Source organism: Equus asinus, chromosome 20 (assembly GCF_041296235.1).
Source record: "Equus asinus isolate D_3611 breed Donkey chromosome 20, EquAss-T2T_v2, whole genome shotgun sequence".
NCBI lineage: Eukaryota > Metazoa > Chordata > Mammalia > Perissodactyla > Equidae > Equus > Equus asinus.
Window position 1 is genome coordinate 15,142,905 of NC_091809.1, and position 140,799 is coordinate 15,283,703.

Consider the following 140,799-nt stretch of genomic DNA (forward strand, 5'->3'; position numbering starts at 1 on the left):
CCCATGGGGCTGGCTCCCGGTGGCTCTGTCGTCTTCCGGAGATCCGCCCGGTGGAGCAGCCTGCGAGTCGGCCCGAGCGGAATCTCTGGGACGACCGGTGTCGCTCGGGGCACAGCCCCCAGCCATCCTCCTTCTCCAGGAGCCAGTGTCCAGCTCCCCGACCCCCGTCTGAGCTGCATGGACATTAAAGCTGTCCTTTGGAGGGCAGCCCGCATCAGTGCAAGCGAGTTGAATGATGTGTCCGGCGAGTTTGCATCTGTCACGCTGTCCTTGAATGCCACCCTCTCTCCTTGGTCTTTGCAGGGGCTGTGCTTTCTTCCTGGCACACCCTGTCCTCTCCCCCCCGCCCCCCACTATCAAGAAATTAAAATCCGGCTCACCTTGCACCTCCTGACGGCCGCCCATCTAGGTACCCACGGCCCCTGGGGTTCCACCCGGCAGAATAGAATAGAAATTGCCTGTTTACGGGTCTATCTCCCCCCACCTGGGGGTGCGTCTTGTTCACTCGTGAATGTCCCATGCCTGGCACAAGGTTTGTTCAATATTGTGAAGACTCTGGGGCCAGAAGTCCCAGATTCCAATCCTGGCTCTGCCGTTTTCTGGCTGTATGACCTTGGACAAGTTTCTTAACCTCTCTGTGCCAATTTTTCTCATTTGAAAAATGGGGATGATAAGAGTACCTTATCACAGCAGCCTGAAACACCACAGTCACCATTCAATAAACGGGAGCCTCTTTTTTTTTTTTTTTTTTTTTTGAGGAAGATTAGCCCTGAGCTAACTACTGCCAATCCTCCTCTTTTTGCTGAGGAAGACTGGCCCTGAGCTCACATCCGTGCCCATCTTCCTCTACTTTATATGTGGGACGCCTACCACAGCATGGCTTGACAAGAGGTGCCATGTCCGCACTCGGGATCCAAACCGGCGAATCCCAAGGCTGCTGAAGTGGAACCTGCACACTTAACTGCTGCGTCACCGGGCCGGCCCCCAGGAGCCATTTTTTATGAGAGTGACAGAGCTGCCGGGGGAAGATGGCAGAGTTAGCGAGATTCTTCTTACGGGCTGTTGCTGAGTCTCTAATAGCCGATAAAGGATGGAAGGGCTTTCATATATTTTTTATTTTAAATCACACAATAATGACATAAAAATTTTCCATCACAAAAATAGAAACAGGACTGCAAAAACTAAAGCTCTCTGTCACCCTTCTTTCATCCCGGTCTCAGCTTTGCCCTGCATTCTGGTTTCTGTACCCCAAACTTTGTGTTGAAAGCCCCCGTCATTTCATCATGCACATGGATGCTGGTCCCGAGGGTCAGTCATTGGGACCACTTGTGGCGGGGGCGACTTCTTCCCGTCGTGTGATGTCCGGGGCCTCAGCTGGGACGCTGGGGCCACTCTCTTTCTCCTGTGTATTTACCGTCACCTATGTGTCCCCTAGAAAAGATACAGTATCTGTTTTGTTTTCGAAGTGGATACATTTCTAATCTTTTTTCTTTTTTTAATTATGTTAAAATACACATAAGGTAAAATTTGCCGTCTTAACCACTTCTAAGCGTATGGCTCAGCGGCATTAAATGTATTCATGTCGTGCAACCAGCCCCGCCACCCATCCCTGTAACTCTTTTCATCTTGTAAATCTGAAACTCTGTCCCCGTAAAACACGAACTCCCCCTTCTCTCGGCCCCCCAGGCCCTGCCAACCACCCTTTTGATCCACTGTCGTTTTTTATTTACAATTTCTCATTGGTTGCTGACATTGCTGCAACTAGCTGATGGCTTTAAAAACATGGTTGTAACTTTTTATTTTGAAATAATTTGAGACCCACAGAGAAGTTGCAAAAAGAGGACAGAGCGTCCTTCCCGGAGCCTCCCTCGGGGTTGGCGTCTTACGTAACCTGGTGCATTTCCTGAAACCGGGACATCAACATTGTTGGAGTCCTAGTCACTAAGGATCTGCGGATCTTACTCAGATTTAAGCAGTTTTGCCCCTCAGGGTTTTTTTTTCTGGTCCAGAATCCAATCCAAGGCCCCAGAAGGCCTGTGGTCACCGCCCCCAACCCCCAGTCTATGATGGATCCTCATTCTTTGTCTTCCGTGGTCTCGACAAACTAAAATACACTGGTCAGTTATTTGGTAAAAAAATCCCTGGATTTGAGTTTGATGTTTCCTCCTGGTCACATCGAGGCCGTGCATTTTGGAGCAAGAATATCACAGAAGTGACGTCGTGTCCTTCTCAGAGCTGTGTATTGGGGGGCACGTGAGGTTGACGTCACTGGGGATGCTGACCTCAATCGCTGGGTTAAGGTCCCATTGGCCACATTTTTCCACTACAAAGTTACCATTTTCCCCTTTGTAATTAGCGTCTCCGCAGGAGATTTTTTTAATTACAAAGCATCTCCACATGAGACACTTTGAGACTATGCAATATCCTGTATTCCATCCATTTTTTCTCACCCACGAATTCCATTATCATTGTTGCTTCCTTCTCTCCTCCCTTGCTGGCTTCCTTCTTTCTGACACATACATTTCACAGCAGGCCTGTGCCACGTAATACTGGTGCATGTCCCAGTGATACAAAAAAGCGACTTAAAAAAAAAATCTCTACGGGGCCGGCCCCGTGGCCGAGTGGTTAAGTTTGCGCGCTCCGCTGCAGGCGGCCCAGTGTTTCGTTGGTTCGAATCCTGGGTGCGGACATGGCACTGCTCATCAAACCACGCTGAGGCAGCGTCCCACATGCCACAACTAGAAGGACCCACAACGAAGAATATACAGCTATGTACCGGGGGGCTTTGGGGAGAAAAAGGAAAAAATAAAATCTTTAAAAAATCATCTGGAATTAAAAAAAAATCTCTTTTCTCAAATGGGTACAGTCATGTGTTGTTTAATGATGGGGATACGTTCTGAGAAATGTGTTGTCAGGCAGTTTCGTTGTGCGAACATCGTAAAGTGAATTTACACAGCCCTAGATGGTGTAGCCAACTGCACCCCTGGGCTACATGGTGCTAATCTTATGGGACCACCGTTGTGTATGCAGTTGGTCATTGACCGAATCGTTGTTACGCGGTGCGCAGCCATAACTGCAACCCAGACAGACGTCTAACTGGTTACGCATGAAGGGTTGCGATGAGCCAATGAACGTGGCCTGACTTTTCCAAGACAGAGTGGATTCAAGTGCAAACTGAAGGAGGGTAGTGGACCTCAATTTTGTGGAAAATTGCATTTCTTCTGGCTCGTGGGTACCTGGTCCTAAAGGTTTAAATGTGCGTGTGCTGAGCGATCGATTAGAAATTGGACCCGAGCTGTCTGTGGCTGGAAATCTTAGTTGAGCTGAACCAACTTGAGAAACAGGCCACTGACATTTCACGGTGGCTTTGTGACTGGTATTTTGTTGGATTTTCTTATGACTTCCGGGACAATTTCAGACGATTCTTACAAGTTACCTAGGTAGATAATCCTGTCCTTTGCGATAATGAAAGCTCCGTCTTTTTTCTTTTCCACCTCTGTGCCTCGTTTCTTGTCCTTGTCTTATTGCATTGGCTGAGGTTGTGAATATCGGATGGAATGAGTGTTACGATAATGGGCATTCCTTCTCTTGCTTCTGCATTCAGCGGACACGTTCCTAAATCAAGGATTGGCCATCTATGGCCTGTGGGTGAAATCCAGTCCACCACCTGTTTTTGCAAATGAAGATTTATTGAAACACAGCCGCACCCATTCGTTTTCTCTGCGGCTGCTCTTGTGCTGCAGCGGCCCAGAAGACGAGCTGCAACAGAGACCTTCCGGAAAGAGCAAAATATTTCTATCGGGTTCTTTACAGAAAAAAAGCTTTGCCAACTTCTGTTCTAAAGTTTCCGCATTATCAAATGACTATATCAAGTTGTGACACAGTTGTGTTTTTTTTTTAATCAAATGTTTGGGGCTGATATTTCTTCCCTTTCCCATTGATAGATTTATTATTTGATTATTCCAGATTTATGAAAGTGATATAATGGTATCATGGACACCACATCCTTCTACCCAACTTAAAAAGTAAAACACCACACATGTCGTTGAATTGACCTATGTACCCTTTGCTGAGCGCATCCCCTTTCCACTCACCAGAGGGAACAATTACCCTGAATTTGATGTTTTTCTAGCATTTTATAATTTTTTCTCTTGCATTTGAGTTAATTTGGTGTGTGGTGTGAAGTAGGGCTCCCACTTCACCGTTTTGCACGTGGATATCCAGCCGTTCCAGCCCCACTGGGGGAAGCGACTATTTCCCCTTCATTGAATGGTCTTGGCATCCTTGTCAAAAACCACTTGTTCACAGTTGTATGGGTTTATTTCTGGAATCTCAATCCTGTGGCATTGATCTATACGTCTCTCCTTATGCAAGTATTACAGTGTGTTGATTACCGTAGCTTTGTGGGAATTTTTCAAATTGGGAAGCATGGGTCCTCCAAATTTATTGTCCCTTTTCAAGGTTTTGACTATTCAGGTCCCCCTGCAATTCCACGTGAATTTGTGGATCGATCTCACCATTTCTGCAAAAACATCTTTGGGATTTGGATAGGGTTTGCATTGAATCTTTAGATTGCTTTAGGTAGCGTTGCCGTATAGATAAGTTTTTATATACTTGCTGGTATGTGTTTGTCCCTAACATATATTTGCTTTATACGTTTCACTATGTTCTCTAACAGGATTACACTAACTTTTCTTCCTGTCGCCTGCTTGTTTTGTCTGGGGTATTTTAGATTCGTTCATGATCTTGTGCATAGTCCGCCTTGCTTTATGTTCACTGCTGTATAGTATTCCATTGTATGACTAAACCATAGTTCTTTATACATTCTCTTGCTGGTGGATGTTTAAGTTGGTTCCCATTTGTTTTTTATTTGTAGTGTATTATACATTGTATTTTTTTAATATAAATAATCCTACCACGGACACATGTATACGTATCTCCTTGGGCACATCAACAATCTCTGAGAGCTGTATCTCTAGGAGTGGAATAATTGACTCAAAGGGTTACGAACATCTTCGACTTACTAGATACCGTCAACTTGCTCTCCAAGGTAGCAACTTATTTGCACTTTAATTTGAGCAGATTTTCTAACGTTAAACCATCCTTGCATTCCATAACTCCTGCCCTGTTGAGCCACCACATCCTATTCTTTTAACGAGATGCCAGATTTGCATTGCTAGTATTTTCTTAGCCTTTTTGCATCCAGGCGCCTAAGTGGGATGTATTTATTTTCTTTTTTCTTGGATGGTCCTTCTACAGTTGGAGTACTTATCTGTTCCCCTCACCCACAAGCTGACATAGTTTATAAAAGACGCCAATCATTTTTTCATTGAAGATTTGGCAAACTCGCCTGAAAAACCATTTGAGAAGGTGCCTTGTATGGGGCATAGATCTTTGGCCATCATTTCCATATTTTCTAAGGTTATTCACTTTTTTTTGTATGACTCAGTTTGATTTTGATTTATTTTCTTAGATGTTTTTCTTTATCATTTTATACACTTAGTGGTAGAAAGTTGTCAATACATAGAATAAGCTTGTCCTTTAAAATACCCCCTCTGTAAGAGCGGTTGGCCCCCCCGTCATCCCTAATGTTATTTATTTGTGCTGCTTTCAGCCAAAGGTCTCCCTCTTTTGTGGATGTTTCCAAAGATCCAGCTTTTTATATTATGATTTTGCTGTTTTTCCCCTTTCATTAATTTCTGATTTTCTTAACAATGTTTTTCCCTTGACTTTCCTTGGGTTTGTTCTTTTTGTAGATAGTTGAGCTGAAAGCTTAACTAGTTTACTTTCTGTTATTTTTCTCATAAGTTCCAATAAGGCTACGTATTTGCCTCTGAGGACATCCTTGGCTGCATCCCCCAGGCTTTCATGTGTGACATTCTCCTCATTCGCTGCTACGTGCTTTGTCATTCACCTGTGATTTCTCTTTAACTCATTATTTGTTTGAACACTTCCAGCTGCGTGGATTCAAGGAGCTATGTGGCATCATCGATTCATAATTTTATTTCATTGTGAGTGAAGTCGGGATGTCGAGCTTCCCTTTGTGGTCTAATTCATGGTCTGTTTTCACGATGGCTCTCATTTTTCATTTGTTGGGCACCAAGTCCTGCGAGTATCTATTTGATCAAGTTTGTCATTGCATTATTCACGTCCTCAAGATCCTTATTATTTTGTTGGCTTGGTCTTTCTGTTCCTGAGTTGGGCTCAGTCTCCCAGCACCCCTGGGGTTCTGTCCATTTCTCCTCGTGGGTGTTTTTGCTTTAAACATTTTAAAGTGATGTTCTTGGGGACAAAGTGTGTATTTAGGGTGTTGGCACACCCCAAGGGACTAGAACTCTCTGGCACCTGGCAGGTCCTTGGGGAGGGGAGGCGGGGCTCTAGGCTCTGGGATCTGCTCCCCCCCAGCCTGCAACTGCCGTGTGCAGCTGACGCTGTGAGCAGGTGGAGCTCACAGTTGCCTTGGACTCCGTCACTATGTCCGTGGGAAACAGGCCGACCTGGGCCCAGGCCCAGGTTCCACCACTGCCATCTGTGTGATCTTAAGTAAGAGACCCGGCCTCTCTGAGCCTCAGTTTTCCCCTCTGTCCATTGGTACCTTGTCAGAAGGATTAAATGAGATTGTGTGAGGCAAGCATACAGTAAGTGCTCAATAAATGGGGATGGATGTTACGGTATCCTGGACCCAAGGCAACTAGAGATGCTTGGAGTCTTGGTGGTCACGTCTGTGGGTTGAGGCAAGCCTTTAGGGCCTTCCTCTTCCAGGAAGTCTTCTGGTAAATCCCCACCTACTCCCAAGCATAGCCACAGAGCTGAACTACAGAGCTAAGGGTCACACATATTAACTTTCCCTGAAGATCCTCTTTGTCCAGCTTCCAACAAGGAGGGCAAAGTAGACCCTATTCCGATGCTTCAGCCTCAATGGGCTTGGGAGACCAGAGAAGGGAAGTACAGGATGCTGCCTTAGAGGGGCTTTTAGCACTGGGCTTTGAGGATTAAGTAGGAGTTCTCTGGGCAGCATAGCCTGTTGGTAAAGTCATGGATGATTCATGTAGGACCAGGCTTGGGTTAGAGTCTGACTTTTTGTCCCTTTTGTCCCAAAATCTGTTACTAAGATGAGGATCCCTTCCCTCTACTTCTTGAATTCAGAACTCAGAAGCTATTTAAATATGGTGCTGCTTCATCTTTCTCTTTCTTCACTGTCTGTCCTTTTCACCATCCCACAGGGGAGCGTGAGGGATTTTTCCCGTGCCAGCCCTGCTATTGCCCCCCACTGTCCCTCTCACTCGAGTCCAGTTCCTCCTTGGCTTCCCTGATACTCAAAATTTTCAAAAAACACCTTGATCTGTAGTTAATGTGTTTCCCCCACTTTTCTGGTTATTCATAGTCTCTCTTTTCTTGATTGTCCTTGCCTAATATTTATCTACTATTTGTGTTCTCAAAAAGGAGTTTTTAATTTTGTCAGTGCAAAACAACCACCTCAAAAACACCCAGTTAAGAGTTAATTCCCACTTTAATCTTTCTTTTTTTCTTTGGATTTATTCTATTCTTTTTTAGTTATTTGAATTGAAAGCTTGCTTTGTTTATTTTTTTAAGTTCACTTAGTTTCAGAATTTCTTGTTTCTTATCAACATGTTCAAGGCTATGCATTTTCCTCTGGGCACTTCTTTGGCTGCATCCCACAGGTTCCGTTACATAATGTACTATTTGGAGTGTTATTTGAAAACTTTATTTCTATACTGATTCCTTCTTTAAGCCATGACTTATTTAGAAATGTGTTTTAAAATCTCCCCTGTAGGCCTTTTCAGAGGAGGCTAACATAATTACAGAATCTACTCCCTGGGGTCAAGATCAGGTTATCTTATCTGATATTTGTTTCTCGGTCTTTGTGAAGATCTCCCTTGCTGATTTTTATAACTGTTCCACGTGTGTTTGGAATTTGGGGGTGGCAGATATGGGGTTTGAGAAATCTATTTGACTAAGCTTATTAATGGCGTCACATCTTCTATATACATATTTATTATTATTTTTTGCTGAGGAAGACTGGCCCTGAGCCCACATCCATGCCCATCTTCCTCTACTTTCTATGTGGGATGCCTGCCACAGCATGGCGTGCCGAGTGGTGCCATGTCCACACCTGGGATCTGAACCGGTGAACCCCGGGCCGCCGAAGTGGAACATGCGCACTTAACCACTGCGCCACTGGGCCGGCCCCTATATTTATTTTTGATTACTGGGTCTCATGGTTTCTGAAAGGAGTGGCCCACTTTTTCCTAGGCTGGGCCCCCACCCTCACTAAGACCCACCCCTTCTCGTCCCTGGAGCTTCTCTGTGACCATGGGGCCATCTTTCATCCCATTTCTTGCTCTTGTGGGGGCCTGCCATGCCAAACAGGGAAGGGACTGGGGCAAGGGTGTAGACGCAGAACTGCTCACCCTCCATCCCCTGGGGTCTGACTCCGGCTCAGAGTAGGGGCCACTCCTTGGGGGGCCCAGAGCATTGGGAAGAAATGGTGCTCCCAACCCAGTGGACTCAGCTCGATCACCGGCCCTTCTGCAGAAGCCAGCCCAGCATCTGGGGGCTGTGGATGAGACTGACCCGGACACAAACCCCAGCTCCACGCCAGACTCATCAGGGACTGAGTTGGTGCCTGCCCCTCTCTGAGCCTCAGTTTCCTCATCTGTAAGTTGGGCCGATGACTCTCATCTCAGAGACCCATCCCATGTGACACTCAGTGATCACTACTCTCAACGAGAATGCGAAGTGGCCACTGCAGGTCCAGGGCTGGGCTTCTGGGTTCACATCTCAGCATGGCCCTGTAGACGCTGTGTGCTCTTGGACAAGCAACACCACCTCTCTGAGCCCCACTCCTCCTCGGACCGTTTACACAACAGAAACGGGAACACACTGGCTCTCGGGGCCCCCGCCCGCCCCTGGGGGATGGGACCGGACGACACAGGACGGACGGCGGGGGGCACGACAAAGACACCACCACTGGCCGGATTCGGACGATGTTCCTTTAATACAAATTCGATATATCTACATACACAGGTGGGACCCAGCTGCTTCCGTCTGGATAAGCAGCGTTGAAAGCAACGGCAGACCCGTTCTCGTACAAACAGAAAAACTCACTTGGGGGTGGTGGGGGGGAACCCATCCTTCTGTTTCTGCCCCCAAACTGCCCCACAGTCCCAGGGGGGATGGGGGTCCCTGATCCGGGGCAGCTGGTTGGTTCGGTCCTCTTCCTCGCGGGCGGGGGGTCGCGGCCATCTCCACCGTGGCAGCGCCCGTCCCGCGGGGTTCAAACCCAACGCTGGTGGGCCCCAGTCCCCCCGCTGCCCCACCCTCCCCACTGTCCTTGATATGTCTCAGAATGTAATTTAAAAAAAAAAAAAAAAAAAAGGAAGAAAAGAAACCGGGAGCAAAAGGACGTCTTCTTCTCGAGTGAAGCCCACGGAAAAAGAAGATGGGGCGGCCGCCGCCCTGCGCACCTGCAGCCACGGCCACCACGTCCGCCTACGGTGAAAAAATAACCTGTCTGTGAACAGGACAGGAATAAGCCAAGGTTTTCTGTTTAAATTCATGGACTGGCAAGTCTCTGGTTTTGTTTTTTTTTTTCCTCTTTGTTTCTTCTTTTAAAAAAAAATCGAAAAAAATACACTATTTAAAAAAAGAAAAGAAAAGTCACTGGATACGGTTACACCGAGTTTGAAAAGAAAGTTGACTTCTGCGCGCCGCCCCCCCGCCCCCCAGCCCGGTGCCCCCCTGGGGGCTGCAGGGCGGGAGGGCTCCCCGGAGGAGGCGGAGGGGCCCGGGTCACGGACCCCCACCCGCCTCTGGTTCTGGGGAGGACCCCTGTTTGTCACCATCCCGCCACCCCCCCACCCCGGAATCTCTCGTTTTGGAATCGGAAGGAAAAGAGGAATGTGGCAAGTATCTGAAGGCGGCCACTGGCGTCCTGGGAGGTCGCTGGGGGCCGCACGCGGTGGGGCCGGAGGGGCCGCGTCGTTCCCAGAGACCCTGAAGAAACGAGGCCGCCACCGCCTCCCGCCCTGGCCGCCAGGGGTCCGGGCCTCTGGGGGCCCACCCGGCGCGGGCAGACGCATCCGGGGCCGGTGGAGTCGGGCCGGGGGCGAGCATGGCTTTAGGTTGCATAGTGATCGAAGCTTCCGAGATACTCCAGGGCCGCCTGGTAGCAGAACTGGTACTCGTCCTGCAGGACGGGACGGGAACCCGGGCTCAGTCAGCGCCTCCGCTGCCCTGAAGCTCCCCATGGCTCCCCCTTGCCCTTCCGGAATGTTCTCTCCTCATCTTTTAAGACATGGCTGCTCAGCCGTCCCCTCCACCTGCCATCTCTCCCTGGGGGCCCCTATGTCTCCCTAGAGACAGGAGAGTTTGGAGGACGTTGTTAAAATGCCCAACAGGAACGCGGGCGCAGGGAGGTCCCTCCCCACTCCGGGCCTCGCCTCCCCCATCTGGGGACCGCTGGGACTTCAGGATGTGCGGCCCGTGCCAGGCTCCCAGCTGAGCCGTGAGCTTGCTGAGACTTTGGGACCCCGACGGACCCCTCTCTGTCCACTCCGAGGGATGCTTCTCGGCTCTGGACTTGCACCTACTGTTTTTTTTCTTTTGAGGAAGATTAGCCCTGAGCTAAAATCTGCTGCCAATCCACTTTTTTTTTTTTTTTAGGGAGAAGGAAGACTGGCCCTGAGCTAACATTCATGCCCATCTTCCTCTACTTTACATGTGGGACGACGCCTACCACAGCATGGCGTGCCAAGCAGTGCCATGTCTGCACCCGGGATCCAAACCGGCGAGCCCCGGGCCGCCAAAGTGGAACGTGTGCACTAACCACTGCGCCATCGGGCTGGCCCCAACGTCTACTCCTGCGTCCAAAGGGTTGACTGGTTCCAGGACCTTGCACCCACAACAACCCAGAGACTCGAGGGTGGCTGTGCCCCCCTCACAGAGGGGGAGACCGAGGCTCGGGCTGCGTGTCCCCTGCCGCGTCCTCACCTCCGTCTGCACCATGGCCGGCCTCTGGGTCCGCAGCATCTTCACGGTCTGGAAGATGTCCACCACGCCTTCGTAGCGCATCCGCTCCAGCACGATGCTGAGCGTGATGAAGACACCGGTCCTGCCCACACCGGCACTGTGCGGGGAGCAGGGCAGGTCAGGGGCGGGCGCTCCGCAGCCCCGATTTGACGGCCTGGTCCCCCCGGGATGAAAAGAGCCCGAACTGGGACTCGTGGGGGGGCAGCTCACCTGCAGTGGACGGAGATGGGGCCGTCCTGGCCGAACTGCTCCTTGGTTTTGTGCACTTGGCCGATGAAGTCGATGAAGCCCTCCCCCGACTTTGGCACGCCCTGTTCCGGCCAGTCCGTGAACTGGAACTGCCGGACCGTCCGGGACTGGCCGTCCTGGAGCGGAGAGGGACCCTCAGCGAGGTCACCGCGGCCCTCTGCTCCCGCCAGCCTCCAACCCCATCCTCCAACCTCCCGTCCCATCCGCCGTCCAGCCGACGACTCATTGTCCTTCCCCAGCGAATGGCGCCATCTTGCACTGAGACACTCCTGTGTCACCTTCACCACCCAAGGATGCCAACGTCCTCCGCCACCGCCGCCTTCTGCCTTCACCATCTTACACGGCCACTGTCCACCTCCCACCCGCCATGGCCCCTCTTTCCACATCTCCAATCCCATCCACCAGACCCACTGTGACATCCAACACCACCATTCTCTGCCATCCTCCATGCTTTGTCAACCCACAGAGCACCCAACTGCCCTCCTCGGTCCCATTCTCCGTGTCCATGATCCTCTGTCATCCCCCACTCTGCATCAACCCAGCAGAATACCATCACCCTCCATCCTTTACCATCCAACAGCGCCATCTTCCATCCGTCACCACTGACTACTCGTCATCTTCTACCAGCCAACAGCGCTATCAGCGCTCATCCTTCATCACTCAATGGCGCCATCTTCCATCCGTCACCACTGACTACTCATCATCCTCTTTCCCCTAAAAGTGCCACCTAATGCCATTACCTCCTCACTTTACCATCCTGCACTGATAATTCATTATCCTTGATCACCCAATGATGGCCCCTTCCACTGACTTTCTCCATCCCCCTCCACTCAACCATCCTTCTCTCCAATCCTATCTTCCCACTCCCCAGCGGTGCCATCCAACATCTTCGCTCTCTGCCACCTTCCATCCATCACCACCCAATGGCGCCACTTTCCACAACCCATCACTAGTCACTCAACGCTCTTCACCATCGGAGGGCGGCATCTTCCACGACATCCTCTATCCTCCTTTACCCCTCATCCCAACTTCCCAATCACATTCTCTGCATCAAAACGGGGCCATTTAGTGACACCAGCCTACCTCGACTGTCTCCATCCTCCACCACCTAACGCTTCCCTTCTCGAATCCCGTCTTCCTTTACCCTGACCGTCAATAGCACTACTACCATTGATCACTGAACGTTCATGGTTCTTGCCAGTCAAAGTCATTCTCCGTTGACTGTCTCCATCCCTCGCTGGCCAACCATCTTCCTATTTTCCACTGACTCCCCAATCCCACATTCCACCAATCCGACCGCACCATCTCGCACCACCCAATGATGCTGTTTGTTCGACCGGCTTCACCACCCACGGGCGACACCTTGACCCACATTCCCCACCCCCCATCATCCTACCCCCAAATTCTCCAACACCTCTTCCACCACTAACTGATCTTCTGTCGCCCAATAGGGCCACCGGCCACTGTCAGTCTTCACCAGTTGCCATCTGACACGTGCTCTCCTCCCACCACCCACCACCGCCATCCTCCCTTGGGTCTTCACCCGCCAACACCATCCACTCTCCATTCTCATCTCTCCCCACCCAATGGCGCCAATTCCCCGCCACCTGACTCCCACCGTGCGCCACCTTCCACAGCTCCGGTCTCCACCACGTGGCACCAGCAATCTGTCCAAACTCCCCCACCCTGTTTTCAGCCCTCCAACTTTATCCTCCACGAGTTGCTGCTTCCAGGAGGACGCCCCACTCACTCCCTTTTACAGGACAGTCTTGGGTCATGTCTCCAGTGAGCGATGCTTCACACGCTCCAATGGGGACACGATGGGGTCAGCACAGGGACACGGTCCTCTCTTCCACCCATTTGGTGGCAGGAGTGGTCACCCAACTGGTCAACGCATTCTTCTTCCTCCCAACCCACGATGCTTATTCCTGCCCCTGGGCCTTTGCATCTCCCCCCAACTAGGGAAGCTCTCTCCAGCAGCCCATAGAGTCCAGCCTGGGTTCCAGTCCCTCCCAGGAACGTGTCCCCACACTCACCCGGGCGTCTGTGACCTTGAACTCCCGCAGGATGTACTGCGGCATGTTATACTCCGCCATCGGATCCACCACAAAGTACTGATAGCGGGCGGAGCGTTCGGCTGGCCAGTACTGGTGACACTTTTCCTGTCGAGGACACGGCGGCGGCGGTGGTCAGCCCCGCCCGGGCCCCGCCGGGCCCCCGCCCACCCTCCGCGGCCCCCGGCTCACCCGGCCCATCTCGCGCAGCTTGGTGAGCATCACGACGATGGTGGAGTTGTTTTCCCACAGCATGCGCCAGAAGTCCTCCGTGGTCTCCGCCAGCGGCCCCTGCGTCGCAATGTAGGCCTTCTGCTGCCTGCGGGGGGTGGGGGGGGCGCCATGTGAGTCCAGGGCCGGCGGGGACACTGAGGCCCGGGAACAGACGCTGCCCGGCGGCTCAGGACTAAACCAGGACTCCCCGTTAGCCGCCTGCTGACTCCTCCTGCCTTCCTCCTCCACCTCCCTCGAGGGCCCTTAGAATACCGTCAGCTGCTTGCACAGCCCAAGTTCTGAATGTTGAGCAGCATCCCTGACCTCTAACCAATAGATACCCGTAGTGGCCACCCCCCCACTCACATCACGACCATGAAAAATGTCCCAAAGTTGCTAAATTTCATAAGCGGCAGAACTGCCCAAATGGAGCACCACTGATGCACAACAACACATGGAACCACGTTACGGACAGAAGCCATCAGTTAAATACACGTCTAAAGAGTCCCTCCGCCTCACTGTGATGCCCGGGGCTGGCAGTGTCTGTCCAGCTCTGTCTCCCACACTAGACCGGAGGCCCCTTGTGGTGGGGAGAGGGGGGGTGAGGGGGCCGGGGCCCCAGCATCGCTGGGCAGAGGGGAAGCACCTGTAGCCATCGATGAAGCTGGCGTTGATGTAGTCGGAGCCCTCCACACCCCGGATGGGCTGCAGGCAGACCCGCGTGCTCTCGTAGGGCATGATGTTAACCAGGCGGTTCTTGAACTTGTTACAAGGCAGATTGGCACTGATGAAGCGGGACGTGTGGGCTTTCGAGTTGGCCAGCCGCTGTGTGGACGAGGAGGTGGGGGCCGTGGTCAGCGCAGCCCCCACAGCAGGCCTGCTCTCTCTGGGGATGGGCAGGGCTGGGTGTTTTCAGCCCGAGCACCAACAGTTGAATGGCACACGGAGAAATGCCAACCCCACCACCACCCTCTGGCCCCCATCGCCAGGGGGCCACTCTGGCCTCCAGCTCGTCGTCGCCCTCTTGCACCTTGAACTCGAGCTCCATGCCGGTGACGTGCTCGCCCGGCTCCACCTGGGCCAGCTTCTGGATGTAGGCATAGAGGCTGCGGGCGGGCACCTCCGTGTTGCCGCAGCCCACCGCCTCCAGCAGGGCCTCGTGGATGAAGCTGTACTGGTCCTCGGTCTGCACCATGTAGTTGCGCTGGGACCGCATGAGCGTCACGTGGCCGTACACGTCCACTGTCTTCTCTGGTTTGATGCGCTCCAGCATGGCGTCGATGACGATGAAGCAGCCGGTGCGGCCCACGCCGGCGCTGCGAGGACAGAGGTGGCGATCAGGGGCCCCCGGGGGAGGGACGGGCTGTGGGGCAGGGGCGAGGCGCAAGGCAGTGCGTGGCATGGGGGAGGGGGTGAGGTGTGTGGGTGGGGTGAGGGGTGGGGTGTGGGGGCCGGACCCAGGGTAGGCAGGGTGTAGTGGGGTATGGGGCGTGGCCAGGGGCGGGGCATGGGTGGGACATGGGCATGGCAGAGCGAGGGGCAGGGCATAGTGTGGGGCTGGGCATGGGGGACGGGGCCAGGCCAGGGTATGGGCGGGGCCTGGCAGGGGAGCAGGGCAGGCGCACCTGCAGTGGACCACAACAGGGGGCCCACGTAGGGCAGGCTGTGGGGAGGGGTGGTGTAGGGGCAGGGCTCGGGGCACGGCGTGGCAAGGGTGAGGGTGGGCGTGGGGATGGCCAGGCCTGGGGCCGAGTGCAGTAGGCGGGGCTCGGGCAGGGGCAGGGCCAGACCAGGGCAGGACAGGGTGCAGTGAGCTGGGCTGGCTGAGCATCAGGGGCGGGGCCACGGCCGGGCCTGGGCGGGGAAGGAGGGCCAGGGAGCAGGGCCAGGGGCAGAGCGGGGTGCTGGGGGCGGGGCCATGGCCAGGCGTGGGCTGGGGAGCAGGGCCAGGGCTGGGGTATGGGTGGGGCCTGGCAGGGGAGCAGGGCAGGCTGTGGGGAGGGCTGGGGCAGGGGCAGGGCTTCAGGCACGGCATGGCAAGCGCGGGGCTGGGGACGGGACAGGCCTGGGGCCCGGTGCAGGGGTGGGGGCTGGAGCTGGGGGCGGGGCTAGACCAGGGCGGGGCCAGGTGCAGTGGGCGGGGCAGGGTCGGGGTGGTGGGCGGGGCTGGAGCTGGGGGCGGGGCCAGGCTGCGCATAGGGGGCGGGGCTGGGTGCTGGGGGTGGGGCCAGGCCGGGGCGGGCCTGACGGGCTCACCTGCAGTGGACCACGACCGGGCCGGCATCAGGCGGGTTGCAGGTCTTGACTCTCCGCAGGAAAGCCAGGAACGGGGTCGGATACTCGGGCACCCCGTGGTCCGGCCACGCCGTGAACTGGAACTGGCGGACCTCACGTTTCTCGCTGGAGCCATTCTAGAGGCCATGGGGACACCGCCTGTCACTGTGGCTGCCACCCGCAGACAGAGGATGCCCGAATTCACGCCTCTGGACCGCCACGCCCCTGAGCGCCTGCCTCGGGGGCCCAGCTGCCTCCTGGACACAGGGCGGTCCACCTGGGGGTCTGTCCTAAACCCTCCCACTGCTCCACCTGGTCCAGCCCCATCATCCCCCATCCGGGCCAGAGCCCGACCTTGTGCAGGGAGAACGTCCGGACGCAGAACGTGGCCAGCTCAATGGTGTCCAGCAGCGTGACCTGGATGAAGCCGTAGGTCTCCGTGCCCCTGTGGGGCCAGTACTGGTCACATTTGATCTGCAGCGGGCGGGAGAACGGAGGTGAGCGTGGGCCGGGGCAGGCTGGGGTCCCGGGGTGGGGTGCAGGATCCAGGCCTCACCCGTGACTTCTCCTCCAGCCGGGTCATCATGACAATGGTGGCCGAGCGCTGCTCCCACACCATCCGCCAGAAGTCGCCGAAGGTCTCCGGGAGCGGGCCCTGCGTGGCGATATACGCGTTCTGCCGCCGGTAGCCATCAACGTAGTTGGCGTTGATGTAGTCGCTGCCCACGATGCCTGCGGCCAGGGCAGGAAGCCAGACATCAGTGGGGGTGCTCTGCCTGCCTGGCCCACCACCTCCAGGAAGCCCTCCTGGATTGGCCCAATCTGTCCCCAAGGAAATCTTCGTAGTTCTCCTCCTACTGCTATTTGGGGCCAGATCATTCTCTGTGGTGGGAGCTGTCACACCAGTATTGCAGAGTACTGAGTAGCAGCCCTGCCTTCCATCTTATAGATGCCACTAGCAGCCCCTCCCCCAAATCGGGACCACAAACACGTCCCCAGGTGTTACCAAACATGCTCTGGGCAAGAGAACCAGATGTAGAGGAACAGGAAGAAGGATGCTACGGACAGCAGCCATCAGTTAAATACATATCTGAAAATTCCCAGTGGCCTCTGGCTGCAGCGGAGCCAGAATCAGGCCTCAGTTTCCCCATCTGTCCCCTCGCTTGTCCATGCTGGCCACAACCCGCACCCAAGAGGGGGCATGGGGTCTGTGCGCCCTGTGGGGGAGGAGGAGGTGGCCCCGTGTGCTACCTTCGATGGGCTGGAGGATGACGCGGGAGTGGTCGTAGGCGATGACGTTGGCGTAGCGGTTCTTGGGCTTGTTCACTTCCAGGTTGGAATGCTCCCACGTGAACTGCTGGCCGGGGTCGATGGACTGCGGGGACAAGGGCGGCGGGAGGCGTCAGGGCACGCGGTGCCCACCAGGCCCGGGAGGGCGGGAGGTGGGGCCGGCTCACCTCGTACTCCTGGGAGAGCTTGAGGCTGTCGTTGGCCTTCAGCCGCTCCGTGTGCTCGGCCATGTCCGCGATGGGGATGGGCGGGTGGCTGAGCATGCCTGCGGGGAGAGCAGACCCCGCCGGCGTGGGACGGTCACTCGGGGGGCGGCCCCAGGGCCGGGGGCGGGGAGCTGTTCTACAGTGTGAGTCTGCGATGGACGAGCTGCGTTAGACGGGGTGGCGGGGGGCGGGGACCCCAGGCCCGCGTGGCGGAAGGTGGGGTGCTGGAGGCTGCAGCTCCCGGCCGGGTGAGCCCGACACCCTCGGCTCCCAGTGTCCACCCGCCCCGGTTCCCCCAACCCGGCTGGGGATGCAGGGCCGCCCCGGAGGACATCCAGCTCCTGGTGCCTGGTGGCAAGAAGCCGGCAGGTGACACAGAAAGGAAGGAGGAGATGCAGCCCGCTGGGTCTTCAGAAACATCGTCCCCGGGGTGGGAAGCGAGGTGGACACCCTTGTTGTCTCTTTTGGAACAGAGGGACCGAAAAGTCCCCTGCCAGGGAGAGTTGAGGGATGGGGGATGGGGGACACAGCGTGTGTGTGCACTGTGGGGAGGGGGGTCCCCATCTCTCTGTGCACCTGCTTGGGGCCGTGAGCCCAAGGGCTCCTTTTCTCATCTGGGATGGGGACGGGTGACCTCCCTATCCTGGAGCCCCGGGGGGCGGTGCTGGAGGGAGGAGGGGGGCCCTGGCTCTGTCTCCCCGAAACCTGGGTCTGCCAGGCCCCTCTCCTGTCCGGCGGGCCTGGTGGCTGCGCCCGGACTCGCAACCTCTCTGCAGCTCCATCGACCCCGAGCTAACTTAAACCGCCAGCTCCCAGCTTGAGCCGTTAACCATTAGTTAAGGGGAAGTTAAACCGTTAAAAGATGCCAGGCCGGCTGGTAAACAGCTGCCGCTCTGAGCCCCTCTGCGTGGCCCCTGCTGGGCCGGCTGTTCCCGAGCCCCCATCTGAGGGGTCTGACGCCGTGTCCGTCTGCCTGGAGGGCCCCCCCGCCCGGCACGCGGTGGCTCCTGTCCTACGGACGGAAGTGCCTGGCCTACATCCCTGCCCCAACCTCCCGCGGACACACCCGCGGCCGCCACCAGCGCCCCACACAGGGCCCGCCGGCTGGGACCCCCGCCCCCCCACCCTTCCCCCGGGGGGAAGCCAGCGCGGGACGGGCGGGCGAGAGAGGAGGCGGGATGGAGAGACCGAGGATGAGAACGAACGAGGGCGAAAGGAAGCTGAGAACAGAGACACAGAAACTAACTTTCAAAGTGAAACCCCGGCTCCCTGAGGGGGCTTCTGAGGCCCGAATCTGCAGAGACAGCAAACAATAAATAGATGAAAACACGCGGGACCCGCCCCCCGACCCCGTGCTGCGGGCGGCCAGCCAACGGACGCAAGGGGGGCAGAGCAGCTTCGATGACGAGGGACGCTGGCCTGAGTACCTATGGTCACTGCCATGTGTCCCAGTCCTGGTTTTTAGCCGTGACCTTGGGGAGACCCCAAAGCTTTGGGCTCTTCTTTCCACATGTCCCCCCCAGACCAACCCGGCCTTGGGTCCCCTGTTGGGGTCAGCAGAAGGGATTCTGGAGGAGATGCAGGATGGCGAGGGGGAAATTTGGGGATGGGGGAAGGGCATATGGGCCCATGCCGTGAGCTTTAAGGAGGACAGCAGCCATCAGTTAAATGCTCATTTTAAATGCACAGTTTAAAATCCTCACTGGGATGGAAACAGAACGGACAGAAGCCCGTCTACAGAGAGAAAAGAGAAGGGAGCACATTCCAGGTGCCGCAGGAGGACTTTCACGACCCCCTATGGAGGACGGCAGCCATCAGTTAAATGCAAACATCTCCTATCTCCATTTGGCCGGAAACAGAGTTAACATGAACCAGTTCAGAGACAGGAATCAGAGACCAGGGTGCGGGCAGAGGAACAGATGTAACTGCGCTGTGAGCTCGTAAGGGGAGAACAGCAGCCATCAGTTAAATTAAAAAATCCCTTATTTGGTTAGAAGCAGCCGGCATGGGCCCATAAAGGAGGAGGAGACGGGCGAGTGTGTGGATGACGACCAAGGACGGGAGCCCGAGGCGCGGCAGGCGACTAAAGCTGAACCCCGTTCATCTACAGGGAATGATGAAGCCAGGGCGGAGTGTGATCATTTGCAGCCACGGAGGGGAGAGACGCGGGGCGTGGGGAGGGCCGTTTGTGTGCCTTGCTGGGGGGCGCGCCCCAGGAAGTGTGCAAAAACCCCAACAGCCACCCCTGAGTGACCCTCAGACTAGAAGTGTGAACAGAAGCACGGCCCTTCCTGCCAGAAATGAGGGGTTTTTTTCATGTGTGTTTTTTTTAGCTCCCGGAAGAGCCAGGAGCCATCAGTTAAATGCAGTTTCTCCAGAGCTGCAATTTTTCAGCAGAACTGCCACCCGAGATGGTTCCAAGCCCAGACGTGCGTGGGAACCTGGGAACCGCGGATGTCACCACCCCAGGCTCAGGCTGGCGTTGACAGAGTCGTCCCTGGCACCTGGGATGGACACCTACCCGGCGTCTGGAAGTTAATACGCCTCATTTCCACGGGGTCCTTGGGGTGGTGCGGGGCGAGGTCGGCGTTGTTCAGGAGGCATTTGGTGCGCGGCTCGGAGTCCTTGCGTTTACTGAGCAGGGGCGAGCAGAAGCGGCGCTGAGGACCCGTGGGCGCCCAGAGACACATGTCCACCCGCGTGGATGCAGTTCAGGCGCCACAAATGTGCATGCAGCCGGTGGGAAACGGGCTATGCACACGCACAATGGGGGCTCCCAGGACCACGCGCGGCCCATTGGGGGCGGCAGGAGCCCCCCTCCCGCCGTGGGCGTGGGGCCACCCAGTCCCCCCTCCACAGCCTCCTGCCTCGTGGCTCCTGGGGGCGGGGCCGGCTCTTACCTGTCGGGCTTGCTGCTCCGGAAAGCAGAACCAGGCGAAAGAGGAGGAAAAAGGACACAAATGAGGGCATGCTCTGTGTCGGCGGGCGGCCTGCCTAACCTCTCTGAGCCTTGGAAACTCTCCTCCGAAAAAACGGAGGCTAATGCTTCCTTGCTTGGGTCCCCCCGCCACCAGGAGCCGTGTCTCGGCCGTCCCATTCTAGCCTGGGATGGGTCCCGCGTGGCCACCACAATTATTATCCTCATCTCACGGGACAGAGGCAGCCTCCACTCACTCAGCCTCTTGCCGAGCGGAGGGTGGCGCTTGATCAGAAGGCAAATCACTGGCCTGGATGGAACCCCAGCCCTGCCACGAACCACACCCCCACAGGCTGTGTGACTTGGATCGAGTGGCTTAACGTCTCTGAGCCTCAGTTTTCCAATCTGGACCACCGAGGACTTCCGAGATGACCCCCCAAGATGGATCTTTCTAGACTCCCCCCCACCTCCTTGCCAGGCAGCCCTCCCTCCTGTCAACGGGGGGCCGGTGGGGGGCTCACTTCTTGTAGAGCAAGATGGCAATGACGATGCAGATGATGAAGACCACGGCCAGCACGGGCCCGATCACCCAGATGAGCCCCTCCTCGCCGTCCACGATGGGCTGGGGGTCCGGGTTATCCAGCTGGAAGGGGTCTGAGAAGGGGCTGGCCGCAAACGTCTGCAGGGACGGGATAGGGTGGGGGGACCCTCATCAGTGTCCGGCCTCGTCATGGCGGCCGGGTGGGTCTTCCTCAAACACAACCTGTGACCCGCCCCTGCTCCAAATCCTCTGATGGCTCCCCAAACCCTGACCCATCTTCGTTCTCCCCACACACCCCCTGCTTTGGCCACTCTGAAGTCCTTTCTGTTCCTCTTGCACCTCTGGACCTTTGCAGGTGCAAGTCTTGGAGATGCCTTTTCTTTGTCAAACTCCTATGCATCCGTCAAAGCCCCAGTTCCAAAGTCCCTTCCTCCAGAAAGCCTTTCCAAAATCTCAAGTCCCTCCCGCTGTCTAGTCATGACCATGGGCAGCTGAGGGGGCCCTGAGGTCAGAGCCGTGGAAGCTGAGGCTCACTCGGAGGGCATGGCTGGACACGGGCTGACACCACTGGGGACTTACGGGCTCACTCTTCTGCAGCACGGCGAGCACAAAGAGAACATATCGGTGGCCAGGCTCCAGGCCCCTGTTGTCAAAGCCGCCGTACTGCTTCTGGTCGCCGGGATGGAAGGTGGACGGCAGCACCGAGAAGCGGGCAGCAATGTAGGGCCGGGGCGCCTCGAGCTGGCGTGAATGCCGCAGGCTGCGCCTCTGCAGCCGCGAGATGTCCTGGATGAGCTGTGGGAACAGAGGTGCGGGGTGCTCAGAGCCTGCCTGGGAGCAACGGGGCTCATGAGAGCCAGGATGTGTCTGGGCCTCGCAGATCGGGCCCCGCGCCCTCACCTCCTCCAGGTCCATGTCCTCGGGGCTGCCCAGCGGGGTCAGGAACTGGCCACCGCGAGACTTGCGCAGTGGCACCATAACGATGAAGTAGTTCCTGTCAGGAGATGAAGGGTCGGGGGGCTGGGGGTGAGCGGGGAGCCCCGTTTCTGATTCTTCCCCTCTGCTCATACGAGGGTCTGGTCCCCTCCGCCCCCAGCCATATAGGACCGCAGTTCCCGATTTGAGCCCCCAGGCTTTCAATCAAGCTGTGCCTTCTGCCTAGAGAGCCTGCATTCTCGAACTCCTATACATCCTTCAAAGCCCTAGTTTCCATGCCCACACATTCTCATAGCCCTTCATTCTTCTCTGCCTCCCAGGTGGAGTCCTCCTGTCCTCCCTGGGGACCCCCAGCCCTGGTGCCTGTCACTGCCACTCCCATGCGGCTGAGTGTTTCCAGTTTGTCACCCCATCAGGCACACAGGGGTATCAGGGAATGCCAGGGGAGCAGACACGGGGCCATGGTTAGTGACGAGGCCCTGCACCTTCAGGGCAACCACTTGAGATGGGGCTGGGAGGATCGCTCAGGAAACAAGAGGCCCAGAGAGGTCAAGCGGCCGGCCCTGGTCACACAGCTGGCTAAGGGGGTGGGGAGAGTCCCGGGAGAGATGGTGGGGGGGTCAAGCGTACTGGACGGGCACGGGGCTCTGGCCGTCGGGCAGATACACCATGATGAAGCCGTCGGAGTCGGGCTTGGGGGCTACGCTGGGCTTGGTGTTGAGCAGGCTGAAGGCGGTCCAGGCGGTGACGGTCTGCTGGAGGCCGCCCAGGCTGCTGCCGCGGTTCGTGAGCACGAAGTTGTAGAAGGTGTTGGGCTTGAGCTGCGTGATGAGCTTCTTGGTCGTGCGGCCGTCCACGTCCAGGGTGAGCCCGTTGTACTGGATCTGCGGGCCGGGGCCGGCTCAGCGGGTGCCGGGCTGACCCCCAACCCTGACCGAGCCGTGACCCCAGACTCGGCCCCGACCCTGCTCGACTGTGACCCCAGACTGAGCCCTAATCCCAGCTGAGCTTCGACCCCAGGCTGAGCCCCAGTTCTGACTGAGTCCCAATTCTGACTGAGCCTCGATGGCAAACTGAGCCATGATCCCAGGCTAAGTCTTGGCCCCAGACTGAGCCCTGATCTCAGACAGAGCCTCAATCCCAGTGGGATCTGACTGAGCCCTAATCCCTAAATGAGTCTTCATTCTAGCCAAGCTCTGACCCCAGGCTCAGCCCTAACTCTGACTGAGCCCCAACCCTAGGTTAAGTCTCAACCTCAGACAGATCCTTAATCCTAGCTGAGCCCTGAACCCAGGTTGAGCCCCAATTATGACTGAGTCTCAATTCTGAATGAGCCCCAACCCTAGACTGAGCCTCGATCCCAGGCTAAGTCTTGACCCCAGACTGAGCCCTGATCCCATACAGATCCTCAGTCCCAGCTGAGTTCCAACTGTGACTGAGCTCTAGTCCCAGACTGAGCCATGAACTCAGACTGAGCCTCAATCTTAGTTGGGTCCCAGGCTGAGCCCAAACTCTGAATGAATTCCAATCCTGATTGAGTCTTGAGCCCAGGCTAAATCTTGACCCCAGACAGATCCTTAATCCCAGCTGAGCCCTTACTCCAGACTGAGCCTGGATCCTGACTGAGCCTTGGTCCCAAACAGATCCTCAATCCTAGCTGAGCACCAATCTTTACTGAGCCCCAAACTTGACTGAGCCCTGATCCCAGGTTAAGTCTTGACCCCCAGACTGAGCCTCAATTTCAGCAATCAATTCTGACTGAGCCACAATCCTGACTGAGCCCTAATCCCAGACTGAGCCTTGGTCCAAGACAGATTCTCAATCTTAGCTGAGTACCAATCCTTACTGAGCCCCAATTCTGACTGAGCCCTGATCCCAGGTTAAGTCTCAACCCCAGACTGAGCCTCAATCTCAGCTGAGCCCTAACCCCAAGCTGAGCTCCAACTCTGAATCCCAATCCTAATTGAGCCTTGATCCCAGGATAACTCTTGACCCCAGACAGATCCTCAATCCCAGTTGAGTCCCAATCTTGACTGAGCCCTGATCCTGACTGAGCCCTCATCCCAGGTTAAGTCTTGACTTCAGGCTGAGCCTCGATCCCAGACATATCCTCAGTCCCAGTTGAGCCCTAATCCTGACTGAGCTCTGATCCCAGGCTGTCTTGACCCCAGACTGAGCCTCAATCCCAGCTAAAGCCCTGACCCCAAGCTGATCCCAGTTCTAAGTCTCAGTCCTGACTGAGCCCCAACCCCAGACTGAGCCTTGATCCCAGCTGAAGCCTGACCCCACTCAGGCCCGAGTCCCGCTGAACCCCAACCCTACCCCGAGCCCCGACTCCTGACCTGGCCCGCCCGCCCCCGAGGGGCCGCACCTTGTAGGGCGTGGGCGAGTTGTAGTTGTCGGGGAACTCCCAGCTGAGCAGCACCGACGTCTTCATGATCATCTTCACCTTGAAGTTCTTGGGCGAGACTGTGCGGGCAGCGGCCGAGCGGGAGAGAGCAGAGAGAGGGGCCTGTGAGCGCCAGGGGCGGGCGAGTTAGGGCGGGTGGGGGGCGGGGGGCGGCCCAGGCGCTCCCTGTCGTCCGCTGTGCCCGTGCCCACGGCCTTCCTGCCTGGCCCTGGCCCGGCCCTGCCCCAAGTCCCTGACGGGGAGACGGCGCAGCTGCAGAGAGAAGTCGCTGGAGGAGGAGGAGGAGGGTGGGGCCGGCGGTGCCACCCGGGCACGTCCCACCTTTGCCAACGCCGGCGCCTCGGGGTCCGGACTCGCCTTGAGCGTCCATGAGGAAGCCGACCACTTACCTGGGCGGGGGACGGGGAGGGGGCTGGGGTGGGGGTGGGCGCGAGGCCCGGTCCGGCTCTGTTGCGGGGGTCCCCGCGCGCCTACCTTGGTCCCGCAGGAACGTCCGGTAGCGGACGGGGGGGCTGTAGGGGCCGGGGCCCCGGCGCGTGTGGGCCCGCACTTGCAGGTCATAGGTTGTGTCCGGCTTGAGGCCCCGCAGGGTGAGCGCGTTCTCGGCGCCCGGCTCGGCCGCCGCGGGCAGCTCGGTCTCTCGGGCGGGGCCCGGGGCGCCGGCCTCACGCACGGCCACCGTGTACTTGACGATGGCCCCGTTGCGCTCGGCGGGCACGGGCGGCAGCCAGCGGAGCAGGACGGTGCCAGCCGAGGCGTTGCCGGCCGCCTCGAGGATCTGCGGGTGGCCACGGGGTGCGTCCTCCGGGATGCTCAGGACCTCGGCCGCCTCCTCGCCCAGGCCGCCGCGGCCGCGGGCCGCCAGCCGGAACACGTACGTGGCCCCCTTGTGCACGCCCGGGGCGGCGTAGTGGTCCTCGGTGGGCGGGAACTCCAGGGTGGCCAGGGGTGACGAGTCCTCGCGGCCAAACTGTAGGCGGTAGCCCAGGACCTGGTCGTCGGCGGTGCTGGCCGGGGGCTCCCAGCGTGCCAGCAGGCTGCCCTCGGGGGTCTGCTGCACCGACAGGGTGGGGCGGCCCAGCACTGCGGGGACACGGGGCTGGTCTCAGTCCCAGAGTGTGGGGTGGGTGGTAGCTCTTCACGGGGTCGGGGGGGGGAGGTCTCGGGGAGCCTCATTCAAAGGGGAGATCTGGGAAACACGGTTCCGGGCAGAGGGAACAGCCAGTGCAAAGGCCCTGAGGCAGGGCTGTCCTGGAGGCAGAGAACTCAGAAAAGCCAACCAAGAAAAACCCCCACAGATGCCCCTCATCTATTCAGCTCCTCATTTATCTGCCCCTGGCCTCCCACCGGCACAGGACAAACACCCCTGGGACGTGGGAGTGTGCAAAACCCCGCCCCATGGTTCTCCTGGTCTGAGTAGGAATCAGTGTGCCAAGGTCCTGATAAGTCCTGCGGTGGAGGAGCTCTACGAATGAGACCAGGCTTCTCCACTGCAGGACTCATCAGGACCTTGAATGGACCACGTTGTGAGCGGTCATGGCCTACACAGTGGGTTCTGCTTGGCAAGCACAGCTCTAAGGAGAGGAGGGAGGGGTCAGGGGAGGCTTCCCAGAGGAAGTGTCACGGGCTCTGGATACTGGAGGAGAGAAACCGGGCGGATAAAGGGAACAGCATGGGGAGGGCTGGCAGCAGTGTGCGGAGGGGCCGTGTCCAGTGGCCTGGAACGTCAGGCTCTGCAGACTGAGGTACAGTGGTGATGGTCCCCGAGGGAAACTGAGGCAGGGCTGCCAGGAGAGGAGGCCTCCTGGGGCAGTGGGGGAGATGGGCACAATACCCCAAAAAGACAGCCCCCTTGGGGTGGTCAGAGCTGTGATGGGGGCAGCACAGGGTGCTGGGGACTGTGGGGTGGGGGTGGGGAAGGCTTCCCAGAGGAGGTGCAGGCCAAGCAAAGACGGGTATCCAGGCGGAGGGACAGCCCGGGGAGAGCCGGGAGGGGACAAAGGACAAGGGCGTCCAGTTGGCTGTTCACGGTTTCCCTCTGGCTGGAGCTAAGTGGGTGAGGAGGCGGTGACAAAAATGAGGCAGCTGGATCACACTGAGCCTGAATCCCCTCCTGAGAAGCCCCCACACCTTTGCTCTCACTGCTCCCCCCGCACAGCCTGCCATCTCCCCACATGGGCTTAACAATTCTGGGGGGACGCTCTGGGGGCAAAGGGGCCATGGGGGGGGTCTCGCACCTGCTCCTTTGGTCACCACCACCTTGGGTTTGCTGCGAGCGCCGTCGCCCTTCATGGTGTACGCGGCTACCGTGATGGAGTAGGCGGTCTCAGGCTGCAGGTTTGTGATGACCATCTCCTGCGGGCGGGGCTGGGGTCAGCACAGGGCTGAGGGTGGAGACCGGCCCTGCCCACCCTCCTTCCCGCGCTGGGGACAAGCCGGGCGCGTGAGGGGCCCCGTCCGCGGCGGAGACGTGCACCCGAGCGCATGCACAGACCCGACACACGGCACGTCCATGCGGAGATGGGCACACGCAGCCCGGCACCCCGCCATCCCGCCTGGACCAGCGCGGCCCCCTCCACCCTAGACCCTGCCTCTGTGCTCCCCACAGACCCCGCCAGAGGGCGCCCAGGAGTCCCTGAGTCGGGCTGCCTCCTCCACCCGCAGCCCTCCAGGCTCCCCCTCCCTCGGGGAGAAGCCGAGTCCTCCCCGCGGCCCCCCAGGCCCTGGACGACCTGCCCCGTCCCCTCCCTGCCCTCCCTCCTCCCTCTCTCCCCCTCCTCCCTCTGCTCCAGCCACATGCCCTCCTTGCTGTTCCTCTAACACGCCAGGCATAGTCCTGCCCCAGGGCCTTTGCACATGCGGTTCCCTCTGCCTCCACTACCCCCACGGTGTGATGGTGATCCCCCCTACACCGGCTCTCCTAAGCCAATCGTTAAATTTCAAGGAGTTTTATGAGCCAGTGACTCAACACAAGCTGTTACCAAAAACTAAATGATATAAACTTATGACCCAATAAATAATATGAACCACGAAGGTGGTAAATACTCAAAGCCCACCTCTTCCTAATTATTTCCCACATTCAGCCCGATCTACGCTCCCGAGGTCATTCTGTCTCCCGCATCCGCGGGGTAGAAAGACCCCAGGGCACAATGACCAGTGACCACCCGTTCCCTGGGCGGCTTGAAATGGACATGGCGGGAGGATGGGCACCACGGAAATGGGCAAATGCCAGGAATCGGGACTCTGCCACCCGCCCGCCGGGAGAGCTGACACCGCTGGCTCCACCGTGTCCCCGCCAGGGCTGGAACCGGACGCGTGTTTGTGTCTGGTTCCCGTGACCATCCCTCATGCACGATCTGGTCTACAGCAGGCGCTCAATAAGCCGCCGCTCGTTCAGTGAGCGACAGAGCAGCCTAACGTGCACGCATGCCCGCGCACACCCCCACGGTCACACGTGTGCCCATGTCCCCACGCATGCACACCCACGAGCACGGGCCGGCATGCCTGGGCACCACGGGGTGGCCCCCCGTCAGGAGCACGAGGAGGGGGCGGCAAGGATGCATGAGGAGGGTCTCCTGCCCTGGGCCCTCCGAAGTCTTGGTGGGTGGGGGACCGCGGTGGGAACTTCCCCCTAAATTGAACATCAGACTCGCAGCTCTGGAAGAGCCTGCAGCTCCCACAACAGAGGCAGAAAGAGCCCAGAGACAGGCAGCGACTTGCCCCAAGTCACACAGCCGTCCTGACTCTGGCTTGGGGCCTCCTGAAAAAGCCCGGGGGGTGGGGGGCAGGCTGGAAATGGTGGCCCTGCAAGTGCCTCTCCCACCCTGGGCCCCGTGACCCCACTCGTCACTCCAGGGCCGGAACAAAGGGGATGCTGGAATGTGACCCGGTGCTGATCTGCCCGGTGTGCATCCCATGGGGGAGGCTCCGTGGACACCCGGCCCAGAGGTGCAGAGAGGGGGACGGCCGGGGACACCAACAATGAGCCCCGTGTCACCGAGGTGTCACCGGGTAAGAGAGCTCAGGGATGACCTCGGGGTCCAGGTCCTTTCTCTGGGGACCACAGCAGGTGCCCCTGGGGCTCCCGTGCCCATTTGCCCGGCGCGTAAATGAGGCTGCCGGCTCCAAGAGGCAACCAAGGGCAGGAGACCCTCTGAAGTGGGGGGCGGCGGGGGTCACAGCACAGCACGGCCCGGCCGCGGGAGGAGCAGGGGCCGCAGGGCGCTACTCACGTATTCGGCCGTGTCGTCCGTCTCCCACTGAGCGCGGGAGGAGGCGGCGGGGGAGAGAGGAGGAGGTGAGCGGAGACGGAAGCAGCGAGGAGGCGGGAGCGCAGGGCGCGCGCCCGGAGCGCAGGGCGCCGCCCACCCGGAGCCCCGTGTGCGCACGCGCACGTGCACCTGCCCGCCCGGCCGCCCGCGCCCCGCCCACCTGGGCATCGGCCAGCATGATGTCCTTGATGCGCGGCGGCCCGCGGGCCTCGGCGCCCTCCATGCGCACGTAGTGGACCTGGTAGCCGCGGATCTGGCCGTGCTGGCGGCCGGGCGCGGGCGAGCGCCACAGCACGCGGATGGCCGTGGCGTTGAGCGCCTCCGCCTCCACCTTCCGCGGCGGCGCGCTGGGCACTGGCGGGGGAGGGAGGGAGGGGAGGCCGGCGGCGCCGTTACTGGGGCGCCCGGTCCCGGTCCCGCCCCGGGCAGCGCGCCCGGTGCTGGGGGTGCCGAGGGGCCGCTCTGAGCGCGCACGCCGGCCGCGCCTCCTTCCTGCCCCACCCACCCCCGGGGCCCTGCCGGTGCGCCCCGCTCACAGCCCAGGCTCCCCAGGGACTAAGCCACCCGCCCGGGGCGCGCGCAGGACGCGAACGGGCCGTGCACGCCCCGCTCTAAGCGCCCACATCCCACAGCGTCTCCATCCTGCCAGCATCCCTGCCAAGCAGGGACTCAGTCTCATCTACAGATGGGGAAACTGAGGCCCAGTGTTGCTTCTGCACCGGGTTAGCAAGAGAAAAAAGGTGCATGCTCCTCTATGCCCCAGGGTGCAGCCGGGCCACTAGGCCCTGCGGATCTTCCTCTGGCAGCCCCCAGAACAGAGCCCTCTCCGTCCACCCCTCACCCCTTGTCTGGCACGAAGAGCCGCGTCTGTCCGTCCCTCTGCTTAGGACATAACTCGGGGCTGCTGACCGAACCTTCCAGGCCGATGGCTTGGAAGGCAAACCGGGTTCCACAAACCAAGGGGCTGCGATTTGAGGGGGCAAGCGGCTCGCTTCATCCCCAAACCCACGCCCTCAGCTTCTACCGCGTGACTCCAGACCAGGGCCACCAACTCAACTTAGCCGGTGAAAACTCTCCAGATCCAAAATCGGCCGCTGCGACAACATTTACACCACGGGAAGTGGCCGCCCTACAGATGGGTCCCCATCCATCATCCCCCCGGAGAGCGGGCTGTCCCACCACTGCACGCCACGGTCTGCCCGCTCCCTAGCGTGCCGGGCTCCAAGTGACGGAGCCACAGCTCCTGGCTTGTGCCATCGTCCCAAAGCTAAGGCGTCTGGGGTCAGGGCCTAATTTTGCTGCCAATGCTGCCGGCCGTTTCGGACACCCCGTTTCCACGGTTTCCACACGGGGCTGCCAGCTTAGCTCTCCAGGCACAAGGCCCCAGGAGAAAATGCCACCCAGCAGCTGGAGGACGGAGAATTCCAAGATCGAGGACGGGTGGACGCTGCTCGCCTCGTGTCCCCCGCTCGTGACAGGGGCCTCTCCCCGGTGACCACCAGCCAGCCTGGTTCTCCAGACACGGGGGGCTCCGAGGCGGGGGTCCAGGCTGGGGCCCGCGGGGTCCCCGGTGCTTACCGTCCTCGTCGGTGCGGATGACCACGGGCGAGCTCTCGGGCCCTGGTCCCACCTCTGTGTGCGCGACAGTAGTGATGCGGTACGTGGTCCACTTGTCCAGCGCCTCCAGCAGGATCTGAGTGGTGGTCGGGGGGATGCCGTTCACCTCCTTGGGCTGTGGGTCCTCCGAGCCGAGCGGTCGGTAGCGGACGCTATAGCTCACCAGGGCCCCGTTGTGCGTGTCCGGCGGTGGCGGGCGCCAACTTACCAAAATGGCCGTGGAGCGCGTGCTGACACATTTAACGTCTTGAGGGGGGGCTGACGGTTCTATGGGAGGGGGGACAACGTGGGGGCGGGGGAGGGAGGCAGGATGGGCGAGGGGGGGGGGACGGGGAAACAAAAGATGGGAAAGAGAAAATAAAAAAGAAGATGATAACAAACAAAACAGAACCAAACCAAAGAGAAGTCGAACCCAAAAGAAGCGGGTGGCAACCGAAGGTGGGATGGGCGGGCGGGCGGGCGGGCAGGGGCCGGGAGGGCTGGCCAAGAACGCTGTGCTTGCTGCGTTGGGCTGCACCCGCCTGGCACACAGTAGGTCTTAGGTGGAGGGCAGCCGCAGTCCTCATGGAGCTCACACGGGTGTGCCACGCACTGTGCCAAGTGGGAGAGCAAGAAAAGCCCCATTTACTGGGCACCTACTATGCGCCAGGCACGGGGCCAAGTGGAAGAGCAATAAAAGCCCCGTTTACTGGGCACCTACTATGCGCCGGGCACAGGGCCAAGTGGAAGAGCAATAAAAGCCCCGTTTACTGGGCACCTACTATGTGCCAGGCATGGGGCCAAGTGGGAGGGCAATAAAAGCCCCATTTACTGAGGACCTACTATTTGCCAGACACAGTGCCAAGAGGAATAGCAATAAAAGTCTCACTTATTGGGCACCTACTATGCGCCAAGTGCTTCGTAGAATAATAAACATACTTATTGAACACCTACTGTGTGTCATGCACGGTGCCAAGGGCTCCATAAAATAATAGTAAACATCCTTATTTATTGAACACCCACTGTGTGTCAGACATAGCACCAAGAATAAAATGACAGTAAATATACTTATTTATTGAACACTTACTATGTGCTGGGCAAGGTGCCAAGTGGAAGAGCAATAAAAGCTCCATTTACTTGGCACCTACTATGTGCCAGGCACTTTGCCAAGTGGGAGAGCAATACAAGTCTCATTTATTGGGCAACTACTAGGGCAACTACTATGCACCAGGCATACTGCCAAGTGGGAGAGTAATTAAAGCCCCGTTTACTGGGCACCTACTATGTGCCAGGCATGATGCTAAGTGGAAGAGCAATAAAAGTCCCATTTACTGGGGACCTATTATGTGCCAGACATGGTGCCAAGAGGAATGACAGTAAAAGTCCTATTTATTGGGCACCTACTATGTGCCAAGCATGGTGCCAAGGGCTTCACAGAATAATAGTAAACATCCTTATTTATCGAACACCTACTGTGTGCCAGACATAGCACCAGGAATAGAATGACAGTAAACATACTTATTCATTGAACACCTACTGTGTGCCAGGCACTGTGCCAAGTGGAATAGCAATCAAAGCCCCATTTTCTGGGCACCTACTATGTGGCATGGTGCCAAGGGCTTCATAGAATAACAGTTTAAAAAATTCTACTTAGTGAATCCCTACTATGTGCCACATACCAGGCCAAGGACTTCACAGAATAACAGTAAAATATTTATTATACACCTACTGTGTGCTAGGCATTGTGCCAGAGGAATAGCAAAAGTTCCATTTATTGCACACCTACTGTGTGCCAGGCACACCAGTCAGAGCTTCATAGGATAATAGTAAACACATTTATTTACCGAGCATCTACTGTGTGCCAGGGGAACAGCCGTAAAAGCCCCATTTATCAGGCACCTACTGTGTGCTAGGCATAGCTCTAAGAGCTTCAGAGGTCAACAGTAAGAGCATCTATTTACTGCACACCTGTCCTACCAGGGACCTCAGAGGCCGCCCGATGGCTTACTCCAACCAGGACCACCCTCTTGGCCTCATTTGCAAAGAAAATAATGCTCATGCCCTGAACACCTACTGTGTGCCAGTAAGTATGCCAAAGGCTGCACAGAATAATAAAATAAATAGAGTAAATAAAGTGCCTGTAGATTGGACACCTACTGTGTTGGTACTAGGCTCAGGGCTTAACAGATAACACAGCCCACATTTAGCACCTACTGTGTACCTAGATCCTTATAGATCACAGTTCTGTTCTGAGCCCCTACTATGCAGCTGGCACCACACAGCCCATTATAGATCAACAGCAAGTCTGCCTTATGGAACACCTACTGTGGGCTGGGCACTGTAATAGCAGTTGTCATTTATGCTGCACCTACTGTGTGCCAAGCATCTGTTAAGGACTTTATAAGGTAACAGTACTAGTCCCCACATAGTAAGTACCTACTGTGTGCCAGGCACTGTCCTAAGGACATTATCACTTAACATTAATAGTCCCCACATAGTAAGCACCTACTGTGTGCCAGGCAGTGTGCCAAGGAAATTACCAGGTTAACAGTACTAGTCCCCACATAGTAAGCACCTATTGTGTGCCAAGCACTGTGCCAAGGAAATTATCAGGGAACAGTACTAGTCTCCACATAGTAAGCACCTACTGTGTACCAGGCACTGTGCTAAGAACATTATCACATAACATTAATAGTCCCTGCATAGTAAGCACCTACTATGTGCCAGGTACCCTGCTAAGATTATTATCGGATAACAGTACTAGTACCCACATAGTAAGCACCTACTGTGTGCCAGGCATGGTGCCAAGGGCTTCATAGAATAACAGTTTAAAAAAAATCTACTTAGGGGCCGGCCCGGTGGTGCTGCAGTTAAGTGCACACTTTCTGCTTCATGGGCCTGGGGTTCTCCGGTTCGGATCCCGGGTGCGGACATGGCCCCACTTGGCACGCCATGCTGAGGCAGGCGTCCCACGTACAAAGTAGAGGAAGATGGGCACGCACGTTAGCTCAGGGCTAATCTTTCTCAAAAAAAAAATTCTACTTAGTGAATCCCTACTATGTGCCAAGTACCAGGCCAAGGACTTCACAGAATAACAATAAAATATTTATTACACCTACTGTGTGCCAGGCATTGTGCCAGCAGAAAAGCAAAAGCTCTATTTATTGGGCACCTACTGTGTGCCAGGTACAGCAGTCAGAGCTTCATAGGATAACAAATAGTAAACACGTTTATTTACTGAGCATCTACTGTGTGCCAGGGGAACAGCCGTAAAAGCCCCATTTATCAGGCACCTACTGTGTGCTAGGCATAGCTCTAAGAGCTTCAGAGGTCAACAGTAAGAGCATCTATTTACTGCACACCTGTCCTACCAGGGACCTTGGAGGCCGCCCGATGGCTTACTCCAACCAGGACCACCCTCTTGGCCTCATTTGCAAAGAAAATAATGCTCATGCCCTGAACACCTACTGTGTGCCAGTAAGTATGCCAAAGGCTGTATAGAGTAATAAAATAAATAGAGTAAATAAAAGTGCTTGTAGATTGGACACCTACTGTGTTGGTACTAGGCTCAGGGCTTAACAGATAACACAGCCCATATTCAGTACCTACTGTGTGCCTAGATCCTTATAGATCACAGTTCTGTTCTGAGCCCCTACTGTGCAGCTGGCACCACACAGCCCATTACAAATCAACGGCAAGTCTCCTTTATGGAACACCTACTATGGGCTAGGCAGATAAAAATAGCAGCTGTCATTTATGCGGCACCTACTGTGTGCCAGGCACTGTGCTAAGGACATTATCAGGTAACAGTAAAAGTCCCCGCATAGTAAGCATCTACTGTGCGCCAGGCACTGTCCTAAGGACATTATCACGTAACAGTAATAGTTGCTGCATAGTAAGCACCCACTGTGTGCCAAGCACTGTGCCAAGGACATTATTGGGTAACAGTAGTAGTCCCCAAATAGTAAACACCTACTGTGTGCTAGGCACCATGCTAAGGACTTTATCAGGTAACAGTACTAGTCCCCACATAGTAAGCACCTACTGTGTACCAGGCACCGTGCTAAGGATGTTATCACATAACAGTAATAGTCCCTGCATAGTAAGCACCTACTGTGTACCAAGCACGTGTGATAACTAAGGATGTTATCACATAACATTAATAGTCCCTGCATAATAAGCACCTACTGTGTGCCAGGCACTGTGCGAAGGACATTGTTGTGTAACAGTACTAGTCCCCACATAGTAAGCACCTACTGTATGCCAGCTGCTGATATGACTGGATAACAGTAGTCCCCACATATTAAGCACTTACTGTATGCTAGGCACCATGCCAAGGGCCTTATGTGAAAATGGTAATAGTTCTTATTGCGCACCTGCTGTCTGCACACAGGGTGCCAAGGGCTTTGCAGATAATAATGCCATGTTTCGAGCAAAAACTGTGTCCCCCAAACCGTGCCAGGCCCTTTCAGACTGACAGCATGTGCCTAGCACCAGGCCAACCTCCTTAAAGACAGTGCCATTATTAAGCACTTACTGTATGCCAGGCATTGTGCCCAGAGCTTTGCAGAACAAGGATTGTAGCCCTCATGTTTGGGTACCTACTGTGCGCCTGGTTGCAGGTTAAACTTGTTACAGACTACTAGAAGCTTCTGTTCTTAGAGTGCTAACTATGTGCCCAACACTGTGCCAATCCATGTTTAGATTTAAAACCGCAGCTGCATTTATGGAGCGCCTACTGTGTGCCAGGCAGTGTTGAGCGACAGTGACAGTTCCCGTATATTAAGCTAGGAGCTTCCTGGACTAAGCATCATGGTCTCCAGGTGCCGAGCACGAGGGGCCAGGCCCCACGCTAAGGGCCTCACTGTCGATAAGCCTCACGTTCTATGCATCTTCTGTGTGCCCTAAGCCCTAAGCTCTTTTCAGCCTCAAAAATGCTTCCCACTGATGGCGCCTTGTTTAATTCTCATGGGCCCCCTAGGTGGCAGAAGTCTGCCCCCTCCACCCCATGCTATGGGGGGGGACCAGTTTCAAAGTCCGCTGGCCTGGTTTCCTATTCACCCTGGTTGTGTACCTACTGGGTGCCAGGCCCGATCATCCTGGGTGCTTTCCAGACATCACCTCTCATTTTACAGAGAAGGCAACGGAGGCCCAGAGACACCAAGCTGCCTGCCTGGTGGGCACGTGGTGGCAAAGACCCCCAGCTCGTCTGTGGTCCACAGGCTGCCTCGCCTTGAGGCTGGGAGCTCAGGCTTTCTCAGCTCGGGCCAGCTGAGGACGGCTGGAGCCACGCTCCCTCAACTGGCCCTGACTCTAGCATCTGCCTCGCCTGGAGGGAGGCCCAGAGAGGTCGCCGGCACACACAGCCCATACCATCATGCCAGCCTCATTGGTTCACGGAGTGTGTATTTATTGAGTACTCAGCACATGAACACCCTGTACCGGGGTCTGGGACCCGAATGCATCAGAGGCCCTGTCCTCAAAGACACTGGGCAATGAGACCCCAGGGGCCACTGTGATGGCTCACTTCAACTCGAATGACCCTCTGGCCCCCTTACAGTGAAATACCCAAACTAGACCCTTGGGGAGCCCTCCCTCATTTCTTGACCAGCCACCCCAACCAAAAGTGCCCAGGGGTGAGGGGGGCGGGGTCAGGCAGGGGCGGAAAAACCAACCGAGGAATGAGCCGGGAGGAATGGATTCGCTGATAAAGGGGGAGGAAAAACAAAACCAAAATCGTAATAAAACAACAAACGACAGTGATGGCGATGATGATGAGAAAAACCATAATAAAAGAAAGAAAGACACCTTCCAGAAAACTCCCAGTCTGGTTACCTACCTTCCACGCTTCAACTGCTAACTTATAAGACTTTCTTACGAGGGAGGGAGAGGCGGGAGTAAGGCTGAGCTACGAGGCCAGACCGAGCTCTGGGTGGGTCTCGGGACGCCCAGGGTGGGCACGCTGCAGTTCTGGAGTGGCGCCGGCGAGGCGGGAAGGTGGGACGGCGTCCGGGGAGACCCACGGCTGAGTGGTCTGGCCTCCACCTACCCTTGTGTTCAGCCTAGGACGCCCACAGCCCCCGGGAGAAACGCCTGGCCCTGAGTCTCGGCTCCCAGTCCTCTTGGGCCCCACCCGTCTCGGGGCGAGAAGTGGGGAGTCCCTTCTCCCCGACGCCCTGTCCTGGGCCGCCCCGGAGGTCCGCGTGGCTGGGCCAAAGCCGCCTTCTCGACGACCCTGGAGGCCGCCTCCTTCACAATCCGGCCCAACCTGCGTGGCATCTCGGGGAGGGTGGGGGGCGGTGTGGACAGAGACACGGATGCGTGGCACATGGCTCCCCATTAGCGGGCAGGAGCACCTCTTGACAGAGGGATGGAGCATTCAGGGGGCTGAATTTGGCCTCTGGACTGTCCGTGCAGCCCGGAGCGGTGGGCCCACGGGGTGGGGGTGGGGGGGCACGCAGGGTGGGCCGTCTTTGTGAACCTGCTTGAGACCAGCGCGTACTCACCTTGGCGACACCCGTGCCGGTCTCTCTCACGTGGCCGCCCAAGCCACAGGACACCCTCACTGATCGCCTCGCGCACAAGCACGCCCGGACGCCTCGGCTCGACTCAGGGGAGCGGGGAGGGGGGGAAGGGGCCGGGGTGGCGGGGGGGTGGGGGTGCCGTGTCTCCAAGGCCCTTGATCTCAGCGGCTCAGACGCCCCGACCCGAGTCGCTGTCATTCTCGACTGACCCGTGACCCCCTGTGCACGCACACCTGGCGGGGGGCTTGAGGTTGGAACAGCAAAGTGGTTTCCGGAACGAGGCCTGGGATGGCCACGCTGTGACTGACTGAGGGGGGGGCAGGGAGGAGGGCCTGGTGGCAGGGGCCACGATGGCCGAGGCCACGCTGGGCTGAGCGGAGAAGGACGCAGCAGGGGGAGGGGCTGCCTAGGCCCTCAGCCTGCAGGGAGGGGGGCGCAGAGCCAGCTGCCGGCTGCGGTGTCCGGGCCACGAGGTGACTTGTCTGTGACAGGGAGGCCGGGCGGGCACAGCGAAGAACTCAGGAATTCGAGCGCCCTGTCGTGGGGCCTGCGCTGCCCCCCAAACCTGGCGTCAGCTCTGACTCCTCCACCCCCCGCCCCCGGCAATGGGGGACCCTGTCTCAGGGGAGGAAGGGCCGTCTGGGGACGGGGCTTCATCTCCGTGCCCCCTGCTCTCTCTGGGAACGACGGGGCGCGAGCGGTGACGGCCTCACGCAGCCCTTCGGACGCCTGTGCCATGAGTGCGACGTGGCCCAGCCACGAGCCCTGAATCCGGGGCGGGAGGAGGAGGGACCCGGCGCCCTCAGCAACCGAACGAGGCACAAACCGGCCGCGGCTCATCCCCCAGGGCTCCAGGCCTGGGAGACGGAGAAACCGGAGCTGCGGAAGCCCCACAGGCGAGCCCTCGCTGCACTGGGGGGAAACTGAGGCACGGCCTGGGCAGATGTGTCCGAGGTCAAGGGGCTGGGTGGGGCGGGCCAGAGGCACCCCCCTGCTGCTTGTGCCATCTCTGCGGGGTCAGTGCGCTCAGGGGACAGCCGTGCGGCGGAGGGGCCCCCGCGGGGAAGGGCGCGTCCGCGAGACACCTACTGGACTGCAGTGTGCGCTGGCGCACCGCCGAGGTGAAGGCGCCCAGGCCCTGTGGCGAGCGCGCCGCCAGGCGGAACGAGTACTCCGTGTTGGGCTTGAGGTCGTCCACCACGAAGGCCGTGGCCGGGTCGAAGGTCCTCCCGACCTGGGGGGGCGCGGGGAGAGGCAGAGACAGAGAGAGACACAGAGAAAGAGAGGGAGATAGAGATAGAGAGATAGAAAGGGAGACAGAGAGACAGAGACAGAGACACAGAGATAGAGACACAAAGAGAGATAGAGAGACATTGAGACAGAGACAAAGAGTGAGACACAGAGAGACAGAGATAGAAAGAGATAGAGATACAAGGAGACAGAGAGATAGAGACATAGAGAAATAGGGACAGAGAGAGATAGAGACAGAGAGACAGAGATAGAGACACAGAAAGATACAGAGAGATGAGAGACAGAGACAGAGAGATAGACACAGAGAGACAGAGAGATGAGAGAGACAGAGACACAGAGAGAGGTAGAGACAGAGATACAGAGTGACAGACGGACATAGAGACACAGAAAGATACACAGAGATAAGAGAGAGACAGAGAGATGAGAGATGGAGAGATACAAAGAGAAATACAGATAGATAGAGAAAGAGATAGACAGAGACACAAAGAGAGATAGAGACAGAGACACAGTGACAGACAGAGATAGAGACACAAAGACACAGAGAGATGAGAGAGACAAAGAGAGACAGAAATAGAGACAGAGACAGAGAAAGAGAGACACAGAGAGAGCAACAGAGACAGAGACACAGAAAGATAGAGAGATGAGACAGAGACAGAGAGATAGAGAGACACAGAGACAGAGCAAGAGAAACAGAGAGACACAGAGACAGCGACACCAACGAATGACAGAGACAGAGAGACAGTGAGACACCGGAGAGCAGAGAAAGTGGGGCCGAGAGAAGGGGGTAGACAGACGCGGAGGCGGAGAGGGGACAGCAGAGGAGGTCGAGGTGCACGGGGCCGGAGGTGGGGGGGGAAGAGACATCAGGCGCGGGGTCAGTGGACACGTGGACCCCCCCAGCCCCCCGTGTCCCCCCGCCGCCTGGTACCTCTCGGCCGTGGTCGCCCTCGCGGAAGAGCAGCTCATACTTGATGATGCTCTCCTGGCGCGGGGGACTCCACGACAGCCCGATGCTCGTCTCCGACTTGGCCTCCGCCCGGAAGTTCATGGGCTGGCCGGGCACTGGGGGGGGGCGAGGCAGAGGGACGGCCATGGGGGGAGGCCGGGGAGGGGTCGCCACCCTCCAGAGGACCCCGTTCTCCCGAAAAGAGGCTCATGAAAAGCTGAGCGCCACCCTGGAGGAAAGGCTGTTCCTCTCCAGATGCTTCTGGAATGTTCTCCACTCTTCTGATTTCTCTTACTTTCCCAGGGACCCACCCATCACCCCTGATGTTAGCTGTCCCCCTCCATACCCCACCCTCTCTGCTTCTGGTGCAAAAATGATTAAAAATTCCCCTTTCGAGTCACCCCAGCAGCCTCCTCGCCCCCAAATTAACCGACAGAGAAATTGCGGGGACAGTATTTTGAAACGTGGATTTCTATGCTGTCCCCGCTCTGCAGCCGCCGGGTCCCAACCCTCTCATCCCTTCGCTTGGGCAGCGGCCTGAGTCTCCCCGGATTTGAGGTTCTGGAAGCCTGACCCCATAAGGGAGGGACCAGAAACCCGCAGAGAGCTGGGGCCCCATCCCACCCCCAGCCCTTCAACTGGAGCGGGCGGGAGACCGGCCCACCGCCTTGGGGCGATGCGCTTCCCACTTCTTATTATAAAACAGGCAGCGTGGGTCTCTCCAAGGACAGCAGCGGACACGGGGTCCTCAAACTCAGATGCTGACGGGGGCCGAGTAAGGAAGAGAGAACAGGGAGGCAAGAGGAAACCGCCCCCTCGCCTCGGACGCAGCTGCGGGGATCTCTCTGACGTCAGGAGGCAGCCCCGTGGGCTTGCCAAACCCGATTTTCCAAGGGAAGCAGAAATTTGGGTTTTTCTGAGACAACTTCCTGCTTCAAAACGCTGGCAGGAAAATCTCCAAAAGCCCCTTGCGGGACACGGGAGCCACTTTGCAGCTTCCAGGCAAGACCGCCAGCTGCGGGCGAGGAGAGGCATCCAGGTGCACGGAGACGCACCCTTGTGCTCGGAGACGCATCTTTGCCCCACCACCCCCTGCCCTCCGGAAGGACGGCCCCGAATCCCGCTGTCCCCTGTGGAAGTCATGCCCCCCCGCCGACCGCTCACCTCCCTGCTGTGTCTTGACCTGGATGGGGTCCGAGAGGGGCCCGTCGCCCACCGAGGTGAAGGCCAGCACGCGCACCGTGTAGGTCTCGTCCTCCAGCAGGCTGCCCACGGTGGTCAGCAGGCTGTCGTCCACGTTGTGCTTCTGCCAGTTGCCCACGGGGTGCTCGGGCTCCATGGTGTAGTAGATACGGTAGCCGCGGATCAGGCCGTTGGGCTCCACGGGCTCCTCCCACTGGATGATCATGGTGGTGGCGCTCAGCATGCGGGCCTGCACGTTGCGGGGGGCACTGGCTGGGGCCTGCTCGCCCGTGCGGGTGACCACCGACTCGCTGGGGGGCCCCTGGCCAATGGAGTTGACGGCCGACACCCAGATCTCGTACTCCGAGTTGGGGCTCAGCCCGCCGATGCTGTAGCGGGTCGTGGTGATGTCCTCCTTGATCTGGTACGGCCCATCCTGGCTCTTCGATTTATACTCGATGACGTAGTAGGACACTGGGTCCGGGTTGCCCGAGTCCCACGTGATGGTGATGCTAGTGGCTGTGTTCTCGGTCACCACCGGAGTCCCGGGGGCTTTGGGGAGAGCTGTGGGCGGGACGCAGAGTGACATCAGGCACGTTGGCTGCAGACCGTGAAGGCTGTGTGACTTCCAGCCATGCAACTGCCCTCTCTGAGCCTTCACCTCCTCAGCGGTGACCAGGGGCCTAATGACCCCCATCGCATCCTCTATAGCAGGGGTCGGCAAACTACAGCGTGAGGGCCGCCATCTGTTTTTATAAACAAAGTTTTATCGGAACACGGCCACGCTTATGTATTGCCGATGGCTGCTTTTGCATTACGGTGGCAGGGTTGAGTAGCCACAGCAGAGACAAGGTGGCCCGTCAAGCCGAACATATTTATTTTTTAACAAAATATTAGCTTTTTAAGAAAAATACTTACGTTTGAAAGAAACACTGGTGGTCCCTGGTCTACAGCACTTTCTGTGGCTCACGTCTGTCTGTTCCCCGTCCACGCTTGCTGTTCCCTGCACCTGGCAGGCTCTGCCCCCACATAGCCAAGTGGCCAGCTCCAGCCTCCCTCACCTCTCTGGCTAGAGGCACCTTTGCCCAGTTCTTCTCACCACCTGAGGTTATCTCGTTTTTTGCCTGTTCTCCGCCCACAACAGGAACCGAGTTTTATTTACAGCTGCATTCCCAGGCCCTAGAAGCATCCGCCAGGAGGAGTTCAATCCCTCAGCAAAATGCCCAACAACCCAGCCGACGGTGACACCTTCGAGACCACTCAGCTCTGCCACTGTAGCCCGAAAGTAGCTACAGACAAGGTGTGAACAAAGTGGCGTGTGTCAATAAAACTTTATTTATAAAAACAAGTGGGGGGCCGGGTTCAGTCCGCGGGCTGTAGTTTGCTGGCCTCTGTTTTAAAGCGTAAAAAATACTTGGGGACACCTTCCTCTGAATCTCACCGCACACTCGAGATATCAGGAGAATCTGGAGCCTGGTCCCCCACATCCTGGCCCCCCACCACCCTCCCTATCTCTCTGTTTTTGAACAGACTGCTCCCCATTTATTTTCTCGTTCTTGTTCAACTTTTTAGTCTTTCCCTAACTTCCCTGGCAGGTGGGACCTTTACTCTGGGGTCCGAATGACATTATGTGGTCCCCATCACCGCTTGAATCAGCCTGTACCATGGCTGTGTGGCCGTCTCCCACTTTGGACAGTGACCTCCCCAGAGTGAGACCAGGTCTCATTCCTCGGGGCCCCGAATAATTTATACCCAATAAATATTTTTTTCCAAAATTGTCCCCTTCACAGCCACGAATGACCGAGCCAAATCGGTAACTCAGAGGTTTTCCACCCGTAACCCCCCCACCCGGGCCTGAGGTTTGGGCACCACCCGCCTCCCCCGTGTCCGGTGGGTGCTGCTCACATTTCACCGTGATCTGGGCCACCGCCTCGATGACGCCCAGGCTGGACATGGCCACGCAGGTGTAGTTGGCGGAGTCCTTGACGTCGGTGAGTTCCAGCACATTGCGGCCCACGGGCATGTCATCTTCGGGCGTCAGGTCCTCGGCCCCCTGCATCCACTTGACGTAGGGCATGGGCGAGCCCACGGCCACGCAGGTGATGTTCACGTTGCCACCTGGCATGATCTCGTGGCTCACGGGCAAGATGGAGAATCGGGGAGCCACACGGCGGACTGGGGGGCGGGCGGGGGTGGCAGGTGCGGGGGGGGGGGAGATGCGCGGGGTCGCGGTGGGGGGTGGGGTGGCGGGGGAGACGAGAGGCAGAGGAGAAAAGAAAGAGAGCAGGAAGAAAGAAAGAAGGAAAGAAAGAAAAAAAGGAAAAAAAAAGTGGAAAACAATTTAAATATAAACAGGGCTCTTTCTTTCCCCCCGGTTGAAATTTTTTTTTTTCTTCCAAATGAAAAGAAAACAAACAAACCAAATTAAAAAACCAAATTCCAACACAAAGAAACCAAAACTTCAAAGGAAGGTACTTCACAAACAATATAGAGAGAGATATATCGATATATAAGAGACATAAAGCATTATTCCATAGCAACAGGGTTTCAGAGACCAGAGGAGCTGGTCACAGCACAGTTACGAACACAAAAATTTATCAGTCGTTTCTCATCTTTGCTGCAAAGACGTGGTTTCGGGGAGCAGCAGCCCCCCCCCGCCCCGCCCGGCCTGCGCTCCCAAACAGGGAGTTCCGGAAAGTTCCAGCCGCCAAGTGGCGGGGGGTGGGGGGGTCTCTGAGAAGGTCAGATGGGGAGCGAGGAAGGTCGTGGGCCCAGCTGGGACCGGGAGGGGGCCGAGATGCCCTCTGGTGACTCGGGGGCCCCACCCCCACTTCCCGAGGGCCCTCAAGGAAAAGATGAGAAACTCTAATGAAATTTTTGTGGTTTTGGGGTCTAGAAACCCTTCTAAAAGCTTCTGTCGGATCTGACAAGGTTCCATTGATAGATGCAGCTCTCAGACTCACAAACAGCATGCAAAATAGGTTGGTCGAGAGAAAGAGAGAGAGAGAGAGAGAGAGAGAGAGAGAGGAAGACAAGCAGAAGGAGGACAGAGAGGGGGACGATGCCAAGAGACCTGGATCTCGGGGGCCTTGAATGCACACTCGTGTGGGGACCAGAGAGGAGCCGAGAGACAGAGAGAGAACAGGAATGGAGAGACAGAGAGAGGGGGGACAGAGACAGAGAAAGCCGGAGGGGGGAGGGGGCCCACTTCAACGCTGCATGTTAATTCTAGCAGATGTGACCCAATGCGACATGTCACATTGTCACATCGCAGCCCTGGCAGAATAATAAACAGGATACTATTAAGAAGAAGAGGAGTCAATGGGGGGATGAACTTGAATGGTGAGGGAACAGGGGGACATGTCCTGTGCGATTCCCAGCGGGAAGCGGGTGCAGCCTTCCGGCCCGGATCTCACGGACCGTGAAGGCAGCAGGATGCATTCCGGGGGCTCCGTTTTCAGAAGCTGGACGGGTTTCAGGGTGGGAAAGGAGAGGGGTGGATGCTTAGGGACTTCTAAAAGGCGTTGCTGCCCCCTGAGAGATGTGTCATGGCCGTTGGGGGGGGGGGGCGGGGGGACTCGGGTGAACCTAAAATCCTGCCAGCCAGAAAGAGCTGGTCCCTGGCTTCGAGGAGCCACGTGGGGTGGCTGGTCCTCAGCTTGGGGCGGGTCAAGGAGCCCTGCCTCCAACTGCATAGATGACAGACGGAGCCCCGGGGAGGCTCAACCAGGCCACCAAGGGACGTCCAGCATCTCGACTTGTCTCACACGGTCTTGGGGTGCAGCCGGACCCCTGAGGGGGTGCGTATAGGGGGGCTCTGGCCTGCCCTACAGAGGAGGGGGCTCAAGGGGTGTAATAAAGGGAGGCAGCTAGTTCCCTCTCTTCCAGCCTGGGTTCCCAGCTGGGAGCCCCTGCTCCCTGAACCCCGGCTGGAGGCCAAGAGAAGGGGGAGCTCCTTGGGGGCAGGAGGAGGGCCAAGGAGCCAGCAGCCCTTCGGAAAAGGAAGCCCCACGAAAAGTCCAGAGTCACACTGGAGACGGGATGAGGAAGTGGAAGGGATGGCAGAGAGGGAGGAGCGGGGGTGGGGAGACAGACGGCCATGCAGACAGACTGGGGGCGAGGGGCGGGGCCGGTCGCTGAGATGGGGGGCGGCTTTCTGGCAGGGCCGGGCGGAGGGTTGGGGGGCGTCGGGGGGAGAATGGGGTCCGGCCAGCCAGCGGACAGACGTGGTCCAGGCCAGCCGCCGGCATCCACAGCGAGGCATGAGTGGGATGCCCGGATGCGGCGTTGTCATGGAAACGGAACACGATGGGGGATGAGCGTGGGGGAGCTAATTAATCGAGGACAGAAAGCGGGCGGGCGTCGAGGTCCAAAACAAAACCAGGAGAAACAAATGAAAGAAGAGAGCGGAGGGAAAAAAAAAAAAAATTATCCCCAAACCAACCGAACGGAAAAAAAAAATCCCTCGGAAAGAAAAAGGCCCAAAAGCAAGAAGAAAAAAACAAAACCGAACAAAACATGGAATGGCTGTGGGGCTGAAAATCGGGGTCTGAAAGGAGGCGGGCTGTGGCTTCCCCAGGGAGGTGCCCCCCCCACCCCCGGCAGAACACAGGGTCTGGCCTCCTCACCCTGCACCCAAGACCCTCCGTGGAGGGTTCGAGGCGGCCACAGAGGTGAGACCCTCGCGGAGAAAGAAGCTTTGGAACAAACCGACCCGGCCCCACTGGAGCCCCTCGCGGCCATATCTCAGTGACACCTTGCCCCTCGCTCAGGGCTGAACAGAAAGAGGTCCAGACACTCTCATTGCAGAGCAAAGGCAAAACTCCTCGGGGCCTCAGCATCCCATAGAAAAGCTCTCCGGGCGGGGGTGGGTGGGTGGGGGGAGCAGATCTGGCTGAATGAGCGATGCTCAGCCTGGGCATGAGGCCAGTGAAGTTCCCTTCTGGCCTCCCAGGGCGGGGGAAAGGTCAAGGAAATGCTACACCTTAAGGGAGTCTGGGAATGAATGAGAAATAATAAAGAAAATAATAAAGGAAAGACTAAGAATTTGTACGGACTCCTCAACTCGCTCTATCACTCCCGACTTGGAGAGGCGACTGTCCTTCTGCCCACTTTGTGGATGGGGGAGCAGAGGCTCAGGGCAGGGACAGGAAGACACAGAGAACGGAAGTGGTGGGGCCAGAGCTCAAAGGCGGGCACGCCTGGTTCCCGCATCTCAGATAAACTGAGCCTTCTTTCACTACCATAAGTAGCAAGAATTATAGGCTGGTGTCCCTTCTTGGCATGTGGTTCTTTCAAACTTGTGTGTCCTTACCCTCTTGGGACACCAATGAGGACAGTGCCCATTGGCTATACCCATCAACTGAGTAATGCCCAGTAACCACCAATTAAATAACACCCAGCAGCCATCATGATAAATGTCTAGAAGCCATCAGTAAAAGGCTCATACTGAAAGGGGTTGTTGGAACATCAAGAGCCAGCTTTAGGATTCAAAGGTTAGATGCGAACCCAATTTGTTCCTCTGTGAAGCTCAAACGTCTCGCCCAAAAGACCCCGTTTGCATCTGATCTTAAAATCTTATCTTCGAATATCTCCCCTTAGGAAGGAACATCCCTTGGAAGGTCTCTCTAACTTTTTTCAGAAGGAAAGACAAGGCATGCGTCTTGAATATGTAGCAGCCTTCTGCACAGGAATTATAAGTCAGTTCGATGTGGGAGGGCATTTATCAACCACGGTAATTTTAGTGCTTACGATCCACAACATGGCCGGCAGCCATCAGTTAAAGGGATCTGCCAATAGCCAGAAAGGCTGTTTCCTAAGATGCTTTGCCCACTTGCTTTCTCACCCACCCCGTTTGTCTCGAAGGGGGTGCTGTAGGAAGAGGGCTGGTTTGCCACGAGTTTGGGGAGAATCGTGCCCATTGGCGCTGGGTGGCTCAGAACCCCCTCCCTCCCCGGGAGGTCTCATAGGGCCTCTGGGCACCCTCCCAGCTGGCAGGGCGGGCGGCTGACGCTGTGTTCTGCCCAGTATGGTACTGACACCCACCCGCGTCATCTTTCCACCCCCGGCTGCAAGCTTGAGGTGCGGGTTAGAAAGTAAGGTGGGCGCGGAGCCCACGGGACGGCGTGGCCCCGCGGGACCCCCGCCCCCAATTACCGACCTGAATGGAGGGTCCAGGCGGGTTATAAGGGGACCACACCAGCCTTGGTCCTCAGCATGCTCCAGCTGGCTTCCGTTTCCAGCTCTTCTCCTCACCGAGTAGCCGGGGGGTCCCAGCGGGGGGGGGACCCGCATGGGTGACGGGGTCAGGAGGGTGCGCGGTGCGGGGCGGGGGGAGGGGAGTGGCGGGTTTGTGGGGGGCAGGGGGGTGGGTCGCTTCAAACCCCGATTCACATGGAAAAAAACAACTCAAAAACCGTCAAAGCAACCGGGAGACGACCCTTTCCCCAGGCAGAAAGAGGCAGAAACTCAAAAACCGAAAGGTGGGGGGCGGGGGTGGGGGGAAGGTGGTGGTTGGGGGGAGGAGGGTGGGGGAGGGGGGAGGGAGAAACTCAAAAGTGAGGTGATCTGGCTGAAGCTTTAGGTAAGGAGCTTAACAGTGTGACGCATCTCAATGATTCAGCAAGCCGCGGCTCCGAGGGGGTGGGGGTGGGGGGGCTCAGCTGGGCGTTTTGGGGTGCGAGAAGCCGCCCAGGGGCTCCCCCGCACTCCAAAACGATGCGGATGGGGAGGGCGGGGGAGAGACGCCCCATTCTGCAGCCTCCACGGGTCTACTTAAGCTTAGATTACACCTGTCAGGGGAAGGGAGAGGGGGTCCGAGGCCGAATTCCACAGCCCGTACCCTCAGCCCCTCTGCTGAACCCCAGCCCGCGGCCCGGGGACGGTGGGTACCACCCCCAGCCTGCTTTGTGCATGCTCCTTCCCCTCTCCCCGTCTCCGCCATCCTGCCTCCCCTCTCTCCCCCCACCAGCTCCCTCCGCCATCAGAATAGCGTGCAAGGCCCGGAGGGACCTGGCTGGACCCCCGGCCCACGGGCTGACCAGCGGCCTCGGCATGTTGTTGGCGTTTTTGAGCTGGACATTTTGCTACACGATAGCTATTCGTGATTCTAAAATTTTTTTGGTAACCTCTCTCTCTCCCCACTTTTTTTTTTTTTTTGGTTCTAGCAGAAAATAGGGTGACATCTTGCCAATCGACTGACTCCCCTCTCTGCCCCCCGCTCGCTGCGGCCGCCGGAGATGCGGGGCTTTCCAAATGACGAGGTGTAATCTAATATTCCCTCACCGCCTCCCCCCCCCCAAAAAAAACAGAGGAAACAGCGATGCAAAGACTGTCAGGCAGGCAGCAGGCGAGAGGTGTCGAGAGCTCAGTGTTCCTGCAGAACGCCCCCTCCCGGCCGCCCGCCACGCCCGAACCCAGGAAAGCCTGCCTCCCCCCCCACCCCGGGAGCCCCCTCTCCCCTCAGGATGAGTCTGGGATGAGGAAAAAGGCTGGGTCTTCATCTGCCATCACTGACCCCCAGAATCAAGTCAGAGGCCTTGGAGACCAGGTGGGGGGAGATGTGGCCCGGTGCGATCAACAAACACTGGGTAGCTTGCCAACACACCCCAGGGAAGTATTTCTGGACACACGGGAGGTGAGGGGGGTTCCAAGCCCCAATATTTGTATCTATTTTGGGGGGAGGGCCAGGAGGTCAGGGGAACACTTCAAGGCCACAACCACCCATTCTATGGCTTAGATGCCACCAATTTCATTTTAAACACAATTTGTCCCATAAAATGCCATGCTACGGATCTGATCTGAAAAGGCCTGGAGGTGGGTCGCAGATCAAGGATTCTGAAGAACACCTGGAAACTGGGGCAGTCTAGACCTCCCGCTGGTATGGGACACAGGGTCCCAGTTTCTGAGCTCGGCATTCGAGACCAGGCACTCAAGAATCCCAGCCCCCTCGTGCCTCCTCCCAAACTCCAACCACATCTCAAGTCCCCTTGAAGGTGGAAAGGTCTTCCCCATGTCTCCAGCTTGCTCCGAGCTCTCCTGGCACGTTCTCATGACATGGGGTGGGCAGCACACTATCTCTCTTTTTTTTTTCTTGAGGAAGATTAGCCCTGAGCTAACATCTGCTGCCAATCCTCCTCTTTTTGCTGAAGAAGACTGGCCCTGTGCTCACATTCGTGCCCTTCTTCCTCTACTTTATACATGGGACACCTACCACAGCATGGCTTGCCAAGTGGTGCCATGTCTGCACCCAGGATCCGAACCGGCGAACCCCGGGCCACTGAGAAGTGGAGCGTGTGAACTTAACCACTGCACCACCGGGCCGGCCCCATGCAGCACAGTATCTAACTGGGTCCTGTGCATCGTGGTTCAATAATGCTATGTGGCTGGACCACGTGGTAAAGGCAGCATCTTTAGCCGCTCACTCACACCTTAAAGGCTTACAATTTTAAAGAGAGAAAAACGAAAATGAACAGCCAGGGAGCATGTAAGCTGATCCTCTTCCCCGGGGGAGTTCTGGAAGTAAAGCTGCCGGCAGCGTTAAAAAACACAGGCTGGGTTTTGACTCTGGCCCTTTGGATCCCAGAGATAAATTTGGGGGGAAGGGCAAGTCTGAAAGCCCCACCCCCTTGGACAATCCAGGGTCAGCAGAAGCTGGAGACTTTGAATGGAAGGAAGAGGTAGGTGGGGGTGGGGATTCCTCGCAATCATTAAGTCTCGGGACCGGCTGCTCCGGCAACAAGGTAAATATTTGTAACTTTCCCGGCAGAGCACGCCAGGTGGCCCGCGGCTTCCAGTGGGCTGGTGATTATCTGCAAGGGCAGCTTAGCACCCAAGCTGGGCCCTTTTTTGGCCTCCTTCTGATACGGTGGCTGCAGAATTTCCTAGGGGAGCAACGGGGATAAGATGAGAGATGCAGCTCTGGGGAAACCATCCATCTCACGGGAATGGGGTTGGAGCCGGGAGACAATGCGATTATGAGATGGGCTCCGAAAAGCACCAGAGAAAAAGGACATCTGAGCAAACGAATTTTAGCTTCTGCCCCATGACTCTTTTGAAAGCAGTTTCCCATAAGCCATCTTATTGCAACAGTGGATCTGTGAGGTACATAACGGGGAAACTGAGGTCCCCGAAGAAGGGAAGTGACTTGCCCAGGTCATTTCCTTCAACTCTTTACTTCCCTGTTCTACAACAAAACCACTGCTGATTTCTTACGTGCCATGCGCTACACAGGGCACTTCATGAGCACTAATTAGCCTGACGGAATCCTCCTGCCTCCCCTGTGAGCCAGGCACACTGACATCCTTACTGTTCAGATGAGGAAATGGGAATTAAAGCAATCAAGTGACTAGCCTGAGGTCACACACTCAGGGAGGGGCTGAGGCAGGGTTGGAATCTGAGTTTGCCAGAGCCTAGGGTCTGTGCTCTCACCACTAGGCTATCCTGCCCCCAAGTCCAAGCGCTCTTCAGAGACCCTCAGCCACCCCTCAGTTCCAATTTGCTGGGACCCAGCTTTGCTGGAGGGCCTGGGAGACCCCTCTCCTCCATCTTTTGGGGTCTTCCCTGAGGGTAGGGCTGGCAGCTCTCACACTGGATTCAAAAGGAGACAGGAGAAGTAAATCCCCTCGGGTTGCGTCTGAAGTCCTCTTGCCAGCTAGGCCCTGGACTTCATCGGGAGTTCAGAGAAGGCAAGTGAGGGACAAGGACGGGTAAAAGGTGACCCCAAACAGGCTGGCCTCTGCCCTCAATGATCATCTATGTTGGGGAGTGAGCTGGGGGCTGGTGGTTAGAAGTCTAAATGGATTTTATTGGGGGCTTGGTTTTTCTTTGGGGTTAAAGTGGGACTCTCAAGGGTTTGCCTTTCCTCAGGGAGGGAACAGAAGGTGGGAGCGTGCATCTCCGAAGGTTTGCAAGAGTGAGAGAGACACACAGAGAGAAAGAGAGCGGAAAGAGAGAGAGAGAGGAAGGGAGAGGGAGAGGCGGGGAGGCAGAGAGAGGGGGAGAGGCTGCGTCCAAAATCCCCAGGGTTTTCTCCAGAATTCCACAGTTCTGATGCTCAGGTACTCAGAAAGTGACCGTGTTGTATTTCTGGACAAAAGATGCCTATGACTGGGCCCAGGGCCTGCGAAGGGGTGGGGGGGAGCAGCCAACATCACCTGGGAGGCGGAGGCATAGCCCTTAAAGGGCAGGCTAACTGGCCAACCGTTTCTTCCAAAGCCGGTCATGCTACATCTCCTGATGGGCGGTTCCGTATCTGTGCCCAGCCAGGACGCACCAGGTCATCACACCAGCTGCCGTTTTGGATGCTGCCTACATGCCACGCGTGCATCATTTTGGGAGGGCGGCCTGTCTTAAGGCGACCACTTCCCACGTTGGCATGTGTCGCCACATTGAACAAGAACTCAGTACGTTGGCTGTCCGCTCGCCTGTGGTTCGAATGCTTGTTTTGGGGATGCTTTCAGAGGCTGGGAGGTGGTCTCACGCTGAGGCAGAAAGATGGAACGAGGCTGCTGAAGCTGCCTTCCAACACGGCCGCCCTGTGGGGCCGGACCACCCGCTCTGCATCAAAGGGGGCCGGCCAGCGAGGTCAGGCAGATCGGGCTGCTCCCCCGACACACCCCACCCAGGTTCCGACCTCCCGCCGTTTGTCTATGCCACCTCCCTGGCGCCCTCGAGCCCGGGCGGTCACTTTCTGCCCCCAGCATCCCAGCTGTGGGACCCCTTCCACCCTCCCGGATGGTAGTTGGGACAGGAACACTGGCTTGTATATACCACAATGCGTTTGGAGAACAATCACAGAACGGCTCAGCCCAAGACACCGAAACTAAAGAGCACGCAGCACGAGACACAACCGAAGACGAAAGGCGTTGGGGGAGAAGGGGGCCGGGCAAAGGGGACGGGAGGGAACCAAAGAAAAGGAACCAACTGACTTTTCCCCCCGCTTCAAAAGGAAACAGAACCAAAAAAAAATAATAATAATAATAAACAAAAAGAAGAAAGAAAGAAAAGCGAAGGAAACCAAGGAGAAAAAAACGGAAGACGAGAAACACTCCAACAGAAGGTGTTGGGAACCAGCAAACCGAACCGACAAGAGTGGCATGCAGAGAAATTGGTACATTCTCCCAGCATGCATCAGGCCCAAGTTACCATGACGACGAGGAATGCAAAAAAACTTAGCAACAACATTACCAACAGATGCAAAGAGGCCACCACAATGCAAGCATCGCCAGTGTGCGGCCGGCCCTAGGCCGGGCTGGGCGCGGCTGAGGTTTTCGTGTCTTTCTGGGTTTTTGCTCTCGCTTGGCGTTTTTTTTTGTTTGTTTGTTTGTTTGTTTGTTTGGTGCGCTTTGCGCTCATCGTTCGTATTCCGTTATTTATTTATTTTTTCTTTGCGTTCGTTTTTCTCTTATTTTCCGGGTGCGTGTCTGCGGGTGTCTGTGGGCGTGTGCGTGTCCGTGTGTGTGTGTGTGTGTGTGTGTGTCTGCGCGTGCGTGCGTGTCACTTTCGGAATGTAAAAATGTGGGTAAAGAAAGTCAAAAAGAAAAAAAATACACCAACCTTCTCGAAGTTCTGAGGAATGTAAAGGGGGTTTGATGCAGAACACAATGACATGGGGAGAAGAGAAAAAATAGGGGAGATACAGAGAGTAAAAAGAGGACTTGCCAAGGCTATAAGCTGTCATAGTCTGTTGTTTTTTTTTTTTTTCTCTTTAAACCAAAAAAAAAAATTGAAATTAAAAAATAAAAAAGAACAACAATGAACTTTTTTTTTTTCCTCGACACACACGAGCTACATCTGCCTTCCACGATTCTTTTCTTAAATTCAATTTTGGAGCGTCTGAGACCCAGGCAAAGATGGCAGGGCTGGACCCCCGAAAGGAAGGAGGCTCGAGCCGGGGGACCCCCCACCGCCCTCGTCGCGCCCTCACTGGAGCCCCGGCCCCCACCCCGTGCCCGCTGTCCACACTCTCCTCGAGCTCTGCCAGACTCACAAACCCCCGTCCCGGGTGTTTGCAGAGAAATAAGCGGGTTAGACGAAGTACTGGTCAGTTGGAGTCGGGGACCCGCGCGGTCACTCACCAGAGGCACCCGCGTGGCAGCGGATGGGAGGCGGGCCCCCTGCCCGCCCGCCCGCGCGTGCCCGCATTCCCGTCCCCTCCCTCATGCAGCCTCCTTCTCAGAGATTAAGATGCCAAACCCCCCCCGGAGATGCAGAACCAAGCTGCTGCTTCAGGGCCCCCGGGGGGCTGTGCGTGGCGGGCGTGGGGGGGACCACGGGGCTGTGGGCGCCAGAGGACCGCCCAGCCTCCCGCGTGGAGAAGGGTAGGGGCTGCCTGCGGTGGATGCGAGAAGTGGGGCTGGAGGAGGGCGGTGCAGTCGAGGACACAGAGTCAGTCGGGGCACCCTGGGGTGGGAACGGGGTGGGGGGTGGGCGGAGGCTGTTTCTATCACGAGTCTGATCGGAAACAGCCATCAGGAGGCAGGAGATGGCGGAGTCCAAATGCTGGTGGAGGAGCAGCTTAAAATTTCCGAAAGGGCCCAAGAGGTCCACGCGGGGATGAGCGGGGGCTGGCAAAGCATCTGGGGGACGAGGAGCCCCCTGCCAGCTTTGAAGGGGACACCGAGGGACCCAGAGGGAAGTCTGTATGGATGCTTCCCAGGGTTCCCCTGGGCGGGCTGAGGATGCTGCCCCGGGTGTGACTAAGGGGGGATCGGAAACCGGGGCGCCCAGCCTCGCGGGCGTGCGTGCCTGCTTCAGCCCGCTGCAGGGCCGAGGCCCTGGGGCATATGTGCCTGCTGTCGCCCGGGTCCCTGTGGCCTAAACGCATCCTTTCCTGAGGGTGACTAGGACAAGACGGAGAGCACCAGGCTCTGGGACGGCCGAGGGTGCGGGTTGGGGGGCCAGCCTGGAAGACCCCTCCCCAACTCTTAGACCGAGGGTGCCGGAGGGGGTGGTGAAGCAGGGAGCTACGAGGCCACGGAGTCGGGAGAAGCAAAGCCAGCACGTCACAAGGGGGGCACGGCACACACACCACAGAAGCCAACTTGGGGTGGGGGGTGGCGGGCGGGGTGGGGCAGAGGCCTGCAGGCTCCCCCAGCCCTGTGGGCCCCAGACTGACCCCCCGGCCCTGCCCCACTCCCTCCTGCCGCCCCCAAGTCCTGCAGCCCACGGGGCATCCATCACGAGGCCCGGGGGTTGGGGGGGGTTGAGCCACCCCCATTTACAGGCAAAGGAAGACCGAGGTCCTGTTGTGACCGGGGTGGGGGGGCCTCCTGCTTGGGTCTGCAGGGTACAGGGGAGCCCGGAGGCTGTGAGCCCGAGGAGGGAGGGGGGACAGGAAAGGGGGATGGGGGAGGTCCCTGCCTTCGACGTGGATGCGGCGTTCCCTACCTCGCACGTAGAGGTTGGCGGGCGACGAGTAGCGCACGCCGGCGCTGTTGGTGGCCACGCACTCGTATTTGCCCTGATCTGTCTCCTCGCTGCTCTCGATCTGCAGGGCGCCTGCGGGGAGAGGGGAGAAAGCCTGGCCAGTCAGGGGAGGCCTGGGGGATGCTGGGAGGGTGGCCCCACAGTCCTGGCCAGCCCGGTTCTTGTTCTTGGCTGGGCCGGAGAGGCCGACGAAAAGAGCCGAGCGAACCCGTGAGCCCCAGCCGGGCCAGGGTCTGCCTGGCTCCTCTCCCCACCACCCCAGACCGGCCTGGACAGACCACATGCCGCCCCAAAAATCCTCCGCTCCCACTGTCAAAGCAGCTGGTGCTTCCTAAGTAACTGCTACGCTGAGCCACGAAGCTGGGGGGGGGGTGGAGCGCATGTGTTCAGAGAATCAGCAAGTCATGCTCTCCAGGCAAAGGGGAAAGAGGACATGGCTATCACAAGCCACAGTCATTCGAAAGACCTGGCATGAGCAATGTGCCAATTCCGGGAGCTGGGGACGGGTTTGCTGGTCTCAGCCAGCGTCTATGTGTCAACAGACGTGGGCCTGGGGTCCTTGAGTGTGTTTGGAATCTCAGGCCTCGAAACCCACAGTGCCCGTGAGCAAACGGAGATGGGGCCGTATTTCTCCAAGAGGGTTTGGAATTTCAAGATGGGTTACCCCCCATGATAGCTGAGGCAAACGATGTTGAGACCGAGACACATGGAGCATGTTTGAAATCCGAGGCCTGGACCCACGGCTTCTGTATCTGGAGCTCCCTGCAGGGGGAGGTGCGTTTCCCCAGGATTTCAACTCAGCTGAGCCAGGAGGCCTCAACTCCCTCGAGTGCTGTGAAACCACAGGCCTGGATTCGGAATCCTGGGGCTCACGAGGGACTGAAGGAACTTTCTCGAGTGTGTTTGCAATTACGGACCAAGGCCCACGTCTGTGGTGCTCACAGGTTAAGGGGGAGAGTTTTCAGAAGTGTTTGAAATCGGAAGTCTGAAGGCAAACCTGATACCCACAAATAGAGTGGAGGTTGAAATGCCTCCAGTGGGTTTGAAATCATAAGCACGGATCAAAGGATTTGCTGCTCGTGAGGGAATTAAAATGTAAAGAAGAGACCAATGTTCAGCATATTTAAAACCAAAGGTCTTGGTGCCCACGAGTAAGTGAAAATAGGGCTGACTTGCCCTCAGTGTGTTTGAAGTCACGGGCCCGGATCCAAGTCTTGGTGCCCACGAGTAAATGAAAATAGGGCCGATTTTCCCTCAGCGTGTTTGAAGTCACGGGCCCAGATCAAAGACTTCCCAGGAACACAGAAAAATGAATGAACCTTCTCAAGACTATTTGAAAGCACAGGGCTTGATGAAACAGTATAGCGCCCACGAGTAAATGAGAACGGCCAAGATTTCCCCAAAGGTACCTGAGCCCACGGCCTGGAACAAATCCTCATTCTCACAAGTAAATGCAGCTGAGCGAACATCTCTTGGTATGCTTGAAATCACGGGTCTCAATAAAATACTTGTGTGCCCGCGAACAAATGAAAATGAGGCCAAGGTTTCCACAAGTATGTTTGAAATCTGAGCCTGGATCCAAGTCCTCATTTTCATCAGTAAATGAAACTGAGTGAACATCTGCAAGAAGGTTTGCAGATCCGAGGCTCCAATCAGAGTCTGCACCAGGAGTCCAAACAGCCAGTGCAAACTCCCCAGCGGACCACTCCTCCCGGCTTTGCTCACGGCTCTCCCTCGAAGTGATGTGGACCCACAGATTGGGACGTTCTCTTGGGGGGCCATGGATGAAGGTTCTACCCCTGTATAACACTCCCTACTTTTCCCTGACTTCGAGGCTCTGGGGAAGCAGGCTGGCAGGTATTCCTATAGAGGCCCAGAGAGGGCAGCAAACCTGCCCTAGGTCACACAGCATTTCGTGGTAAAGCCAGAAGCAGACACTGACTCTTCTTTGGGGCTCCCACCCAGACCTATTCTAGTCACTTCTCTGGGGCACCACAGGGGGCTGCCTTTGAGACTCCCTGTCGCTCTGCACCCTCAGGCTGGACCCCCTCCCCGATCAAAGCTTTCAAGCTGGAAGGCCCCCTCAGCATGTTCCTTTTACAGATGGGAAAACTGAGGCTGGAGACGGACCACGGCTGCACACAGAGCGATGGGCAGAAACCCGGCTCCCAGCGCTCTGGGGCGGGGGCCACGGGAGCTCAGCAAGTGACGCCCCCGCCCCGCAGCCAGGTGACTCGAGATGCTGCCGCGGCCACACTCGGGGCCCCAGCCACAGACAGCAACACAGACACAGAGACTGGACGGACAGCGGGCAGGGTGGCGAGGATGGGACCCGTGGAGGGGGCCTGGGGGGGCTGGGCGGGCGGCGAGAGAGTGTGAGTGGGTGGTTGGGCGGGCAGGAGGGGCCTCTTACCTCGGATCGGTGTGCTTTCTGTAAGGGAAGCAGAGAGAGTCAGGTGAACGTCAGAAGGCAGTCCTGGGGGGGCCGGGGGGCCCCAGGGAGGCCGGGCCAGGCCCCAAGCCAGGCCTGTCCACTCTGCCCGCACTCAGGCTGAGCCAGCCCTGGGCCTGGAGACTCTGCAGGGCTCGCGGAGGAAGCCAAGCCAGGCTCCTAGCCGGAGGGCTCCTAGCCAATCAGGAGGGCTTCCCGGAGGAGGTGAGAATCTCCCGGGGAAGGAGGAGCTGAGTCTAGAAACCCCTCCAGGTTGGCCGGATGGGCGTCGCCAGGCCCCAGGGAGGTCTACGGCCTGGCCCTGCTGGCTGCCTTCCTTCTGGGCCGAGGGAGGGAGGTCTGAGGCCTCCCTGCCTTCTTTCCTCCTTGGGAGGGTCGGGGAGCAATGGGGGTCCGGGGATTTTGTTAGAGACAGGGGGAGGGGTTAGTGCCCGGGTGGGCATTAATAAAGCAGAGGGAAGTGCCACAGACAGGCCAGAGAGACGCGACAGGGGAGGGTGGTGAACAGGGGTCGAGGGCAGAGCGAGGGCCCCGCAGCCTCCTTCGCTTCCAAAAGGAAAAGAGGAAAGAGCTGTCGGTCTGTCTGCCTGGGGACACGGACAACGCAGGTGGAGGGAAACGGCGGCCCCTGCCAGAGGCTCACAACCTCGGCTCATCTTCCCGGGGGACGTCTCTCTCTGCTGATGACAAACCCCCTCCAAGGACCAGGGGACCCCAGGGGCAGAGAAGCTGCCGAGGGTCAGACGGCACAGCTCCTCCTGTGTAATCGAGGCCTGTTTCACAGACGGGGAAACTGAGGCCCAGAAGGGGCTGGGGAATCGTCACATCAGGAGCCCGAGGCAGAGGTGGGCCATGAACCCAGCTGGGGACCCCCTCGCCTGAACTTTGGGGGGGCACCCGTATCATCTCTTGCAAGATCCCCAACCCAACAAGGCTGCTCTCTCTTCTTTACATGGAGAACGTGGGAACCTGCCGAAGGCTTGTGGTGTGGAGAACGAGGATCCGGGTCAGTGGGAATCCAGGTCGGCCCCGCTCTAGGATAAGGATGGTCGCACCAGAGGCCAAAGAATGAGACTCCCCCAGATGGCCAAATAGCCCATGGCCACTACACTGAGAGGAAAGGACGGGCCACTTGGGGATTAAAGGTGGTTCTACTTGTCACCCCAAGGAAGATGACCAGGAACTCTCATGGGCCAATATCAGTCATTCTCACTTAATAAGAATTAGCCCAGACATCGATTTCAGGGAATTCAGGCTGGATGCTGGGAAAAGAAGATGAGAAATGGCCAGTCCCAGGCCAGCTGCAAAACTCTCTTCTCACCCCAGCCCCAAAAACTTATGTAATTTCATCATTGTCCAGCAGCGTCAAGGCCCAGAATGGCGACTGTCACGTGAGAAATTCCAGCAGCCCCAGGATTGCCCTCATGTCTCCTCAGCCCTCATTCTGGGGTCTGGCCGGCCACTGTTGGCCTTTTTTTTTTCCTCTTTTCCTTTTGGGCTCTGCTCTCGGCAGTATCCCCCGGCCCCGGGGCCTGGCTGGGGAGGGCAGGGTGGCCAGTGGCGACAGGGGGGGAGGCGTTAGTAAACATGCCACGTGGAGTGGGTCACGGTTACTGTCACGGTGGCTGTTAGTGTGGGGGGAGGGGACGAGGGCAGAGGGGACGTTAGTGGTCGACGTGGTGAAGAAACGAGACTTACCAAAGGTTTCTGAACGTTTACAACGGAGGAATAAAGAAAAGAGAACAGGAGCGTTACCGGGGGGTCACGCAGAAGCCGCGTCCTCGCTGGGGCGGGGAGGGGAGGCCGCCAGCATCGTCGGATTTATGACGATGAAGAAATAAGGCAGCTGGGGTTCCCGGAGCGCCCGGGACGGGCCAGCCTTCCTTCTGGGGACAATGCCGGGGAGCCGGGACACTTTATGGGGACACAGGCACAGAGGGATGACAGGCTCTGGGACACGGCTGGACCCCAAGGCCAGGCCCTTCACCATCTCGCTGTATTGAGGCTACCATGGCGGGGGCTGGCGGGGAGGCCACTGGACCCCCCAGCGGAAACCCCCCAAGCCGCAAACATCCTCCAACAGGCCAGGAGGGGAGGCTCTCTCTCCCCCGCGTGACATCGGGGTCTTTCCAGGGAGGAAACTCTGGGTGTAACGGCTGCCCTTTGCAGGGCTTGGGTCTTCACTGGGGGGACAAGAGGCGGAGGATGGGCAGGTGGAGCCCTCAGAGGACGAGGCTAGGCCGTGAGTGGAGGGGGCATTGAGAAAGACCGAGAGGCCTTCAGGCAGGGGTGGCTCCAGGTGTGGGTCGTCAGGGGAAGCGCAGAGAGAAAGCAAAACGTGTGTCCCAGCGTGTGTCCTCACAACGCGCTGACACACGCAGAGTGCACACAGGCACATCCCTGTCTCACGTGTCTGCACATATGAGGATGGCGGGGGGCGGGGTGTGGCCAGGGACGTGTGCACACTGCCCACGTGCACGCACGCGGGAGGGACTGTAATGCGGGTACACGTGTGGCCGAGATGCGCGCGGACGAGCTTTGCTCTGGGAGGAGGAGGGGAGCCGTGGGCAGACGGCATGGCCGGCGTGCGCCCACACACGGGAGGCAGGTCAGGCCAGCACGGGGAGCCGGGACACACACACACACGGACACATCGTGAAGCAGTGGGACGACTGACACAACGCACACACAGCCCCGCAGACGGACGGACTCACGGATGGGACACGTGGGTGCGATGCCCAGACACAATTGTGGAACCGCCCATCCCCGAGGTGGCCAAGGCCCTGTGCTCTGTCCCAAGGGCCCCCTGGCCCGGCCGGAGCCTGGACAAACAGACTGGATGGCCTGTCTGTGCCCTGTTATGTCCTTACTGCTTCAGTCTTGGACACACTCTCTCCCTGCAGCTCTCTATGGCTCCCCATTACCTGCTGCCTCCTCTGGAGATGCCCACCGCATCAGCTCTGGAAACACTCTCCCGCCTTTGCGTTATGCAGCTCCCCTCTACCCCTACCTGCCATGACCTCATTACGTCCTTACTGGACATGCCTACTGCTTCCACACAGAGAACACTCTCTATCACCTTCCATGGCTCCTCAGTACCCCTGCTTGTCTATGCCCGTTATATCGCCCCTGGGTCAGCCCTGAAGATGGTCTCCCTCAATACGCACGCCCTCCACACCCTCCCCCTGCGGCCCCCCGTGGCTCCCGCGTCCTCCGGGCCGCCCGCACTCACCTGATCGCAGCTGCTTGATGCGCCCGTTGCTGGCGCTGGGGTCCACGGGCAAGAAGTCCTTGAACCAGGTGATCTCGGGGTCGGGGTTGCCGCTGGCGGCACAGAGCATGGTCGCCGTGCGTGTGCGCTCCACCACCTTCAGCTGGGGGCCCATGTCGATGTTGGGGAAGCCAGGGGGCAGCTGGTCCTCTGAGGGCGGAGACAGGGGGAAACCAGGCCGGCGCCCGGCGAGTGCACGGTCAGCCCTGCGCGGTAGGGTGCGGGGACCGGCCGGCCCTGGGCCAGCCCTGCCTGGCTGGGGGACCTTCTGTCCGGGGGCAGGATGGCCCCCCAGAAAAGGACCCAGACTCCTCGCCCACCGCTGGCCCCCCTCGCTCCTGTCTCTCAGTCCAGCTGTATGGGCCACCTCATTCCTCAAAGGCACCTGGTTCCCTCTGTGCCACCCCAGCCCCACCCCGGCCATCTACTCAACCATGTGGCCTTGGCCTCGCTCACGCCCACAAGTTTTAAACCCTCCTGGACTCCAGGATGTCTGTGCATCCACAGAGTGATCATGACGCGTCTGGGGCCCCGCCGTGTTCCTACCACCCAGCGTGGAGCCTGGTATATAGTAGGCGCTCAATAAATGAGCAAAGGACCCAGGGGTCCCAGCTGCCGTCAACCCGTGTGAGGCACCATGCCTCCAGCCTCGGTCTCCCCATCTGCTGGCCAGGGGCCAGTTTCCCCCAACGGCAAAGGGGGTGGGGGGACACCATGCCCCTCCCCGGGGACCCTCGGTCCCCGAGTTCCAGTGATCGGCAAGAATGTGGTTGCAGACTGAGGTGACGAGACGCCCAGCAAATGGAGGGGGACCCTTCCCTCGTGGGCTGTGCACATCACACGTGGGCTCTGGGGCCTAATTTACTGGAGTCGATGCCGGGGACCGGGGGGCAGTTGGGGGGCCCCTGACAGGCCTACGCGCTCCAGCACCTGGACTCCAGGGACCTTTTGCTCTGACCCCTAAGACCCCCGGCTCCGGTCTGGCCTGTCATCCGCAGCACACAAAGCTCCCCCGGGGTGGGGGGCAGCGAGCAGGCCCCCCGTTATGGGCTTTGTGGTCCCCCAAATTCATACATTGAAACCATAACCCCAGGACCTCAGGATGTGGCTGCATTTGGAGAGGGGGCTTCAAGGGAAAATGAGGTCCCTGGGGCGGGTCCTGATCCAATAGGACTCGGTCTCTAGAAGAGATGAGGACACAGACGGACGGCACAGAGGGGAGACCACGTGAGGACTTGGGGCCCTCACCCAGAGACGCCCCCAAGCCCCCAGCTCGGCGTCTGCAGTCTCCACGTGCCAGGCACCGAAGGAGGATGGCAGAGCCGGTCCCCAAGTGCTACAGGGAACAGAAAGATTCTGGGGACGATCAAAACGTCTGTCAACAGGGACTCATTATACGCAGGCCCGGCCCCCCTGGGGATGGGACACCAACACCAGCAAAAGTCACCCTACAGATTTGGAACAAAGGCCAAGATATGTCGCTAAGCGGACAGAGTTCAAGTGAAAGATGGTGCAGACTAAGGGTGGCCAACTCGGGCCCCTGGGCCAAACTTGGCCCTCCGCTCGGTTTTGCGAATAAAGTTTTATTGGCACACGGCCACGCCCACCCGTTGCCATGGCAGCTGCACAGCTTCCTGCTCCAGCGGCAGAGCTGAGAAGCTGTGACAGAGACGGTCTGGAGCGTGGGGTTAAGAATATTGATTCTCTGGCATTTTAGAGAAAAAGCTTGTCACCTCCCGGTGTAGACGAGGCTGCTCTTTGCGTAAAAGGGAAATGACACACGTGGATTTGCTTACAAATCTCCAGAAGGGGCACAGGGCATGAGGGGGGGGCGTTGGGGGGCGGGGAAGAGGTGGGTGAGAGGCCACCGTGGAGGGTATCTTCCCGGGCCCTCCCCAGAGACGGGGCCTAGGTCGCAAAGGGGGAAACTGAGGCTCAAACAGACGCCCAGCTGCCCCAAGTCACACAGCCAGGACATGGCCAGGCTGGGATTTGTGCCCAGGCCTGGTGGAGCCCGGAGGGCGCTGGGGTGGCGCCTGCAGGACCTCCAAACCGGGCCTGAACCCACCGGGGTCTAGGGGGGCAGCTGGACCCTGTCTGAGGTGGTTCAGGCCCCCCCACCTGGACAACCTCCTGAGAGCTCCTGAGGGGCCGCCGGTGACGTCACCAGAGGTGAGGCCCAAACACGGGGCCGCTGGCTCCCGGCGCTCGGGGCTGGCATGTGCGGCATGTGCACGTGGCGGCCGCTCGCCCACGGAGGCGCCCCACGCGTGTCCTCATGCCAGCACTCCCCACGGGGTCCCCGTGAGCATGGTGGGCGGCCGCCGGCCCAGGTGGGGGGCAGCGGGGCCGCCTGACATTCCCGAGGGCTCCTAATTAAACACAAACGTTCATTGCCTTCCACGGCGGCCCGATTCCTCGGAGTTTAATTAAAACAACGGCCTGGGAGCCATGAGCGGGGTCCGTGATCAGATGGCGGGAGATGGGGGAGGAGGGAGGGGGAGCACGGACCCTGCTGGGCTGGCTGAGAACAGAGGGAGCCAAGGAGGCCCGGATGGCGGGGGGGGCTGGACTCAGCCACCCAGCGGCTAATAGATGCTCGCTCGTCCTTTGAACTCTCAGTGATGGCGAGGGGGCCGGCGGTGCCATCTGTGCCCCAGAAAGGTCAGGGCAAATGGGCTGGGAACAGGCGGGGCGGCTGGCGACTCCTCCCTGCTCCCCCTCCTCCCTCCATCCCGCGACTCCTCCCTGCTCCCCCTCCTCCCTCCATCCCGCGACTCCTCCCTGCTCCCCCTCCTCCCTCCATCCCCTGGCAGGACGGGCTCCAGAACCCACATGAAATGACACTATGGCGGCTCTTGTTAAGAAATTATTAAAAATTTCCAGACGGGAACGGCAGAGCTGTCTGAGTGGGGGACCCCGTGCAGGTCGCATAGCAGGGTCTGGGACAAAGGGCCGCGGGGCCAATGAAGCGCCTCCCCCAAGGGCTCCAGGCTGAGCACAGCTCCGCTGACCTGGAGGACGCTGGAGGAACCCCACCCCGGGAGCCACATGTGGGGCCACCTCCCACCTAATCAGGCTGGTGTGACTCATATCCATAAACGGGGGAGGGTCAGGGTGTCCCTGTAGGTGACAACTGACGATAATGATATCAGACTGGCAGACTCCACCACGTGCTTATTCCCTGCATGGCACAGTGCTGGTCTCTTACTTTTATCATCCATTCATCTGGTTCGCGTAACCACCCCCTGTGGTGAGCATCATTACGATCCCACTTTGGAGATGAGGAAACTGCAGCTCAGAGAGGTTCATTAACTTGCGTAAGGTCACACAGCACCAGGATCTGAACTCAAGTTGCAGCCCTAGTGCTAAAACCGCTTTGCAATGGAGAAGGCAGTAGGGAGCTGCTGGGGGGCGGTGGCTTGTGGTGAGGCTGTCCCGGCGACACTGTTTTATAAGGAGGAGGCAACTTCCCAGTGTCCCCAGCCTGCCTGAATGAGGCCAGCAAGCAGCCCAGCGAAGCAGTGCTCCCAAAGGATCCGCAGGGGTGTACGGAGTCGGGGGACAGCTGCTTCTGTCCATCCAGCATCTCTCTGCAGGGACCACCCCTTACTGACCCTGTGGATGTGGGCTGACCCACCCTTGACCCCACGCAGGACTCCGCCAATCAGAGTATTTGTTCCTCCGGCCATAGTGACTGGCTCAGGGATGATCATCTGACCCAAGCTGGGCCAACAAGCAGCAGTCCTGGGTCACTGGGTCCTCTCTTTGGGGTGGGGGGCTGGGAGCGTGGAGCTAATGGGGGAATCTCCTGAGAACACAGTTGATGTGGAAGAAAACAAACGGAGGGGTAGAGAGAGAGAGTGAGCCCTGAGAACGCTGTACAAGCTCCTGGATCCAGCTGAACCTGAAGCCACACTACTCCACAGACATTTTAGCTACGTAGACCAACGACTTCTCTTTCTCACTAGAACCAGTTTGAGTTGGATCAGCTTCTTGTAATCACAAACAAGGATGATTCTAGTCCCTCCGTGCTCCTCTTTCCTGTAAAGGCTCAATAAATCCCTACCAGCAGGCACTGGGCCCCCGCGGTGTTACGGGCTGGAGAAACGAGATCAAGGTCCCCACAAAGAGAAAAGCCAAAGCAAGACTTTCACAGATTCCGCTGGTGTTGGTCCCCAAAGTCGAGGGCCCGGTTCCTCCCCCGTCCACCCCGGGGAGCCCAATACCTCGGAGGACAGTGAGCTTGGCATGGACCGTGATCTCCCCGACCGAGTTCTGGGCCACACACTCGTACACGTTCTCGTCCCGGGGTGTCCGTAGCGGCTGGATCCTCAGCACGGCCCCTGCGCTCCCGTCAAACTCGATCGTCTGCCATGGGCAAGGGAGAAAGGTCGGGGTGAGGCCGGGGTCTGGGGGGTGCCGGGAGGAGCCGGGGGCTGCAGGCACGTGTGTGTGGATGTCCCGTGTAAACGCACTGGAGGCAGAAATGGGTGTGAACAAGGACAGGGCAGTGTGTATGTGGGTGTGTGACATGCACGCCAAGTCCGTGTGACAGGGGTGTGACGGCACGTTGGATGTGGAAATGTGTGTGTCTGACCACATGCGCGTGCACGGAGTCATCAGCTCCCTCCTGTGTGCGGTGGTGGGAGGGCGAGCTACGATTCAGAGAGGGCAAGGCCTTGCTTGAGGCCACACAGCACAGAGGCAGCAGAGCAAGCCACCCTCACAGAGCAGGGTCCTCACTGGGAGGCCACACGGCAGGGAGAGGGTGGGACGAGGGCCCTGGCTGCCCATGTGACATCGGGGGGACGTTTCGGTGACATCTTCTGTGGCTAAGCTGCCGTGGCCCCGTCCTGGGGGGGCACTGGCCCCGGGCCGCCTCCCCTCGCCCCCAACTCACCTCAAAGCGCTGCGAGTTGACCTTCTTGCCCTTCTTGTTCCAGGTCACCCGTGGCTTGGGGTCGCCCGTGGCCTGACACACGAAGGAGGCCACGCCCCCCGACACGCCGATCTGGTCCTTGGGCTCTCTGATGAACCTGGGGGGCTCTGGGGACACAGCAGGAAGACGAGGGGCTCGGAGGGGCCGGGGCATGTGGCCGGGACCCCACGGGGCCACATGGACAGGCCCTCCATCCCGTCTGACCACGGAGGTACCACGTGGGCCCGACGGGGGGGCTGGAGAGAGAAGGAGCGAGGGGGACAGACGCTACCGCTGGACAACGCCCTCCCTCAGGGCACCTGGGGGACCCCAGGGCCTGCACAGCCCTCCACGGCTGCCACCTGGATGCAAGAGCCACACACGCTCACACGTGGACACGCCCGCTCGGACCCAGTGCTGCAAGGGATGCTGGGAGCGGAGGACTGCCCTCCCCCGAGGCTCTGGGGTCCCCCAATCCAGCAGGTGGAGGCCCCCAGGGATGGCCCGCCAAAGCCTGGCCTTGAAAAGACTTGGGAGGAGAAACCGAGGCACAAAACAGGGGATGACCAAGGGCTATCTGTGGGAGGGGTCTGGACTCAAGGGGTCGGGGCTGAGGCAGGAGCTCAGAAAGGCTGATGGGGTCTCCGACGCCGAAGAGGCTGACATCTGTGACAGAAAGCACTTATGGAGCGCCTAGTGTATGCAGGTGGCGTGCGTGAGAGGCGGAGGCATCATAATCCCCATTTTACACATGGGGAAACTGAGGCACAGACCAGATAAGGCAGTTGCTTCGGACACATGCAGCCAGCCAGGAGCTGAGCCGGGATGCGAACCGGGCGGGTGGGCTCCTGCGCCCACGTTCTTGGCCCCTCACGATGATCTGATGTACGAAGTGTCTCCAAGAAGGTCCCAAGGGGGAGCCACTGTGTCTTCAACACCCCGGGCAGCCCCAGCTCTGCACCGGGGACAGGACACAGGATCCGAGCTCAGGGACATTGTTTCCTTTTTATTGACTTTTCACGGTAATCTTTCAACCCCCCAGAGGGGTCCTGGATGTCCCTAATGCTACAATGTATCCCCTCGATGATGATCCAGTTACTTCTGAGATTCTTATCAACAGCCTCAGGGCTGCAACATACTTACAAGGTCCTGGGGAAACAACCCAGGTTTCAAGTCTGGGTGCCCTCGGGCCCCAATTTCTCTCCTTCCTGGCTCAGGATGGGCTTTGAACACAACCAAGTTCCTGTCCCAGTGGGCCTGAGCCTCACCTCCCTCATTCAAGGCGCTGCTCCTATTGATATGACCATATGTGTCTACACTGGCTCTCTCTCTCTTGAAAATTGGTAGACCCACTGTGCGCAGGCATGGGTTCAGCTCCTGTGGATCCTGCTGAGGCAGTAACTATTAATCCCATTGTACGGATGAGATTGTACAGATTCAGGAGGGTTAACCAGCCTGCGCGACGTCACACAGCTCAGAAATGACGGCACTGGGATTTGCACCCGGGTCCCTCGGTCCACAAGCCCCTATCTTCCCACCTCCAGGCTTTGAGCCGACTCAGATGTTTTGTTCCCGGGCTGGGCCCGCCTCCCTGGCTCTGACTGCCTCAGGAATCGTGACCGGGGCCATCTGTGTCCCCAGCCAAGGCCACGGGGGCTGGGTCAGGAATCTTACTTCTGGGAAAAGCCTCTCTGGGGAGCCGCTGGAAGGGAGGGCAGGAGCAGCCGCAGGAAGCCTCGGCCGGCTGGTTACGACTCGGAGCTGGGGACACACCCCCGGCGCCCTCCAATCCGGGGAACGGGACCCAACGGGAGCCTGCGCCGGCCCCCCCTCCTCCCTTAATCTGGCAGCTTCGACCTCAGCGCTGCCAGCGCCGCCCCCAGGGAGCCTTCCCGGATTGCCACAGGGCTGGCTCCGGAGCTCATGTCCCCACCGCTGGCTGGGGGACCCCCATCCTGGCCCTGATCACGCGGGGCTGAAACACCCAGTTATGTGCCGCTCGGCAGCGCCCGCTCTGCATCCGGGCGACCCTTGAACACGGGGCCCGAGGAAGCTGCCCGCCGGCCCCCCGGCCCCCTCTCTGCGTGGCAGCCGCCTTCCCGGTCCGTCTGCAGGCAGCTCTGGGGGCCCAGCCAGCCTGGAAGAACTTTCTGGTGCAGCCCCCCCGAGAAAATCAGCGTCTCGCGGGCGCTCGGATCCCCTCGTGTGGACAAAGCTGCCCCTCGTCTTCTTGACACGAGAAAGACACACAGGGGGGCGGCCACTGCGAGCGCTCATTGGGTGCCAGGCCTGGTGGGGCTCAGCGCTGTTCCTACAGCCGTGTCCCAGAGTGGCAAACCGAGGCTCAGAAAGGGTGGGTGACCTGCGCAGGGTCGCCCAGCTCATAATGGGCGGAGCTAGGATCCCAAAGCAGTCCCACCCGGCTCCCGAGTCCTGCCGATAGCAGGCCCCACAAATGGGTCTTCATTGCCGAGAGCCCCCGGGCATCCCCGTTTCTTAGACGAAGAGACTGAGGGTCAGAGTGGTGATGCCAACAGCATGCAGGCTGGAGAGGCTTGGCCCGATTTCTGTTTTTCCATTTTCAGATTCTGCAGAGAGGAATCCAGGGCCAGAGCTGGCGACCCACCCATCGTCCCCGCCAGCCCCGCCCAGGCCGGCCCCACGGCATCCTGGGAAGGCCCCACGGGACCAGGAGTCGATTCGAGAGTCAAAATCGCTCCTCTTGCCTGATGGACACTTCGGTCACCCGCCCAGGGCTCTCTGTGGCCTGAAGGTCCCCACCCCACATGGCTCCCTGACAACTCGGGCCACTTCCTGAAGCCGGCAATGCCGGTCATGGTGCCCACTGTCCCCCTGCTAAACAGAGCCCTGGACCAGCTCGCCCCTCCGCCCTGGCCCCCGGCTCCTGCCCCCCACAGTCTGTCCTCACCGAAGCCCCCACCAGAGGGCGCCCGGGAGCCCCTGAGCCAGGCCCGCCTCCTCCGCCGGGAGCCCTCCAAGCTCCCCTCCCTGGGGGAGAAGCCGAGTCCTCCCCATGGCCCCCCATGACCTGCCCCGTCCCCTCCCCGCCCTCCCTCCTCCCTCTCTCTCCCTCCTCCCTCTGCTCCAGCCACATGACCTCCTCACTGCTCCTCCCACATGCCTGCCCCAGGGCCTTTGCATGGGCTGTGCCCTCCGTGTGGGACACTCTTCCCCCAGATACCAATGAGGTGCCCACTCCTCGGCTCCTTTAGGTCTCTGCTGAGATGCCACCTCCTCACTACGACCTTTCCTGATGCCCTTCCCCTCATTAACACGCAGCCCCCAACCCTCCCCTCGCGCCCGCATCTCCCTTCCTGGCGCCCTGGCACACCCACCATCTGACACACCGAGTGTCTCTCCCTCGCTAGATCGTCAGCTCTGTGGGGGGTGGGATCTTTATTCCGTCCCCCAACCTAAACGGGCGCCTGGCACACAGTCGGTGCTTATGAGAAACCCGCTGAGTGAACGGGAGCCAGACCTGCCCGGCCAGGGTCGCAGGACGGAGCCAGGATTCGAACCTGGGCCGGGGAGCCTCCAGACTCTGTGATCTCCGTCCACTCATCACAATGGCACCTCTGCAGCCTCAGTTTCCCCACCCGTAAAGGGGGGCAGGCTCAGCTCCCTCACGCCCATGGCTGGTCATTCGCACCGTGAAGGTGGCAAAGTCAATAAATCCTCAACTGGCACAAGGCTCACCGGCGGCTCTCGCCGGAGACATTTTTGTCTGGGGACGTCTGTGGCTGTCACACTGGGGGGGCTCCTGGCATCGAGTGGGTGGGGACAGAGATGCTGCTCAGCCCCCCACAGCGCCCAGGACGGCCCCCCAGAGAGAGGACCCAGCCGATGTCACAGCGCCGAGGGGGAGAGACTCTGCGTTAAATGAATGAAAGCAAAGCTGAAAATGATCCTCAGGCCCTGTGGCCACGGGGAATGGAACCCAGAGAGACTCGGGCCCTGGGGGGCGGCCGGACAGACCCCGGCCCCGCCATCCCGGACACCGGCCCGGACGCAGTGCGGCCTGACAGTCGGGCACCCGGGCTCCGGGGTCAGGCAGCCTGGGTTCCATCTCATTGTGGCCACCTCCTGGCTGCCATGTAACCACACTGTGCCTCAGTTTCCCCATCTGTACAAGGGGGATGAGGATGATGGCCTCCGTCTCAACAGGCTGTGGCGGTCGATCCGAATGTGTCAGGCATTTGCTCAAAAACAACATGAAAACAAGAAAAAGCAGGAATGGACGAAGCAGGCGTGTGTGCCCCGGGGTTCCTGCCCAGCGGCAATAATAACTCTGCCAGAGTAACGTGGGATTGTGGGCCTACTACGTGCAGGGGCTTCCAAGTGTCCTTGTCACAAGAATGCTGGGACGTGGGTGGTGTGATGAATCACATTCAGTCGAGGTGGAAATAGCACAGAGAGGCTGAATCACTAGCTCGAGGTCACACAGCAGGCTGGTAGCAAAGCTGGGATTCAAATCCAGCCTACACTGCAGATTCAGTTTCTTTTCCTGCTGGTCTGACCCTCTCTGTCCCCGTGGGCTGGACCAAAGCGTCTTTGGGGCCCCTCATTGCGGGGTAGGTCTTGGCACCAGGCCCAGCATGGACTGTCATCCTCTTCACGTTACTGCCAGACACGCAGCCTCACCACCTCCAAACCACACCAATCTCTTTCTTCTCCAGGCCTTTCCACGGGCAGACTCCTACACACCCACAAAACCCCAGCTCCAATGCCCTCTCTTCCAAGAAGCCTCTCCTGGCTCTGGATGCGAAAATTTCATTGCCTGTGTCTGCCCTGTGGGTGCTGGTGTTTCCACCTGCCGCAAGGGGAGGTCTTATTTCAACTAAGTCCCTGCCCATTCTGAGCCTCGGTTTCTCTCTTTGGAAAAGGTCGAAAGTAATGGGAGTGGCATGCTGGGTTTTGCGAGGCTGGAGGAAGACGAGACATCGTCATCATGGTCATTACTGTTACTGCGTTTTCATACCGTCATTATTATTTACGCCGGAATCTCTGAGAACCGAGGGCACAGCAGGGGCTGCGTTCACGGAGCACAGAGGCTCTGCTGGGGCCCCTGGGAGGAGGTGGGGACCCGCGTCCACGCACACACATGTCCCCGCCAACTCAGACCCCCTCACGCCCTGCACCAGGCCCTTACCTTCTGCCGCACAGCTTCCGACCAGCAGGACCACGAGGAGGCCCACGGGGCCAACCACGGCCGCCACGCCGCGGCCCCGGGCAGGCGCCATGCTTGGCAGCGGCCTGCGACCTGTGACCTCCGCCCTGGAGGGGGACGGCCCCCCGGTCCCTCACAGAGAGGCCTCGAGCCGAGCGTCAGACGGGGCAGCGTCTGCAGAGACAACGGGGGGGGGGGGGGGGGAGGGGAGGGCCGTGAGCAGGGAGGGGGGAACCCGGGAGGCCTTCCTGGGGGAGGCGGTGGGGGGGCTCACAGAGGGGTAGAGGGGACCACCCGGGAGGAGGCAGAGAGGGTGACGGGGCGACGACAGGGCAGAAAGCAAGCGCCGAGCCAGCCCCCGTGACAGACCGACCGTGGGCGTCCCCCCAGATTCACAGGTTGGAATCTGCGCCCTAAAGCGAGGGTGTCAGGAGGTGGGGGCGTTGGGGGGCGACCGCATCATGCGGTCGGAGCCCCCACGAGCCAGGAAGGAGCACCAGCTCCAGAAACCGCCCTCAGGGTCCAATTTCTCCCACCACAGGCGTGGCCTCCGCAGGGACGAGGTTCCGGCAGCCCCGCCCGCGGTCCCCAACCGGCCACCAGACAGACCTCCCCCCACACGCCCCGCCCCCTCTAACACCCCCGGGGGCTCCCACAGACCTCGCCCCCTTCCCGACCCCGTCAGCCTCCCTGCCTTTGCTCTGCCAGCAGCACTGTCCCCTCTCCCTCGCGCCAGGTGTCAGCTCCGCCGTCGCTCCCCCCGGACCCTGAAGGTCAAGACGCCCCCCCCCATTCCACAGCCCACGGCCTCGGAGATGACGAAGACCGGACTCGCGGCGCGCACCCGTCTGCAAATTACTCAGGGTCTGTCCCTCCCAGAGAATCTGACTCCTCCAGGGCATGGGGTCTGTCATCGTGGGGACCCCACCCTGGCACGGCCCCCTCCCCACTCTCCACTGTGGCCAGACCTGGGGCAGAGGGCCGGGGGGGCAGGCAGAGGCCCCAGGACGAGGCCTCGTGGCCAGGTCAGCCCTGCACCCATCCCAGGCCGTGCCCCGGGCGGGTCCAGGCTGCGGCCACGGGGATGGGTGGCACGTAATGACGGGGCAGGCCCTGTGATTGCGGCTCCTGAAATACCCAGCTGTGGTGGCCTCGCCCGGCCCTGGGGCGGCCCCAGGGGGAGGCTGGGCTGGAGGTGGCCGGGTCACGGCTCAGGGTGGAGGCCGGGGGTAGGGAGACTCAAGCCGCGCACAATCAGACCACCGGCAGACAGACCAGACACAGAGAAGGATGCTTGCACACAGTCAGGCCACAGACATGCACACAGTCAAACCACAGACAGATGGGGGACCAGACATGGTCATGGACAGTCAGGCAGCAGAGATGAGTCCACATACAGTCCGGCAAATAAAACTCACACATAGTCAGACCACAAACACAGAAGGGCACAAAATCAGACCTCAGACACAGAGTCGGACACAATACACACACAGGGTTGAGGTCAGGCAGGAAATACATGTCCCCGGTGGGGCCGCAGGAAAATAGAAATACGGGGTCAGGGCAGAGAAGGATGACGCATGGGCTGGACACCCTAACACGGGGACCGCGGACCCCGATGTGGGTGCACAGTCAGGCTTTGGAGCCAGGCCCACAGGCGGCAGACCACACGGGCACCAGCCAGACGAAACAGACGTGCGAAGTCAGATTCCCCCTCGTCCACACGTGTGTGCAGAGACGGGCACGCGCACAGCCAGCCGACAGATGTGTACTCCACCTGACCAGCCGGGGACCAGATGGGGAAACTGAGGCTCAGAGCCAGCCTCTCCCCCGGGCACCCATGACGGGCCCTTTAAGAGCAAAAGTGGCCGATGAGGGGAAATAGCCCAGGGCCAGCTGGGGCGAGGGTGACCCCAATGGGCCACATCTGGGGAGGGGGCGCACCCCGACCACTCGAGTCAGCCAGGTAGGCCCTCGGAGGCCCTCTGGGGAAACTGAGGCAGAATAGCAAGGCTCCAACCCATGGCTGCCAGGCTCACCATGGCCCCTCGAGGGGTGGGCTCCCTTCTCCAGCCTCAGTCTCCCCACCTGGGAGACTGGCTGGCAGGGCAGGGGCCACCTGCACAGAGGGCCTGGAGGATGCCGTGGATGGGGGGGCCCCGGCCACAGCTGCCTCCCCTGCGCCCCGTGGGCACCAAGGGCAGCTGCCTTCTAAACAGGGTGGCCCCTAATTACCCTCTGGCTCCCGCAGTGGCCTGGCCGGGCCCACGCCTTCTCGAAGCCTGGGCAGGATGGGGCTGATCCAGCTGCAGGCAGGGCCCGGCCGTGAACTTCCGACATCCCCCCGAACCGGCCACAGGCCACCGCAGCCTGCGAGGGGGAGGGGACAGCGCTGGCGGCCTCCGAGGCCTGGACGACGGGGTGGGAGGGGGAGGGGGGCGGCGGGCAGCCTCGGGGAGGGGAGGGCAGCCACCGCCGGGAAGATAGAAAGTTCTGGGGTCTCTGATGCCCACAGTTATCCCTGGAGCAACTTGCTGTGATGGAGGGGGGACCCCGCAGAGCCATCCCCCTCCCACCGGCTCCCGCTTCCGGGGAGCCTCCGGGGTGTGGGGTCGGGTGTAGGGTCATCTGCAAGGAGCCGGGCGACAAGATAAACAAGCCGGCTCAGCTCTGCCTCAAACCCCATCCTGCAGCCACGTCTCACTCATCCCTTCTCCCCCGATCTGGTCCAGCCCCGGCATCGCCCCCTGGACCAGCGCCGTCGCCTCCTGCCCTCGCCCCCGACGGTCTGTCCTCCCCTGGAAGCCGGAGGGCGCCTGGAGCCCCGAGTCACGGCTGCCCTCCTCCGCCTGCAGCCCTCCAGGCTTCCCCTCTCTCGGGGGGAGAAGCCAAGTCCTCCCCTCGGCCCCCCAGGCCCCGCACGACCTGCGCCATCTCCTCCCTGTCCTCCCTCCTCCCTCTTTTCCAGCCACATAGCCTCCTGGCTGTTCCTCTCACATGCCTACCCCAGGGCCTTTGCACATGCTGTGCCCTCCGCCTATACCTCTCTGCCTCCAGATTTACTGTTAATATGATTCCGTGGCTGAGAAGAAAAGGCCAAACGGGACTGGGAGGGAATGAGGTGTCTGTGCACAAGGAACAGCATGAGGAATAGCAAAGAGCAGTACCGAGAGGTCCTAGGAGAGAGCTGGGGAGAGATTATCTCAGAGAGGCGGGTACGGACCGGACCCCCAGGGCAGCACGGAGCCCCAGGCAGCTCTGGGCAGGGAGGGAGGCTGGCCCAACCTCCCTGCAACCACCTGCCGTCAAGAGCCTGGCCCGCCATCCCCACCCAGGTCCAGAGAGGGAAACTGAGGCAGGTGCGTTGCCGAGGTCCTGGAGGATGCTGTGGCCGTCAGGAAGGGAACAGCCACCCACGGGAGTGGTGAATGAGGCTGGCCGAGGTGGGGTGGGGAGCGGTTTGGGACCTGAAACTCAGCGCCCAGCGAGGGTCCCATCCCAGGCGCTGAGCTGGCCCCCGTGGGAGGCAGGGGACGCCTTCCACAGATGAGGAAACTGAGGCTCCCAGAGGGACCAGGACTCGCCCAGGTCCGTGGGACTCGGGGTCTGGATGGAGCCCACGCTTCATCGTGTGACCGCGTCCTTCCCTGGCCCCTGGGTGACCTCACAAAGGTGGATGACCCTCTCTGGGCGCCGGACGGCCTGCTGGGCAGCCACCGGGGGCTCCCAGGCGTCGCTCGCAGTGGGGCGAGTGGGCGCCCATTCCAGCTGGGTGCCGGGCCGTGGGTCACGGGATCCGGGAGCCGGCTTTGTGTCCCCACGCGAAGCAGGGAGCATAAAGGGCTGATTATGACCCAGGACCGCGTGGCAGACAGGCTGTGTCACCACCAGGCGGGGTCTCCGGGGGCCTGAGGACGCCCCGCCGCCTCCCTTCTCGGCCCAGAGACCTCCCTGCTCCCTGGGGGCCCTTTTCCGGGGCCTCGGGGCCCCTCGAGGACAGGCCTTCGGGCCACCCTGCATCGCTGTGGCCGCAAGTGTCCGGCAGGTCCAAGCCGTACCCTGGAGTCACTCACGGACGGGCTCAAATGGCTCCGGCCGGGCCTTTCTCCCTCTTGGGGCCTCAACGTCCCCCGACCAGGAAACGGGCTCAGGGCAGGGCAGGTTTCCGGAATGGGCCGGGACCGGGGCCGAGGGACCCGCCTTGAAATGACTATCGATTGGTACTGGGTGCCGTCCCCAAGGGTCCCCACAGCCAGGAGCGGACGGGCGAGGCAGACGGGCAGCCAGGCCCAGTCCCAGAGGGACGAGCCGGTCACGCCACCTAAAAGCTACCCGGGCCTCCTTCTGCTCCACAGGAGAGGAAACTGAGGCTCAGGGAGGGGCAGCTGCACACCGAGGGTCACACAGCGTGGAGGGGTTGGAATGGGCTAAGATGCGGGGCCAGGGACCAGCTCTCCGTCGAGCCCGGAGTCCACGCTCCCCGGGGGCCCAGGCTCGCCCCTGCCAGCGTGTCCGTCACGGTGGCCTCACGGCGGAGGCTGACACACCAAGATCTGAGTGTGCCCTGCCCTGCTCACACCCGTGTTCTGGGTCCTCTAGGATGTCACCCTGGGCTTGCCTCTTCCCGCTGTCACCACGGTCCCCAGGAGCTGGTCCGCCTCCTGTCTGGGCCTTTCTGAAGGCGCGACCCCCACCGGGTACCACTGCCCACTCATTCTTCGAGCCTCAGCCACAGGTCTCTGCACCCCAGGCTGAGCCTCCAGCCCCTCTGGACCCCCCACCCAGGGACCCCCTCCTCAGCCCGGCCCTGACCCCCCACTCCGTGGCTGGGAGTGGCTGCTGTCCCCTCCCTCCTCTGCTCTAGAACCTTCCATGGCTCCCAGCAACGTCCAGTGAAATCCGGACTCCTAGCCTCAGCCTCCAGAATGGCCGACCCCGTCACGCTGGGCGCCCAGGGCCCTGTGGCCCGACCGCTGGCTGTACGCACTGCCCTGCGGCCCACAAGGGGGTGTTTGTACCTGCTCTTCCTTCCACCCAGCACACCCTTCCTCATCCTCCACCAAACCTCAGCCTGGCCACTCGCCTCCTCTGGGAAGCCCTCCTGGACGCCCCAGGCTGGCTCGAGGCCCCCTCTGGGCCCCTGCAGCCCCCGATGTGCTTCCCGTCACAGCTCTGCTCCCATCGCAGGCCTGTCGTCCTCCAGGAGGGGAGCCTTCTCCCCACCCCAAGAACAAGGCAAGGCCCCTGCATATATCAGACACCGACTGCATGCCTGGTCCCACTCGGCGCTCTACCCACATCACTCCTGTGGTCACATCCATTTCAGAGGGGGAAACTGAGGCCAGAGGGAGACACCGCAGGCGGGGGAGGCCGACACGGGCACGGCCTCCAGCTGCGACGGAGCCACGCCTGCTCTGCGGGGTCTGCTCCAGACTGAAGGGTTGAAGCTGAGGCTCTGGAAGGGCAGGCTGGACTTGGGGGGGACTGAGGCCCCTCACCCAGGACTCCCAGAAGGAATCCGGGGAAGCAAGACTGGATTCTGGAGGTGACAAGAGGGGGAGCTGAGAGTGGTGGGCAATAAGGGGGACACCGAGGCACGGGGCCTCGGGATGGGGGTGCAAGGTGGGGAGGCAGCGGCCGACACGCATGCCCGACCCCCCAATTAAAGGCCAGACGAGGAGCAGTGTGGATCTGGGGTCCCCAGGCCCGAGGGGCGCAGGAGACAGGGAGACTTTCTGTGACTTGTGGGGGCGGCTAAGAGCAGGGGTCCCAGCCGCGCCCCCTCACCGGCGCCCCACCCCCACGGTCCAGCCACCTCCCCCCGGAGGCTGGACCCCAGCGGAAGGATGCGAAGCCCCCATCAGCGCGCCCGGGGCTGGCAGCGAGGGCTGCCCGGCCTGGCTCCGCCCCCGGGGGATGGGGGAGGAGGGCGGGCTGGGGGCCAGCGGGGGAGGGGACCCCGCGGCGCATAACGGTCTGGAGTTTTCCAAAGTGCGAGCCACCAGCCTGAAGGGGGGAGGGGGGGCGCCAGGCAGCGGCGGGCTCGGGCTGTCTGTCCCCGGAGGGCGGCTGGGCCAGGCCCGGGTACGCGCGCGCGCGGGGGTGGAGGGGATCCGCGGGGGTCCCCCCGCCCGGGAGCCTGCAGGGGACGAGGAGGGGGACAAAGCGCGGCGCAGACGGGGCCTCGGGGTGCAAGGGGGTCCCGGCCGCACTCACCCCGCGGCTCGGAGGTCGGGGCCCGGCCCCGCGCGGCCCGCTGCAGCCCGTCCCTGGTGCGCCCGGAGCGCGCGCAGCAGACTCGGGAGAGGCCGCGGCCCAGCGCGCTCGGCCCGGGGGCGGGGCCAGGGGCGGGGCGGCCGGGGGGCGGGCCGGGGAGGGGGCTCCGCAGCCGGCCGGAAGTGGGGCGGGGGACCCGTGGGGAGCCCCATCTGGGGGTCCTGGAAGCCTCCTTGGGGGGTCTTGTTGCGGGGGGGGTCGGGGAGAGGCCTCCAAGGGGCGCACGGGCCCCCCCCAAAGTAAGGGGGCGCGCCGAGGGGGGACAGCCCAAGGCCCCCCTGCCCTCCGGAGCCTGATCCCAGAGGGGGGGCCCCCACGCTGCTCCCCCCTCCCTGGCCGCCGCTGACCATGGCCATGGCAACGGATGAAGGGGCTGGACGCCGGACACAGCGCAGGGGGCTCCCCAACACACCCAAATCCGGGAGGTCGTGGAAGGGGCAGCAGGAGCCCCTCCCAGCCCGGGTTGGCTGGCAGAGGCTGCACCCCCCGCACACACGGCGGGAGGAGGGGCGCGGGCACAGAGCCTGCCCGCCCCCGGGAAGTCCGGTTGGGGTCTTGGGGGGGATGCACGGGGGGTGGGGTGGGCGGGGACCGGTGGCAAAGGCCCCCCCAAGCCGGGCCACCACCCTGAGGAGGGGACAGAGGGCGGAGGACCAGATTGGAAACAGATGGGGCCACCGTGCCAGGCCCCAGACACCCGATCCGGAGTGGGGGGAGGAGGGAGGAGCGAGGGGGGCGCCCCGCCCGGCAGCCAATCGCCGCCTGCGCTGCCGCCAGAGCGGGTTTGAAAACTCCACGGGAGACGCTGGGGGCCCAGCGCGTCCCCAGAGTCCAGCGAGGCCCCGAGGGCCCCCCATGCACCCGCCTCCCGGGCGAAAAGGCGTGACCCCCACAGCCGGCACGCGCGGAGCTCTCCCTGTACAGCGAACCCTCCATTCCAAAGCGGGTCGGCGCAGGGAGAGAGAGGAATTTCGTGCCCAACGGCGGGAAGAGCTGGGATTCGAACCCAGGGCTGGATCAGAGGCTGAGCCTTCCCCCCCACAAGGCTGCGCGAGGCCTGGAGCCCCGAAAAGGACACATCTCTCCAAATTTAACCCCCCACCCCGGGCAGTGCTGGAGACACACGGACAGACTGCCCCCACCCCGGGGACCTAAAGGACATGGGTTCTGATGGGTGGCGCACCGGCAGCTTCGAGAACACAGAGGAGCCCCTGATAGAGTTCAGGGACGATTCACTCCCCATGGCGGCCCATCCGTGGCTGCCATGGTGGGTCTGCTCCCCACTTCTAACTCTGCACCAAACGCACCCCTGCTGGGTGATCTGTGCCTCTCTGGTCCTGTGCCTCAGTTTCCCCCTCTGCAAAACAAAGGGTATAATGCCACCTCCCCGGCACAGGGAGGCCTGGGCTGGGGTCCTCCACACACGGGGCGCACGATGCTCTGAAGGTCTGGACGCAGAGCCGGCCCCCTCTCCACCTCCCCTCCCCCACACAGCCCTGAGCCTGGCAGGTGCACAGTAGGTGCTTCATGCAGATGGGACCCCTGGCACCCCAGCACCACATGGGGTGCACAGAAGGCGCTCGGTGCCAGTGCAGGTGTGGAACCGAGAGGGGTCGCCTCCCCCGCACGCAGGGCGCACAGTGGGCACTCAGAGAACGCCCCCAGGAGCGTAATAGGTGCTGCGCTGGCATCTGCAGGCTGATGCCCAGGCACGGGGCTCAGGCACCCTGGTTGAAATCCAGGCACAGCCCATGGGGCCTCAAGCAAGAACCCGCACCTCACGGGCCTCAGTTTCCCCATATGTCACAGAAATCGGGCACGCAGCAGGCACGCAATGAATCTGCATTGTGGGGACACCCAGGGCTGTGTGACCGGGTGCAGAAACACTTGTCTCTGGGTTGCCTAAGACCCTGGGGATGGTGGCCGAGGGCCTGCCACCCCCTCCTCGGCCGGCCCTGCCCTGTCTGTGCCTCGCACCCAGGTCTCCCTGGAGATGACCTCTGGTCACCGCGGGTGTTAACTGCCTGGTCGCCGGCTGCGCCTCCCGCCACTCAGTCAGCGACCTCGGCGGGCAGGGCTGGGATCCGAGCTCATGCCCCCTGCTGGGTCCCCAGCACCCGGCACGGGGCGTGCATGGCGCACAGTAGGCTCTTGGCAAACGCTTACCTAACAGCCAGGACTGCCCCACCCGGAACAGCCCCCGCTGACCTCACTCTCCCCTGGAAGCCACACTGGGTGGCGCCCTCGTCACAAAGCAGGCCCTTGGTGTAAACGAACGTTTCTTTGCACCTACTGTGCGCCAGACCCTATTTGAGGCGCTGAAGACAGCAGTGACTAAGACTGGCAACGATCCCTGCCCTTACAGAGCTGTCGCTCCAGTGCAGGTGACAAAGAGGAAAAAGAAATAAGATATACCTGGGGCCATGGGTGGTACCGGCCATGAAGACGAACAAAGCCAGGGGGTGGGGGTGGGGCAGACGATGGGTCACGGGGTGGACGCAGTATTACACAGGGGGGTCGGGAGGGAGGAGGTGACGTTGAGCTAAGACCCCAAAGAGGGGAGGCAATGGGAAAGCGCTGTGGATGTTCGGAAAGAGACATCCAGGCAGAGGCACAGCGCGTGCAAAGGCCCTGGGGCAGGCCTGGGCCTGGCATGTTGGAGGAACAGCGAGGAGGCCCATGTGGCTGGAGCAGAGGGAGGAGGGAGGGCAGGGAGGGGACAGAGCGGGTCGGGTGGATCCTGTGGGGCCGCAGGGAGGACTCAGCTTCTCCCAGGAGGGAGGGGAGCCTGGAGGGCTGCGGGTGGAGGAGGCAGGACCGACTCAGGGCTCCCGGGTGCCCTCTGGCCACAGCACAAGGGACAGATCCTGGGGACCAAGTGCAAGAGCCGGGAAGCCGGGGGTGGGAGGGGACTGCGCTGGCTCAGGCCACCCGAGGGGACTCTCTCCAGGACGGGCATGTGGTGCGACTTAAAGAGGGGACCCAAGGACACCTCCAGGCCGGAGCTGCCACCTCCAGGAAGCCCTCCGTGACTGGCCCGCCCACCCAGTGCCCTGGGGGGCTGACCCCAGGGACCCCCGAACGTCCCCTCCACACGTCCTCTGTCTCCACCCAGGAGGCAGCTGCCCCGGGGCAGGGGGGCGGGGTGCGCGTGGGGCCGGCTCGCGTCACCTCCCGCAGCTGGGACATTTGGGGTAATTTTTTTCAAAATAACTTTTGTTCTAATTATAAAATAGGCGCGTGCGGCTGCAAATGAGGGAAAATGAGCACAAAAAAAGAAATGAAAACAGCCCATTCCTGCCCCTCACGGAGAGACACCTGCTGCGGCCGGGGGTCATTGTCATTCATTCTCTCCACCAACAACTATTGAGCACCAGCTGTGTGCGGGCCGCTGGAGACTCAGCTTTGGGCACGACAGAGCCGGCGCCCTTGCCCTCCTGGGGCTCAGGGACAAGGTGACACCCAGAGAAACAAATACCGTCAGGAACAGGACGCCTGGCAGAGCCGAGGGAGGCCGAAAATAAAATTCCAAAAAATAAAATAAAATAAGTAAAATAAAATAAAATGAGATGTTCTGTGAGGCTCTAGAAGCCTGGAAGGGGCTGGGGGGTACCCCTCAGAGGACCGTGACGAATTAAGCAAGTCACACGTCAAACACTTATGGGAACAGAGTCTCAGGCAGGAGGAACAGCACGTGCAAAGGTCCTGAGGTCGACTGGGTCCTTCGCGTCTCTCTTCTCCCGGCACAAATGGGTGCTTTTTGTTTTTAAGTGGGGTGGCCCTTACGAGGCCGTTTGCCAGTGTCCGGCCCACGGGGCTGACTCGGCGCCCACCGGATGTCCGTGTAAATGACACCGAGAGGGAAAACCCACTGAAGCTGTGGCCTGTCTGTCATTCAAGCCAAGGGCGACTCCATTGGAATATTCTGGAGCTTTTGAAACATCCTATGTGGATGCAGGTGAAATGGGACCCCAGGCGCACCGGGCGGGACCCCCACTCCCACCCCTGCCCCAATTTGTCCCTCTTTCCTCACATTTGGGGCCAAAAATCTCTGAAAGTTTCATTTAGGGGCCCCCACCGAACTTCACACCCTCGGCTTCCAGAAAGAGATGGAAACTGGTTGGGCAGCTTCCTCCCCCTCCAGGCTCTGGGGCCCCCGTGCCCAAGTTGCCCGACGGGCCCCTCCCCACCGAGTGCGGCATTCGTGGCCCAGGGCAGCGAGGAGCGTGTGCCGACCGGCCAGGAGCCCGCCTCGCCCACACTCACGTCACGATCCTGGCGCCACATCTGCCTGCCAGCCATACCACAGCGGGCATGCCGCCCACGACGGGCACACCCTGGCTCCTTGGCAGCCTTTCTCACCTGCCCGCTCCCCCGGGCCCAGCCGCCGTCCCCTCCTTCTGGACAAATCCGGGACACCTTCAGGTGCGGCTGGATCCAGCAACCCTGCTCTTGCCACGTCCTCCCTTCCTCAGCTGATGGAGGCCCCGCCTCTTCTCCCCCACTCACCCCTCAGGCTGCTGGTCTGAAAATACCCTCCAATTTCCCTCCCGAATTTCTCATGAATCTGCCCATCTTTCTCCATGCGCCCTTCCCACCCTGTCTAGCTCCCGTCATCGCCCACCTGGACCAGCACAGTCACCCCTGCTCTGGTCACCTGCCTCCCGCCTTCACTCCCCATAGTCCGTCCTCCCCTCAAAGCCAGAGGGCTCCTGGGAGCCCCTGAGTCGGTTCCTCCCTCCTCTGCCCACAGCCCTCCAGGCTCCCCTCCCTCAAGGGAGAAGCCGAGTCCTCCCCACAGCCCCGCAGGCCCCGCACGACCTGCCCCGTCCCCTCCCTGCCCTCTTTCCTCCCTCTCTCCCCCTCCTCCCTCTGCTCCAGCCACACGGCCTCCTCGCAGCTCCTCCCACACACCAGGCACCATCCTGCCCCAGGGCCTTTGCACAGGCTGTGTCCTTTGCCTGAAACACCTTCTCCCTCATTTCCATGGCCGTTTCCTTCTTACCAGTCAGGTCCCTCTCAAACGTCACCTCCTCAGAGCCACCCTGGCTGAGCGCTCCGGCTCGGGTCCCCCCCGCCGTCACCCTCTGTCACACATCCCTCTGTTACACTGGCACCTGCTGTCACGGGATAGTCTCTTATCCGTCTCTTTACATGGAGACCGTCCAGCTCTGCGCTGTGCAAGAACGGACCCGCAGCCACCCGCCACTCAACGAAAATGAAATACAGTCAAACCTAATTCAAACTCCAGCTCCTCCGTCATCCCACCGGTCGTGTTTCTGGCTCGTGCCACGTGACAGGGAGACCCTGCCGGGGCCCGGGGCCCGGCGCACAGTAGGTGTTCCATAAATGCTTTCTAAAGGAATGGACGAGCGGCTAAGGGGCCTCACGAAGGGGCAGGTGTGCAGCCCAGGGCGGAGGTCGGCGGCGCCCCCTGCAGCCCCCAGTCCACACAGCCGGCCGCCGACCCCGGGTCCACCCGGCTTACAACCCAGGCCCCTGTGGGGGCTGCTGCTCGGGATGCACCCTCTCTCCAGGTCCCCAAAACCCCTCCCCTCCTCGCTCACGCCTCCTGCCCGACCCCCAAGACCCCCCCGTTAGCCCAGCGGCTCGCGCTTTTCCCTTAAACTCGTCTCCTTTACGAAGTAACTGTCTCCTCGCGGCTCTAACTGGCGAGGCTTGAAAGTCACCAGAAAAGTGGTTACAATGAAACTCTGCATCGAGCCTCCTGGGTCCCCAGATACCGTTGCAGCTGCACGGGATTTGGTTATAAAGAGACAGGCAGGGGTTGGCGTTAAAGAGAACTCAGCACGCGCTCTCTCTCTCTTTTTTTTTTTTTTTTTTTTGGTGAGGAAGATTGGCCCTGAGCGAACATCTGTTGTCAGTCTCCCTCTCGTTCTCTTTTTCTCCCCAAAGCCCAGCACACAGTTGTATATTCTAGTTGTGGGACCTTCTGGTTCTTCTGTGTGGACGCTGCCTCAGCGTGGCTTGATGAGCGGGGGGTAGGTCCATGCCCAGGATCTGAACCCATGAACCCTGGGCCGCCAAAGCAGAGCGCACGAACTTAACCGCTATGCCACCAGGCTGGCCAATTTAGAATGGCCGACAGGAGGTTCTCTTCCCAGCTCTGTCCCCACAGAGCTATGCAGCCCTGAGAATGTCCTTGCCACCATCTGGGCCTCAGTTTCCCCACCTGCATACAGTGGAGGATTGGTTATTTGGTGCCCAGGGCTGACTTTTGTGGGTTCGAGGCCTTTGAAGAGCAGGGAAACTGAGGCACAGGCCAGAGAGGTCCTCGAGGCAGGGTTTGGGGGAGCCCCTGACTGACTTCCCTCATGAGGGAGGGAGCCGGTCTTGGTCACTGCTGAAACTGCAGCATCGGCCTTGCGTCAGGCGCTCTCCTGGGTTCTGGGGACACAGCAGGGACCAAGGCAGACACGTCCCAGGGCTTCCCTTCTAGGGAGGGTGACAGACAAAGGCAGCCTGCAAAGATGGGGGTGAGGAGTGCGTTCTGGGCAGAGCGCACAGCACGTGCAAAGGCCCTGAGGTCTCACGAACACATTACGTTATAGGGAAAGAGAGGGGGCCGGTGTGGCTGGGAGCTGGGATTATAGGGGTATGTGGGGGGTGGGTGTCATTTGAGGAACAAGCATATTTGAGGCATGAACGACCATCACATCCTTGAACAATTCTCCTTTCACACACACCCTGCATTTATAGAGCGCCTACTGTATACCAGGCTCCAAGCTGAGCCCTGGGGACACGGGATGACCCAGGCAGACCCAGCCCAGCCTCAGAGAGTTCAGTGGCCTGTGGGGGAGGCAGACAGGGGCTCCGCATCACAGATCAGAGCCAAGATGCGGGAAGCCTCCGGCACACAGTAGGTACTCCACGAGCACCCTGGCTATTACCCTTGGCTCCTCCCACGGGCCAGGCATCCACAAAGCAGCTCACTGAATCCCCTCAAAGACGGGCGTTATTATCACTCCCGACACACACTTTTCAGTTGGGGAAACTGAGGCACAGAGGTTGGGCCCAAATTCTCACCACTCGTGAGTGGCAGAGCTGGGACTTGAACCCAAGCTGGTTCTCGACTCCCCCCCGCACCACGAATCCGGGCCTCAGTTTCCCCTCCCCAGCCCTCGCCCGCCTGCCTCACCCGGAGGTCCCCGGGTCCCGGAATTCAGAGCATCTCAAACCCAGCCGGCGTGTGACTCGCCCGTCTGTGCACGGCCAGGGGCCACCGGCTCCCAAAAGTATTAACTATTCGAATTATTAATTAATCCCCAGCAGCCGCCCTCCGCTTGCTCCCTGGGAGCCGTGATGCAGGGGACGCGGGCGGGGACGGTGACGATGACGGTGACGGCGGCCTGGGCTCAGCCCCGTCCTGGGAGGCCCTCGCCCTCTCTGTTCCTCCACCAGGAATGCTGTTCCCTCTGAACCCCCCAGCTCCCTCCTTTCCCCCTTTTTGTCCCATCATTGCCTTTTCCGTGATGTTTTCCGATTCCCGGGTGAAACTCCGCCTCCGGCTCCGGGCACTCGGTCCTCTTCTCCGAATTCCCCCCCCAGAGCGACGTCACCCAGCTCTGACCTCTGACGCCCGCAGCGGGCCGAGCGCTCGTGGACGGGAGGACGGGAGCGTCCCTCGGATCCGCCGTTAGAAGCGAGCTCGGCGGCGCCAACCTGTGCACCGTCTTTCCCGGGTGGTGACGGGCCACACGCGACACCAGAACCCAGAGAGATCTTTTGAAGGGAAACCGTGTCAGCCCATTTGTATCCTTTCCCCAAGTTGCATCTTTTTCTCGCGACATTGTATCCAGAGCACCCGCGGCCCAGACTCTGTCCGCCACCCGCAGAAGCGTCCACGCCGAGGCCGCTCGGGTTTATCACAATCCCCCGGCGATGGGCACCCAGGTTGGCTCCGTTTTTTGCCTCAATCTTTTCCTCTCTTGCTCGATGCTGAGGAGTCGGGGGGGGGGGGGGAGGCGGCGTCTGCACGGCCCCTTCCAGCCTCCGACACCGACTTTAGGAGTTTATCCCACAAAATGCCATGTGTAGAAGGTCCTCAGAGCAGAACAACCTAAGTGCCCATCACTGGGGGATCGGTTACCTATTTAACGGCGCAAAGAACCAAACAACGCACAAAAGATCAGCGTGTCTGAGTGTCGTGGAATTAGCATTGCAGCTCTGAAAGGAACGTGCACAAGCCGATGTACAATCATGAAATTACTTTTCAGATACTTTTTTTTTCTTGAGGAAGATTGGCCCTGAGCTCACATCCGTGCCCATCTTCCTCTACTTTACATGTGGGACGCCTACCACAGCATGGCGTGCCAAGCGGTGCCATGTCCGCACCCAGGATCCGAACCGGCAGAACCCGGGCCGCCAAAGCAGAACGTGGGAACTTAACCCCTGCGCCACCAGGCTGGCCCCCAGATACTATATTTTTAAGCCGGAAAAAAAACACACCAAAGTACAGAACAGCATTTAAAAGATGCGATCTCCAGATTAACCACACGGTGCGAAGCAGCAGCCACAAGCCCCGCAGGGCTGTTTACACTTAAACGGCAAAAAATTAAAAATTCGAGTCCTCGGACGCACCGGCCACCGTCCAAACGCCCCACGGCTCGCGTGGCTCGTGGCCACTTTACTAGAAAGCCGGGTAGAGAATATTTCTGTCACCGCCCAAAAGGCGCCAATACCGGGCAGGGGCCAACGCCAACCCGGGGGCCAAATCCGGCCCCCCGGCTGTTTGTGTGAATAAAGCTTTATCGGCACACGGCCACGGCCGCTCAATCGCGTGTCGTGTCCGGCTGCTTTCACGTTGCGACGGCAGAGTCAAGTCGTGTGGACGGAGACGGTGCAGCCGCAGGGCTGACAAGATCTACTCTCCAGCCTTCTGCTAAATCTAAACAAACGCCTGTCCGTGTGTCCGCTGCATCCCCAGCACCCACGTGGGGCCAAGCAAACAGCTGGAGCCCCATCAGTGCGTGTTGTGTGGATGAATGAAGGACTCGGGGAACTGGGCGCGGGGCTGGGGCCGCGTGACAAGCTCTGGGATGGCTGGGGACGGCGGTGGGCATCGAATGCCAAGCCAAGTTTCTCCCAGATGGCCACCCCTTGGGCAGCAGCTTGTGGACACCCCTCCTGGGGACCGGGCAGGGTGGGTGGGGGTCCCCGGGTGGGTGGGGGTCCCCCGGCCGCGTGGGTTGGGGAAAACCTGGGGCTCCAGACGGGCGGAGCGATGACATATTCATCAGAATCTTAAACAAAAGCCTCGCAGCCGCCCGTCAGGCAGCCCCCGGCTTTATGGTGATCGGGACGAATTACCCACAATGCCCGGCCAAGCACAAGCGGGTCTTGGCCGGGATCCTAAACTAATTTTTACTCGTTCGCATGTGTATATAATTTCCCTCCCTCTCGCCTGTGTGGGAACCTGGGGGCGGGGCGGGGGCAGAGGGCGCTCTGGGCGTAAGGCGGGGGGTCCCCACCAAGCCCCCCTGCCCGCACGCCCGCCCGGCCCGGGCTCTGAGCCCAGAGCGCCTGGAGGCGGAGGTGGGTGCTGAGTGGGAGCCAAGGGGCGGCCTGGAAACCGTGGGAGCCCAGGGGGGCCTGGAAACCACCAAGAGCTGGGGCTGCAGCCCCGCAGAGAAGGGGGAGGCGCAGGGTGGGCCACGTGCTGTGTGGCCTTAACCTCTCTGGTTTCTGGTGTGTAAACCAGGCCCCTTCCGTACCCCAAACTGGAGGCTTCTGGGAGAATCGTGGAATTTCTGCCCCAAGAGCCCCAGGGGGGGCCGCCGAAGGCTTTGTCCCTAGGAATCCATCCCGCTGCCTTCAGTCGGTTTCTCCACCGTGCAGATGGGGAAACTGAGGCTGAGAAGCAGACATGCCCAGGGCCAACGGCTCGTTCAGAGCAGGAACACCAGCCCCAGGTCACATCCTCAGGCTCGCTTAGGAGCCACCGCCTCCAGGAGGCCCGCCGGGGCACCTCCAGGGACAACTGGCCCTTGGGCCTCCTGGGAATCAGGGGGGGTTCCCGCGCCCACCCCTCCCATCCTTCTAGGAGCCACCCTGGATTCCTCTCAACCACATCCTGCGCCCCCCGCGGGGCCAGGCCACTCACCTCTCTCCCGGTCACCCCCACCCTGGTCCCCTCCCTGCCCTCCCCCTTCCCTCTCTCCCCCTCCTCCCTCTGCTCCAGCCACACGCCAGGCACCATCCTGCCCCAGGGCCTTTGCACGGGCTGTTCCCCCAGCCAGGAACTTCCCCCCGAGATCTCCACACAGCCCATTCCCTCACCGCCTGCTGGTCTTTACTGAAATGTCACCTCCTCAGAGACGCCTGCCCTGATTTCATGGCTAAAACAGCCCCTCCTTCTCACCTACCCCTCTCTGAGCCTTCATTTTCCTTAAAGGCATGGCATTCAGTAGGCACTTAATAAATACTCAATCTACTTATTTGTGTAGTGGGCTCCCTGTTCCCCTCCACAAGGGCGGGGCTCTTTCCTCTGTCTTCTTCACCACTCTGTTCCCAGCACCCAGATCAGGGCCCAGTACACAGCAGGTACTCAATAAAAGTCAGTGATGACTCTCCAGACCCCCAGCAGGGTCTTGGGCCCAGAAAAGGCTCTATGGTTGTTTTCGCAACACTAGGCAGCTTTTCCTGGAGTCGGAAAGAAGATTTTAGATCTGAAACCACCCCCTGGGGTGGGGTGTTGGGATAGGGGGGGGCTCCTGTAACTGGCCGGGTGGGAGCAGCCGAGGAAAAGAAAAAATTCCGGCCCCACAAAGCTGTTCAGGGGAAGCCTGAGTTCACTCGCTCGCTCGCAGGCAGCGGGAGCAGAGACCGGAAACACTCTCTGTTGGGTGACGGGGCGAGACCCAGCGAATGCTAAAACGTGCATTCTGCATGGAACCTCACGCTCACGCTCGGAGCTTGTGTGTGATTGAGCATTGTGCCATCTCGTGGGGGAGCAAAGGGCAGAGATGACGGGCACAACCATCAGGACAGGGCTGGGCACACCGATGGCATAGTATGCAGCCCAGAAAAAGGAGGCGACAGCTCAGTACGTACGAGTCCATTAGCAAAACAGTGTGACGCGAAACAGCAGGTGTAAAATGTGGGGAGAAGAGGACAACAGACCTATATGTGCTGATGCTAAAAGGATTGTAGCGATAACAACGGTAATTGCTCCTATTTTAGGTCCACCTACTGTGCGCTAGGCACGGTTCAAAGCACTTTACGCTTCGGATCGCACCTAGTTCTCTCCATTTTACAGATGAGAAAATGGGGTCTCAGAGAGGTCAGGCCACTCGCTCAGGGTCACACAGCACAGAGGGGGCAGAGGGGGAGATGTGGGGACAAAGCCCAGCAGTACTCAACCTCAATGCCTGGTACACAGCAGGTGCCCAATAAACGCCACAGGGAGGCCCCAAGGGCGGAGGGAGCAGAGGCAGGGCGGTGCCCGGGTGGAGACGGCAGGAGCTATCGAGCAGTCGGACAACACTCGTGGGGGAGAGGTGGCGAGGGTTCGAGCAGCCCATGCGACGGAGACGGGCAGGCCTGGCCGTGGGGACCTCCCCGCGACGTGTTCATCAAGAACGAGGGGAACGTCCCGACCGTCCGGGGTCGGGGGCCGGAGGAGGCCCCCAAGGTCTACGGGGCTCCTGGCAAACCTGCTCTCCTTGTCTGCCTCAGTTGGACCAACCCACCATTCCACCTGTGTTTAGAGACTGTACAGTGTGGGGTCCAAGACCCCGGGTCTGATGTGAGTTTGGTCCCAGGCTCCGCTCTTTGCTTACTGTGTGACCTTAAGCAAGTCATGTCCCACCTACAAACCTCAGTTTCCCCATCTGCAAGATGGAGTCATCGCCCCCTGGCCTGGGACAACTTTCTGAAAACACAGATTTTAGATTCAGAGCAACTCGGGTCTGAATCGTGGCTTAACCTCCTCCTGGCTGTGCCACCTCAGGGTCTGCTTTTTTCCATCTGTTAAATGCTCCTTGTTTGAGCCCCTGGATCAAGCCGTGCCTGAAGCTGGTCTATTCTAACACCCGCCTTCCTAGTTACACGAGCCAAGCAAGGCATCCGCATTTTTTTTTTTTTTACTAAAGTCAGTTGGCTTTGGGTTTCTCCGCCTTTTGAGCTGCAGGCCCACTGTGCGCCAGAGGACGGAGCCTCATTAGGAGCCGGGCAGGGAGCTGAGGGTACGAAACGACAACTTGTCGAAGGAATTGGGACAGACCCAAACCTCTGGGTGTCAGGGGTTTCCAAACACGGTCGCAGGAAAGCAACACCCACGTGGCATCACCCAGATCTGGGACTGAGGGCAGCGCCCAGCGCAAGACACCTGATTAGACAACACTTCACCTCGAGGCCTCACGGCGACCTTGTGCGGGAGGTCTGGCCACGGTGTTCCCTACGCCCAGAACACCCTTCCCTCCCCTCTCTGGCCAGTTAACTCTGACTCGGCCTCCACAGCTTAGACCAGCGGCCACCTCCTCCAGGAGGCCCTCCCTGACTTCCCCTCCCATCGCGCCCTCCCCGAGCCTCTCGTCCTCCCTCCTTCTTCCTCGTCCCGGGTTCAAAGTCGGGCAATTTCCACATTTCGCTGAGTTTAAGATGCGACGTTATCTGACACATTGAGAAGAGAGAAAAAATGCTTCCCATTAAGCCGGACGGGACTTTTTTATCCCCAAGAAGGAAGGGTTAGTTGACAGACTTCTCGGGACACAGATTTTGGTCACTTTTCTCTCCTGAACGGGGTCCGAACGGGGAACGCGGAAGTGAAGGATGTGGTTCAAAGTTCCCCAAAACTCCTCTGTGTTCTGATGCCAGTTCCTCCGAATTGCTTTGCACCCCAGACTTGTTGATCTGGGGGCTTTGAACACGGTTTGGGGGTTTTGCACACGGCACTGGCCCCGGGGCTGGCAGGCCTCGAGTCTCCCACGGGCGGCTGCCCCGGGATTTCCCTCCGAGCCGCCGACACCCACTCACAGGGGATCCACAGAAGGTGCCAACGGCTGAGGCTCCCACCCACCCTCGTGTGGCCCGAACACTGTGGTTTGTCGACCGACACTTTGGGAGCCCAGCAATCAAGGCAGGAGTAACCGCTCTGTCTAAAGCTGCCTGGCGCACGGCAGGCGCTCAAAAAACTATTACTGGGATGAACGAACAAACAGCCGAGTTCAATTTTACAGGAAATGAGAGTTCAGAGAGGTTGGGCGACGGCCACAAAGTCACACAGCTTAGCAAGAGGCGAGGGCAGAATTGGAATCCAGCTCAACGGAACCCCCAGCCTCCCACTGGTCCAGGAGGCTGACGGCACAAATGGGGCCGGGCAGGGACCCCGGCCAACACCCCGACTAAGAGAATCCAAACTCACATGAGCCTTTAAATGCATGTGGTCATTCTGCAAACTGAGAAGAAGCGATGGCCGTTAGGGGCTCGGGGCGCAGGCCATACCCCGGTCAGGCCCAGCCAGCTGTCCCGCCACCATGCAATAGCCTGCTGTGTGACGCTGGGCAGATGACTTGACTTCTCTGAGCCTCAGTTTCCCCTCATCCGTAAAGTGGGCCTAGGAGCCCCTTCTCCCTCAGAGCTGCTGCAAAAATTAAACCCACAAAAGTGTACAGAAAGTCCGTCCTCAAACTCTGGCCCAGCATTGCCCCCTGGACCAGTGCTGTCCCCTCCGCCCTGGCTCCTGGCTCCCCATCTCACCCCCAGTCTGTCCTCCCCGCAGCCCCCACCAGAGGGTGCCTGGGAGCCCCTGAGTCAGTCCTGCCTCCTCCGCCCGCAGCCCTCCAGGCTCCCCTCCCTGGGGGGAGAAGCTGAGTCCTCCCCGCAGCCCCCCAGGCCCTGCACGACCTGCCCCGTCCCCTCCCTGCCCTCCCTCCTCCCTCTCTCCCCCTCCTCCCTCTGCTCCAGCCACACGGCCTCCTCCTGTTCCTCCCACACGCCTGCCCCAGGGCCTTTGCACGGGCTGTGCCCTCCGCCTGGAACATTCTACCCCCCCATATGCCTCCATCGGAGCTTTAGTCACTGTCCCCTCTTCACTGGAGCCGTCCCTACGACCCCGTGTAAAATGACCACCTCGTCCCTCCCCCCCAGCTCCCTTTGCTCCCGTGTCGCTGTCTCTCCTCGCTCCACGTGACACGTGTCTCCCCATCAGAATGTGACCCCAGGAGGCAGGCGCTTCCCCCCCCGACCCCCACCTGGCACACAGTAGGTGTCCAGAAACCCACCAGCTGACCGGAGGCACAGACTCGGGGGAAGTGTGTGTGCCCCCCACCCGGCCCTTCCTGTCCCCGTTCCTGACGCCCCCGACTCTGCCCTCTGCCCCTTCCTGAGCCTCCAGCCCCGGCCGAGCCGACACCTGCTGAGCCACCGCAGGAAGTGGGGGCGGCCACCGCGGGGCCTGCGGCCTGGGCCGGGCGTGTCCGTCCGGCGGCTTAATCCCAGCCGCGGGGGAGGCTGAGCCGCGACCTCGACCTCAAGCCAAACAAACAGATCGACTCCAGCAGCGTCCAGCTCGCCGGCCCGGGAAAAGGGAGATAAATAACAAGTGAATCAACGTCGTATTATTTACGGGCACCTGTCGCCCTCACTCCAAGCCCAGCACCGGTCTAAGGGCGTCCCCAGGGAGGGTGGGGTCCTCGTTAGCCTGTTTTACAGATGGGGAAACTGAGGCTGGGACAGGTGAGTCACAGCAAATGAGGATTAGAGTCAGCCCAGGGTTCAGATCAGGTCACGGGTGTGGACCCACACACAGCTCGTGCAGCCATGCCGTGGTAGCATCCCACATAAAAAATAGAGGAAGATGGGCATGGATGTGAGCTCAGGGCCAGTCTTCCTCAGCAAAAAAAAAAAAAAAAAAAAAAAGAGGATTAGAGCTGAACTTGAACCCAGGCCATCCAGTCCTGGAGTCCAGATCTTCACCCTTAATCTACAGTCTCCATACACGACGAGAATAAAACGTGGCAGGAAAAAGCCTGTCACTTTGACGGGGCGTTTGCAGTGTCCTCGGCCCACGGAGGGACGTGCCTCAGCTCCCGGCCGCCTCCTGACGGACAGTCCAGCGACACGGGCCCATTTTAAGGGTCAGGAAAACCGAGTCCCTGAGGGCTGTCTCGAGGTCGGCTCACCCCTCGAGAGCCCCCACTGTATGCTCCGCCCTGAGTGGAAAACCCTCAGGTGTCCCATTTCCAGATGGGTAAACTGAGGCTCAGAGAAGTTCCACCCCCAGACCAAGCCCCCATGTGTCCCATTTCCAGACAGGTAAACTGAGGCTCAGAGAAGTTCCGCCACCCACCCAAGGTCACACAGCCAGCAAGAGGTGGCTCTGGGACTCAAACCCAGGGCTTCCCCACCAGCAGAGGGTCCGCGGGGACACAGCATGACGTCTCAACGAGGGGCGTCGCCCGCGGGTGGCTGGGCGGCTTCAGGCACGACAGGAGGGGGGACACCGAACACCAGCGGTATTTTTAACACCCCACGGCGCTCGGGAGGCCGCCCGTCAGCGCAGCGTCGCGGCCGTGGGCAGGCAGAGGCCCCGGAACGAACGTGGGGACGCGGCTGGTCTAAAGCGGCTATTTCTGGAGGCCGAGGTGAGAACACGGGGGCGAGAGGGAGGATCAGGAGCAGCCGCGGGGACCGACTCGGGCAGCCCGGCCGGGCCGACGGGCGGGGGGGGAGGACAGGGGACGACGGGACAGCCTGAGCCACCCGCCCGGGGCCGCCACCAGCCAGGCCCCCATCCTTTCTTTTCTTCCCTGTTTGTGCAAAACCTGTGCCCGGAGCCCTACTGTGCGCAGGCGCTGCAGCGGCCACAATGTGGGCAGAAACGCCTCCCCCCGGGGGAGGGGGAGTCCCCACCAGGGCGGGAGGCAGATGACGAGCCGGCTGCACACGACATGGACGTGGTGACAGGCGCTTCGAGTAAAAGCAGAGCAGGGAAGGGAAGGCCGGGTGGCTGGGCGAAGAGGCGCACTTTGCGAATCCTTGTTACGCGGGATAATAATTCGGACGTCGTGATTATTGGCAAATGGGCGTTTTGCAAATCTTGACAGGGAGGTCCGGGGAAGCCCCGCTTAAAAACGGGCAGAGAACTGAAGGAGAGAGGGAAAGCGTCGGGTCCTGAGGCTCACGTCCTGCCACTGTTAGGGTCACGTTGGGCTGCGGGTGCCCGAAAAGCTCACAAGAGGCATAATTTCTCTCTTCACGTAAAGGAAGCTCCCAGGTTGGCCTTTTGGGGCGATTATGCCCGCCCCACAATCACCAGGGCCCGGGCTCCTTCCATCTCTCGGATCTCTCATTCTTAGCCACAATATCTGCCTCGTGGTCCAAACCGGCCGCCTGAGCGCCTGCCATCACCTCCCTATTCCAGCTGGGGGTCGAAGGGAACATGCACTACCTCTTTTGGAAGGCGTTTCCAGGAAATCCTGTCCATTTATCCCATTGTTCAGAATCGAGTCATAAAGCACAGACGGCTGCACGGGACACGGGGAAATGTGGTTTTCACCAGGTGGCCATGTGCACAGACAAGTCACAGGGTTCAACGGCCCTGGAGGAGGGGGGCCCCGGAAGGCAGGCCCCCATGGCGGTCGGCGCTCCCTAAGTGCCCGCCCGAGGCCCCAGCACCCCACATCCCGCCTCCGGCCCGGGGAGGAGGGTGAGACTGCCCGGCCGATCCATCGCCGTCTCCTCGGTAAACAACTGTCAGGGAAAATAAATAGTTTTTAACAGGCTCATTAATTGAATCCAGGGACGAACAGGCTTCTCCCCGGGCCGCTGGGGAGCAACGCTCAGCCGCCGACGGGAAAATCCGGGCGCCCTGTGCTCGGCGTTCGAGGCCTCCTGGAGGCTGGACGGCTCGGGTGGGTGCTCACGCGGCTTTGACGCCTCGGCGGCCCCACCTCTGCCGGGAGCCCGCGGCGACAGCGACAGCGGCCTGATCCGCCCGCCTCTCTCTTTCTCCCGTCGTGTTTCTCTCTCAAGGGTCCGCCTCCTGGCGTCACGGGCGCCCCAGGGTCCCATTCGCGGGAGGGGGACGCGGTTTTCTCTTTCGAGTTTTACACGAGAAGAAGCGCAAAGAATTAAAAACTACGGGGTCAGGAGAGGAGGACGGGGCAGCCATCGGGGGGAGCACTGGACGGCGAGTCCAGAGACCTCGATGCGCCTGCCATTGAGGACCCCCCATGCCTGCCGAGGGTTCTGGCCATGCTGGCGTGACTCAGTCCCCCCCCCCCCCCCCCCCGCAGCTCAGGGGGTCCCAGGGCAGCTGTCAATCACAGCATCAGCCAGGCCTGCCATTGGTTCCTGGCACCGCAGTGGGGGGGCCTCAGGCAGATGTTTGACAGGTGGGGAAACTGAGGCCCGGGCAGCCAAATCCACTGGTCAAGACTCAAAATGCCACATTCGATCCCCCCCAAAGAAAGCCCGGGCCAGCCGTCCCTGGGGGGCTCCTCGGAGACGTCTCTGCTCTCGAAGGAGCATCAGGACTGGCGGAGTCCAGAAACCACCTGGCCCCGGTCCCAGGCACCAAGTCCCGCCTCCTCGGCGCTCCTCGCTGTCTCCCGGGAGACTGGAGCCCTCAGGGGCTGTTTTGGGGTTCCCTGAGCCCCTCCTCAGGGCAGCTGGCTCTCCGCAGCCACTCCTCACCCTCTCTGGGCAGAGACCTCAGACGTGCAGAGGCTCAGAGAGGGCGAGCGAGTGGCTGAAGTCACACAGCACTTGGGACCCATCTCCTTGCCCGAAATGGGGCTCCTGGAAGAAGGAACAGCGTGAACCAAGGCTGGAGGTGGGAGCAGAAGCGGGTCAGTGTGGCTGGTGCAGAACAAGTGGGTGGACAGGCGGCGGGGGGGTGGGGGGGGCTGGCAGAGGGGAGAGTGGGCATGCCACCAGAGAAGCCAAGCAACTTCCCTGAAGTCACACAGCTCGTAAGAGGCAGAAACAGATCTTCAACGCGGACGGGCCAACAACAACAAGGTCCCTCCCGCTGCTCCCGGCCCCGATGGGACCAGCTGCCCCGCTACACAGTTGCTACATGAACCCGCTACATAATTGCAGGGCCGGTGGACGACACCTCGGGGGCCCCTCGCGCAAAAATCAGCAAGAATTTCCAGAAAGCCAGAGCAGAGCACGAAAGCGGTGCAGACACTCCACGAGCACAGAAAGGGCCCCTCGGTTCGCCTGCAGGTGGACAGGCCGCCCCCAAAAAAGGCTCCGATCGGTCCAGTTTCTCGTCCCCACTCTGTGCCTCAGTTTCCCCATCTGCAAGATGTAAAAATGCCAAGGGAAGCCGGAGGCTGGGCCAGGCCCGCGGGGCAGCCTCCAGGACACGGGGACTCCGTGTCTGCTGAGGGGGCCGGCCCGGTGGCGCGGCAGTTAAGTTCGCACGTTCCGCTTCCCGGCGGCCCGGGGTTCGCCAGTTCAGATCCCGGGTGTGGACATGGCACTGCTTATCAAGCCATGCTGTGGTGGGCGTCCCACATAGAAAGTAGAGGAAGATGGGCACGGATGTGAGCTCAGGGCCAGTCTTCCTCAGCAAAAAGAGGAGGATTGGCAGCAGATGTTAGCTCAGGGCCAATCTTCCTCAAAAAAAAAAAAATGACTGCTTAGGTTATTTCCTGTTTGCGGTGGTTTTCCGGGCAAGTGCAGGTTTGGGGCCCCCTCCCCGTGTCCCCTTATTGTTCGGGAAGATGGGAGGCGGGAGGACAGTCACTCGGCCCCCACGATGGGACGCCGTTTAACCCCCAAGGACGCAGCTGGCAAGATGTGTCCCCATCTCACGGATGAGAAGACGGAGGCTGGGGGCGTGGAATTAGGGGTCGCCTCACACGGCCGGGGGTGGGGGTGGGCCCATCTCAGGAACCAGGGTGTCACCTCCGCGTCCTAGTCCAGCTCGACTAGGGGAGCGAGTGCGGGAGGTGGGCGTTCACGGCCGAGCCAACCGCCCGCAGCCTGATTTCTCTCACCGCCACAGGTCTGAGCACAAATCCGGGGTTTCTGAATCTCAGCACCGCTGACATTTAGGGCCCAATCGTCCCCCGTGGGGGGCTGAGCAGCATCACTGGCTCCCCCGTTTGCTCCATGCCAGGAGCACCCCCAGTGTGACACCCACAGACGCCCCCAGACATGGCCCGGCGTCCCCCCGGGGAGCAAAATCGCCCCCACATGCGGCTGGGGACCTGACGCCCCAGCCCCGGGAGCAGCTGGGGACGTTTCCGGAAAAGACGGGCGGGCGAGGGACGGTCCTGCAGCCGGCACGTGGTTCCCAGCCCGGCCCCGCGGGACGCGCCGGCCGCCTTCGCCGCAGCATTTAATTTGAGTCAAGTTTATCATGATGACCGATATTAATGGAATCAGGGCCGACGTGGAGGGAGCGCGTGCCGCCTGGGCCCCGCGCTCGGCCCTCCCGGCTGGTTCTCGTGTCGATGCCGCTGAGGAACCCCCCCTCACACCCCGGGGTGGCTGCAATTCTTCAACCCATTTTACAGCCTGGGAAACTGAGTCTCGGGGCCGGCGAGTGAGGTGTTCCAGGTCCCACGACCGGCAAATGGACACGTTTTAAGGAAAAGAAAGACCTGAGGATGTAAAATAGGGCAATTTCACGGAAAATCGAGATTGCTGGTTTTTCTACGAAAACCCGGCCCGTCCGGCTGTGGAGCCATCCGGGGCGCACGCCACCCATCAGCACCCCCCGTGTGGCCCCTGTGGGCACCGGGGTTTGATAAGGATGTTCCTCCCACCTCTTCCTGCCTCAGTTTCCCCCTCTGGACTGGTGTGAGGGGACCAGCCCGGGGGGCAGGCAGGTGTGGCTGGCTGTGTGGCCTTGGGCAAGCTCCTCTCCCTCTCTGGGCCTCAGCCTGGCTGCTGTTCCAAGAGCTGTTTCCCGAGCTCCCAGGTACCCATGGGCAACGACATTTGCATCCAAGCCCTGGGGGGCTTTGGGGACCCCGTAGGGTCTGCCCCAGCCCACTCACTCCTCCACCCGATCCTGCTCCCCCTCACCTCCTGCCACACAGCGGCTGCGCCCCTCCACCCCTTGCACTTGCTGTCCCCATACCCATCCACCTGTCTCTCCTCGGAAAGGCCCTCCTGTCCCCCAGTCAAAACAGTGGCTGAGTGACCGCTGGCCGCCACCAAATTTTTGGTCTCAGCAGAACCCACCGAGTTTTTCTTGCTTATTCACGTACCGACTCCCCCCAGAGACGGCAGGTCCGCGTCCGCCTGGTTCTCTGCTAGATCCCCAAATTTCATTCTGATTTTCTCTTATTTAAAAAAAAAAAAGGAAGGAAAAGAACGTACATGGCGCCGCCCGCCTGCCAGGCGTGTATTAACCCACACACCCCTCAACTGTGAGTGAGGCGATGCCATGGCACCCATTTCACAGATGGGGAAACTGAGGCACAGGGCGGCTACGGAGCTGGCCCGAGTCCCCACGGCTGGCAAGCCACAGAGCTGGACCCCGAACCCATAGGCCGGTTCTCGGGGTCGCCGGCAGCCAGGACTCGACACCTACGGATGACCGAATGAATGAATCGGAGGACGGACGAACGGACAGACGCCCGCTCGCCAAGCTCATTGACTGACCCGTCTTCTGAGCGCCCCACGGGGGCCGCCAAGCTGAGACCTCCCACCTCGTGCTCACTCGAACCCACCGCGAATTCAGGGGCCACCGCCCGGGGTCTCGGGGGCGCCTGGAACCTTCCACGGCAGCCGCCTGCCCTCCCCCACTGGCCTCCCGCGGCTCGGATCCCGCCAGGCGCCTGGCCCGGTCCTGCCGCAGAAGTGGGGCGGCCTTGATTGAGCAGCCAGCGACGGGGAACGCCCCAGTTTGCGGCGGCTGAGTCATCCTGCCATCTCTGCCGGCCGTGCTGGACCCCGCGGAGGGGGCCGGGGGTGGGGGCTGCCGGGGAGGCCCCGCCGGGCAGGTCCTCGAGGCACCAACACGTCGCTTCACCCGCATGAACACATTTTATCCTCCCGACAACTGGGAGCGGGGGGCACTATTACTCTCCGTTCTGCAGATGAGAAAATGGGAGCACAGAGAAGTTGGGGAATCTGCCCCAGGTCACACAGCCAGCGAGTGGCCGAGCCGGGATTTGAACGCCAGGAAGCCTCGGTCCAGCTTCTTCTGAGGACGGCAGCTGGGAGCCCCAGAGTTGCCACAGTGACTCTCAGGGGTCCCCAGCATCAAAATGATGTCTTTAGCAACTGGGCAGACCCCCCCGGCCTCCTCCCTAGGGGTCAAGACTTCAGATTCTGGCATCGTTGGCCCTGAGTGAGATTTCCCGTTCTGTCACTTAGGGGCTGTGTGACTCCAGGCCAGGAAGACGCCCTCTCTGTGCCTCAGTTTCCCTGTCTTCGAACGGCACCCGCAGGGGGTGTGCCGTCCAACGGCGATGAGGATGCTCCTAATTTACTCAGCAGAGGGCCAGGCCTGGGTGCCAACGCCAAAATAAGCCGGAGCAGCTATTCTCATCGCCGACATCCCCTCGTTTGCTGACAGCGGGGTTAATTATAAGCGGCATTAAATTATACACACACAGATGCGGCGACCTCGCCTCCCCAGCACCCCCGAATTTCCACCAGCGCCCAACTCCCCACGCGACAGGGACATCAGCGAGCAGGTTCCAGGGGCCCCTCACCGCCTGGCCCGCCGCCCTCAGGGGGTCCCAGGCCTCTGGGGCTGCAGCCGGGGAGAGAGGAAGGAGAGAATGCGGAGGAAAATTAGGATTTTCCGTTCCCCCAGTAAGAGGACAGAAGACGCCTGACGGTGCTCACATCAATGATTTCAAAAAACAAACAGTCGTGGGCTGCCCCAGGGGGCTGTGGACAAAATTTGCCCCTTCAGAAAAACGATGTTCACCATGCAGCCCCAGTGAAGGCGTGTGGGGGGGACAGGGTCCTCAAGACCCAGAAATGTGAGCTCAGAGCCCCCCACCGGGGTGGGATCCACGGGAACCAGAACCAAACCCAGGTGTCTTTTCAGACACGGGGTCCCGTTGGCCTCTGCGGGACCCTGAGGACCGAAGAGGGGACTCCGTCCGCGGCCAGCCCAGAACAGCGCCGACCCCCAGGTCCAGCCCGGCCAGGCTCACCGGCTCCAGGGAGGGCTCCCCAGAGGAGGGGGAAAAAGAGAGATGAAAATAAAGCAACTCGACTCGAAAGTCAAGGCCCCATCCGTGAGTCACTCCCGCCCGCTTGTTAATTTTCGCCATTGCACAAGTGTGAGCCAATTGATTTTTCATATTCCCCACGCACCCCCCCCAACACTTCTGAAATATCAGCCAGAGAAGAGACAGAAATGGTACGCCACGGTTCTCTTTTTTTCCTTTTTTTTTTTTTTTTGAGTGTCTTTTCTTTCCTTAAAGATAAAAGAGAAAAGGGAGAAAAAAACACCCCACGTACTCCACTCCACCGCCTTGAGCTGCTAGAGGGTCGGAGAGGGTGCAAACGGGACCCGAGAATAGAACACCCAGGTGTCCCCACTTGCTGTGCATCTCAGAGCTCAGATCTGTCTGTCTCTGGGCTGCTCCGGAGGACGGGGCAACATGCACTTGAACCCCAACTCCCCGTGCAGGATCCCATCTTCCCTGACTTGCAAGCCGGTAGCTTTCTGGTTCCAGACCCAGGGAAGGTGGGAAGAAGACAAAACTGACGATGCGTCTGGGGAGCCCCAGAACCCACATTCTCCCCGACCTGGGCGGTGGCGTGACTTTGTCCACAGACCTGCGGCGGTTCCGCCGGCTGGGCACGTGGAGCCTGCACGGGCCCCCCCCCGGTTATGCCTTCATGTCGTTGTCCCCTCCCGTCCCCAGCGAGCCGCTCTGCCCGGCAGGCAGCTGGGGTCTCCCCAAACACCCCGGCCCGGACATCTCGGGCTGCGGGGAAGGACAGAGCAAGGACAACTCGCACCGATCGCCCGGGAGGGGCGTCCTCCTTGCAAATTCCGGGAACCGAGACGCCCATCCCCGTGCGGAGGAAAGCCGGGGACCCCGGGGTCTCAGCACCCCTGCCTCCCTGCAGAAGCACAAGCCCCCCCAGGCAGGAGCCACGGCCGCAACGCGCCCGCCAAGCCCACTGCGCCTCCCAGAACCTTCCGCTGGCTCCACAAATGGAGCCCGATGCAGCGGGGGTAGCCGCTCTCCGCCGAAAACACTAAGCTTTGTCAATTATCCCCCAAACCCGCTGGGTTTATATATATCCGTCTTTATTTTTAGGGTTTTCCTTCCCCATCCTGAACTCTCTTGACGCCCCCCCTCCGCTCCCCCCACGCACGGCGGCTGAACTGAAGTCAAAGGAAGCCGGTGAACCAGGGGCCACGTGGCGACACCCCCCCCCCCCACCGCCCCGGACTCACACGGTCCCCGCCCGTCCCTCGCTGGCCACCTCACTGACCATCGTTCGGGCCACGCGGCCGCTGGGACAGTCAGTGAAGCCACAGGTCTCCCGGAGGCGGCAGGTGGAGGGGACAGCCGGGCTCCCGCACCTGTGAAACACAGCTGAGTGCCAATCCCAAGGCGGAAGGGGAAACTGAGTCACCGCCCAGAAAGCCTCAGGCAGAGCGGAGGTGGATCCGTCTCCTGGACCGGCCCCAGGTCTGGGGAAGGCCGGGCAGAGCCGCACGGTCTGCACCACCCCGTGAAGAAGAAAACGGGTGGATGGCGCCAGCTCCAGGAGTGTCCACCCAGACGCCACCACCACGACGTCCCTGACAACCGGCTTCCCCTCCCTTCATCCGCTCCCGACAACTCGGCCCAGAGCCACCGTCCCCGTGTTGGGAGAAAAACACCGCGTGTCTCCGAGTGGGGCCCATGGACGTGGGAAGACGCCAGGAATCCCCCGGGAAGCAGGGAAAAAAGAAAGACGCTCGGATGCTCCGAGGGGATGCAAAGAGAAGCGCAGGCAGTGGGCGACGATGATGTCCGTGCCGGCTCTCAGCGCCCCTCTCTCTGTCCCCCGTCCCCCCACAGCCCAGCTCAGGGATCGTAGAGGAGGGGGGACCCCCTGGGAGTCCAGCTGCCACCCCAGCAGCACCCTCCGGGGCCACGCCCCGCCACACCAGAATGACCCCTCCTCCCCCGTCTCCCGCAGCGGGTGGGGAGTGGGCCAGGCCATCGCCTCCAGGGGAAAGCCACTGACAATGACAGCACCGGCCCCGTCACCCCCTGGGGGGGCCGATGTCATCTGCCGGGCGGGATGGCAGGAATAGGAAAGCTCATGAGCTCACCGGCAGGCCGGGTCTCCCGCGACGTTTTGTTTCCCTGAGCCCAATTATACCAACTCTCCAGGCGATGGCAGCGGGTGGCAGCCCCCAGGGGGCTAGGGGGGCCGGGGCCCCACACAAAAGTGCACCGTCATGGTGAAAGTGCCCCCCGGGGCCCCCGGGAACGGGGCAGGAAGATCAGGGACACGGCCAGACGGCGGGCAGCAAGGGATGCCCAGCGAAGGGCACTGCAGGGAGGGGAACAAGGGGGTCCAGCTGGAGACCCGGGCCCGAGTGGGCGGGCTCTGGGATTGGGGGGCCGAACGAAAGCAGCCGCCCCCAGCCCCAGCTGCCTGCCTTCCGCAGCCAAAGTATCAGCTGGCAGAGGAAAAAGAGACTGAGGGACAGAAGGCGCGAGGATTGGTGGGGGGGGGGGCACAAAGGAAGGGGACCCTGGGAGGGGGAGGGGAGCTATGCAAATGGCAGGATCCACCGAGTCCCTCAGCCATTAATAAAAGCTCAGCCGGCGGGGCTGGCATCAGAGGAGTCGGGGCGCAGGCAGACGGCAGCTGGAGGGCAAGGCAGAGCGCCCCGAAGCAGAGGGGCCCTGGCCCCCTGCACCCCAAGGACAGCAGTGATGGGCAACCCGGAGGGATGGCCAGAACCCCAGCAGCCAGAGTCCGCGGGGAGGCGGCTGGGGGGCCCAGAGCGGGTGGGCCCCCGTCCTTGGGACCCTGCAGCTTTGTCCCTGCTTCTTAGAGTCCTAACGCCCAGCCTGGACCCCCTCGGACACCCGCCTTCCCCGGCCGCGTTGGCCTCGCTGCTTTTACAGGGGTTCGGCGGGAGGCAGAAGGGCCCCACGCTCAGAACGGGGACTTCCCCCCATGGAGATGGGGAGGAGGGGGGCAGGGGAATCCCAGCTGAGCCCAGGAGGGGGAAGGGAGTGTCCCCCACAGGGAGGCGCTGGGAGATTTCCTAACTGGGGGACGAGGTCTCAAGGGGATGGCCGAATTTGAGGAAGGGTCGCAGAAGGGGGGGGTGTATTTTCAAAATCTGCACATTTACGGGGCTCCTCGAGGAGGATCTGAAATGGGGGGTGCGAGCATCACGAAGGAGGCGGCTCCAGATTTGGGGGGGTGTGGCTGAAAAAAAGATTCCAGTTCGCGGTGGGCTCCCCGTATTGAGAATTTTGGAGAGAAAGCAGCCGAAGGGGACCTAGGGGCTTTTCGTGGGGGGGTGGGGGAGGGGGAGTGTCCAAGGGGTGATCTCAAATTGGGGAGAGATTTCCACAAGGAGGAGTGAACTTGGTCGCAGCCTGGCCGAAACCCTCGTGCCCAGGGCACGGGCACTCCAACTCGGGGGGCTCTCCTCAGGGCACGCCCCCCCCCCCGCGCCCCTTTTAACCCGGTTCCAGCGGCTCCGCCCCCGGGATGACGTCACCACTACCCCCAACCCCCGAGGGGGCTCCCGGGGCGCGCAAAACCCGCGGGGCTGGCGGCTCGAGGGGCGGCTTCCCCTCTCCTGGGATCCCCACGGGGTCCCCAGCGCCGAAGGGAGTCGGGTGCCCGACGCGCGCGCCCGGCCGCCGGAGTCCCAGGGGCTGGGGGCTGAGCCTCGCCCCGCCCGGGGGGCTGGGAGGGGGCGCCGGGGCCGCAGCAGGGTGGGGCAAGGCCAGGGTGCTGGAGGGGCGCCCCCCACCCCAAGGGATAGACGAGGCCGGGAGGGCGCTTGGGGGACACGGCGTTGAGTCGGGGGGTCTCCGGGGGGAGGGGGACTGGAGAGCGAAAGCGGCGGGCACGGCAACCGCCCCGCGCGCACCGGCCGATCCCCCTCGCTCCACCCGGAGCCACCCGTCCCGGGCTGGTCTCCACTCCGGGGCGCCTCCAGCACAGCGCCCCCTGGGTCTCGGAGACAGAGGGGACCCCGGCCGGCACACGCGCGCGTCCCCCCTCCGCGCCTCCGCCCCGCCCGCAGCCCGGGGTGGTGCAGCCGGCGGCGCTGGGCAGCTTCCAACGCCGCGCTCCGGGCGAGTCCAGCCCAGCCCCCTCCCCGCCGCTGCAGCCCCCCGCCCTGCCCGCCCGCCGAGCCCTCCCCGCGGCCCCCCAGCGCGCCGGGGCCCAGCCCCTGGGTGGGGGGTGGGGGGGGGGCATTGTTCGGCCGCAGCTGGCCGGGCATGCAGCCGGCTGCAGCGGGGCATCCTCGGCGCACAATGGCCGTGCAGCTTCCCCGGCACAAAGCCGGCGCGCTGCCCACTCGGCTGCTCCGAGACCCCCCGCTGGAGCGCCTGCATCCTTCTCGCATCCATCGAATCCCGGAGGCGCCCTCCCCGGGTACCTGGAGGCGGGCTGCGCTGGGCTCCCCGGCTCGGCCCCGCTTCACATCCTGGCCGGGGCATGGGATCCGAGCGCCGGGGCTCGCGGCGTGCGCGCGCCGGCCGGGCCGCCGGGCTGCCGGGCGAGGACACTCACTGCGGCTCGCGCTCCCCTCGCGCCGGCTCGCGCGCCCCCCTCCCCAGCCGGTGACGTCACCCTTCCGCCAGCGCCGCCGGCCGGGGGCGGGGCACGGGGCGGGGCCGGCCGGCGCGCGTCACTGCGCAGCCGCGCCGCCGCCACGCCCCCTCCGGCCAATCGGGCGGCGCGGCGCGGTCACGTGGCCCCGGGGGGGCGTTTAAAGGGCCGCGGGAGCACGTGGGGCGCGGGGCTGCGCTGGGCTGCGCGGGGCACGTGGGCGGCGGGCGCAGCGCTAGGGACCCCGGCGACCGCGGGTGTGCGCGCGAGATCCGGGGCGCGTGGCGGCAAGGCCGTGGTGCTTGCTGTGCTCTCAACTCTGCCGTGGCTCCCTAGTGTCCTTCGAGAACAATCCAGCCTCCACTTTCTGCTTTCACACCCGTCGCTCTGCCCCCGGTCTCCGTGCTCCAGCCAAGCCCGCTCCTTGCGGTTCCTCCAGCCTGCGCATTCTTGACTCAGTGCTGTTCCATCACCCGGAATCATGTTCCCCCCAAGATCTTTCCCTTTTCTTTCTGATTTTTGCTCAAACGACAGCTCCTTGGAGACGCCCTCCTTGGTGACGGCCATCAGAGCCGCCCCACGCTCCATTCTCTATCCCGTCATCCTGTTTTTATTCTGGTCACTCTAGGAGGTGACTCCATGGGGCCTGAGGATCCCCGTGGATTGATTGAATGATTGAAGGAATGAATGAAGGACTGTTTTCGGCAGAGTAAGCGCTTTACAAACGTGCCACCTGATGACCATCCCCTGCTGCCCTGGAGTCTGGACGAACCGCGTGGGATCCCAGATCAGACGCTGACTTACCGTGTGGGGCCCCGAGCCTCGGTTTTTCCTCTGGCAAAATGTGTTTGCCTCTCTGGGTCTCAGTTTCCCATCCGTGAAACGGGAGAGGGATGCCCCGCCCACAAGGAGAGTGTAAGGATGGATCCTGATAATGTGGCCAACAGGCCTGTAGTTGGTGCTTGGAAATGGGATAATGAGACAAAAAAAAAGAGAGAGGAAAAGAAAAGGGAAAGGTTACCCTGGGAGGTGGGAGTGCGCAAAGACTCCAAACCAGACTGCCCTTCGAGTGGTTGTGTCCTGAACTTGGTGAGAGCGTTTTATTTCTTCAAGGTACGCATTTTCAGAGGTCCTCGCGTCCACCAAGGGGCTCAAGTTGGGAATTTGGGGGTTTGTTCCTCCAAAATCGTTGATTCATTCACTCCGGGCCAACGCTGCAGATATAAACAAAAGGCATTAACCCGGGGAGCAAAATGAGAAGGCGGAAGTCATAAACAGGAATAGAGAGAGGAGCGAATGAATAATTAAACAGCAGCCTAAATTAAGCTCGGAGTTTCCCAGTGGCCAGCGCAGCGGCCAGATTTCCAGAGTCTATTGTGTCCTTCTTCCTGCCTAAGTGACCCTGACCTTGCCGTTGACAACCTGGCCTTGGTTTTCTCATCCAAGCAATGGGGACACAGCCCCACCCTGAAGAATCCAACGGGATGGTCTGTGCGCATAAGCTCAGCGTGGTTTCTCGTACACAGTAAGTGCTCAAGCCTTGCATGCTTGATGGAGGCAGGGTGAAGTTAGCCTGCTGGCTCTGGAGAGGCTGGACATGGCGTGAGCCCCGGGTCTGTCACCTATTAGGGGAGGGACCTTGAACAAGTCACTCTGAGCCTCAGTGTTCCTGTCTGAAGAAGGGAGACAATCACTTCTGCCTCTGAGGGTTCTCGGGGGCAGCAAAGAAAAACATGTGTAAAATATGGTACGGCGGTCAGCTCAGGAACCCAATCCGTTCCGGCCAACTGCCTGTGTGCCAGGCTGTTTTAACGGCTGGGACACAGAAGGAAGCCAAACAGGCTAAAAAAATTCCTGGCCTCCTGGAGTTATAGTCTGATGGAGGAGACAGACACCATCTCATTCCGGGTTAAAACGCAGCTCCTCCTTGCAGCCCCCGAGGTCCTGCATGGCCAGCACCATCCCCTGCCTGCCCTCACCTCCTCCAGCCGTCCCCCTCGCTCAGTGCACTCCACCCGCACCAGCCTCTTGACTGTTCCTTGCAAATATCAGGAACCATCCAGCCTCAGGGCCTTTGCACTGGCTGTTCCCTGTGTCTGGGATGCTGTTGCCCCTGCTCTTCCCAAGGCTGGATCCCCCTCATCCTTCAGAGCTCTGAGAGACCCTGCTGTACCATCCTGCTGAGGTTCATCTTCATCTCAGCACTGGATTATTTATTACAGTTTGAAAGGATTTTACATTTTGGCCAGTTTGTTTTCTGTCTGTCTCCCCACTTCACCTGTGTGCCTCTGTTTGTCCACCTGTAAATGGAGGATGTTAGTGGTCCTATCCCCGAAGGTTGTGGGGAGGGTAAAATGAGTGACATCGTGTCAAGCACTTGGCCCTGAGTGTAGACTAAAGAAGGGATCGCTTGTGGCCACTGTAAATGGGAAAACCAGGATGGCCAGCCAGGGGACCATAAAAATCAATGCCAGGAGGACAGAACATTCTAGGCTGATGTTGTTGCAGCCACTGGCCAGCCCCAGAAGGTTGGCGAGTGCCAGAAAGACGTTAAGGATTCAGTGACACCAAACGAAGACTTCTGGTGAGCCGAAACTTGAAGAGAACCCAGGAGAGAATGTCCTCCCCGGGGGCATGGCTTAAACCCCCAAGTTCCACACTGTGGAAGAAACTAGAACTGGGAGGTGGGGCGTGGTGGGCTCCGGGTCACGTCTTTCGTGGATGTGACTCATTGTTTATTGGGTGGAAAGTTCAGTCAATGAACAGTTCCATCTTCTGCAGGGGGGCTGGGGGGGGGGAATCTCCCCACCCTCCCAGCCCAGCCTCGGCCCCAGCATCTCCCAGAACCCGGTAATTAGCCCCACTGTGTTTTTATTGAGTCAACACCAGGGGAACCGTCAGCTGCCCATCACGGTATCTAAACAGGACTCCTCATGCCAAGGGCAGGATTGTCTGCACAGAACCCGGCCTTCTATCCCGGTGAGACAGGTCCAAACCATCGCCCCTGCAGCTCTGCTCTCTGGGAGAGATGCCCCCATCTTTGCACGTTCCTGCAAATTAAGCAATGCATGTTCTCTCTCTCTCTCTCTCTGCAAGTTCTCTTCGAATGCCAAAGAGAAAAGGGGAAGTGGGAAAACCCATTTGCGGAACACCTACTGGGTTGCACGTGGGGCCCCTTTGGGGATCCACCATTTAGTGCATCACGTAAGTGCTGGGGCTCTGGAGCCAGAAAGACCTGGGTTCAAATCCTGGCTGTGGCATTTGACAAAATTCGACATCACTTTGGGATAAAACACTCCAAAAATAGGCGTAAAAGCGCATATCGTCGCCATGACAAATAAATCTATAGCTAACCTCAGACTTAACAGTGAAAGTCTGGACGTTGTCACCCTCAGATCGAGAACAAGACAAGGGTGGATCTTGCCGTTCCTATGCAACATTGTATCAGAGGTGATAGCCAGGCAATTAGGAAAGAAAATGAAATAAAAGGCATCCAGATGGGAAAGGAAGAAGTGAACCATCTCTATTTGCACATGACATCATTTTGTAGATTGAAAAACGTAAGGAAACCGCTAAAAAATTAAAAAACTAATAAAATTAGTAAACAAGTTCAGCAAGGCTGCGGGGTACAAGATCAATACACAAAAATCTATTGTGTTTCTGAAGCTGTGGCAACAAACAAGCGAAATGGAATTAAGAAACCAATTCCGTTTGCAATTGATTGAAAAAGAGTAAAATGCTTGGGAACACGTTTACTGAAAGAATTGCGAGACTTACACCACGAAAACAACAAACCCTTGTTGAGAGAAATTAAAGAAGACGTGGATAAATGGAAAGACATCCTATGTTCATGGATCGGAAGCCTGAATATGGTCAAGATGGCAACATTCTCCAAACTGGTGTACGGATTTGACCCGGTTCCTACAAAAATCCTAATTGGCTTCTTTACAGAAATTGACAAGCCGATCCTACTAAAATCCGTGTGGGAATTCCAGGGGCCCGCAACAGCCAGAACAATCTTGAAAAAGAACAAAGTTAGGGGGCTCTCACTTCCCGATTTCAAAACTTATTACGAAGCTACAATCGTCATGACCAGGTGGTACCAGCGTTAAGAACAGATGTCGAGATCTGTGAAATAGAATCGAGAGTCCAAAATAAACCCTCACGTCTATGGTCAGTTGATTTTTTCAACAAGGTTGTCAATTCAGTGGGGGAAAGGACAGTCTTTTCAACAAGTGGGGCTGCAAAACTGCGTGTCCACGTGCAAAAGAGTGAGGTCAGACCCCTACCTCATGCTGTATATAAAGATTAACTCAGAATGGACCTGAGACCTAAACGTGGGAGCTGAAACCGTGAAACTGTTGGGGGAAAACAAAGGCGTAAATCTTCATGACTAGACAGTGGATGGTCTGGGGGTGATGAAAACATCCTGAAATTAGATTGTGGATGGTTGGTGATGATGATGGTTTGCGAATATACTAAAAATGGCTGAATTTTGCACTTTGAATGGGTGAATCATACGCTGTGTGATTTATATCTCAATGAAGCTGTCATTAAAAAAACCTGGAGTGTGTCACCTGTGCGTTGTGTGACTCTGAGAAAACCATGCATGTCTACTGTTTGTCTTAGTTTCTTTGCCTTGAAATCAGGTATAATTGGGTCTGTCTCAGTTGGGCTTTTTGTGACAGTCAACAGAGCCGTGTCACAGGGAATTCTTTGGGGAAGTGTCAGGAAATAATTGAATCCAAATATCCAAGAGACGGGAATGAGGTTGGATTAACCAGGTATAGCCCCACTGAGGAATAGTATACAGCCACAAAAAAGGATTGGTGGTGTGGGAAATAGTATACAGCCATGAAAAAGGATTGGTGCCACGGATCCAGGATACTTTGTTAGTGGCAAATGCAAGTGGAGAGCTTTGATTATCATCTTCCATCTTTTCTCTAACTTTTCAGCTCATTCTTCCGTTATTTTAATAAGAGCAAATGCATATATTTGCATGCCTATAAACCCAGGTCACCCCCACCATCCAAATTAAACAAGGAGTGGGATAGATGGGGATCCTCTAGCTGCTTTCCCTGACTCTCCCTCAAACCCTGCCGTTCTCCATTTAAGTTCTTATGGATAGTTAACGAGAGGAGAAACTGAGGCAGCCCTAAATCTTCGGAGCGGGAAGAGCAGGGAGTGTACGGGGGGTGGAGCCCAGGGCTCTGCCCCTGGACCCCTCTGTGCCCTGGGATTGCAACCCTGCCTGCGCTTCCTGGAGATGCTCTGACAAAACCCCGCACACGGGGTGGCTTGAACAACGGAAATCTGTCGTCTCCCGGTTCTGGAGGCTGGAAGTCCCGAATCAAGGTGTCGGCAGGGCTGGTTCCTTCCAGGCCGCAAGCAAAGGATCCTTTCCAGGCCCTTCTCTTTGGCTCGCAGACGGCTTTCTCCCCCATGAATCTCTTCACCTCATCTTCCCTCCGTGCACGTCTCTCTCTGTGTCCAAAATCCGCCTTCTTATGAGGACATCCACCCTATTGGATTAGGGCTCCCATTAGCGACAGCATTTTAACTTGATTACCTCTGCAAAGACCCTATTTCCCAATAAGGTCACATTCTCAGCTCTCGGGGGTTAGGATTGCGACATATTTCTTTTGGGGGGAGGGACACAACTCAGCCCACAACGGAGCCTTGCCCAGAAGGTGACACAGCGGAAATCCATCCAGGACGTCGGCTGCTCCCGGGGAATTAAGGAGCTTGGCGTCCCCAAGAGATACTGCCAGGGACTCTGGACCCTGGCCCGTAAATCACCAGCACCCTTTGCTGACGGCCGTCGGAGCCAGACTCTGGGGGAGGCTGGGGGACGCCACGCCGCGGTCCGGCCCTGGGGCCTGCCACGCACACAGAAAAACCAAGGGGCTTTATTGTCACTGGGGACCCGATGACAATCTTCAGAACCAGCCTGTTATCTCCCACCAGCCCCCGGGGCAGGCGGGGCCTCTTGTCTCTGGTCCCCAGGGACAGAGCCCGGATTTTCCACCAGGATCCAGGGTCTGAGGGACTCACCTGGCCTCGCCGTGCAGACCCCCTGCCACAAACATGACGCCCAGACATCGGGGAGGCCACAGGGTGGCTTTAAGCTCTACACCCACATTGTGCAACCTCACAAAATCACCGACACGGCCCGAGCTACCCACTTCCCAATTTTCCTTCCAGGAGAAAGTCTCCAGTGGGCTCTGGCTGGGACCTGAACGCCTGCCCACCAGCATTCGCTCGACGCTTTTTCGAAGGACAGAGCCGGCCCCGCTGGGCGTCTGCACTGGGAGAACGGTGACCACAGCCCGGATCGGATCATCCCCCTCGGATTTGTTAATTTCGCAGCTGGGTCTTGCATGGTTTCTCTGTAAATTTTAGTCTTCCTTATTCATTTCACCGGCTATTTCTACTTGCTTTTGTGCATTCCTTCAGTGGGACCTCAAGTTTCTTTTTAAAAATGTTTACATAGTTACCTCGAGGCAAATGTGTGGATGCAAAGAAAGTATTAAGTAACCAATGGTCAGGCGCTACCAGCATCCCGTGGTTGGAGGACGGGTGGAATTATTTCGATGATGCCCCGGCAGTACGGGCAATGAGACCCATTTGACAGATGAGGAAACTGAGGCTCGAGGAGGTGAAGTCTCTGCCCAGGGACGAGTTTGGAACAAAGACCAGTGTGACCACAGACGCCGTCTTCTTTCCTTCCCCGACGGTCCTGCGCCCCCATGATTTTCCAGGCTGTGCCAACTGCCAGGCTTGCCTGCTCGGCCCCTTCCTGCCAATCGGCATCATTGCCGAGTCCTGTCTGCCGCCTGCAGGAAGCCCTCCAGGCTCTCCCAGCCCAGAGCCCTTGGTTTTACTGAAGTCGCTGTGAAAGCCGGGCTGGTGGGCCCCGGGGTGGGCAGGGGTCCCCTCGACCCATCCCCCAGAGCCAAGGACTCCCCAGGGATTAACTCACTTCATTTGCATACTGTGCCCAGATGCATCTTGGGAATAGTCTGCAGCACAGCCGCGGTGGGTGGAGGGTGGTCCTGGAGTACCCGGAGCGGCGGATGAACTGGAAAGAGCTTATTCCAGGCGCAGGTGGAAGGTTCTGAGCTGGGGGTGTGGGCGGGAAGGAGGCACAAACCACCCTAACTGTGTGGGGTCAGTCAATGTGATATCCCTTCCCTCGTGACATCATCAAGATGCAGGCGAATTTTTCCCCAGATGACCAGGCTGTCCTCAGTTTCCCTATCTGCCATCCAGGCACGTGGCGCATGCTTCCAAATATTGCCTGAGCAGCAGCCACGGGCAGGCGATTCAACCCGGCCTGCGTTAACTGCCGTGCGTGTCGCTAAGTCGGTCAACAAACGTCCACGAGCAGCTTCTAGTTGTCCGTAATCACGTGCAGTCCTTGGAGCGGTACCTGGCACATAGTAGGTGCTTAAGAAGATGCTGTCATTTCACACCTCCCCAGGAAACCAGGCCCCAGAGAGGGGACGCGGCTCGGCCAGGACACATGGCGGGCCCAGAGGTCCCCGCTCAGCCCTCCCCCTGCCACCTTCGCTGGCTCCCGCCCGACCACGTGGCTGTGAGTGGGATAGTCCTGGCAGCGGAGATGTCGCGCAGGATAAAACGGGAACTGCTAAATAAGTCGGCTCGCCTCGCGTCCCAGTTCCACACGGGGCTCCTCCCCGGCGCCTGGCCCTCGGGGGGCCCTGGAGGGGGGCGCTTCTCCTGTGCCCGGGAGTCTTGGGGCTGCCGCAGTGTTTCGGACCCCGGGCACCGGCCCCCCAGCCTCGGGTCCCCGTCCTCAGCCCCCCCGGGGATTGTCGTGACTTTTCCTGGAAGTCGTCCGTTTCTGGGTTTGAAACCGAAATATTGGGATGTTTCTGGGGTGGGAGCAGGCGGGAGAGGAGAAGGTCGTTGACGGAGGACAGCAGAAACGCGCATCTGATGAGCACCTGCTGGATGCCGGGTTGCGGGCTGCGGCCAGGTTCCCGTGCCGCCAAGCAGCAACAATCGGATGATTTCCACCCATTTCACAGCAGAGCAGACCGAGGCTCAGAGAGGGGAGGGATGCACGGATGTTTGCACAGCTTGGGAGAGGCTGAGCTGGGCTTGCCGCTCCAGGTCTGGCTCAACTCCCTCCTTCATTCATCCTTACATCCAACAGACACTTATGGGGCACCGACTGTGTACCGGGCACCGGAGACACCACAGAGAACAAAATAGGCAACAGGGTTGGGCTGGCTTTTTAACAGGACGGATGGACAGGAAAACACATAAATAAGTCAACCTGTGGTGGGAAGTGCTGGGGAGGAGAACGAAGCCGGGAAGGGGAAGGGGTCCGGGTGGGGGTGGGATTTTAAATCAGGTGGACAGGGAAGGCCTCACTGTGAGGTTTGAACAAAGGCCTGAAGGTGGTGGGTGAAGAGGCACAGCCCAGCCCGTGCAAAGGCCCTGGGGCAGGAATGGGACTGGTGATTGGAGGAGCAGCGAGGAGGCCGTGTGGCTGGAGCAGAGGGAGGAGGGGGAGAGAGGGAGGAGGGAGGGCGGGGAGGGGACGGGGCAGGTCGTGTGGGGCCTGGGGGGCCGCGGGGAGGACTCGGCTTCTCCCCCAGGGAGGGGGAGCCTGGAGGGCTGCGGGTGGAGGAGGCAGGACTAACTCAGGGGCCTCCGGGAGCCCTCTGGTGGGGGCTGCGGGGAGGACAGACTGTGGGGCGAGGGCAGAGGGGACAGTGCTGGTCCAGGGGGCGCCCACTCTGCTCTGAGCACTTGAGCAGGAGTCCCCAGGGGGCCAAGCCAGAGACACCAATGACATCACTCCCAGGGGCCCCCCGCTTCCGCCAGCCGCTCCCAGTGTGCACCAGACCCGCCAAGGCGCCAGCGACAACCACAGCCCCCCGATAACCGGGGCTGGGGGTGTCCCCAGAAATAGCGTTTCCCGAGTGCACTTTCTGTTCCAGACACTATTCCGGGCGCTTTCCTGTGACCCCTTGCGGCCCTGGGAGGTCTGTGCTGTTACGGTCCCATTTTACAGGCGAGGCACAGAGAGGCCAAGGACCAGCCCCGGCCTGCACAGCAGAGCCCGGATTGGAAACTGGGTCTCTGTGACACTGAGTCGAGCCTAATCAAGGCGGCCCTGGGGTCCCGGGTTGGGGTCCCCTCTGCCCTCGAATCGTAGGCCCTCAGGGAGGTGATAAACCCAGAGCGGAACCCCTTCCCTGACACGGGCTGGCCTTGCACGCTTCCAGCGATGGGAGCCTCACTCTCTGTGGGGGCAGCTGTTCTCTGGGGGACTGCCCGCCCTCCTCTCTCTCTGTTCCCCTTTCTCTCCTCCTCCGGGCAGCCCTTCCACTGTCCTTCTAAGGACCAGAATTGGGGAACAGAATGTGCGCCCCCTCTCGAGGACCCCCAGGGCCCTGTCAACCCCTCCCTGCCCTGTCCTCTCTCTTCTCCACCACACTGAGCTCCCTCCTGACGCACGGCCTTTGCACGTGCTGTTCCTTCTGCCTGGAATGCTCTTCCCATGAACTTTGCTTCTCATCCTTTCTGTGGCAGCTGAGAAGTCCGATGAGGTCCCCCTCCCGGGTCCCTCCCTTGTCAAATAGTTTGCATTTAAATAATTAACGTGACGGTTGATTATTCCTACTGGCAGCCCTGGCACCTTGGACAGCACCTGACACACATTAGGTGCTTCATAAATGCTCATGAATGAAGAAATGAGTGACACTCGTTATACTCCATCCACCTGCTTCTTTCCTATGCTCCGGTTTACCAATTTTCTGAATTGAATGCACTCCTCTTAGTGAGGTTCTGAGCAGAGAAAGCAGCACAATCACCTCCCTTTTTCTGCCCTCCATACTCCTGTTAATACAATCAAAATGTTCTCACTTTTTTTTTCTTTTCCTTTTTCTGCTTTGCTCACTCAGGAGAGGAAACTGTTAAAACGCGTCAATGGAGTCAGAAGTGTTTTGTGCCTTCAGACAATTCAGACTTGAGAATCAAGTGATGGCGGAAGAGCTAAAAAAAAAAAATGCATTCGCGTTTATTAGGAGGAGAAAGAAAACGCCGTGGCAATAAGACCGAGGCTCGTTAATGCCGGGATGTAAAGATAGACGCTTCCTGTCCTCGGGGCGCAAACTGCACCCACAGCTGTGGGTGCCGGGCCCTCGGGGGGCGGCCGGGGCAGGGCAGCCACAAAGAGAACGTGATTGCTCCAGAGCTGGAGGCCTGTGTGCTTGTGGAGCCGTGCCAAGACTGCATGAAGGTCACAGAGGATGCGAGAGGCTGTGGGGACGGCAGTGTCCTTGGGGCCCGAGAGGGGGGGGGGTAAGGACAAGGACTCAGCCCCCGGAAGACGAGGTCCCCACGTCCCCATCGTGTGTGGGGCGTCTCATCAGGTCTTGCACAGCTATTTGCCCTCCTGGGGTGGGAGTCGCTAGTGAGCTCCTGAGTACCCCCTGTGTGACCTTGGACACATTGCACTCCCTCTCTGTGCCTCTGAGTTCCCATCTGCCAAATCTGCATAATATTTTAATATTAAAATTTTAGCATTGCTCGTAATTATTGGCTATTATTATTAGCCCTTCTGGTCGTCTCTGTTGTTGCTTTCGTCCACAATTCATACCCCGACTGGGCTCCCCCGTTGAGAATTGGCCCTGACTCTCCATCCCACTCGCACGGCGCCCGCAGTGGGCGACCCCACCCTCCTGTCTTCACAGACTGGACCCTGGGGTGGGGGGGGGGTGCAGGCTGAGCCAACCAGGTTCTTCCCTCTGAGATTTCGGTGTTCAGACCCCAAAGCTCCCTTTCCAGGTTGCAGACCCCGCCTCATGGGAGGAAAAGGAAACCGAGGGATAAAAATGACAATCGCAGCTCGTGACAATCGCTACCAAGAAATAAAAACGTGGTGACGGGATGGCAGGTGTTGGGGGGACCTGAGCCGGGGTGGCTGGGGATGTTGGGGGATGCGGCTGAGACGTGGAGGGTGTGTGGTGGGGGAAACAGAGAAGGAAAATTTGGGTTTCCTGGTGGGGGCAGTGGAAAGAAAAGGAAGGGACTTTTAACAGGGAAAGGAGGCGATTTGTGGGTTCAAAATGCTGATCCGGAAGATGAAGGAGCAACATTTCCCGAAAAGAGAGAAGTCAGCCCGCGTCGACCCCGCGGCTCCTGGACGGGACGGTGTTGAGAAGGATGCTGAGTCTGTGTCCTGGTTCTGCAGGGAGGGCCGTGCAGCGGTCTGCTAGTGATGCCTGGGTCCCATCTCCCTGGGAAAGGGTTCTGCTATCGATGAGTGATGCCTGCCACAGGCAGCTCCACCGCCTGTAGGGGTTTGTATGCCAAGTGTTTGCGGTCCCAGGGTCAAGGGGCTGCTTCGGTGGAAACAAACCCTCCACACCCTCCTGGAAAGGACAGTAGGACGGATCCCAGACTCAGACAGACCGGGGTTCCAATTTTTGGCTGGACGGCGTCCTCCTTGTGTGACTTTGCAAGTTGCTTCCTGTCGCATGGAGCTTCCCTCCGTCCTCTGCAATGAAGGAACGGTAAATCTCGCCCTCGTGGAGTCAGTCTGTGGCTCATGGGACGTGGAACGTGTGACATGCCGGCTGGCAGGAGGGGTGGCCGTGGCCCCCGGCCCCGAAGCCCAATTGGTTTTATCTCCAGCCCCAGCTCTGCCCGCCAGACCTGCCTGCTGCCTCTTGCACCTGGGGTCTGTCCCCAGAGCTGCCAGAGCCTGGGCCCCCCGCCCCGCCAGCCACAGCCGTGCCCCCACCTGGTGGCGGTGTGCGTGAAATGGAGTGGGCACAGGGACAAACGGGCCTGGGACTCTCCATCGGGGGGGTCCCACATCTGGCCTCCACTCGCTGCCCCCACCGGGGCCTGCCAGTCTGGGTGCCCCCTTGCCAGCCGGCATGGGGACCATCCCTGGGCCTGGCCGCCTGCCCGCCCTGGGCCTGCTGTCCCCCGTCCTCGGTCACGTCTGCAGGTGCCGGGGCCGCTGTGTCTCCTCTGTTCCTCGGCTCTGGCTGGAGGGACCTGGGGGGACGGTGAGGGGCACGGACGCTGCCACAGCCTCTAGCTGGGGTCTGACCCCGGGGCAACTGCGGGAAGCGGTCAGGGTACAGGACGAGGTGGGTGTGAGCCACTCCGGGGACGGGAGGCGGAGGCGTCCTCTCCCACCCGGACTCTGCAGCCTCCGCTCAGCTGTCCCCACTCCGTTTAGATGCCTCTGTGGCTTTCTTGTCCCCAGGCCACGTCTCAACCTCTTCCCACCGCCCAGGAGGCCCCCACAGCCCCCGGGCCGTCCTCTTCCTCCTCATCCCCCCCCCCCCATCTGGCTCCCTTTCCGTGCACGTCCTCGCACAGGCCACCCTTGGTCTCACCTCTGGGCCTTTGCACGTGCTGTTAATTCAACCCCAAACACTCTTCCCTCCTCCTGTCACCTGGCAGCTGTTCAATCTCCAGGTCTCACCTCCCATGTCACCTCTCCCAGGAAGCCCCCCTGGAGGCCCTGCCCTCAGCTTCTGAAGCCGCCTGTGTGTCTGTCACCAAGCTCTGATGGTCTGCTGGGTTCTGTCTATGCAGCAGGCGCAGAGCCAGGTGCTAACACACATCACCTCGCTGAAATTCTCACCATTCGGAGGAGTCATATCCGTGAAGATCCCCATTCCTCAGCAGTAGAAACGGGGGCTCAGGGAGGCCCCGTGATGTGTCGGCACTGGAACCCGCATCCACCTGCCAGGGCTGAATTTGAGTCCTGGCTGTGCCACTCGTGTGCCACATGATTTTGGATCTGTGATTCCAGTTCTTTCAGATTCTATTTTGTCATTGGTAGAAAGTGGCTGCAGGTAAGGCTTGTTCAAGGAACAGGTGAAGAACGAACGAATGGGTGAATGAATCAATGAATGAATTGCACTCGTCCGCCTGTTTCATATGTGGCAGCCAGAGGAGTCCGTTTAAAACTTGGCTCAGAAGATCAGGTCACTCCCGAACCAAATCCTTCTATCTACCTCCAGTGCTCTCGCAATGACGTCCACGTTCCTCCCCACGGCCCCCCAGGCCCCGCATGACTTGCCCCGTCCCCTCCCTGCCCTCCTTCCTCTGTCTCTCCCCCTCCTCCCTCTGCTCTGGCCACACGGGCCTCCTTGCTGCTCCTCCAATGCACCAGGCCCGGTCCTGCCCCAGGGCCTTTGCACAGGCTGCGTCAGCTGCCTGACACACTGTTTCCCAAACTCCTGGCTGAATGTCCAGCCTCTCCTGATCCCTGAGCCCTCGGCCTAAATGTCACCTCCCCTGAGAGGCCTTCCCTGATTGCCCTATCTGAGCACACACCCGATTATCCTCTGCCCCTCCTCATTCCCCTCTCAGCTCCCATCCCCATTTGGCAAAAATCCCCACATTTGTCTGGAAGGATTTACCTGCTCAGTGTCTGTCTCTCCTGCTGGAGCTGTGCCACCTTGGGTGAACGCCTGTCTTCCTCTGGGCCTCGGTTTGTTCATCTGCCAAACGGGGATACGAACGCCAGACGGCGAGCCCACCATCAGCCGTCTTGTTCCTTGCTGAGTCCCAGCACCTGGCATCCAGCAGGTGCTCAATAAATGCATGGATGGAAGAAACAAAGCAATGAGCACACTCGTTCGCTCTCGCGGGCCCGTCTGTGGCTGCCCCTCTGTCCTCCCGGGGCTGCTGAACGGGGTCACAGCGAAGACTCGTGGGGGGGGCGCGGTGTCACTGTGGCATCCATGTCCCCACCCCACCCCCCGAGAGGGAGGCAGATGGGCCCCTAACGTCCAGCGCGTTTCAGCCGCCTGCCTGGACGCGCGCCCAGCCCGCTCCTCCGAGGACACACGTGGGAGGCGCAAACTGTTCCCTCGCGGGTGCCAGGCCTCACGCGGTCGCCCGGGCCGGTGTCACCCCCTTGAAGTACCGACCCGGGGCCCCTCCTGCCGTGGCGCCTTCTCCCCGCCGCCCGTCCTCCTGGCCTTTCAGTTTCACAAGCTGACGCCCTGGAGGCGGGCGGAAGGGCGAGGCGCTTCTGAACTTCCCGGGAGGACGAACATTAATTGAGTGCTTACTGGATACCGGGCCCCCTCTCAGCCCTTTCTTCTGGTTTCCACAATTAATCCTCCCACAGTCTGATGAGCTGGGTGGTGTCGCCAGCCCCACCAGCAGCAGAAAGTGGAAACAATCTCGACGTCCACCCCCAGAGACCGGTTGCACCCGGCTGGTTTAATACCCTGGAGAGCTGCCCACGGGTGTTCTGACAACGCCATTCATGCTTGTTCACAGCAGCCAAAAGGTGGAAGCAACCCCGGTGTCCGTGGGCAGAGGACGGGATCAACACAATGGGGTCCGTCCATGTGGTGGAATATTACGCAGCCGTGAAAAGGAAGGAGGTCCTGACACAGCTGCACGTGGGTGGACCTGCACACACGACGCTCAGGGAGAGAAGCAGACACAGAAGGACACACGGCGTGTGACCCCATTGACATGAAACGTCCAGAACAGGCAGATCCACAGACAGAGAGCGGGCTCGTGGGGGCCAGGGGCTGGGGAGGGGGTGGGGGGCTGCCTGTTAAAGGGGACAAGGCTTCTTTTGGGGGGATGGAATGTTCTGGAACTAGATAGTGGTGATGGTTGCACAGTTCTGCGAGTGGACTTCATGTGGCCGAATCATACATTTAGAAACGGTTAAAATGGTGAATTTTATCCTGTGTGTATTTTCCCACAATCGAAGAAAAACAGCCTGGTCTCTTCCCTCAGAGGAGTCGTGGGCAGCTGCTGAAAAAGTGAGAATCTGTGTACCGAGAAGCAAAGATCCCAAAAGCAAGGAACGTGCAGGACAGCTTGTGAGTACACATGTGTGTGTGTGGAAAAAAAGCAGGAAGGGAAGAGAGTGCACACACGGGGGGAGCTTACAACAGTGGCTGCCTCCGGGCATGGATGCTGGGTAACAGCGGCCGGGGTGGGGAGGGGGCTGTTCTTCTCCCTGTGAGTTCTTTTGTAGCTCAAAAGGCAGAAAAGCAGGATGGTTAAAAGCCCAGCTCTGCCTTTGACCAGCTGTGTGACCTTGGGCCAGTCACTTAACCTCTCTGTGCCTCAGCATCCTCATCTACAAAACAGGAATGGTGATGCCCACCTCGGAGGGCTGTTGGGATGAGGATACAATGAATTAATGCCAATCAGGTCCTGGAAATAGGGCTTGGCATAAGGCACATGCCCTCTGAGTGTTGCTCTTGACTTGGATACCCTGTTCTGCCTTTACCTATCCAAACAAAAAAATGTCTAAGACTAAATTTCCTGAAGGTTGAATGAATGGTGCACGGAGAGGGCTTAGCACCTGGCGCCCAGCCCGTGGTTCGTGTCTGTGATCTCCCAGCCGGTGAGCTCACCCTTCTCCTCCTGGTTCCCATCCCCAGCCCCCCAGGGGCCCAGCCTCAGAGCAAGTGACGCAATCTGGGGAAACCGAGTCCCTCTGGCCACAGGAGCTCCTGCAACACAGGGTGGAGGCAGGGAGGACCCTCCTGGCCGTTTCATTCTCCAGGGAGGGTCGAGGGTGGGAACTGGGCTCCTATCTGCCTTAATTAGCATCTCGAAGGAGCCGGTTGCCATGACGTCGGGAGGAAGTTGCTGGCTGGGGCGGCGCCTGGCCCACGGCGCCCCAGGGGGGACCCCATTCTCTCTCCCTGTCAGGCGCTGGCCTGACCCACCCACTCCGCCTCTGGACTCGGCTGATCTGGGTTCCAATCCAGACGTTCTTGTCACAGAAGAACCCTTTTCCTCTCCTGGGAATGAAGACTAATAAAAAAGGTCTGCTTCCTGGGGTCGTGGGGAGAATTTCACGGGCTAGAAAATGCCCAGCTCCGGGCTGGGAGACCCAACTGTGGTCGCCGCTGTTATTTCATTTGGAGAAAGCGATTTTAAATAGGATCTATGCATAGAAAAGGGTCCGAACAGCGGACATCAGCTCGTCAATCGTGGTTATGTCCGGGGCTGCAAGAAAAATAATAGTTACAACAACAGCTGGTGCTTAGCTGCTATGAGCTTTAGACGTGTGACCCGGTTAGTCTTCCCGATGACTCCGGGGTGGGGGGTGACTATAACCCCATTGTACAGATAGGGAAACTGAGGCCCAGAGAGGGGACGCGTCGTAAGGCCGTGCAGCGAGGCGGGGCTGAGCTGGGACAGGACTCCTCTGGGGCCGTCTGCGCCTCCCCATCTGTCCGTTGTGTCCACTTCTCGGGGGGCTGTGAGAGAAGCAGAAAGAAGACAAAGTGATTTTAAAGAAGAGACGTTTGAGGCTGGTGCTAGGAGGTCTCTGATCAGGGAGAGCCAGAGTTTGGGGTGCAGGGGAGGCTGGCGTCTCCAACTTTGCTCCAGGGCCAGAAAAGTGCCCCCAGAGGGATTTTTTTCCAGTTGATATGAATGTTGTGCATCTCGAAACTCGGGCCCCAAGTGGAGGGAGCTCTGCCCACAGCCGGGGAGTCGGGGGGACAGCCTGGCTGGCTCTGGTCCCTTCAGCAAGCTCAGGTTGACGATGGTGAGAAGGCCCAGGGAGGAAACCCAGGAGGCAGAGCTGGATGCTCCTTTGAGGATCTCTGGAAGATGGTGGGGGGTGGGGCAGGGGAGGCAGCAGGACAGACCCTGAGACTGAGCGGACCAGAGGGCCCAACATGTGTAGACTCTGAAGGGGTGGATGGAAGAATGGATGGGTAAAAATCGATGAGGGGATGGATGGGTGGATGGATAAGTGGATGGATGGATAAGTGGGTGGACGGATGGATAAGTGGATGGATGATGGGTGGACGGATGGATATATGGATGGATGGATGGATAAGTGGATGGATGATGGATGGATGGATGGATGGGTGGATAAGTGGATGGATGGATAAGTGGATGGATGATGGATGGACGGATGATGGATGGACGGATGGATGGATGGATGGATGGATGGGTAGATGGATGGATGGGTAGATGGGTAGATGGATGGATAAGGATGGATGATGGATGGATGGATGGGTAGATGGATGGATAAGTGGATGGATGGATAAGTGGATGGATGATGGATGGACGGATGGATGATGGATGGATGGATGGATAAGTGGGTGGAAGGATGGATGGATGGATGGATGGATGGATAAGTGGGTGGAAGGATGGATGGATGGATGGATGGATGGGTGGATAAGTGGATGGATGATGGATGGATGGATGGATGGGTGGATGGATAAGTGGATGGATGGATAAGTGGATGGATGATGGATGGACGGATGATGGATGGACGGATGGATGGATGGATGGATGGATGGATGGGTAGATGGATGGATGGGTAGATGGGTAGATGGATGGATAAGTGGATGGATGATGGATGGACGGATGGATGGATGGATGGATAAGTGGGTGGATGGATGGATGGATGGGTGGATAAGTGGGTGGAAGGATGGATGGATGGATGGATAAGTGGATGGATGGATGGATGGATGGATGGATGGATGGATAAATGGATGGATGGATGGATGGATAAGTGGATGGATGAGGGATGGATGGATGGATGGGTGGATGGATGGATGGGTGGATGGATAAGTGGATGGATGGATAAGTGGATGGATGATGGATGGACGGATGGATGGACGGATGGATGGATGGGTAGATGGATGGATAAGTGGATGGATGATGGATGGATGGATTGAGGGATGGATGGATGGATGGGTGGATGGATGGATGGGTGGATGGATAAGTGGATGGATGGATAAGTGGATGGATGATGGATGGACGGATGGATGGACGGATGGATGGATGGGTAGATGGATGGATAAGTGGATGGATGATGGATAAATGGATGGATGATGGATGGCCGGATGGATGGATGGATGGATAAGTGGATGGATGATGGATGAATGGATGGATGGGTGGATAGTGGATGGATGATGGGGGGATGGATGGATGGATGGGTGGATGATGGATGGATGGATGGGTAAGTGGATGGATGGATGGATGAGTGGACAGATGGATGGTGGGTGGATTGGTGGATGGACAGACAGGGCTCCTAACTGTAAGGACGATAGTCCAGTGATCCCGGTTCCACCTTACTGAGCAGAGTGTGTGCTCACCAAACCCTTAGACTGACTTTGGTGGGAACGTGGTCCCGCTGAGACTTTCGTCCAGAGTTGGGGCATCTGAGGCTCAGAGAGTTAAAGTCCTGTCTTAGAAATCTGAGTGGAGAGCCCCTCCCACCATGCCCCTGAGATTTCCCTTGCTCAGGAGACCTCCTTGAGTCCAAATCCAGCGGTCACTTCTCCGTCCCATCCTCCTCTCACTCCCAGCAGCGCCTCACCGGCCGGTCCCTGCTCCTCCTGGGAGCTCCGTGCTCGCTCGGCCGGGAAGCCCACCTCCTCCGGGCTTCCCTCCGTCCTCTCTTCGGCTCCTCTCAATCTCTCCGCCAGCTTCTCTCCGTCTCTGCTCAGTTTCTAAACACAGGACGGCCCTCGGGCGTCCTCGCTCTCCACCGCCCCCTCCTCCATCCCCGTGGATGCACACACCTTCTTCCATCATTGACCACGAGGTTTATGTCTTCGGATCTCTGGACCCTACTATCCAGCTGGCCCCTCAACACCTCCGTGTTCCCGCGGCTCAACACCCGCGGCTCCCCTCTTTTCCCCACATCCCACAACCAGTCCTTTAGAAAACCCCATTGGCTCTGCCCCCATCAACTATGCAGAAAGTGCCCACTTCGCCTCTATCTTCTACACCCTCTGGTCCAGCCCAGTCACCACCAGCCTGGACCAGCCCAGTTGCCTCCGCCCTGGCCCCCCAAGGTCTGTCCTCCCCACAGCCCCCACCAGAGGGCGCCCAGGAGCCCTGAGTCGGTCCCACCTCCTCCACCAACAGCCCTCCAGGCCCCCCCTCCCTTGGAGAGAAGCCGAGTCCTCCCCATGGCCCCCCAGGCCCCGCACGATCTGCTCCATCCCCTCCCTGCCCTCCCTCCTCCCTCTCTCCCCCTCCTCCCTCTGTTCCAGCCACACGGCCTCCTCACTGCTCCTCCAACACGCCAGGCCCCGTCCTGCCCCAGGGCCTTTGCACGGGCTCTGCCTCTCTCCCACCTCCTTTGGTCTATTTTTAAACATACAACATCAGCTCTTGAAAACAGAGATTTTCATCCTGTTCTGCTCACCGTTTCCTCCCAGCAGCCTCTGACACACATTTGATATTTGCTGAATAATTAACTACTTAAGGAAAGTCCCAAACCATTGAACGAGGACCCACTATTGCCAGACCCTGGAAGATTCATCCAGGACAAGGGAAAATACAGTCAGAGACGGGTGGGCACCCCGCAAGGAGGCCGTGCCCATCACCGGTGCAGACCCGGCTTTCCTGACCTTGGCCCCCAAACGTGGCAACAACAACGAGGATTCCTGCCTTCCGGGTTCCCCCTGGGGGTGCTCACTCGGCCTCCACTCTCCCTCTTGGCCCTGAAGTCTCTGACTTTGAGGAAGTTTCTCTTGTGAGAATGATTCCGGAAGCTTTTCGCGCCCTGGGCCCACAGCACGTGAGCCCGGGGGAAAAAAAAAAAGGAAAGGTCAATGTCTATAATTGAATTTTCCCTGAGATAAAAATAGCATCTTTGTAATCGTTTAAATGGCTCTGAGGGAGGGAGCGGCCCGCAGTGGAGGAATTACGAGCTCCCGTCCGAAGCCGCCCGAGCGCCAGCTGCCCCTGGCTGAGTGACCTTGGGCACGTCACCCGTCCGAGCTTCTCGGGCCAGTGTCCCTGCTGGGTAAACTGGGGTGTGAGCGTGTGACCGTCGTCCCAGGAGCCGAGTGAAGGCTGACTGTGCGCTGAACCGGAGAGGGGCTCGGCCGGGGTCGGGGGGCTCGACCTGAGTGAATGGACACCCCAGGGAGGAGCCCGGAGGGGCGGGGTGGGTCACGGGCCCCCCATCCGGAGGCCTCTGCTCTCCTCTCCAGACTTCGGTTTCTCTGCTTGGGCCAAGTCACGTCCCTAGGCCCTGCCTCAGTTCCCCCATCTGTTTGATGATCGTCACGGCCTGAGCTGAGCCTCCCACCTGGGTGAAACAACTTTTTCTTTCTTCCTTTTTCTTTCTTTCTCTTTCTCTCTTTTTCTCCCGAACACGGCTGTCGGGTGGCCCCGTGGCCACACTGCGCTATTTCCTGGTCTGTAACAGCAACGCATCAGACACAGTCGAAACCTTAATGACACAGGATCAATGAAACCCAGCACGTTGCCATTAAATAAACCACAATGTGAATAATCGAGCAGCAGAAAGGACGGAGCGCAAACCCTGCGAGGCCGGCCCAGCTGGGGTGATGCCAGCCCGGCTTCGGCGTCGCATGTCCTTGTCTGTCTGTGAGATGCTCTCCATTTCCTGCAGCCGGCGACCTTCCCCCTGTGGCCCACTCGGGAGAAAGGGCACCAACGCGTCCCCGATTCCCATGCATAAGGGACAAAGAGGCGGGAAAAGGAAGCCCGGGGCAGCGGGGGGCCGGGCGGGCGCCCGATCCAAGCTTGGTTGTTGCTAACTGTGGCGAGAAGAGACGACCGTGTGTTCCCACTTGTGGGGTGGAAATAAGATCTGCAAGACGAGAGGGGTTCAAGGGGAGCATGTGACACACCCAGCCATGCGAGGCACTGAAGACCCTCCCAAGAAGCTGTCCCCTGTGGTCTAGGGCCCACCCCAGCCTCCTCTGGCCTCCGACCTCCATCCCTGTCCCCTGGCAGCCGAGGAAAGGAGAAGGAAAGACGTGGGTGGGTCTCTAGGGAGGAAAGTACTATAGGTGGAGGGCACAGCCTGTGCAAAGGTCCTGGGGTGGGCGTGTGGGAGGAGCAGTGAGGAGGCCTGTGTGGCTGGAGCAGAGGGAGGAGGGGGAGAGAGGGAGGAAAGAGGGCAAGGAGGGGACGGGGAAGACTCAGCTTCTCCCCCGAGGGAGGGGAGCCTGGAGGGCTGCCGGTGGAGGAAGCAGGCCCGACTCAGGGGCTCACAGTGCCCTCTGGTGGCGGCTGTGAGGAGGACAGACCGTGGGGACCGGGATGGAGGGGCCGGTGCTGGTCCAGGAGGCAATGCCGGGGCCCAGGTGGAGGCACGGGGGGAGAAGAAGTTCTAACCCTTCCAGCCTCCCCCCACCAGCGTCACCCCCATAATCAGCTGGGGGCGCTGAGCCCTCCCAACGAGTGCTGCCCTTTGGAGTCCAGAGATACCCAACGTCCTTCCCAGGTCACACAGTGCACCAGACGCAGCACCAGACCTCGGGTCCCCCGTGTCCCCTCCCAGCTGGCTCGGCCGCTCCCTGCCTCCTCTTCTGGGGCCCAAGATGAGGAGTTTGTTTACCGATGTTATTTTTATTGATTTTTAAACAAGTGCTCAGCGAAAAGCCACTGGCCCCAACTCCTTCTCAGCGATTATCAGGAGTCCTCAGACAGGGTCGATGACAGCTCCCATCTCATGAGGCCACGGGAGGAGTAACCATGATCATAAATGTCCTGCTGTTGTTTGAGGTTCTGTAATAAGGTGTTAACAGTACTTATAGTTGGACCTCACATTTGGGTGTGAGCTTCCTAGTGGCAAAAGGGAAAAGAGAAACATAATTTTTTTCCATTGGATTCAGCAACTCCAATTGTGGGTCTATACCCAAAATATTTGAAAGCAGGGACTCAAACAGATACTTGCACATCTGTTTGCACAGCAGCGTGATTCACAGTTGTCAAAAGTCGGAAGCAACTCCAGTGTCCATGGACGGGTGATGGACCCACACAGTGTGGTCCAGCCACAACTGGAATATTACGCAGCCGTGAAAAGGAAGGAGATCCTGACACCTGCTCCCACGTGGACGGACCCTGAGGACGTGATGCTCAGTGACGTGAGCCAGACACAGAAGGACACACACTGTGTGGTCCGCTCACAGGAGATCCCCAGAGGAGCCACATGAAACACTGACTCCCCATTCCCCTCCTCCAGGCCGTGGCCCCACCGTCAACTTTCTGTCTCTGTGGACGTGCCCTCCCTGAATTGGCAATACGAGGACTCAACCTGGGTCTGTCTGCTCCATAGCTACTAGGCAGCCACTCCATGGTCCACGGGGGATGTAATCAAGGGTGAATCCACATGGGGTGGGTTATAAGGCTGGGCTGGGCTGGGGATGTCCCACTGGCCTCTATTGTTTGTGGTGAGTAACTCGCGCCCTGTTGGATTCTCCCAGCGTCTGTGTCCATCATTCGGGTTCCTCTTCTGTGAGTCCTTCCTTTGTCTCTACTGAAAAGACATATCCCGGCTCAGCCCCTCTTTCCTTGCTGACTGCTACTGCACAGGTCCTAGCCTTCCTTATCCCGTCACACTGTCCCACTCTCTCACCGTCTGGGCTGGGTCATCAGTAGCTTGGACCATCCCACACTTAGCAATAAGCACCTCCTAGAGGGCTGCCCAGCTGCTGTTGTCATGACCATGCCCCCACGTGCCAGGCATTGGCCACGTGGCCTCGGTCAACCTGCTGCGGCCGGCGCCACAGACAGAAGAGAAGAACGTGGCTCAGTGAGGGGAAGTCCCTCGTTGCGTGTCCCACAGGAAGCTTCGAGTCGGGGCAGCCGGACTCCAGTCTCCGAGGTGGGGCCGCCTGGCTCTGCGCCTGGGCGGCATTTTGCTTTATTACACCCAGGGAGCCCCGCTAATCGTCCGAACCGAGCGATTAGCACATCCTTTATCTCCAGCCCGGTGACTAATTGTCCAGACCACGGAACTGGCGACTCGAAACCTCCCTTCCTAATTGTCTTTCCTGCACAATTAGTACCTTGTTATGTATGGCTCTGTGGCTGCCTGCGCCTCCCCGGTCTGCCAGCCTCACCTCTAATTGTGCGGGCTCGGTAATTAGCACCTTATCTGAGGGCATCCTCTGCGCTCTGTGTGGTTAGAGCCACCCTCACCTCTGGGCTGGGGGCTGGCAGAGCCCAGAGGAGGAAGACGGAGTCCCCGTCTACAGGGAGGCCATTGTCTCGTTGGGAAGACAACAAGGAGACACAGGGTTCGCTTGTGCTCGTGGGAGCCACAAAATCCTGGTGGTAGAGTGGGGCCTGGAATAAGGGTGCGCTCTGCTGGAGAAGGGGCGATGGAGGCTGGGCCATGCAGGATGCATAGGAGTTTGTGCGGTGGAAGGGAATTCCAAGCAGAGGGAACAGCATGTGCAAAGGTTCGGATGTTGGAAAGAGCTGGGCATTTGGGGAGGGGGGAGTAAGAATTAGTGAAACACTCTGGCTGGAGGGTGGAGTGGTGACAGGGGGAAGTTTAGGAGGAAAGAGAAAGATTTAATGGTGAGGGTCCTACAGGAGGACGTTGAAGACCATGGTGGAGGGCTTAGATTTTATCCTCTGAGGCTCCACAAGGGGGTTCGAGCAGGAGCGAGATGGGGTCAGGTTGAATTTTTTAAAAAGGAAACAGTCACTCTGGTTGCTTCAGGGGGAGTCCACTGGACAGGGAGAGACGGGGGCCAGGAGGCGAGGGAGGAGGGGATTTCCACGTCCAGAGACGAGAGTAAGACGGACGGAAGGGGTCAGAGGCTGTGGGGACGGGAAGGAGCGGATGGAGAGAGGTATTTAGCTCATAGAACGGGCAGGAAGTGAAGACTGACCAGTGATGGATAAGGATGCAGGAGGCAGGTCAGTGGACAACCAGGTCATCGATCAAGGGGGACACGAGGCCCACGGGGACGTTCCCACCAGGAGGACGTGAAGGTTTGTCGCAAAGACCCTACTGCCGGGGTCGGGGGGCACCCGCCGGCTCTCCTGGTCTGGAGCACAGACAGCAGCTCGGCCTGGGGACTGGATTTCGAAGGAACTGCCAAGCTCGTTGTCACAACCCGCCAAGATCCAGGGTCATTTGTTACGTGGCATCATCGCGGCCTCCGCTGGCTGCTACACGTCTCTGTAAACAGGCTGTCCGGGGTCAGGCTCCTTTCGACAGACGTGGAGACAGAGGCCCGAGACGGCCGCACCGCTTTCCACCCGGTCTGGAGCGGCTCCTTGGACGCGTCTCGGAAAATCCCGGTGTAGACGGGAAGCCGGCCTCCCGCAGCTGCTCCCTGGATTAAGAAGCTCAAGGGGTCCGGGAGGTTCTGGGGTAAACTACCCGTGAAAATGCCAGGGAAAACCTAGCTCAGGGGTTGGGGGTGGGGGGAGAAGATGTGCGACGATATAATATCTACAGGGAAAAAGAATAAAAGATTTGGGAGCTCAGCGTCAGAAGGTTCCGTAAGAACCTTCGAAAAGCAAACACGGAGACGCGAGCCGTTTTGAAAATGATAGACAATACAATGGAAGATAATATATTTAAAACCCATATCGGTTGTTAACAGACCATAAAAATACGGCTACATTAATCTGAGCTGTCTGTCACGGGCCCTCCGAGCAGCTGTGCGATTTTAGAGTTTGGCTCCTGGAGGTTTTCCTGACACTTTGGCAAATATGTCTCAATTTACTTGGAAAAGGACAATAGAAATAGTGCGCTTTTTTTTTTTTTTTTTTCCTTTCTTTCTTCCTCGGCTGCCTGTCCCAAATAGCTGGGAGATCTTATTGCAGGGCTGCGGGGAAAGGGCCAGGTTGGTGCGTGTCATTGCTGTGTGTCTGCGGGTCAATGCCTCACCGTCTCTGAGGGCTGATGGAAAAGGTCCAGCACACACAGCTGCTCCCGCTCTGAGGCCCCGTCTATGCAGAGAGCCCTCCCCAGACACGGCTGAATCCAGAATCCTTGTAGGATTCTCCGTGCCCCATCACCTCTGCCACCGCGGCCACTGCTTACCTCCTGGCCCTCACCTCCTCCCTCTCTTTTCCTTGCTCACTCCGTTCCAACCACGAGGGCCTCCTCGCCGTCCTGCCAACCCCCTGGATGTGACCCTGCCCGATCCCTCTGGAATGTCCTCCCCGCATTCCTCCCAGAGCAGCCTCTTCATCCTCAGCTCTCGGCACCAATGCCACCTCCTCCGGGAGGCCCTCCCTGACCACCTCCGGCGGAGGAAGCTTCCCCGGTCCTTCCTTCCACGTCGCGTCTTGCTCTGCCCCCTTCCCAGCACTTACACTCTTTGATAATATTTTCTTTGTGAGAGTCTCTCCTGTCTCACGCCAGACCAAACCCCGCCGAGGTCAGAGTTTTTTTTTTTTTTTTTTTTTTTTCTGATCTATTTTAGTCCTTGCCCGTCTTCCTGGAGCCCGGAAGAGTGTTTGGGACACAGTAGGCCCTCAATACGTGCGGTCGAGCGAACGCGTCAGAGGAGGAGCCGGCGGGACTGGGCAGAGGTTGGGGGCCAGGAATTTGCGGGGGAAATTGTGAGCCCAGGGGCGGCTGGCGGGCGACCCCAGCTTCCCCCCCCCCTTCCGGGGAGGGAGGGGCTCCCATCTGAGGACGCGGGTCCCCCTCTGAGCCCAGCCGCACCCTCCTGCCCCACCATCGCAGACGTCACTGTCGCGGCCGACACCCGCTGGACGCCGGGGAAGGCGCGCAGATGTCCCCGGGGAGGAACATCTGGGCCGCGTGTTGCCAGCAGCTGGTGGGAGCCGGGCTGCGGCAGGCGGAGCGCGGTGACATCTCCGGGAGGCTGGGTGGCCTTGAGTTGCCTCCCCGTCCCGCCATCTGTCAGCGGCCAAAACTCGCCTGAGGATGTCTCTCTCCCGGCCGGGGAGGTAAGGACCCCAAGCCTGTCGTCCCTCATTCTCCCACCTCCCTCCCTCCCCGCCGCTTTCCATCAGCGGGGCCTGCGGCTTTAACGCCGAATTACACCCTGAATCCGAGCAAATCTTGCCACCCGTGGCCGCGGCCTGGGCCGGCCACCAGCATCGCCTGCTAGGACGCGTGCAATAGCACCTCTTGGGGTCGGTCCCAGCGCCCTCCCTGCCCTGGCCTCCTGTCACTCCGTTCCAGCCACATTGGCCTCCCTGCCGTTCCTTAAACACACCAGGCACGGTCCAGCCTCAGGGCCTTTGCCTGTGCTGTTCCCTCTGCCTGGAAAGCTCTTCTCCGCATGCCAGCTCCCCGTTGTCCTCCAAGTCTTTGCTCAAGCCTCGCCTCCTCCAAGAAGCCCCCCTGACTTCCCTTCCTAGTCCATTCAAGCTGCTATAACAGAATATCGTAAACGGGGTGGGGGGGGGGCTTATAAACAACGGGCATTTATTTCTCACGATTCTGGCGGCTGGAAGTTCAAGATCAAGGTGCCGGCAGATTCCGTGTCTGGTGAGGACCCGCTTCCTGGTTCACGGGCGGCATCCCCTCGCTGTGTCCTCAGGTGGCAGAGAGAGCTCCCTGGGGCCTCCGATCTAAGGACACTACCCCCATTCATGAGGGTTCCACCAACACGAATTACCTCCCAGAGGCCCCACCTCCTAACACCATTCCAGCAAACACCAAAACACTGGGGACAAGGTTTCAACAAACATTCAGCCACCCATGGGTCACCTCTTACTCCCGGTCCCGCCCCAGGACCTTTGCACAGGCTGTTCCCTCAGCCCAGAACCCTCCTCTCCTTTGCCTGGCAACTTCCCTCTCATCCTCTCAGCCCATTTCACTGTCCCGTCTCCAATCTCCCAGCGCCCCCCCCCCAGGTCCCCTCTCCAGACCCCCGTGACCCCAAGCTACTGGGCGTGTCTGTGTCCAGCTCTGCCTCCCGGCCATCCACTGTGGCTGTCACAAAACATTTGCTGCCCTGAATTCGCTTTTCCCTCTCGACCCCTCTTGGCCTGGGTTTCCTTTCCAGAATTTCCACAGGCACCCTGTCCCGGCAGACGTCACCTTGGGACGTTCGATCACGTCACCAGAGGCATCGAGAGCCTGGAGGTGGGAACCGCTGGCCCTGGGGCCACGTGGCCTGGGTTCAGATCTCAGGCTGCCACTTGCTGTGCCTGCTGTGTGACCTTGGGCAAAGCATACGACCTCTCTGGGCCTCAGTTTCCCCTAAGACGGGGACAGTGGTACCTACCTCGTTGTAAGGATGAAGTGAGCTACTACGCATTTATATTGAAAACAGGGGAATTGCCCTCATCGATGTGTCCGCTGCTCTGTTATTTTTCAGCCCCCCGGGGCCGGTCCCAGGCGTGTTCCCTGCTGATCCTCACTTACGGGGTCCCAGCCCCCCGCCCCTGCCCTGTGGCAGCCGGCACTGCTGGAGAACCTTCTAGAAGAAGGGGGAGGGGTTGCCTGGAGGCTCCTCTCAGCGCCACGTTCGCAGAGGGAGCCCAGAGCGTTGACCTAGAACAGAGGGGTTTTTTGGGGGGGTCGGGAGGGGCACTTTGGGGAGTTTGGGGAGGTCATGGCTAAAGGTCACGGCCCCGCCCAGGTGACTTCGAGACCCTCGGCAGCCCCAGCAGCGAGGGGGTCAAAAATCAAGATTCCACACGGGACATCCCACGGCGCGGCCCAGGGGACCCTGAAGACCCCCGGCTCAGCCCCTAGAAGTGACCCCTGGGGCGACCTTTGCCGGTCCGCCCTGCCAGCCAATCAGGAAGCCCGCTGCGGGTGCCTGGAAACGGTTTCCATGGCACCCAGAGCCGCGGTCCCTGGAAGGGCCTGGTCCAAGGGTGAGGGGCCGGCGGGCGGGGGATGCTCGCTCGGTCGCCATGGCAACGCCGGCAGCTGCGGGAGGCAGGCCCGGCCGCCCCCGGGGCCCTCCTGCCGGCGCCGACGGGGAGACTGAGGCCCAGAGACCCACGTCCCCGGCTCCGGGGTGCCCCCTGCTCGTGCCGAGGTTGGGGGGGGGGGAAGCCCACGTGGGAAAAAGGTGCCGCCTTAGGAGGCAGAGCAGAGACCCCCTGGCGGCTCAGCCAGGGCAATCCGGGAGGGCTTCCCGGAAGAGGCGAGCGTTTCCCACGCCCCCTCGGTAAGGGTCGCTGCGCCCTGGGCCCCCCACCCGTTCCACGATGTGTTTAGTATCCGCCTCCCAAGGGGCTCACGGCTTCGCGAGGAAGCGTCTTTACAAACGGACTCTCCGCTTTGGAAACCGGAGCCCGCAGCTGGCTCCCGCGCTGTGCCTGCAGGAGGCTCGAGGGCCGGGCAAGGGGTAAAAGGCCGAGTCCCCGCGGGGACCGTCTCCCTCACATCCTCAGGGGGCGCCAAGGAGGACGGGAAGGGTGAGGTCCAAGCGGGAGCCCGAGGAGTTCCTGAGCAGGGCATTCTGGGAGGAGGAAGGGATCCTAGGGAGCAGCAGGAAGGGAGGGAGGGAGAGACTGGCAAGGGAAGCAGCCACTGTGGGGACACTGATGAGCAGTGACGGTGGTGGGCATCTGGGGCTCAGTCTTCCAGGGGACCTTTGGGAGACGGTGTAGAGCCAGCCTCAGAGTTGTCTCATTCTTAAAGGCTCTGACAAGTCCTGCAGAAGAGACACCTGTTGAACAGTTTCCCGGATGAGCTCGAACATAAATTTTTATGCTCGTTTTTGGAGGCATCTCATCATAGCACTGCCCTCTCTCAGTCTCTTCTTACATCTAGACCGTGACATGAGAGAGACAGTGAAAGATTAAAACTGACAAGGAAATAAAAATTAATGATAATAATTATTCTTTCCCCTAAAGGACATTTTGTGGTTTATGTATCTGCAAAGCTCTAAGGTCTCTGTTTTCAGGTATGGCTGGATCCAGGAGCTGAAATGATGGCTATTGGTGCCATTTTTTAAATATATGCCTCGACTGAGGCATAATTGACATACAAATATGCAAAAGCGTATTCTTTGATAGGTTTGGGCGTATGTATATTTCCATGAAACCATCACCCCAATCAAGATAATAAATATCTCATTCCCCAAAGTTTCCTTGTGCCCCTTTATAATGCCTGCCCAGCATGTGAAGAAAGACTGGCACTATGACAGGACACGGACTTCCAGGACTGGCAGTTCAGTCATGGCTCTGTTTTGACTGTGAACAATGGAACTTAAACATATTTGAGGGAAGAAAAACCCCACATATAAACATATTCTAGTAACTGCAAAGTCTAGGGTCCAGCTTCAGGCATAGCTGGATCCAGGAGTTTGAGATGATGTGACTGGAAGTCTCTCTCTTTCAGCGTCTCAGTTTGGCTTTCCTCAGAGAGCTTCACTCACTGTCAGGCCCCCCATTGATGGACTCAAAAGAGACTCCAAGCTCCAGGCTTGTTTCTCTCTTCCCAGAAGGCAATCCAGGCAAAAATGGAGATTCTTCTGCCCATTGGGTCCAGCAAAATCCACGGCTGATTCTGATTGGCTCGGCTCAGGTCACATGGCCACCTCTGAACCAATCACTGTGGCCGAAGGATGTGATGTTCCCACTCACCAGCTCAGGGTCACCTTAGGGCCTGAAGGATGCCAGGGTGGCGTCAGGCTGGGAGTCCCCCAAAGGCGGACCCAATATTTGTCACCTCACAGCATCTGAACCAGCCCAGACAGCTGTGGCTTAAGTCTCAGGCTCTTCATGACCGGCTGTGTGACATTGGGAAAACAGCTTGCCCTCTCTGGAAGTCTGTTTCTCCGTCCACAAAAAGAGAGCGATGGGGGTCCCCTGTGATGGGGTCCTGAAGACGTTGCGCCGCAACATCTCTGGAACATCCAGAAGCCTGGAGAGCACCTTGCCTGCCTCCCACCTCTGTCCCGTGACCCCAGGAACCCACGGGCCCTGAATACAGAGCGCTCACTCTGTGCCGGGCCTTGTCACACGGATCCACGCCAGGGGCCACCGCAGGGCTGCGGGTCGCAGCACATCCTGGAGAAAAACTCGTGGACGACACAACTGACCTGCGCACGTCATCTTGAAAAACCTAACTGGCTACTCGCACGTAAAGGAGGAATAAAAAAAAACATTCTTTACAACAAACTTCTGTGTGTTTCAGTATGTAAACGATCCAGCACAACCACGAGAGGAGGGCTCCTGACTCCCGGCCCCCAGCATCGCCCCCCGGACCAGGCGGCCCCCTCCATCCTGGTACCCCATGGTCTGTCCTCCCCACGGCCCCCCCAGAGTGCTCCCGGGAGCCCCTGAGTCAATCCCGCCTCCTCCACCTGCAGCCCTCCAGGCTCCCCCTCCCTCGGGGGAGGAAGCCAAGTCCTCCCCGCAGCCCCCCAGGCCCCGCACAACCTGCCCGTCCCCTCCCTGCCCTCCCTCCTCCCTCTGCGCCCCTCCTCCCTCTGCTCCAGCCACACGGGCCTCCCCACTGATCCTCCAGCACGCCAGGCATGATCCTGCCCCAGGCCCTTTGCACATGCTACTCCCTCTGCCTTGACAGCTCTTCTCCCAGACATCCTCATGCCGGGTCTCCCCTCATCCCTGAAGTCTGAGCTCCCTTCAGAGCTCCTCCCTGGACCCCAGCTGAACACTCTCCTCCCCTCCCTGCACCCCCCTTCCTCCATTTTCTCTTCTCCGCAGAACGCTTCCTGATTTTTCTCTAATTCACTTGTTTCCCTGTCACCTGCCTCCCCACCCCCCAACCCTGGTCCAGGAGGCCCGAGGGAGCCAGAAGGGCGCCTGGCACATGACCACCGTGCCATGTGTTTACTCACTTCGACGAGTGAACAAACGTAGGGCATCGTCTCCTGCGTGCCCACTTTCCGGATGAGGAAACTGAGGCACCCAGAGCTTAGTTCGCCTGGAGGAGGAGCTGCGCGGGAGACAGTCCGGGACTCACGCTCCGAACTCCGACGCCGAAACCCCGGCTCCTGGAGGACCCCGGGCTGGGGGAGAGATGGGGGATGGGGGGCAGCGGCAGTGGAGGAGTTAAGCCCCCCCGTCCCCTGAGTCACCGGGCCTGGGTCACCCTGTGCCGATTGTCGCATCCACGCGCGCGGCCTCTGGTCCCCCCAGGCTCCCCCCCCTCCACCCCCCACCCCCGGGGGAAGCGGGTTCGTTTCCATGGCAACCGCGCTGTCTCCTCTCGCAGCCGGGCTGAGCGACAGCGGGGGGACCAGAGGAAGTGGCTCGACACCCACGCGGGAGGGACGGAGCGGCACCCAGAAGTGCCCACGGCAGCGACGACTCGGGGGTCCGCCACCCACCGGCAGGCGGGAGCTGGGGGACCGGGTCTGTCCGTCCCCGTCCTGCCGTGGCTCCGTGATGGCTCGGCCACCACCCCCCCCCCCGGGGGGTCTTAAGTACGGCTGGCTCCGGGGCTGCCGAGGGACAGGGTGGCCCGAAGGGGAGGTCGCATCGGAGCCATTGTTATAGCTCCCACTCTCAGCTCGGGCCTTGGCATACAGCAGGTGCTCAATAAATGCTTGAGCAGGAAAAGAGGGAGAAGGGCAGGGAGGGGGGTAACACTCCAGCGTTTCTCTTATCAGCCCGACTTCCCTTATCAGTTAACGCGTCAGGTGTTATCAGCTCGCGCTTTAGTGATCAGCCAACCCCTCCGCTATCACTTTGTCAGGAATATCCGGGGAAGGCTGAAGAACGGGGGTCTGAACCTCGGAAAGCAGGATTCTGGCCCTCAAGTCCCTTCCTCTCCACCCCACTGGCTCCCGACGGGCAGAGGGGATCGACCGGTGGGGCAGGAAGCAGCCGAGGGGCGGTTCTGACACCAGGGGGAATCACCAGGTGGAAAGTGTGGGCTCGGTTCTTAAGGAAGGGTTTTCCTACCGGTGGAACTATCCAGAACCTGAGCAAGCTGCCTTGGCTGGTAATGAGGTCCCCATCACAGGAGGTAATCAAGGCAAGCTAAAGAGCCATGCCCAGAGGGCCGAGGAGGAAACTAGGGTGGGAGAATTCCAAGACTCCTTGCTTTCTGATTCTAAGATTTACTGACAATTCTAAGATTCTATGCCTGGGATTCAGCAGGAAACCCCAAGCTTGTCATCTAAGCAGGGAGGGGGGCTCTGGGAGTGACTGGGGGAGGAAGACTCTTTAGATAATATGGTGACTCTTGAGCTGACACTTGAAGAAGACGAAGAAGAAGAAGATGCTCACCCAAGTGAGCAAAGTGTGTTCCAAGCAGAGGAAACAGCCAGGGCAAAGGTCCTGAGGCAGGGACATGCTTGGCGTGTTTGAAGAACAGCAGGGAGATAACCGAGGAGAATTGGAGAGACTCCACTGAGGAGGTGCCATCTGAGTTGAGAAGGAGCCAGACCTACAAGAGCCCGGGGCTTTCCAAGCAGAGGGAACAGTACGTGCAAGAGTCCTGGGGTGGGAATGAGCTTGGAGAGAGAAGCAGAGAGAGAAAGAGACACATAGAATCAGAGACAGAGAGACCGTGAGACAAAGACAGAGACGGACACACAGAAGCCAACAAGGACAGACAAGAGTCTCTCACTGGCGGGTTCTGTGAGCTGGATTGTCCCCCCCAGATTCATATGTTGAAATCCTACCCCCAAGACCTCAGAATGTAACTTGATTTGGAAATGGGGTCGTCGCTGATGTAATTAGTTCAGTTAAGAGGAGGTCATACTGGAGGAGGGGGGGTCCCTCAGCCAATGATTGGTGTCCTTATCAAAGCGGAAAATTTGGCCAGATGAGGAAACTGAGGCTCAGAGAGGGCCCCCTGGTGGGCAGCTTACAAAGATGCCCCTCCCCGTGGATCCCTGCCTCCTGGTCCCCCTGCCCTCGTGAAATCCCCTGTCCTTGCATCTAATGAACAGAATAAAGTGAAAACGATGGCTGTCACCTCCATCGTTGGGTGATAAAAAGACTGTAATGGGGGCCAGCCCGGGGGCGCAGCGGTTAAGTGCGCACGTTCCACTTTGGCGACCCAGGGTTCGCCGGTTTGGATCCCGGGTGCGGACATGGCACCACTTGGCACGCCATGCTGTGGTAGGCGTCCCACATAGAAAGGAGAGGAAGATGGGCACGGATGTTAGCGCAGGGCCAGTCTTCCTCAGCAAAAAGAGGAGGATTGGCAGCAGATGTTAGCTCAGGGCTAATCTTCCTCAAAAAAAAAAAAAAAAGACTGTGATTTCCATCTTGCTGGACTCTCTCAACGACTCTCTTTCTCATTCTGATGGAGCAACTGCCATGGTAGGAAGCTCATGGGGCGAGGACCCGAGGGGCCCCCAGCCAACAGCCAGTGAGGAACCAGGACCCTCCAGCTACCAACCCGTAAGGAACTGCACAGTGTGGATGACCCCCGAGCTGGGAAGCAGATCCTGCCCCGGTCATACCCTCAGATGAAATTCCACCCCTGGCCCATGTCTCGTCACAGCCAGAAGCACAGAATCCCATTCAGCCCAGGTTCCTGATCCACAGAGATTGGGGTAACCGATGCGGTTTTAAGTTGCTACATTTTGGGGTAATTTGTTATGCAGCAGTAGCTAACCAATACAGACGGTCATTTCCCTAGGAAGGAGCAGTCAGACTTTGAACTTGGGACTCCATGGAGATTTGTCCAGCCCCTTGCTCTTGACAATGGCCAATGGACCCCTTGCCCAGACTTGCTGAGGGAGCAGTGCTTTGCCCCCTGCCCTCAAAAATACATGGTTTCAGGATCCACTTGTTTGAAAATTACCTGGAACTCTGTTTTCTTTCTGTTCCTGGAATTCATCAAATTTCTCCGACCTCAGGGCCTTTGCACTTGCTGTGTCCTCTGCCTGGAGTGCCCTCCCCTTGGCTTGCTCCCTCCCTTGCTTCAGGTTCCAACTCAAATGTCACCTGCCCAGAAGGACCCTCCCTGATATCCCCCAGCCCAGCTCAAGTCACTCTTCCATGTCTCTCTAGTATATCATCCCATTTTATTTTCTTTCGAATGGATCAGAAAGGATTTATTTCAGGAAATTTGCTAGTTATTGTTTTTGCTCTTTTATCAGCTGTCGGCTTCGCAAGGGCAGGACTTTTTGTCTATTTTAGTCGCTGTTGCTCCCCGACGCCCAGCCCAGGGTCAGGCGTGCCGTAAATGCTCAGATAAGCCCACACGGGTTGGCTTGGGACCTCGTATATGTGCCTTCGTGGCTCTGGGCCTCAGTTTACCCGCCCATGAAAGGGGCAACCGTCCTCCCTAGCAGGGGCGACTGCTAGGAGCGGGAACCTAACCCCGGGGCTGGGGCCGCAGACCCCCAGGGGCGACCCCGAGACCCCAGGGCCGCGCCGCTGTCCGTGGTGCTGAACCGCGCATGCGCGGGCAGCTCCCCGGGAGACAGTCTACACGGCACCCGGGCTGGGCTGTGGAACCCGGGTTTCGGGAACCCGTATGGTCCTTCCACACGGCTCCTGTCTTGGAGGCCTCTGTGGGGCTGAGTCTCCCTCCTTGGGGACCCTGGGCTCCCAAGCGCCCCCTGGGGCCCTAGCCTGGGTGCCATCTACCCAACAGAGAGTTGGGGGGTCATGAGTTGGCGGTGTTAACAGATCCAATCTAGTCTCTTAGCCTCTCTGTGTCTCTCTCTGTCTTTATCTCTTTGTGTCTCTCCATGTCTCTTTCTGTCTCTGTCTCTCCCCACCACTCAGAAAACCCCAGGCCTTTCCCATTGCCGGCAATGCACCCCACTTTCTCCAGCCATCTGACTGGGGGGTGGCGACAAAGTGAAGACCCTCGCCCCTCTCCCTGTCTGCACATCCGCCATCACACACAACGGCGCGATGGGGCATAGACGGTCCTCGTGTCCTGCCCCACTTCCGCCTCTGCCTCCCGTCCCCCTCGTGCCTCAGTGTCCCCATCGATACAGTAACACAACTGGTAAGACCCTCTTTCTGCGTCTCCCCGATTCCCAAGAGCCACTCCCTGCTCCCCGCCTAAAAAAAATAAATAAATGAATAAACTCATTAGTCCCCAAACACCTGGAAGCAGAACATGAGGTGTGTGAATAATTTATTTTGTGAGTCGTTTTAATATTTTATCATAATGGTGATGAGCCGTTTGGTTTCTGGAGCTGTTTGGGTGTCATTAAGATAAAGCCAAGGGATGGGCCTCACAAAGCCACATCTCCGAATTACCCGAGGCAGCCCGTCCCCATAGGGATGCACAGCTGGGGGTCAGGCTGGGGGAGCGAGGCGGCCTCGAGAGGTGTCACTAGTGGTCAGTGGGGTCTCAGTGGACCAAGGCTTCAGCTATGGATGGAATTCATTTGCTATTATTCATTTGTTCGTTCAAAGATGTGCTCACTTATTCATTCACGCTCTCTGCTATGACTGAATGCGTATGTCCTTCCCCAGCCCCTAATTCATATGTTGGAGCCCTAACCCACAATGCAATGGTGTGCGGAGGTGGGGCCTTTGGGAAGTAAATAGGATTAGATGAAGTCCTGAGGGTGGGGTCCCCATGATGGGATTAGTGTCCACTCTGGCCTCCCTGCCGTTCCTCCAACCCACAAACACATGGCCACCCCAGGACCTTTGCACCTGCACTGCCCTCCTCCGGATACGCTCTGCCCCAGGCTCTTCCTGGGGTGTGCTCCTTCTCATCCTTCAAGCCTCAGGTCCCACGTTGCCTCCCGGATCGCACAGTGGTAGGATTTGGAGAGGGGGTGTGCCGTGGGTGGGTGTGCTTGGCGGGGAGCTGCACGCGGGCAAAGACTTGGTGCCAAGTGTGCTGAGACTGAACCAGCCGAGCCTAAGAATGTGCAGGTGGAGAGGTTGGTGGGGGGGGGGGGGGTGCTGGGAGAACCAGGTTGGGGGAGAAGATCCAGGAAAGAAAGGCTGGGAGCTGGGCTGGAGAAGGCCTTGAAGATTAAGATGGATAATTTGGGTTCTGTCCTGGAGGAAAATATCTCAGCCCATCCTAACCAGAGAGTCACCCCGCCTCTTCCTCCCGCCGGAGGACCTCATTATAACCCGCTCTGGTCTGGCTTGTCCCACATCTCAGCAGCTCACGGTGAGCCCCAGCCCACCTCAAAGCAAAACATGCAGAAACCCATACTCAGCATCGGGAGAGAGCCGGACAGACTGTGAGGAGCTCAGACGACAGGCCCCAGGAGGGCTGGCGCCCTGGGTTTGCGCTGGGAATTCTCCGTCTGCCCGTCCCCCTCCCCACATCCACCCTTAATCCTTTCCCATCCGTGGCCACGCCCCCGGAGAGGCTCATCTGCATACACAGGATGTGCGGGCTCCCATTGGTCAAATTCTAGTGGGTTCAACCAATGGGAGGCGGCGATGGGAGATGAGAGAGAGATGCCGGGGTATTTGTTCTCCCAGCTCCTGTTCTCTGCATCCTCGTGGACCAGACGAACCCCTTCTGAGTCTCAACTCCGGCTGGATTCCAGCACCCACGTTCTCCCCTCAGCTACTCAGACTTAGACGTAATGACAGCTCCCCATCTTGTTTCCCCCATTACCCTGCCTACTCCTCTGTAAATAATTCCTTTACTAAATGTTCCTTAAAGACGCTGTTTGAGCGACTGTCCATTTTCTCCAGGACCATTAACGATGCAGTTATGAAACCATAAGCTTCTGAGACCTATGCTATAGGGTTAGAACCTTACATGACAAGCCACAGAGTTAGCAAACCGTGAGTCCCTAGTACAAAGGGAATCTTGGGACAACAGCCCTGCAAAGTCCCAGATAATGGAATTTCCAGCAGGGTTAGAAGGCTGGACACTAAACCACAGAAATCCAAGACAATGAGACCTCAACAGGTAGGGACTTTGGGACAGTTTTCACCATGATGTTCTCAGGCAACGAGCAACGTGGCAGAGGGGAGCCGGCATCCACCGAAAATCCGTACCCCACGACCTACAGGTTGGAGCCCCACCTGGGAAGCGGCTGCCCGGCCGTGGACTACATTTCCCAGATACCCTTGCGGTGGGGTGTGGTCATATGACATGTTCTGGCCAATGGGAAAAGCATGTTATCTCACTAGGGAAAACCATTATTCACTAGGCGGGGTTGGTCTTGATTTTCTATGGCTGCTGTGGAAAATGACAACACAAAGCCCTTCTCTTAGAATTCTGGAGGTTAGAAGTGTAAAATGCCCCGGCAGAGGGCAGAGTCACAAGGTGGGTCATGATCCCACCAGCATTGCATGAGAATTCCAATTTCTCCACATGCTCACCAACACTTGTTACAGTCGGTCTTTTCGATTCTGGCCATGCTGCCGGGTGTGGCGTGATTTCTCATCATGGTTGTGATTTGCGATTTTCTGATGACTCGTGATGTTGAGCATCTTTTCAGGTGCCTTTTGGCCATTTTTATGTCTTCTTTGATGAAAGATCTCTTCAGATGTCTTGCCCATTTTTAGATTGGGTTATTTGTCTTATCGTTGAGTTCTAAGAGTCTTTACATATTCTAGATATAGGTCCCTTATGAGATAGAAGATTTACAAATGTTTTCTCCCATTCTGTGGGCTGTCTTTTCACCTTCTCGAGGATGTCCTTCGAACCACAAGTTTTCCAATCTGAAAATGTGAGTTCTCCAAATTTATTCTTCTTCTCAAGATTTTTTTGTTTATTTTGAGTCCCCTGAATTTCCGTATGAATTTCAGGAACAGCTTGTCAATTTCTAAAAAAGTGTCAGCTAAGATTTGCTAGTGATTGTGTCAAATTTATAGACCAATTGGGGGGTATTAACAATAGTAAATCTTTCAGTCCATGAATGTGGGGTCTTTAATTTCTTTCAAAAATAACTCGTAGTCCTCAGAGTATGAGTTTTGCCCTTCTTCTGTTAAATTTACTCCTAAGTATTTTATACTTTTTTTTTTTTGAGGAAGATTAGCCCTGAGCTAACATCTGCTGCCAATCCTCCTCTTTTTGCTGAGGAAGACTGGCCCTGAGCTCACATCCGTGCCCATCTTCCTCTACTTTATATGTGGGACGCCTACCACAGCATGGCTTGACAAGCGGTGCCATGTCTGCACCTGGGATCTGAACCGGCAAATCCCGGGCCGCCAAGCAGCGGAATATATGCACTTAACCTCTGCGCCACTGGGCCAGCCTCCCCTGTGTATTTTATACTTTTTGATGCTATTGTAAAGAGAATAGTTTTCTTAATTTCATTTCCAGATTGTTCATTCCTCATGTATATAAATATAACTGATTTTTGTGCAGTGACCTTGCATCCTGCAACTTGGCTGAACTCATTTATTATCTCGAATATTTTGTGTGTGTTCACTAGGATTTCTTCCGTATAAGATCACGTCATCAGCAAACAGAGATCGTTTTACTTCTTCCTTTCCTTCTGGATGACTTTTATTTCTTTTTCTTACCCAATTACTCTGGCTGGAGCCTCCAGTCCAAGGTTGGCTAGAAGTGGCGGGAGTGGACATCTTGTCGCGTTCGTGATCCTAGTGGGAAAGCATTCACTAGATGTGACGTTAGCTGTGGGTTTTGTATAGATGCCATTTGTCAGGATAAGTTATTTTCCCTCTATTCTTAGTTTATTCAGTGTTCATATCAGGAAAAAGTGTTGGGTTTTGTCACAAATGCTCTTTCTGCATCTGTTGAGACGATCACGTGATTTTGGTCCTTTATTCAATTGATATGATGTTTTAAGTTCTGTGAAATTTAACATGTGTATATACTCAGGTAGCCAATTAGGACACAGAGCAATCTCTTCTCCCCTCAAAAATTCCCTTACTCTGCCCCCTTGTAGTCACACCATCCCCCAGCCCTAATTCTTATTTTCCATCACTATAGTTTTATGTTTTTGAAAATGTCATTGCATTAGTTTCCCGTGGCTGTTGTAACAAAAATGGCCACAAGCTTCGTGGCTTAAAACATATGGATTTATTCTCTTATAGTTCTGGAAGCCAAAAGTCCAAAATCAGTTCAACCAGGCCAAAAT

General features: G+C 58.9%; 1 protein-coding gene across 1 annotated transcript; it reads right to left on the reverse strand.

Moving 5' to 3' along the window:
- Nucleotides 1-9,563: 9,563 nt before the first annotated feature.
- PTPRS (protein tyrosine phosphatase receptor type S) lies at nucleotides 9,564-102,167 on the reverse strand. Its single transcript, XM_070491775.1, has 35 exons — nucleotides 101,991-102,167; nucleotides 69,155-69,346; nucleotides 63,967-64,112; nucleotides 63,293-63,434; nucleotides 59,025-59,213; nucleotides 53,302-53,412; nucleotides 41,818-42,087; nucleotides 39,895-40,476; nucleotides 38,713-38,846; nucleotides 37,623-37,767; nucleotides 29,992-30,297; nucleotides 28,574-28,767; nucleotides 28,375-28,401; nucleotides 26,380-26,497; nucleotides 24,617-25,225; nucleotides 24,104-24,201; nucleotides 22,363-22,616; nucleotides 21,697-21,790; nucleotides 21,376-21,591; nucleotides 20,777-20,934; nucleotides 20,239-20,250; nucleotides 19,860-19,972; nucleotides 18,585-18,632; nucleotides 17,300-17,397; nucleotides 17,094-17,217; nucleotides 16,399-16,574; nucleotides 16,197-16,316; nucleotides 15,825-15,979; nucleotides 14,599-14,884; nucleotides 14,215-14,393; nucleotides 13,548-13,674; nucleotides 13,338-13,463; nucleotides 11,263-11,417; nucleotides 11,014-11,149; nucleotides 9,564-10,210 (listed from the first exon to the last, which is right to left on the reverse strand). Exons 2-35 carry the CDS (start codon nucleotides 69,243-69,245, stop codon nucleotides 10,142-10,144), a joined length of 5,808 nt encoding a protein of 1,935 aa, XP_070347876.1. The 5' UTR covers nucleotides 69,246-69,346; nucleotides 101,991-102,167; the 3' UTR covers nucleotides 9,564-10,141.
- Nucleotides 102,168-140,799: the final 38,632 nt, after the last annotated feature.

What these genes read in the sequence shown, in the direction of transcription:
- PTPRS (XM_070491775.1), bottom strand. Translation starts at nt 69,245, where the DNA reads ATGGCGCCTGCCCGGGGCCGCGGCGTGGCGGCCGTGGTTGGCCCCGTG. An exon ending in TATTAACTTCCAGACGCCGG is followed by an intron (nt 18,633 to 19,859) that starts GTAGGTGTCCAT and finishes CTGTCTCTGCAG; the next exon opens with ATTCGGGCCTCAGAAGCCCC. An exon ending in GCATGGAGCTCGAGTTCAAG is followed by an intron (nt 14,394 to 14,598) that starts GTGCAAGAGGGC and finishes TCGTCCACACAG; the next exon opens with CGGCTGGCCAACTCGAAAGC.